The sequence below is a fragment of the Sciurus vulgaris genome, assembly GCF_902686455.1.
Source record: "Sciurus vulgaris genome assembly, chromosome: 18".
Taxonomy (NCBI): domain Eukaryota; kingdom Metazoa; phylum Chordata; class Mammalia; order Rodentia; family Sciuridae; genus Sciurus; species Sciurus vulgaris.
This window is the reverse complement of record NC_136479.1, coordinates 8,255,258-8,376,832: the sequence shown is the minus strand read 5'-3', so window position 1 is coordinate 8,376,832 and position 121,575 is coordinate 8,255,258. Positions and strand designations below refer to the sequence as shown.

Genomic DNA, 121,575 nt, shown 5'->3' with positions numbered 1-121,575 from the left:
TCCCCCATCTCCCACTCCATTTTTCTCTACACCATCCAAAGTTCCTTCATTCTCCCCCCACCCATCCCCATTATGTATCATCATCCACTTATCAGAGAAACATTCAGCCTTTGATTTTTTGGGCTTGGCCTGTTTCACTTAGCATGATATTCTCCAACTCCATCCATTTACCAGCAAATGCACTAATTTTATTCTTCTTTATGGCTGAGTAATATTCCATTGTGTATATATACCACAATTTCTTTATCCATTCATCAATTGAAGGGCCTCTAGGTTGGTTCCACAATCAAGCTATTGTGAATTGAGCTGCTATGAACATTGATGTGGTGTTTAAAAATGTTTATCCAAGTCCCTTCTCTTTTTCATTTGTTGAGAAACTGGGTCATTTGTTGTACAGAACATTTTTAAACACCATAATCAATGTACAATTGGTGGGTCCATTCCAAGTTTTCTGAGGAATCTCCATACTGCTTTCTAGAGTGACTGCACCAGTTTGCAACTCCACCAGCAACATATGAGTGCGTCTTTCCCCCCACATCCTCACCAACACTTATTATTGCTTGTGTTCTTGATAACAGCCATTCTAATTGGACTAAGATGAAATCTTAGGGTGCTTTTGACTAGTATTTCTCTAATTAGTAGGGATGATGAACACTTTTCCTATACATCTTCTTCTGTGAATTGTCTACCCCCCCCCCCTTCCTTAGCCCATTTATTGATTAGGTTCTTTGTATTTTGGGTGTAAAGCTTTTAAGTTCTTTATAAACTTTGGAGATGAGTGCTCTGTCTGAAGTGTGTGGAGAAAAGATTTTCTCCTACTCTGTAGGCTCCCTTTTCACATTATTGTTTCCTGTGCCAAGAAAAAACTTTTTAGTTTGACTGTATCCCATTTATTGTATTTGCTTTTATTTCTTGCGCTATGGGGGTCTTGTTAAGGAAGTCTAGTCCTAAGCCAATGTGATGGAGATTTGGGCCTACTTTTTCTTCTCTTTTGTAAAGGGTCTCAGACCTAATTCCTAGATCCTTGATCCATTTTGAGTTGAGTTTTGTGCAGGGTGAGAAATTTTACTGCATATGGATTTCCAGTTTTCCCAGCACCATTTGTTGAAGAGGCTATCTTTTCTCCATTGTAAGTTTTTGGCACCTGTCTAGTATGAGATAACTGTACTTATATGGGTATGTCTCCATGTCTTCTATCGTGTACCATTGGTCTACCTGTCTACTTTGGTGCCAATACCATGCCATTTTTGTTCCTATTGCTCTACAGTAAGAGTTTAAGGTCTGGTATTGTGAGACCTCCTGCATCACTCTTCTTGCCCAGGATTGCTTTGACTATTCTGGGTCTTTTGTTCTTCCAGAAGAATTTCATGATTGTGTTCTCTATTTCTATGTCATTAGGATTTTAATTGGAATTGCGTTAATCTGTATAGTGCCTTTGGAAGTATGGCCATTTTTATAAATTCTGCCTATCCAAGAACGTGGGAGATCTTTCCATCTTCTAAGGTCTTCTTCAATTTCTTTCTTTAATGCTCTATAGTTTCCATTGTAGAGATCTTTTGCCTCCTTGGTTAGATTGAAAGTGGGTCTAAAATTTATAAAGCCATATATCTAGGGTAAGGAGATTGAAGTTAAGGCATGGTAGAAACCTTTAATTCAAAAGATGACAGATATTGAAAAACTTTCATCAATGATGGAAAAAAATGTCAACATTTTTATGTCAAATATTATGAATAAAACTATGTCATAGGTCTGCAGCACAATAATTCAATAGGTAGTGGGGACCCAGAGGCTCAGAATGGACAGGGCTTTGGAAGGGAAGCAGAAGACAAAGGATATTCCACAAGTTGCAATGAAGAGGAAGGTTATCGGTGCAGTAAGTTATCTTGACACTTGATGGATTGTCAGGACTCTCTAGGTGCAAAATTGATTTACAGCAGTTAAACAGCCAGCTGAAAGTTTGTGGCAATTGCAGCTGCACCATTTATCATAAGTTTATGACCTTTACAGACTTGGCCCAGTTCAAAAGGTCATATTTCCCTGGCTAGTTCTAAAATTCACATTCCCAGGCTGCAGCTCTGAATGTGCCCAAGTCCTGGCACTTTAATGGCCGGCCTCCCGATTCCATTGTGAAATGCTCTTTTAATCCCATGAAGGCCACTGACTTCATTGCTCTAAAAATCTTTACAAAGACAGTGTCTGTTCTGCCCCACAAAAAGGAGCCACATGTCATCAGACAGACAACAGGTGAAGGTGGGGATGAGGGGAGGGGCCAGAAATCCATTCAGGAAAGCTGGTTATTGTCACCATGAACTGGGAGGGGAAGGAGGAGGAAGATACATCCAAGAGGTGGAGTCCCCAAGAAGTTGAAATGGGGAAGCAATCAGAGCTGAGCAGGACCACAGCAACCTTTCAGAGGGGTCCCCAGTGGGCTGCAAACTCTAAAGATCAAAGTGGGGCTGGGGCTGAGGGGCCCCAGAGAACACCACAAAGGACCACCTACTCCCAAGGCACCCACGGCCATGTCAGACTGCTTGGCACTGGCCCCACAAGTGTCCCTTAGCCATTCCCAGGAGGAAGTCTTCATCTTTAGCACCAGAAACTGGCCAAGGACCTCATGCCCTCCTCCAGCTTCCCAGCCAGGCCCCCCCCCCCCCCCAAGGCTCTGCCACAGATTCTTTGCATTTCTGAGAGGCTGTCCTCTTGACTGAGCTTAAATGGCAACTCTTAATTTCCATAATGGTTCCTCCCATTCACCCCTCCCATACCTCAAGTCTCTTAGAACTTTCCTGAAATGCTTTTTTTTTTTTTATTGTAAACAAATGGGATACATGTTGTTTCTGATTGTACATGGAGCAGAGGCGTACCATTTGTGTAATCATACATCTACACAGGGTAACGATGTTTGATTCATTGTTATCTTTTCCCTTCCCCCCACCCCTCCCACCCCTCTTTTCCCTCTATACAGTCCTTCCTTCCTCCATTCTTGCCCCCCTCCTTAACCCTAACACTAACCCCTCCCACCCCCCATTATGTATCATCATCCACTTATCAATGAGATCATTCGTCCTTTGGTTTTTTGAGATTGGCTTATCTCACTTAGCTTGATATTCTCCAATTTCATCCATTTGCCTGCAAATGCCATAATTTTATTATTCTTTATACCTGAGTAATATTCCATTGTGTATATATACCACAGTTTCTTTATCCATTAATCAATTGAAGGGCATCTAGGTTGGTTCCATAGTCTGGCTATTGTGAATTGAGCCGCTATGAACATTGATGTGGCTGTATCTCTGTAGTATGCTGATTTTAAGTCCTTTGGGTATAGGCCGAGGAGTGGGATAGCTGGGTCAAATGGTGGGTCCATTCCAAGTTTTCTAAGGAATCTCCACACTGCTTTCCAGAGTGGCTGCACTAATTTGCAGCCCCACCAGCAATGTATGAGTGTACCTTTCTCCCCACATCCTCGCCAACACCTGTTGTTGCTTGTATTCTTGATAATCGCCATTCTAATTGGGGTGAGATGGAATCTTAGGGTGGTTTTGATTTGCATTTCTCTTATTACTAGAGATGTTGAACATTTTTCCATATGTTTGTTGATTGCTTGTAGATCTTCTGTGTCTATTCATTTCCTTAGCCCATTTGTCGATTGGATTATTTGCATTCTTGGTGTAGAGTTTTTTGAGTTCTTTATAGATTCTGGAAATTAGTGCTCTATCTGAAATATGAGTGGCAAAGATTTTCTCTTTTACTCTGTAGGCTCTTTCTTTGCATTGCTGATAGTTTCCTTTGCTGAGAGAAAGCTTTTTAGTTTGAATCTATCCCAGTTATTGATTCTTGCTTTTATTTCTTGTGCTATGGGAGTCCTGTTGAGGAAGTCTGGTCCTAAGCCGACATGTTGAAGATCTGGACCTACTTTTTCTTCTATAATCTGCAGGGTCTCTGGTCTGATTCCGAGGTCCTTAATCCATTTTGAGTTTAGTTTCGTGCATGGTGAGAGATATGGGTTTAGTTTCATTCTGTTGCATATGGATGAAATGCTCTTTTGATATTGCTTTTTATTGTAATTCTGTCCTGGATTTCACACGGAGTCCTGGGCCTCTGAAGAACAGTGATGATTAAGAACTCCTGGGCTGAGGATGTAGCTCAGTTGGTAGAGTGCTCGCCTCACATGCACAAGGCCCTGGGTTCAATCCCCAGCACTACAAAACAACAACAAAAACAAACAAACAAACAAAAAAACACCTTCTCACTGCAGCCTAGGTGCTCAGAAGTGGCTGACTGCAAAAAACAAAACAAACAAAAAACTCTTTTTCTGTTCCTGACTCAGACCAATTTGTTGACCTGTGACAAGGCCAGACACAGACCCTCCAATTTTCCAGATTTCTACCTCATAAGTGACATATGAAGTATGTGTCCACTAGCCTGCTGCCATGACTTAGCTTGGTGTAGTCTGGGCTCTCTCCCCAGGTCTCTGAACATTGGTTGCCCTTGAACTTCAGTGAGAATTGGGACTTTAACCAATAAACGAACTATGGGGTTCCCTCCCCTCCAGCTCCTCTGAAAAAGCCATGAATTGAAACTTTCTGTTAAGTGCTAGATCACCTCACTTGCCCACGCCCGGTTATTTCTAGACTTGCTTTACTTCTCCCTATGAAAGAAAACCCTTTCAGCTCTTATTCTGAGCTCCTTGCAGATCTTGCTGTGGCCTTTTCCCTGTTACAGTATTTTTGAATAAGTTCTCTTCTTACCTGAGGCTAGATTGGTTTTTATGTGACAGAAAACATGGGATTTTATTGTATCAATCCTTCCATTTTTGTATGTTTGGAAATTTCCATAATGAAAAGTTTTAGCATAACACGTTGAAATTTGAGGAAAGTCACTACAAGAACAGAAAAATAATCAAATTGCTCAGATAAGCAGAATCCTAACAGAAGGAAGGCAAGAGAAAAATGAGCCAACAAAAAGGGTAATAAACACAAAAAGTACAAAACAGTGTGGCTCAAATTGAGTCTCAATGCACATTCCAGTAACAGACGCTCTCAGAATCCATCAGATTGGACTGAAATAAATGAACTGTGAAGCAGACCAGAAGATCATGCTCTGATTCTTCCAATTCTGATATAACTGTTATGTTCTGGAATTTGAGGGTCTGAAGGTACTGTCCACGATCTGGTTGTGCTTGGGCCGTCGGCTAGGTTGCTGAGAGGCCAAAGTGAACACCTGGAGATGGCATGTGAGGTTGTGAGATATATTCATTGAAAAACATGGCAAGGTCCAGATAGCACCGACATCCCTCATATGCCAGAAGTCCAGGGGTGACAGGTTAGACAAATGGCTCCTTTGTCCTCATGTGAATGCCAGAAAACAGTGCTTCCATCACTGATGGCACCCTGTCCAGTGGTGCACAGCTGGACAAGTGTACTTATCCTGTACACAGTGCCCTCAAATCCCTAGTGACCACAGGGGTAGGGGTTTCATAAACTAGGCTACAGGAGCAGTGATATCATTAATTTGCTTTGTTCCCTGCGTGAGCAGCATTCCAAGGAGCAGCTGTCCTGCTCTGCATGCAAGAAAGCAGCTTTCTGCAGATAACACTAACTTGCCCTCATTCCCAGCACACACTGGAGAGCCAGCCAGTGTCTTTCAAGATAATAATATCTGGAAATTCCACATCCAGGCTTGCTCTCATCATTCCCTTGACTTGGCTAGGTTCTTGGGAACAGAGATGGGCATGCTGTTTACTGTCTTCTTTTTCTCCAGGGATGCCTTACTGAACTAAAAGACTTTGGAGATCTAAATTCTCTCATTTTAGCTGAGGACACACATTCAGAAAGGTAAAGCCACCAGCACAAGCAACGTAGCTAGACCCTGTCTCAAAATAAAATATAAAAAGGGCTGGACATGGGGCTCAATGGTAAACTGCCCCTGGGTTAGATCCCTGGTAAAAAAAAGAAAAAGGTAATATCACCTATTTATGGATACATATTAAATGAGTACTAAAAAAACTGGAAACCAGATTTCCCAATCCAAACTGCACTGCCCTGCCATTCCCTTTTGAGTCCCAATTTGTCAACAGCAGGACTTCAGTTTAGCAGGTTGGTCACTCGTATGTGCAAGCGAAAAAAGTTGATGTCATAGAATAGTAGAATAGTAGTCACTAGAGCTGAAGACAGGAGCAGGGAGGAGGGACAGAGAGAGGTTGGACAGAGTACCAAAATCCTCTGTGGCACAGCCGGGTGACTATTCTTCACCATTTAGCATACATCTTATAAAGAACTAGAAGAGAGGAGTGCAAAGGTTCCCCATCACAAAGAACTCAGAAATGGTTAAGGAGATGGAAAGGTTAATTATCCTGATTTGATCACTGCACATTGTATGCATGCATCAAATTATCATACTGAATCCCATAAAGATGCAAATTTTAATTAAAAAAAACAAGACAAAACAAAAAGCATCAGTCATGAGAAGACCCATGATTTCTGCCTCCCCTTGAAGACAATTAAATGTTGGGAAAGGCTTACTCCATGCTCTGCTAGTGGGTATGTGGGAGGTGGAGCCTTGAGCGCAATGTGTCAGGACCCTACAGACACAGATGCGCTGTAAACCGAAATACATCAAAGTGCTAAGAGTGATTACCTCCTCTGCAAGGAGGGTGAGTTGGTGGTAAAAAGACATTTTGGATTTATTAGTGTCTTGTTTATACTTTTCTACTGGGAATATGTTCATAGAGTTTTAAAGGATATTTTTATCTCCATGGATATCCCTGAGTGACACAACATCTGGCGAACACCTTGCCACAGTGAATTAGCAGTTAGGAAACAAGGTACTTCTAATCCCTTAGTCACTGTTTTCTACTTTTGTGTTTATTGTTATTATTCTGCTTTTGACCATTTCCAATAAGAACTTGCTTCATCCTTGGTATTTCCTATTGTCTCCCTCAAGGGAGAGTGGCTTAACTCTAGACCTGGCCGAAGGGGGCCCCACAGAGGTGCAGAAGATTTTTCCGTGTTCTTTCACTGTAAACTTCTTTATCCTGGTGGACAGCTGATGCCTAAACGTCTGGAATAGTTTTGATCTGGAATGTCCCCCAAAGGCTCGAATGTTGAAGGCCTGGTCTCCCCACTACGTGCTACTGGGAAGTGGTGGAGCCTTTAAGCGATGTGGTCTAAGGAAAGGAAGTGAGGTCACTGGGGATGTGCCTTTGAAGAAGGGGCTCAAGCAATGGTTGGGGAGCAAGAGAGAAAGGAGCTACCAATTAAGACGTCCTCCAGGGAACCTGCTTAGGTAAATGTTCTGGACCCCACTAAAGGCTTTATTCCCTCAGGTCCTTTGCTTTCTTACTCCCCAGACATGGTTGAGCCCCCTGCTCTCTGCATTTCTCACTGGCCCCTTGTAGTCACCTACCTTCTCTTGTGGACCTGAGAGTAATAAAATGCTTCTTATTTCTCCTGTTGCTGTCCTGCCTCCTGTGCCTCACCTGCCAGGTACACCTGAACTGAGCCCTCCAGAGCCCACCTAGAGAGCAGCTCTCAGATAGGTCTGTGACACCACTGCAATCAGACACGTTGGTCAAGCATGGAGCTGCATGCACTGAGTCCATTCCTTGGATAGCTGAAGTCTGCTCTGCAGCAGCTACAGGAGCTGCAGGCATCAAAAGGTGTCCCACCCACCTTACAGAGGACAAAAACAACAAGGTTTGCTTCTCTAGTTCGTCTGGTGTACCCACCTGGGCTTTCCATGCAGAGACCCAAGGCAGCAAGGACAGTGTGCACTGTTGTGTCCATCTAGTCCCCACAGGAAGATCATGGTAGACAGAGCATGTAACCCAGAACCAAGGAGCTAGGATTGAACTCTGGCCCCACTACTCTTTGGGTCTCCGTAACCTTGGGCAACACTAATGAACTCTTTGGGTCTATTTCCCCATCTTTAAAATGGGCACAGTATAAAGTATCAGAATGACAACAGATTGTTGTGAATCATCCCTCCTCCTCTATTTTCCAAGCCCGAATCTCGAGGATTCCTGGTGATTGCATCAGTCCAGCACGGCCTTTCCTCAACGTATTCAAAGTTGGCTTGTCAATTTCATCCTGTCTCTTAAGGGAGGCATAAAGCTTCCCACTGCACTGCAAGCCCAGGTAGCACCCTGTAAGGTTAGTTCTCTACCATGCTCATGCTGGCCGCCAGGACTTTCTTGTCTTTAGGCTGGCTCTCCTAGTGTTGCTGGTATGTAACAGTTGAGGTTTTGTCCCTGCCCCTGCAGAAGGCAAGAAACATCAATGCCGTTCGAGTCACTCACATTCAGATGTCTGCTTCCTCATCAGCCTTGCTCGCCCGTCCTAAAAGCCTGGGAGCGCTTTGCGGGAGACCGCATACTCGACTTTCCAGATGGCCTGCTGAGGGGGATGTAGCTTCACTCTGGTGATGGGTGCCAGAGTCTTGTTACGATGTCAAGTCTTTGGACATCACTTATAGGAGTGAACATCTAGTCTCCAGCTACCTGGGGTATCACACGCGTTCAGGGCGAGCTCCTTGTTCTGGCTACAGGACGCCCTTTGCTGCTCTGAGCTCAAAATGGATCTCTCATCGAGCAGCTCGCCCAGTCAGATGCAGTTCAGAATATGGCTCTTTTTACTGTAATGTTTTGTAAAGACACAGGCAACTGAAAAAAATAACATTTATTACTAAAGATGTGCAGGCATCCACAAAATGCCAAGGAAACCATAATCTGTTCAGTTTTTGTTTGTTCATTTGTTTAAAATACTAGGGATTGAACCTACAGGCCCTCCACCAAGACACATCCCCAGCCATTTTTGAGATGGGGTCTTGCTAATTTGTCCAAGCTGGCCTCGAACTTACAATTCTCCTGCCTCAGCCTCCTGTCCTGTTTGATTATTGAATCTTACAACTTTCGACTATTTACCAGGAAAGGATGCCTCTCTTTCAAATAATCTTTTATTTTTCTGTTTTCTCAACATCCCTGTTATTAGCTGTCCACAAGGTTTGTCTCCCTTGGGCCCTGAATTCCACTTCTCAAGCCTGTCCCATGCTTCATTTCTTGGGTGCTCGTACTTCATGTTGGTATGCCCTTAGGGAGAAGTATGACAAGTCCTGTCCAGTAGAGTCCTCGGTGTCACGTCCTCCAAGTAGTGATAGTAGCATTTTGGGAATCAGAAAATTAAAGCCTTAAGTCTATGGTAGACAACTCCACAACTGAAAGTGTGGTTGGACAATAGTTTTTATAAGAGACATTGTATGATTGTGTACACAGCACACAATGTTTAACGAATTATATATATCATATAATTATATATATTATATAATTATACATATATATATATATAAAAGTATACAAATAAACTTAGGGAAAACCTCCAGACTATTTCCCCAAATGACTAATATAGTCAATAAAATAAAATAGGAGGGGCACAAATTCATAGCCCTTAGAATTCAAACAAAATGGGAAGATATTTATTTTTATAAACCTTGGTGCAGATATGCACCCCAGGGATTATCCAGCCTCAATAAAGAGCCAATTTTTCCTGTAGCTAAAGTGGCTCCAAATGAGTCATCAAACGATGATTGTCAACAGAGGAAATGGTGGCCACACTTCTATTCCAGGGCTTCTGATAAAAGCAGCAGCTCCAGTCTCCAAAGGAATTGTTCATAACACACCCTAGAAACACGGGTCCACCATAGTGTACGTAGGAGAACACATGCATCAAAAGAACACTCTGAATGCAAATCAAAAATTAATGAGGCTACAAGCCACTTACAATATCTTGAAGAGAACTGTCCCCATACAAAAAGGGTGCACAATCTGAAATGTCCCTGTAAAATGGCAAAATAGTGTTAAGAGTAACATTGTAAACCATCAACTTGAATCTGAAAGAAACAAAAACAAAAACAAAACAAAACAAAAAACACGTACTACACAACATAAAAATTTTTAAGATTTTTCTTTTAGGTAAGATTTTCAGAAAACCCAGGGACAGATTTTATATCACAAAATGGTCCATATCGCCCAAAAATGTCTTTTGACTGGATAGTAAAATAATATTTGTCGGAAACCAAAAACTGAGATAAAGAACAGGCCATTGGGAGTGGTAAAGCTTTAATTTCTCCAATTTTCTTCCAAATCAACTTGTTAGTTGAGTTCTCATGGCACAGGAAGAGATGGTAGCTTTCCACAGGAGCACACCTAGGGTTGATCTTGCTGATGTTCCAAGTCAGGGCGATGCCCATGGGTTTCAGCACACGCTTCACTTTGAGCTCTGGCTTCTGGGGAGGGAGTGTGTCCCTGATTTTGTCCACCAGTTCAGGGAGTAGTGGTGGTGGTTCTGGGAGAGGTGGCAGGTGCTCAAAGGAATCAAAATCCTAAAAGCACATTTGTAAAAAAGTTTAGCAAGCCAGTTTGGTGGGCACTGACTATTTTAAAGTGGTCAACTGCAGCTGTGCAATTATATATTTCACATTCTTCAATCCTTTTATCAAAATAACAGAACATTTCAAGAATATGTGAGGCTGGATCCGGTCTTTTTAAACATGAGGCTCTTTTGCAGTTAAGATGTCTACACTCTGGAATATCACTAATCCAGAATGGGGTAGGTCTCAGACATTCTGGATAAATATCATATCTTATTTCCAAATTGATTTCAAACACTGGACTGATTGACATGAAAGTGTCAGTATATGAGAATACCAATTTTCCTCCACCCTCTTCAACAATAGCTATGACAAAACAATTCTTTCTTAAGTTGTTGAATGAAAAAAGTATTTTAATTTCTGTAGTTTCTGGAAAATTAAACTGATTTTAATTGAGTAAATAAGTTGACTCACAGTAGTACATTTTGTGTTATCTATGTTGAAATGTGAGTCACATGTTTCTTCAAAAGTAAAACAGGTACTTCCCACTCAATCTGGAAGGAATATCCCTGACAGAGCATTTTATATTAGTACCTCGGTTATATTTCCTGCCACTGGAGTTATGTCTTTTGAATTTAAAACAGTTTTCAAAGGTGACTCCCGGACGGATGCTGGAATTCCTGTGAACAACACAAAGTTTAGAAAAGAAAACATCAGCTCAGTTGGTATCAAGTCTGCCTAACGTGTGAGGCCCGAGGTTCAAGCCTATCAATACTATCCCCATAGGCACAGTAAAATTCAGAATTGGGGGAGTAGATCAGAGGGAGAGAGTTTGCCTAGCATGTGTGAGGACTGGAGTTTGATCCTCAGCATTACAAGAAAAAAAGTAAATTTACCTGCAATAATCAATTCCATGGCTTTTAAACAAACAGTTTACATTTTAGGTGGTAAATATGAATTAAAATTATAAAACTGAAATATGAAAAAGCTCTTTTGATAAAAGTTCAAGATTCAAAGGCACAAAATACAATTTTCCATTAAGGTAACAACTATTTCCACTTTTTTTTGTGAGGCAGGGTCTTGCTATGTGTGTTGCTCAGGCTGAATGTGAATGTGGGACCCAAGGGCTCCTCCCACCACCAGCCTCCAGAACAGCTGGGATCACTCTGAAACCCAGCTTCACCACCTCCCTCTTAAGATACACCCATCAGTCACTATGTGACTAGAAAGCAGGTACACTTCCACACGGGAGAGGGATAACTGTTAAGTGATATCAAGAGCTTTCTTTGTTAGACAAGGATGTTTGCAAATACAGAGCTACTTGTAAACACTAAATATGCAAGACACACAAAGCCTGGGAATCCAAATTAAAAGATCTCAGAGGCTACGATTAGAGAAATCTCTACCAAAGAGGTCTGTGTTTACCTGAAAGGAATTAGATAAACTGTCGACTAGAGAAAGGGAAAGGAGAGGAAGAGGGGGGAAGATAGAGGAGATGTGGGTGGAAGAAAGAGAAAGAGGATATAGTAGGTGTGAGAATGGACTGAAAACAACCAGGGAGAGTATCCATGGGGATGAGGAAAAGGGGTTCTTGCTGAAAGTATTAGGGCTGTGTAATTGAAACCTCAAGAGTTTTAACATATCTAATAAGCAGCAAAACCACTTAGGTCTATTGTGTGTCCACTGACACAACTGTTTAACATACTTAATGAATCCTCCAAATTAAATTCGTATTTTCTTTTAAAGAATAAAATTGTATAATACATTTCAAAGTTCATTTATTAGTCACTTCATTTTTATTGGTATTAAAAAACCTATTAGGGACAGGTAATGGCTTCATGATTTTAATTCTAAATGAGTCTGTACAGATTTTTACAGTGACTTAATTAATCAGAACTAGATTTACGAAATCCTAGTCTGCAGGTTAATCAACATGTAAGAGGTAAAACCACCTCCTTTAAATTTTCAAGGAAACAATTTAACAAAAAAAGAAAATTCTAAGAAACATAATTTCCCATACACAACATCATTTCTTTTAAGGAAATGAGGTCCTTAGCAAATTAAAAGAGGCCAAGAGAAACTCCACTTTGTGGGAATAAGGGGCAAACAGGATTTTTATCCCAGCCCAGCTGAAGCCCTATGTGATCCCAATGTTAATGTCTCTAAATATTCTCCGCCTTTTGTGATGGTATCTTCAGGACTTTGTATTCTCAAAGCCACAGTAGCCAGAAGCCAGTTTTAAGCTTCTTCATTAAACTGCGAGGTGAAAACTGGCCTCTGGTTTCAACAGTTTGCCTGTCAGATCCTTTGCTACATTATATACACATGTGGATGCACACATCCGTTCATGTTAGTACTTTATTATTTGTAGGGATAGGGTTGTGGCTCAACGGCAGAGTGTTCGACTGGCACATGTGAGGTACTGGGTTTGATCCTCAGCACCACATAAACATAAATAAATAAAATAAATGTACTAGGTCAATCTAGAACTAAAAAAACTTTAAAAAGTTAAAAAATAACGTTGAAGATGCCTTCACATTTTAAAAAAATTATTTTTAAAGCTTCTACTTTTGAAATGACTGATTCAGAAATACAGCTTACAAACAGTAAAATGTATCCATTTTAAGTACAATCCTTTGAGTTTTCACAAATGTATATGCACTTATGAAACCATCACCAAATTTAAGATACAGAATATTGTTATCACCCAAAGGTTCTTAAGCATCTTTTTTTTTTTCCATGATCATATAAAAAAATGTCTTCATACGTGTATGTAGGGCAAGAATGTCTGTCTCATTCTACTGTACTTCCCATCCCTAGCATCCCGCCCCTCCCTGCTGCGTAATCCACAGTTCCTTCATTCTTCCCACCTCAGACTATGGATCAGCATCTGCTTAACAGAGAAAACATTCAAACTTTAGTTTTTTGGGATTGCTTTATTTTGCTTATCATATCTCTAGTTCCATCCGTTTACTTGCAAATACCACCCCTTCTTAATCCCTCTTACTTCTAGTCCCATGAAACCACTGGGGTTTGTGTCACTAAAGATTTGGTTAGGGTCAGTCATGGGATTATACAACTGTAACCCCAACTTTTCAGGAGGGTGACGCAGGAAAATCACAAGCAAGTTTAAGTCCAGCCTTGGTAACTGAGACCCTGTCTCTAAATAAAATAAAAAAGGCTAAGGCTAGCGATGCAGCCCAGTGGTAGAAGACTTGCCTAGCATGGGTGAGGTCTGGGTTCAACCCTCACCACCAATTAAAAAAAACAATTAAGGTTGCCTTTTCTAGAATTTCACATAAATTGAATCACCATAGCATGTAGGACTCTTTTAACCAGTCTGGTATTTCTGAAATGTATGCACTGATTCTATATATCAGTATTTTGTTGTTTTTCTGATTGAGTGTTCAATTGTATGGCTATGTACTCTTATTTGTGCATTCCTCTGTTGATGGGCATTTGGGCTGATTCTAGTTCTGGACTATATGAATAAAGCTGCTATGATCACATGCATAAGCGTGTGGATGTAGGTTTTCGTTTCTCTCGGTTAAATATGTGTAAGAATGGACCCACAGTGTCATAAAAGAGTGTAGTTGGTATTTTAAGAAACTGCCTAACTACTTCTTCGTTTCATTATTTCACATTCTTACTTGCAAAGTGTAAGAGTCCCAAGCTGTTGCACACCCTCACCAACTTTAGGTGTTCAACTGTTTTCCTTTTGTTATTCCACAGGATGTGTGGTGCTACCTCGCTATGGTCTTCATTTCCCTAAGGAGAATGATGTCTCCTTGTGCTCACTTGCCGCCCCTTTATCTTTACTGAAGTATCATATTTGCTTTCCCCCCATCTCATAGTGAAAGTTTAGATTGTCCATTTTAGACGTTTTATTTTTTCTAATATGAACACTTAATCCTAATAATTACTGCTGTAAGCACTGACTCTTTTAGCTGTATTGCATACATTGTAATACGCCATCTTTAAATTTTCATCCAGTTCAGAATATTTTCTAATTTTCCTTTAAGGTTTCTTCTTTTACTCATAGGTTATTGAGAAGTCTGTTTAGTTTCCAAATAATCAGGGATTTTCCAGCTACATTTCCATTAGAGATCACTCATTTAATTCTGTTATATCAAAGAATACATTCTGTATGATCATAATCCTTTTACATACACTAAGGCTTGTTTTATGGTCCAGAATCTGATCTGTTATTGCATGTTTCATGCACTTAACAGAATGAGTATTTGATCATAAGTTCTAGACCAGCCTGGGTGACAGAGGTAGCTCTGTGACTGAGGACTTACCTAACATGTGTGAGGCCCTGGGTTCCTGCTATCTAGTACCCCTGCACACATACACAGAATGTGTACTTCTGGTTTGAGTTAAATGTTCTATACATGTCAGGTATGTTATACTGGTTGACACCTTAGCTTTCTCTAAAGTCTTACTGATCACTTTCTTTCTACATATTAATTACTGAGATGTTGAAATCTCTAATTAAAATAGTTTATTTTTCTATTTATCCTTTTGCTTCTATCAGTTTTTGCATAAGGGACTTGGCAGTTCTGCTGTGAAGCACATACAGTACTTTGTAATGATCAAACAGCCTTCTTCACCAGGGCAATAGTCCTTACCTACTTGCCCAGTAACACAACCACCCCAGTTTTCTTATGAGTAGCATTTGCATGATTTCAGGTTTTATCTTCTTTCCATCCTTTACATTTTAAACTATCCATATGTTTATATTCAAAGTGCATCTCTTACAAATATCACAAAGAGATGAGTCTTGTTTTGTTAGTTTGGCACTGTTTGTTTTTTCATGGAGTGTGTAGACCGCTTATTATCAACACAGTTGAATTCAAATCTATCATTCTGCCTTCTGTTGTAGATTAATCTTGTATATCCTTTGTATGCTTCTTTGTGGCTTCTCTTATTTTGAGAATTCTATTTCCACTGTTGTTTTATTTCCTCTAATTACTACTCTAGGCATTACCATATGTATCTTAAGTCGTAATCTATCTTCAAGTATAACACCATTCCACTCTCACAGGATGCCAGGCCTTCAAACAGCACACCTGCAGCCCTCTGGTCATCTTTTACACTGTTATCATACATTAACTTCCATATATATTAAAAGCTCCACAAAACGATGCTTTATTTCTTAGTATAGATCCTCTTTTCATCTTGTATCATTTTCCTTTTACTTGAAGAATTTTATTTTTGATAAAATAAACGTATTTTACTCATCTAAAAAACTTAATTTTCCTTCAATTTTTGAAAGATATGCAAGTAGAATTTCGGGGAGACAGTGATTTTCCTCCCATCCTTTTAAAGAGGCCATTTGATTGTCTTTTGGCTTGCATGGCTCTAGCCCAGAAATCTGTGAACTCTTCGTTCTTCTATGTTGTATTTTCACTTTTTTCATGTGTTTAGGAACTTGAGTATAGAAGAGGCTGGTGTGGTTTTCTTTTTTTCTTTCTTTCTTTTTTTTTTTTTTTTTTTGTGGTGCTGGGGATTGAACCCAGGGACTTGGGCTTTCAGAGACAAGGACTCTACCAACTGAGATATATCCCCAGCCCAGGATGGTTTTCTTGATGTTTATCTTCCTTAGACTTTATATGAGTTCCTGGACAGGTGACTCATGCTTATTAAATCTGAATGAGACCATATCACTAATTCCCAGGACCAGGTGACTCTATTTCACTTTTTTTCCTTAAGTTGGAGAAAAAGGGCACTCTTGCTCTGCATGTTCAACTCATGCATGAAGTAAGCCTCTACATCCATTTCCTGCTGTGTTGTATCCTTTCAGCCACCATGAGGAGAAAAGAATCATAATAGCCCTAAACAACCCAGATGGCTTTCAAAGGGTGAATGGATAAATAAGTTATGATACACCCGTGGCATGGGCGGTTACTTGGACATAAAAAGGAACACAGCAACATGAACAACCCGCAAGAGAATAATGTAAAGTCAAAGTCAATCTCAGAAGGACATATATTCTACCATATTTATGTAACATTTGTGAAAAGACAATTACAGTCATGAAGTGGTTGCCAGGAATTAGGGACTATGCACAGGAGGCAGATGTGGCTATAAAAAGTGCCATGAGGGCTGCGGATATAGCTTAGTTGGTAGGTGCCCTGGGTTGAATCCCCAGCACCACAAAAAAAAAAAAAAAAAAAAAAAGGTGGCACGAGGAAGCTGTGTGGTGACAATTATACAAATCCACACATGTCATAAACTGTATAAAACTACAAATATATGCACATTAACATATGAAAACAAACTTCATAAATTTCAAAAGTGCATTTTGAGTTGTAACCCTTCCCACTTTCTTAAGAAAAACAAAACAAAAAACCTTTACCTGTGTTGCAGTTGGACAGGCCTTCTTTGGTCAAATCAATAACAAAATCAAGTTTCTTCTTCTCTACGCTCTGAAAAGTTATTGTAAAAAATAAAATTTTGCTTCAACAGCAGAAAATGATTTTAAAAGACAAAACACAAAATTTTAAATTAACTTTTTTTTTCCGGCAGTGCTAGGGATAGAACCCAAGCCCTTAAGCATGTTAGCAAGTATTCTACCACTGAGGTACACCCCCAAGATCTAAATTAACATTTACAAGCTAGAAACTGAGCACTCTACGTTTCTTATAGTCTAATTTAACTCTACTATAAAAGTGAAGTCCTTAAAAAATACTGCATCGTTTCTGAGAATATGCTTAAGAATCCAAATGAACTGGTAAATGGGTATGGTTAGGAAATATGTTTATCATTAGCTGTCTGTCATTCAGAGTGTAAGCTGGACTGGAACCTGACTATGTGAACTAGTTGGATATTAATTTGTGTGTATGTCCATCTTTCTGTCTCTTTCTTTCTCTCTGTCTCACACACATGCATACACACACAAATGAAGGTATTGTGGGGGAGGGTCCACTGAAGATACCACCCCATTTCCCATGAACTAGCAAAAGACTCAATGACAAAACTAAGGTGTCTAATGCACAGCAACATTAAAGATCCCAAAACAAAGTATAATTTAAGTAAACAGTCATAAATTAACATTAAAGATCCCAAAACAAAGTATAATTTAAGTAAACAGTCATAAACAATGATTATTACCCACCCTGACTTCCGCTACAGCATTAGGTGAATTGTTGAAATTTCTTGATGTAATTTTTCTAATATCTGAAATAAAATTATTAAAATGAATGCATTTGATAAGTTTATTGAACTATTAAACATTTATGGCCTTAATAATTTATGGGCTTAATTCATTAATATATGAATTATGAAATAATGGGGGTGCTAATTAACTGTTAATTATGTAACCATAAAAAGTAATTCTACTGACTTTACCTATTCCCCAAACTGATGATCTAGTGTTAAGAGAATCTTTTCTTTCTGTAACTTCACAACCTTATTAGCTCTGGAAATTATTTCAGCATTTGAAAAAGTAAGCTTGAATATGTAACTCTTTATTGTTTAATACTAGGGATTGAACCCAGGGCCTTATACACAAGTTATTTGAGCACTCTACTACAGAGCTACATCACCAGCCCTTTACAAATTTTAATCTTGTCCAGGTTGACCTGGAATTTGCCATCTTCCTATCTCAGCCTCCCAAGGAGCTGGGATTACAGGCATGTGCCACCACACCCAGCAGCAACTATTTTTAAATCCATAATATTGTTAAAATAGATTGCCTGAGATGAATGAGGAGCATTCTTTCTGGAACCAGTTGGAAGCCTCAATTAAATACTTAGCATCTTTTGTAGCTCTTTGATATACAAATTGAGGAGACAATTAAGTAGCTTCATAAATGGAGGTCAAGTTTTTTGAGATTAACTACTCGAATAAAGTGAAACATGAAGCAAAAACAAGGAATTTTGAGTAAGAAATTATGGGTTGAAAAAGATGGCTATGTTTAGAGAAATTTATCAATGAAGCCTATAAGTTTCTTACAAAGTATAATAAGACACAAACTCTAAAGGAAAAGAAGTATTACAAAACAAAAAGAAGTTAAAAAATGAAGGTGATAAACTTGAAATATAGAATAAACTATAAGATAACCTAATAGGTGAAAAGACAGGAAACAAAACACCACCAGCAGTAACAGAAGCTCAGGCAAACAATTAATAATATACCTGAAAGTAATTTTGTAACTTGTAAGATAATTAGAAAAGCAGTAAAGAAACAAAAGGCTACAATTTGATAAAACATAAGATTAAAAAGAAATATCAATTACATTAGGAATCATATTTAGGGATTATTAATCATACAGATATCAGAACATTTTCAGCAAAGACAGGTTTTATTTTAGAAAAAGGTTAGTATTCAATTTTTTAAACAAATATTTAAACTTTCTGATTTGATAGATCATATTCTAATCAAGTTAAGATACCTGTTGGATTTGATGTAACTGGAGTTGTCAAATTAGGACTTTCCACAGAAATCAACATAACATCATCATTGTTACTAAAATGATAAAAAAATTAAAAACAAAAATAAAACTAAACATGCATTACCAGGCTTAAACGTGCAATTAGTGGTTAGAATTCCTTTATTATTTCATAACATGTTTTAACTGAACCATTGGCAGGGGCAATGAAAGTCAAGTACGTAAGGAACTCCAGGATTCCCAATTCATTTATAGGACCAAAAGTACACTGAACTCCAATACAAAACACCCATTAAACTTAGTAGGGATGTAAGCAACTCAGTGAGACCCTGTCTCTAAATAAATACAAAAAAAGGCTGGGAATGTGGCTCAGTGGTTAAGTGTCTCTGGGTTCAATCCCCAGCACAAAAAGAGAAAACAAAAAACAAAAAAAAGCAGGGATCTATTCCAAATGACTCCAAATAGCTCTGGGGCTGAGGCTCAGTGGTGGAGCACTTGCCTAACACATGTGAAGCACTGGGTTCGATTCTCAGCACCACATATACATAAATGAATAAAATAAAGGTCTATCGACATCTGAAAAAAATAAACTTCTTAAAAAAAAAAAAAGACTCCATAAAGATACTATATACATAAATATATAATTATCACTCCAGTACATATAGTTACTTTCATAAAAATGAAACACATAACTGAAAGAAACCCATTAAGCCTCATAAAGACACTTCTGATTCTTGAAGATGCAGGACTATAATAAAGTTATTTCAAAAGTAAGAGCAGCTACTCTATATTATAGCCATAATTTACCAAAAATGTTCTAAACTCAGGCAAGTATGGTGACTGATGATGTGTATGGTTCTGCGCCAGAACATCTTATACTAACCTTTTGACCCTAACTCTACTTCCATGAGTTCAACATTTTAAACCAGAATTTTCTTAAGAAAACTTTGAGGCAAACTGCATTAAGCTAATTAAGATGCTGGAAGAATTTTGCAGCATGATTATACAATTCTCTTGTACATGTCTTATATTTTTAGCATTTGTATTTAGGTCTAGGATTCATTTTAAGTTAATTTTTATATATGGTGTGAAGAGTTGAGGTTTATTTTTTCCCCTCAAGTTATTCCAGCCATATCTGTAGACAGGAAAATCTTTACCCTATTCGATTACCTTGGTACCTTTCTAGTAAACCAGTAGCTGGAACCGGCATATATCCTCGCCTGTCGGTTGAGCTGCATACTTACCCTTAGACCAATGCCGCTGCCTTCACTGCTGCAGCTTTACAGCAGGTCCTGAACTCAGGTACCGAACTCTGCCAGCTTTGTTCTTTTATAACACTGTTACTCATCTGGGTTTTTTTGAGTTTCATGTAAGTTTTTTTTTTTTTTTTTTGCTTTAGTATATCGGACATCTTTCTAATACAAACTATGAGAAAGCAATTCCAATTTAATGGAAGAGACGCCAAGAGATTCAAGATTAATGTTATCCACTACTAGCATGTAAAACTGAGGGAAAGATCAGTGAGTTTCATGTAAGTTTTTAACCAGTTTGTTACTTTATAGAATGAAGCCTGCTGGGAGTTTGGGATTGCACTCCATGAACAGAACAATTGGGTGGGGTGTCATATTAATAATGAATTCTCTTGATAATGATTCAGAAGTGTGGCATATCCTCCCACCATTTATTTACAATATTCCGAACTATTTTGGGGCTGGGGATACAGGTCCCAGGGCATAAGGCCCTAGGTTCAATCCACAAAAAAAAAAAAAAAAAATTAAAATTTTGTAGTCTCTCTTCTATCTATCTTTATTTTTGCAGTGCCAGGAATCAGCCCAGGGCCTTACACAAGCTAGGTAAGCACTCTTCCCGCAAGCTGCATTCCCAGCACACTTTGTAGTCTTAAGTTAGGTTTTATACATATTTCGGTCTACCCCAAGTGCACCACATTCTGTGATGGTATTGTAACTTCCAATTGTTAATTGCATACAAAAATACTTCAGAGAAATACATGCACAGAAATAAAAAAATACTTCTACTTCCGCATATTTACTATTTCTGGAAGTTTACATTACTTTACATAGACCTAAATTCCTCTCCAGTACTATTTTCCTCCTGCCTGAAGAACTTCCTTTAAAATTCCGTGTAGTCCAGGTATGCTCATTATCTATTTTCCCACTTTTTTTTAGTTTTTAAAAAAATGTATGTTTTTCCCCTGTGCTTTTAAAGATTATTTTCACAGATATAAAATTTTAAATGGGCAATTTGCTTTACCTTTTGAGATTTTTGGATATTTCTCCATTTCAATAGTTTGCGTAGCTTACATCAACAAGTCAGTTAATACTCTAAATTTTTGTTCCTTTCTATGTGATGTCTTTTATCCCTGGTTGCATTTAAAGTTTTTTCTTTACAGACTTCTAGCAATCTGAAATGTGGGACAGGATGTCACTGCATGGTTTTTATGTTTCTTCTGCTTGGAGTCTGTTAGCTTTTTTTTGGTTTTGTTTTGTTTTTAATGGGTTTAATGTTTCCATCAGACACTGTATCTCAGAATATCTTTCCTGCTCCTGCCTTAGTGATACTCCAAAAACATGTATACAGGTGCCAGATTCTATTTTCCTCTGATGCTCTGTTTTGCTTTTTCTGTCTTTTTCCTCTTCATGCTTTAGTTTGAACAGTTTCCATTCCTACTTCATTGATTTTTAAAACAAAAACTACTTTTCGAGTTACTGTCTTCTTCATTTCTATAAGTTCAGCTTGTGTTTTTTATATCTTCCATTTCTTACATCTCCACGTTTTTCTCTATACTGTTGAACATGGAGAGAAAACTAATAGCTCTTCTATGGCACTGTCTGCTGAATCCATCAAATATATTGTTTCCAGGTCTATCACTCAGTTTTCTCCTTGTTAATGGGTCACATTTTTGCAGCTTTGCATTCCGGGCAATATTTTAAGTAGATGTGTGCTGTTGGGTGAGGCATGTTGTTTCATTCCTTCAGTGTTGGATTTTCTTCTGGCATGCAATTAAACTTCTTGGGATTATTTTGAATCTTTTGACATTTGCCTTTGGTTTTTTTAGGATGAGGTCCTTTGCAGTCTTTAGTCTAGGGATGACTATAACCATCCATCTGTGGACTTTATTTGTTGCTCCTTAGAGTCTCTTCATTTTAGTCAGTGGGAAATCAAAATACTTTCAGAAATTGTTTGTTCTTCTTTCCAATGCTTCTTTCTTCTGCCTCATGTTATTTCTTCCTTTATGCATGGAACCGTATTTAGGCAATGATTCAAGAAATCACCTTCACAGATCTTCAGAGCTCTACTGTGCACTTTCTTCTTCACAAATTCTAGCCAACTCAAGACTCTCCAATCTCAAGTAGTCTAAACTCAGAAGGACTACTAAACTCTGATTCTTCCTCCCTGCTCTTTGACCTGGAAACGCCCCCAGGCAATAAGCCTGTGATAGGGTTCATTTCATTGTTTCCCTCATCTCAAGGAAAAGAAACTTCAGATCCTCATTGAACAGAGTCCTGACATAATTCTTTTTTCTCTTTTAGACTGTTTTTCAAGTTGTTTAATGGCTACAGGAACCAATCTTTTACCATGTTTCATGGGCAGAAGCAGAACTTTTCTACATATTTATTTTCATCTGTGAAATGAACTGTTTTTATGCAATTTCAAAATGTGGATTTAACAATTTTTATATCAAATTTATCAATGAGAGATTCTAACAATCGCTATTATTTCTAAGAAACAAAATCAATATTCTTATCTAAATTTCAAGTAGTTCTCAGAGGTTCATTATACTATAGTCAAAATCCCTTATCCATCTCAAAATTCTTCATTAAATTTTTCTTTAATTGCTAATACTATCATGCTATTTAGGAGTATAAGAAACTATGTGCAGAGAGCACATATGTGTGTTTAAGACACTGTGTGTAGGAGCTAAATATTCAGGCTGACACCCAGGAAGATCAGGGCGTCCTGGTGAGCTTCCAGATGCAATCCATGAAAGACTAAGTCTCAGGAACCACAGTGAATGAGAAGTAGGAAAAGACTCACCAAGATTGCAACAAGTCTCAAGTAGACGAGGTGATTAGACCATATTCTATTTGACAAGCAGAGGAAAGGATGAATGGGTCTACACCAAAATGTTATCATATAGAGCCTTAACAAATTCAGGAATTATCAAGTATGCCAATAGATAGAATCAAATGACTGGACACTGACGGAAAAAGAAAAGAAACAGATACATAGGTGATTCAATAATAGAATTATAAAACAAGGGTATTAAAATAACTATGATTAATAGTTTTAAAATACGGAAGGAAGCCAGGTATGGTGCTATATGCTTATAATCCCCAGCTACTCAGAGGCTATGGCAGGAAGATTATAAATTCAAGGGCAGCCTAAACAACTTAGTAAAATCCTGTCTCAAAATAAAATAAAGATGTGGGGATATAGGTCAGTGGTAGAGAGCTCACCTAGCATGCAAAAAACCTTAGGTTCAATCCCCAGTGAAATATACCCACGCACTAAAAATATGAAGGAAAAAATGGTGCAGATAATTAAAACAGATGCAGCATTCATCAAAAAAAGTAGAATCCATGAACAGAGGGATACACTGAAATTAAGTGCAGTTAGTTTAATACAGACATTATTAAGGAAGGAAAGAGACTTAGGGACTGGAAAGATATTCATACTAAATATATCAGAAAATAAACTTGAAAAAAGATAGGTAACTCAAGATGAAATGAAGCAAGTCTTACACTTCATGAAGGCTATCCAAGTGGCTAACAAATATGAGACTGTGTGCTTAGTTTCATTATTAGAAGGAAAAACAAAGACCATTTTGTGGTGTCATTTACTATTATATCTAAAATCAGAGACAGATTATACTAAGTGTGATGGGCTGACAGATCTGGCTTGATGAGAATGTTATAGGCCAGACCCTAAGGGAAATGACTAAACAGACTCCATTTTGCTGAGATTCCATATTATGCAGGAAATAAGCTTCTCCCATGGGAACACCTTGCCTCTGTACCCATCATCACTTACTTAGTGTGACATGTTTAACAATACAGAATGACAATTCCTATGTAAAGAAAGATTGCTCTCTTTTGATTCCTATTGTTCCTAAACAATATACCATGTGAACACTGATTGTGTGGATGTTAGTAACCTTTCTTTTGTACCTAGGTAAGGGTCATTTTGACACACTTCTCCCTCTGTCGATCATCTCATGATGTTAGTTTGTAATTTCGAATCATAGCAACAGACACTTATGATGATGTGATTTTTGGTATAAGAACCCCTACAACCCTGTGGTTGGGGCTGTTCTCCCAATAGCCATTTTTTGGGGTATTGTGTGAGACAGTCAGCTGATCAGCTTAATAAAGACTCTCAAATTTGGACTTCTCAGTGGTGATTGGTCTGTTCTTAAGTTGCACCCCATAACACGGAGTGTTGGCAAGGACATGCAATACAAAAATCTCATGTACTTGCTGTGGGAGTACAACTTAATGCAACTTCTTTGCTTGGCAATATCTATCAAATCTAGAAATACACATAGCCTATGAGGCTCCATGAATATGTTCAATAGAAGTGCATATGTGTATTCATGAAAAGACATGTAAAAGAATGTTCATGCAGCACTACTTATAATTTCCCCAACCTGAAAGCAATTCCAGTGCCTGTGGACTGAATGATTGTGGTATATTCATACAATGGACAGAATACAACAATGAGAATGGGCAAACTACTGCTGCCAAGCAACAGTGGAAGGATCTCACAACACAATGTAGGCAAGAGCAGCAACACTCAAGAGTTTGCTGTCTGACTCCACATACATAAGTGTGAAAAGCAAGCAGAAACAATTTAAAATAGAGGGGGTGGCTACTTAAGTCCATGTGGGAGTGGGGAGACTGGTCACTGGCAGAGAAGGCACAAAGCAGACAACATGTCCTTGGCATTTCTTGGTTTGTTTACTTTGCAAAAATTCATCAACCTATCTAACACTTGAGTCTATAGAGCTATTAATGCTTATCCTAAGAAATTCATCTATAAATCTGAAAATGAAAGGACAGTCTAAATGGTATCTCACTACAATTTGCTTAATGATATCTGATTTTCATATAACTGTTCTACTGACTGCTGCTAACAACAGTTCTTTTTTAATAAACCATATTCCAAGGATATGGGTAAACTGATGATCGTCACAGTAGTGGAAATGTGCCTAATGTTTCTTCCCCCATGCTGAGGCTCAAACATAGGACCTCATAATTTCTAGGCAAGGACTCTAACATTAAGCTACATCCCTGGCCCTTTTAATTTTTTCTGGAGACAGGTCTCACTAAGTTGTGCAGGCTGGCCTTGAACGTTGTGATCTTCCTACCTCAGAGTTCTGATAAGTCAGCCTAGCATGACCTGCTGCTTAGATTTTATCTTGAAGAAAATTTTTTGCATATAACTAATTAATTTATTCAGACAACGTTATAATAATATAGTAGTTAAGAATGCAGAGTTCTAGAGACAATGTCTGGATCTAAATTATGGCTATGCCACTTACTAGCTGAGTATTTTGGGGCAAAAACTTTGCTTTGGCTTTAACTAGAAAAGAAGTAAAAATTTATTATTAAAATTACATGAATTTCAATAAAGAATGAGTTGAAAGGGTTTGGGCTATAGCTCAGTGGTAGAGAGCTAGCCTCGTGTGAGGCACTGGCTACGATCCTCAGCACCACATAAAAATAAGTAAAGATACTGTGTCCATCCATAACTAAAAAATATTTTTAAAAAAAGAATGAGTAGGAAGAAGCACATGCAAAACAGTAGGAAATTTCTTAAAATACTGTAGCTGGTAACTTTTCCCTCCTTTTGTCTCTCTCTCTGTAAGCACTTACTTGGGCAGATTCTGGCTTAGTGGCACAGTGCTTGCCTAGCATGTGTGAGGCACGGGGTTCAATTCACAGCACCACATATATATAAATAAAAGAATAAAATAAAGGTTTATCAACATCTAAAAAATTCAAAAAAATTCATATGAAATTCAATTTAAGACTTTTTAGGAAGTATTAACATTTTGTTCAATCAATATTTGTTAAATGGTCTGTTCTTGGTGCCTTAGACCATCGTGCTTAATCTTCATCTTTGGCAAGGACTACACGTAAAGGCATTCCTATTTTTAATCAAGATTCTTCTTCATCAAATAGGTATTACAGTCATAATCCTTGTCTTCTACTAGCTTCTGCAGGTCAGTTGTTACTGTCTTTTCAATGTTCTTCACATTCTAAAATGAAAAGTGCTTAAACTTCTAAATCTAACCAATGCTATAGACATAGAAAGCTATTAACAGCACTAATTCCATTCTAGGGCACCAGAGAACAACAATTACAAAACCTCCTGGCTTTCACCAGCATCAGGATAATAATATGGAGAACCATGCATTTCTTATTTGCTTTCTTTTAATGATCATTTCATGTGTATATAAAGAATATAAACTGATATGTAGAATACCTATGATGGAGCCCTCATCATGCTTGATCAACTTGAAAAACTATTTAGAATAAGTTTTTTAAGGAAAGAAAAAAAATTTTTAAATTATCCTGGTTTCTGTGGGTACATAAGAAGAGAATAATATAGTTTAGGAATTCTAGTTGAAGTTTTCTCTTGAGGATTTTGGCATGAGCTGGTGTCATCTGAAAGTCTGACCAGGGCTGAAGGATCTGCTTCCAATACAGTTTGTTTAGAGCCAGGCAGGGCAGTCAGTACACACCTGTAACCTCAGCAACTCCAGAGGCTGAGGCTGGAGGATCCCAAGTTTGAGTTCAGCCTCAGCAATTAAGCAAGGTCTTCAGCAACTTAGTGAGATCAAAATTTTAAAAAAGGACTGGGGATATAGTTCAGGGTTAAGCATCCCTGGGCTCAATCTCTAGCACAAAAAAACTCAGCAAACACCACCAACAAAACAACTAGTTCACAAAGCTCTTGGCAGGATGCCTCACTATGTGGAACTCTGCTCGATGTCCTTGTGACATGACAGCAAGTAATCAATGAGAAAGTAAGTAGGCTATGATGTCTTTAATGTCTATTATGTCAACAATGTCATTTCTGTCATATTCCATTCACTAAAAGTGAGTCACTAAGTATAGCCCAAAATGAAAATAAAGAGAAGTATCAAAACATTTGTGGACATATTTAAAAATCCATCACAGGTGCCAAGCCTCTCTCCTGCCTTCCAAACATAGGGAGAATCCAGTCTGAAGGATTCAGAGCCTCATTATTCATTATTCAGAGTCTTTAAAATTTCCAACACACAATATACAAGATACAAAAAAAAAAAAAAAAAAAATCAACAGATGTACTAAGAAACAGGACAAAAATGATAAATGGCAAACAGAAATATCACTCAAAGTGCCCCAGGACAGTCATCAGATGTACACCAGGAAACAGACTAAAATAATGAATGCATGGATTGGCAGGATAAAAAATTCACCAGAAACTTGACTCTATATAAAATAATCCAATGGAAATGGAAGAACTGAAAAATACACAAACTGAAAGTAAGATTGACTTTGATTAATTCTTGCAATACTAGGGACTGAAACCAGGGCCTCACACATGATAGACAAGTACTCTAGCACTGAGTTACAGTCCCGGCCCTGAAACTAAGAATTGAATATAGGGTGTTTGAAGAGAGGATGAATAAGCTGGAACATAAGAGAAAATATTCTGAGCAAAGTATGAAAAGCAGAAAAGACAGGATATACAGAAAAACATAACATTGGAACAGCAGACAAAGGAAAGATACAGAAGGACACAGAATCAATGCCTGATGAGATAATGGCCAAGAATTAGCAAACTAGATGATACCAAGCCACAGACGCAAGAATTATGAGCCACAATCAGTATAAATTAAAAAACAAAACAAAAACACATACCACCCCACTAGAACATTACCTTCAAAGAAGCAAGAAGGACTGATGTGGAAAACTCAGTAGCAATTATAAAAGTCTGAATTACATGTAATGACCTCTTCAAAGCACTCAAAGAAAATAACTGATCCTAACAATACTATATCCAGGTTAAAATATTCTTAAAAAATAAAAAAATGCAAGTTATTTTCAGATAAAAATTGACAGAATTTATTCTCAATAGAACAAGAAAGGAAAGATGGAGGGAGGGGAGGGGAGGGGAGGGGAGGGAGGGAGGGAGGGAAGGAAGGAAGGAAGGAAGGAAAAATAAGTGTTCTTCATGGGGAAGAAAAAAATTTAACCCCAGATATAAAGATAGAAATACAGAAAAGAAATAGAGAGCAACTCAGGGCTGAGAGTGTAACTCAGTGTAGAGTGCCAATCTAATAGGTACAAGGCCCCTGGGTTCAATCCCCAACACCATGGGGGAGGAGGGAAGGGGATAACACCAAATAAATAACATTATAAAATGCTAATAACATCGTCTTATGGGATCTAAAATATTGTAAAATTAAAATGCAGGAAGACATAAAAAGATGGGATAGCATTAAACACATTTAGTGTTCAAAGGTCAAGCCAGTGACTACAAAATGGTAAATGGACTTCATGTAATACTTCAATGCTAATACTCCATATTACAGTAGAAAATGAATCAAGCAAGCATCCATATATTTAAGATAATTAATTTTAAAGGAACCCCAAATATGTATAACTGCTAAGGAATGGAGAATAGATTCAAAAGAGGGTTAAAATGAAAAGCCAAACAAACAGGGGGAAAGAACCATAAGAGACAAGACTGACAGAAAACAAGTAGTAAGATGGTAATTATAAATGCCATATATCAGTGAGGTCACAATAAACATAGTTAATGTGACTGTTCTGATTAAAAGATATTAGGTTAAAAATACATGTTATATTTAATAATTAAAGCCTAACATCCATGTAGCCACCAAATAAAATTTAAATTATCAGCCCTTCAGAAACCCATATGCCCCTATCCCATGTAATAAAATTCTCCCATAGACACCACTACAGTATTAATCTGTTTTACACTTTAGATTTACCATCTAGATCTGAATCTTTAAAATGCTTTGGGGTTGGGTTATTTTTGAACTTCATTTACATGGATGGAGACGTAAGCTTTGATGTCTGCTTTTCAAAAAGGGTTTTGTGGAAGTAACTCATACTGTTCACGTGACTGCTGTTCCTTCATTTTCCTTAATGCTCGGCACTTCACTGTCTGGATTTACTGTGATTTCCTTTTAACTATAGAGGGACTTTTTCCTTCCAGTTTTTGGCTATTATGGGAAATGCTTCTAACATGTATCCTATCACATATGTGTACACATTTCTAACTGAGTATGCATCAAGGGATGGGACAGCTAGGTTAAAGAACAATCAGCTGTTCCATTAGTTCTAGATAATGCCAATTTTTTTCTCTCGAGTACTATATAAATTTAAATTCCTGAAGCAGAGGGAGGAGTTGCTGCCACCAGCACAGCCGCGGCGACGGCTGAGACTTGCCAGAGTGTGTGAGCTTGGAGGTTGCTTGCGGGGATTTATCGCAGCCTCGGTCCGCGGAGCTCCGGAGGTTTAAGCACAGGACAGAGAAAACCAAATAGAGTCTCACAAGGTTGCCCAGGCTGACCTGGAACTTGTGATCCTCCTGCCTCAACCTCCCCAGCAAGTGGGATTACAGAGGCTTGCTAAGATCCTGAGGCTGGCCTCAAACTCCTTATCTGCCTCCTCAGCCTCCAGAGTGGCTGAAATAACAGCTGCCAGCAGTCTGACCCCAGACCGCCAGTGGAGAACCAGCTGCCTGCGGTCGCCTGGAAGTTCACTGTTACAGTACCTGCAGGTTTGATTACATATGGCTGCCGCCATTTTGAGACAACAGCCAGGCCCCATAGGACCCCTGGCCGGACTGACTAAGCCCCGTCTCCAAGATCCCTCAGCCCGACCGATCACTCCCTGCCTCTGGGGCCCTCACATCAACTGACTGCTCCTGGCCACCAGGACCCCCAAACCAACTGACTGTGCCCTATCACCGGGAACCCAGACTGACTGATTGCACCCGGCCTTCTGGATCCCACAACCACACCAAACACACCCGACCTCCAGGACCCTTGCCGGACCAACTGCATCCTGTCTCCAGTTCCTCCAGCTGACCACGTCCACCCCTGAGCTGCAGCTCCCCATTTGCCAACACATTTGGAAGCCAGAGCAGCCATCTTAGATAATCCTGGAAGCCGTAGCTCCAATCTTCGGGTGGGGCAAATCCCATCCTGAGAAGCCTGCTGGAGGCTTGAAGCTCATTGTCAGCTACCTCTCATGCATGAGGCTACAGAACACTGGGAGGTTTCATTAGTATATGACTGTTATTCTTTTTTCTCCTTTTTAAAAAAAATTTAACTTTTTATTTCTTTACGTTTCTTGCTTTCTTTTGTTTACCTGTTCCCTCAGAGTCTCTTTCTCCCTTATTTGCATGCTAACATTCGATTTCCTTTGATTACACTCTCACCCTTTCTATTTTCTAGAACTTCTGTATATTCTTTTCTTATCCCATTAACAGCCTTATTCTACATCCCTCTGCATCCTCTTTGTCCTCCATTAGAAACTGCAGACCTTAGTGCAAACCTGTTTGTTTTACCAAAGATAACATTTGAACTCATTTTGTTTATTATGACAATTTTGTTATTGTCCCCATAGGGGCTATTTGGTCTAGGATTGCATAGTGTCTGATTTGGGCACTGCTAATATTGATCTCCCCTTAAAGAAAGGATTTTGGAAACCTATAGGGCCACTATAAGCCTATAGGGGGAGATCAGCAATACCCCTGATCTGCACTGCTAGAGGGGAAGATAACATGAACAACATGAAAAAACAAGGGAAGAAAATGATCCAAAGAAATCTAGATTCTATAGTAATAGAATCCAATGACAGTATGTTAGAAGAAATGTCAGAAAACGACTTCAGATTATACATGATTAAGATGATTCGCAAAGCAAGGATGAGATAAGAGAGCAAATGCAGGCAATGAATGATAATACCAATAAGCTGAAAGAGCACCTGCAGAAAGCAAAAGATCATTTCAACAAAGAGAGATTCTCAAAAAAAAAAAAAAACAAACAGAAATCCTTGAAATGAAGGAAACAATAAACCAAATAAAAAACTCAATGGAAAGCATCACCAACAGACTAGACCACTTGGAAGACAGAACCTCAGACAATGAAGACAAAATATTTAATCTTGAAAATAAAGTCGCCCAAACAGAGAAGATGGTAAGAAATCATGAACAGAATCTCCAAGAACTATGGGACATCATGAAAAGACCAAATTTAAGAATTATTGGGATTGAGGAAGGCACAGAAACACAAACCAAAGGAATGAACAACCTATTCAATGAAATAATATCAGAAAATTTCCCAAACCTGAAGAATGAAATGGAAAATCAAATACAAGAGGCTTACAGAACACCAAATGCACACAATCACAACAGATCTACACCAACGCACATTATAATGAAAATGCCTAACATTCAAAATAAAGATAGGATTTTGAAGGCCGCCAGAGAAAAGCATCAGATTACATATAGGGGGAGACCAATACGGATAGCAGCCGACTTCTCAACACAGACTCTAAAAGCTAGAAGGGCCTGGAACAACGTATTTCAAGCTCTGAAAGAACATGGTTGCCAACCAGAATCCTATACCCAACAAAACTAACCTTCAGATTTGAAGATGAAATAAAATCCTTCCATGATAAACAAAAGTTAAAACAATTTACAAATAGAAAGCCTGCACTACAGAATGTTCTCAACAAAATATTCCATGAGGAGGAAATGAAAAACAACAATGGAGGTCAGCAAAGGGAGGAGCTACCTTAGAGAAAAACCACTCAAAGGAGAAACCGAGCCAACTTAAAAACCAAAAATAAGCCAAATGACTGGGAATACAAATCATTTCTCAATAATAACCCTGAACGTTAATGGCCTAAACTCCTCAATCAAAAGACACAGACTGGCAGAATGGATTAAAAAGAAAGACCCAATAATATGCTGCCTGCAAGAGACTCATCTCATAGAAAAAGACATCCACAGACTAAAGGTGAAAGGATGGGAAAAAAACCTACCACATGCAAGGACTCAGTAAAAAAGCGGGGGTTTCCATCCTTATATCAGATAAAGTGGACTTCAAGCCAAAGTTAGTCAGAAGGGATAAAGAAGGACTTTTCATACTGCTTAAGGAAACCATAAATCAGGAAGACATAACGATAGTAAATATTTATGCCCCAAACAATGTACATCCCTGTACATCAAACAAATCCTTCTCAATTTCAAGAATCACACAGATCACAACACAATAATTCTGGGCGACTTTAACGCACCGCTGTCACCACTAGACAGATCTTCCAAACAAAATCCTACCAAAGAAATCATAGAACTCAATAACACAATCAATAACCTAGACTTAATAGACATATATAGAATATTCCATCCATCAATGAGCGGATACACTTTCTTCTCAGCAGCACATGGAACCTTCTCGAAAATAGACCATGTGTTATGCCACAAAGCAGCCCTTAGGAAATGCAAAAAAATAGAGATACTGCCTTGCGTTCTATCAGATCATAATGGACCTAGAGTAGAAATCAATGACAAAGTAAAAAAAGGAAATTACTCCAACACTTGGAGACTAAATAATATGCTATTGAATGAAACATGGATAACAAAAAACATCAGGGAGGAGATGAAAAAATTCTTAAGAGGTCAATGAGAATGATGATACAACATATCAAAATCTCTGGGACACTACGAAAGTGGTACTAAGAGGAAAATTCATTGCATGGAGTGCATTCCAGAAAAGAATGAAAAGTCAACAATTAATGACCTAACATTACAGCTCAAAGTCCTAGAAAAAGAACAGAATAACAGCAAAAGTAGTAGAAGACAGGAAATAATTAAAATCAGAGCTGAAGTCAATGAAATTGAAACAAAAGAAACTATTCAAAAAATTGACATAACAAAAAGTTGGTTCTTTGAGAAAGTGAACAAAATAGATAAACCCTTAGCCACACTAACAAAGAGAAGGAGAAAGAAGACTCAATTTACTAAAATACATGATGCAAAAGGAAATATCACGACAGACACTACTGAGATACAGAACATAATGAGAAGCTACTTTTAAAATCTGTATTCCAACAAGATAGAAAGTACCGAAGATATTGACAAATTTCTAGAGACATATGCTCTGCCCAAACTGAACCAGGAGGACATACACGATTTAAACAGATCAATATCAAGCAATGAAATAGAAGAAGCCATTAAAAATCTACGATCCAAGAAAAGCCCAGGACCAGACGGATTCTCAGCCAAGTTCTACAAGACCTTCAAAGAAGAACTCATTCCAATACTTCTCAAAGTATTCCAGGAAATAGAAAAGGAGGGTACCCTACCAAACTCATTCTATGAAGCTAATATCACCCTCATACCCAAACCAGGAAAAGACACATCAAGCAAAGAAAATTTTAGACCAATATAGTTGATGAATATAGATGCAAAGATCCTTAACAAAATATTGGTAAACCGTATCCAAAAGCGTATTAAGAAAATTGTGCACCACGATCAAGTGGGGTTCATTCCTGGAATGCAAAGATGGTTTAACATCCGTAAATCAATAAACGTAATCCATCGTGTCAATAGACTTAAGGATAAGAACCATATGGTTATTTCAATTGACGCAGAAAAAGCATTGGACAAAATACAACACCCCTTCATGCTCAAAACACTAGAAAAAATAGGCATAGTAGGAACATACCTGAACATTGTAAAGGCTATTTATGCTAAGCCCATGGCCAACATCATTCTTAATGGAGAAAAACTGAAACCATTCCCTTTAAAAATGGGAACAAGACAGGGATGTCCTCTTTCACCACTTCTATTCAACATTGTCCTTGAAACTCTAGCCAGAGCAATTAGGCAGACTAAAGAAATTAAATGGATACGAATAGGAAAAGAGGAACTTAAGCTGTCACTATTTGCAGATGACATAATTCTACATTTAGAGGATCCAAAAACCTCCTCCAGAAAACTTCTAGACCTCATCAATGAATTCAGCAAAATAGCAGGCTATAAAATCAACACACATAAATCTATAGCATTTTTATATGCAAGTGATGAAACAGCTGAAAGGGAAATGAGGAAAACAACTCCATTTGCAATAGCCTCAAAAAAAAAATAAAATACTTGGGCATCAATCTAACCAAAGAGGTAAAAGATCTCTACAATGAAAACTACAAAACACTGAAGAAAGAAATTAAGGAAGACCGAAGATGGAAAGATCTCCCATGTTCTTGGATAGGCAGAATTAATATTGTCAAAATGGCCATACTACCAAAAGTGCTATACAGATTCAATGCAATTCCAATTAAAATCCCAATGATGTACCTCACAGAAATAGAGCAAGCAATCATGAAATTCTTCTGGAAGAATAAGAAACCCAGAATAGCTAAAGTAATCCTTAGCAGGAAGAATGAAACAGGGGGTATCACAATAGCAGAACTTCAACTATACTACAAAGCAATAGTAACAAAAACGGCATGGTATTGGCACCAAAATAGACAGGTAGATCAATGGTACAGAATAAAGGACACGGACACAAACCCAAATAAATACAATTTTCTCATACTGGACAAAGGGGCCAAAAATATGCAATGGAGAAAAGATAGCCTCTTCAACAAATGGTGCTGGGAAAACTGGAAATCCATATGCAACAGAATGAAACTAAACCCCTATCTCTCACCCTGCACAAAACTCAACTCACAATGGATCAAGGACCTTGAAATCAGACCAGAGACCCTGTATCTTATAGAAGAAAAAGTAGGTCCACATCTTCACCTTGTTGGCTTAGGACCAGACTTCCTTAACAGGACTCCCAAAGCACAAGAAATAAAAGCAAGAATCAATAACTGGGATAGATCCAAACTAAATAGCTTTCTCTCAGCAAAGGAAACTATTAGCAATGCGAAGAGAGAGCCTATAGAGTGGGAGAATATCTTTGCCACTCATACTTCAGATAGAGCACTAATTTCCAGAATCTATAAAGAACTCAAAAACTCTACACCAAGAATACAAATAACCCAATCAACAAATGGGCTAAGGAAATGAACAGACACTTCACAGAAGATGTACAAGCAATCAACAGATATATGAAAAACTGTTCAACATCTTTAGTAATAAGAGAAATGCAAATCAAAACTACACTAAGATTCCATCTCACCCCAATTAGAATGGCGATTATCAAGAATACAAGCAACAATAGGTGTTGGAGAGGATGTGGTGAAAAAGGTACACTCATACATTGCTGGTGGGGCTGCAAATTAGTGCAGCCACTCTGGAAAGCAGTGTGGAGAGTCCTTAGAAAACTTGGAATGGACCCTCCATTTGACCCAGCTATCCCACTCCTCGGCCTATACCCAAAGGACTTAAAATCAGCACACTACAGAGATACAGCCACATCAATGTTCATAGCGGCTCAATTCACAATAGCCAGACTGTGGAACCAACCTAGATGCCCTTCAGTTGATGAATGGATAAAGAAACTGTGGTATATATACACAATGGAATATTACTCAGGTATAAAGAATAATAAAATTATGGCATTTGCAGGCAAATGGATGAAATTGGAGAATATCATGTTAAGTGAGATAAGTCAATCTCAAAAATCCAAAAGAGGAATGATATCACTGATAAGCGGATGATGACACTTAATGGGGGGGAGGGGGACAAGAATGGAGGAAGGAGGGACTGTATAGAGGGAAAAGAGAGGTGGAAGGGGTGGGGGGAAGGGAAAAGATAACAATGAATCAAACATCGTTACCCTGTGTAGATGTATGATTACACAAATGGTACGCCTCTGCTCCATGTACAATCAGAAACAACATGTATCCCATTTGTTTACAACAAAAATAAATTTAAAAAAAATTAAATTCCCAACAACAAGGTACTAAATAAAAACAATTTCCTTTATTTCAAAATCTCACCAATACCTGTTATTGCCAGGTTTTTAAAACCTTTTTTTTTCTTCCTTACTTGATTAAAATGGAATTACATTATAATTTTATTTTATATATTCCTGATTACAAATAAAGATGAAACCTCTGCATGTGTTCACTGACCATTTGGAATTCTCTAGATGAAGTGGACATACAAGTCTTTTGCCCTTTTTTCTTTTGTGTTATCTGGCTTTTACTCATTGATCTGTTGAAGCTCTTCACTGGGTACTAATCTACAAGTTATAGGTGCTGCAAATATCCTCTACCCCTCAGTGGCCTGTCTCTCCACTATCTTTATAATGCCTTTGAAGAATAATTTTATTACGGTATTATCAATTTTTCTTTTATGGCAAAAAGTTTTGTGTCTTAAAAAAATCTTTCCCTACGTTCATAAAGACATTCTAATTTTGATTGTGTATACAATTCCATGTTGGAAGCTGAGCACAGTAGTGCATGCCTGTAATCCCAGCGGCTGGAGAGACTTAGGAGGATCGCAAGTTCAAAACCAGGCTCAGCAAAATCAAGTGCTAAAATAGGGCTGGGATGTGGCTTAGTGGTTGAGTGTCCCTGAGTTCAATCCCCAGTACCAAAAATCAAAATCAAAAACAAAACAAAACAAAAAATTCTATGTTGGAATATCTAAATATCTCATTTTCCTTTAAATATTTAGTTCCTTAATTTACATGGGATTTTTTTAAAAATCCCAGTTTCATATTTCCTCCAACAGGAATAACAGAGTACCATTTACTGAACGTCAGTCATTTCCCAAATGACTGCCATACAAGCTCCACCATGTCACATGTACACACATCATGGGTTTCTGGACTCTTGTTTGTTATCAATTTGTCTGTTACTTGCCAATATTATATCCTAATTGTTGTAGTTTTGTAATGTCCTGACCCAACATTGGACAGCAAATTCCTTCTTGATTCTCTAGGATATTTTGTTTCAGATTCATTACATTTACGTACACATTTTAGAATCAATCAGCTGAAGTTCCATTAAATTACACACTGGAACACAGACTGAAGTTTTATTAAATAAAATTAATTTAGTGAACTAAAGTGAAAACATTGCATAATACTGCTATATATAAGCCACTAACAGTACATTTATCCATTTAATTCTTTAGTATCTCTCAATATTTTATAATTTTCTTCAGTTATTGCATATCTAATTAAATTCCTAGGTATTCCGAGATATTTGATATTTGATATTTTGGTATTATAATAATGGTGCCTTATCTTTTAAAGTTTACTTTTTAAATTTATTTGTGTTTGGTATACAGGAATACAAATGGTTTCTTACATGAGTTCAGAAACCCTTTGTAACTCTAATTAATCCTAATAATCTATCTGTAGGTTCCTTTGGATTACCTATATACAAGGTTAATTATCCAAAAATACTAATAATATTATTGTTCCTTCTTTACTAATCCTTTTTCTTTTTTGTCTTCTCTTTCTTTTCTGCATTCTTGTACTGGTTAAGCCATTTGGTGTGTTATATAGAGTGGTTTGACAGCAGCCATCTTCTGTTTTGTGTCTCAAAAAACACTTCCAATGATCCACCATCAGATTTGTTGCAGGACTTTTGTAGACTACATTAGGTAAGAAAGTTACCTTCTATTCTGAATTTGCCAAGACTTTATTTTAATCATAAAGCAGATCATCAGGATGGGGGTGTGGCTCAGTGGTAGAGCATTTGCTTAGCATACGTGATACCCTCCCTACGTTTAATTGCCAGCACCAAAAAAAAAAGAAAATAAACAAAGATATCAATTCCTGCATATATTATTAGCTGACTGTGATTTTTCTCCTGGCAAATTACATTGCTCAATTTTTTTACTATTAAACCAACATTGCAGCAGTTCCAAGACATAAATTTTTTTTCTTCTTTTTTTTTGATAACAGGGATTGAACCCAGAGGTGCTAAACCACTGAGCCACATCCTCAGCCCTTCTTAATTTTTGAGACAGGGTCTCACAAAGTTGCTTAAGGTCTTGCTAAATTGCTGAGGCTGGCTTTGAACTTTGGATCCTCCGGCCTCAGCTACCCAGAACTGCTGGGATTACAGGTGTGTACCACAATGTCTGGTCATACTTAAAACTTTAATAGTTTGTTGAATTTGGTTTACTGATATCTTGTTCAGGATGTCTGAATAGATTGTGTGAGTTAAACTGGGTTGTACCAAACCAGGCATGGTGGCCTACACCCATAAACCTAGAGACTCAGGCAGGAGGATCAAAAGTTTAATGCTAGCCTGGGGAACTTAGGGACACCCTATCTTAAAAAGTCAAGGGTGAGGGTATAACTGGGGGACTGTAATTTCCATTTCTAAAAAATATTTAAATTAATTTTATCATCAGGGTTATGGTAGCCACATAAGAAATGAAGAATGTTCTGATTAAAAACTTAAGAATGTTCCCTTTCTTCTATTCCTTGAAGAGTGTGTTTAAAACTTCTATGATTTCTTCCTTAAATGTCTTATAAAACTCACACTGAAGACATCAAGGTCACATCACATGTTACAGCTATTTGCACACTCACTGTGAGCTCACAGTGCCTCCTGCCTGAAAGAGTTGCAGGTTCTTCTTTCAGTATTGAACAAAAAGGATTTGTTCATGCAACAGATATAAGCCACTAATAAATGGGACATATTTGCCTAGAAAGTGCTATTTCACTTTTTACTTCCATGATCAGCACTATTTTCCCCTTTTTGTGTCACTTTATGAGTTTCAACACATGCATCCACAAGTAAAAGCCAAGACTTAGGGCTGGGACATAACTGAGCAATAGAATGTTTGGCTTAGCATGCACAAGGCCCTGGGTTCGATCCCCAACACCACAAAACAAACAAACAAAAACCAACATATAAATATCAATACCTTTCTCATATACCAATACTAAAACTAGTGAGAAAGAAATCCAGAAAATAACCCCATTCCTAATAGCATCAAAAAAATAAAACACCTGGGAATGGATCTACCCAAGGAAGTCAAAGAGTTCTACGATGAAAACTAGAACGCTGGAGAAGGGAACTGAAGAGAATACAAAGATGGAAAGACCTCCCATGTTCATGAATAGGCGGAATTGTTAAAATGCTCATGTTATAAAAGCAAGACACAGATTCAATGCAATCCCTATCAAAATATCAATGTCATTCTTCAAAGAACTAGAAAAAAAGTCTTAAAATTCATTTGGAAGAATAAAAGACACAGAATAGCCAAAGCAGTTCTAAGTATAGAGGTTCCTCAAAAGACTAAGAACGGAACCACCCTATGGTCCCGTTATACCACTCCTCAGTATTTATCCTGAAGAATTAGTCAGCAAACTACAGCAACACATGAAGATCCAAGTTTTTAGCAGCACATTTCACAATAGCCAAACTATGGAATCAGTCCAGGTGCCCCACAGTGAATGAATAGATTAAATATATATATATATATATATATATATATATAAAAAATATATATATACAAATGGAGTTTTAGTAGGCCATAAAGAATGAAATTATTTCATTTGAGAACATTAGCTTAAGTGAAACAGGCCAAATTCAGAAAGGTAAGGGTGGTCTGTTTTCTTTAATATGGGGAAGCTAGATAAAGGAAAATGAAGTGGAGTGGCGGGGGGGGGGGGGGTGTCTCATGAAAACTGAAAGGAAATCAGTAGAGCGGAGGAAAAGGACCAGAAGAAAGGAGGATGGGAGGGAAAAGTGAAATAATACTGGGGAATGATATTGGCCAAATTATGTTGCTACAGTGTGTGCACGTAAGAACGTGTAACGATGAATCCCACCATTATACATAATTATGACGAACCAAGAAAAAAATAGGGGAGAAAAAGTAAAACTACAGAACACATAAGGAGGAATGCTAAGGAAGCCACTATTATAAAATAAAGTTTCAAAACTGTTGACAGTTACCAGTGATAAGAAAAGAAATTATTAATATGCCTCCACTCCTCCCTTTGAACATCAATCCAGGTCAGGACCACCAAGCAAATTCCCTCATTGAACTAAACTTATTCCCTATTTGCCCCAAATCTTTTAGACTAGATTAGAAAAATAAATTTCTCAGTTGTTTGTGACCCAATTAGAAAAATAAGTTAATCTGTTCACTCTGATTTGAAGTTACCATGATATGACTTTCAATATGAAGGGAACTAACTTTAGGTATTTCTTTCCGAATCCTAACAACTCTTTGGCATGATTTTTTCAACACTGTTTCATAGGGCCTTGATTTTCTCACGTGTAGAACTGGAAACAATATTGGGTGATTCATTAAACATTAACTTGGTCACCTCTCCATTTAAAAATCTTAGTACTATTATTAAAACAAAAATAAAGCCTTTAGAGAACCAATTCAATGACTTTGTAACAGACAAAACAGTGTTCACGTGAATACAAAGTTTTAAGTTATTTTATGCTTAAAGGAGAAATAGATATATATTTACAAAATATTTGTTTAGAAAAGTAATTTTGCATTTGTGTAGAAATACTTACCTTTCAGAAACAAACTCAACACAATCCGGTGACAAATTCATCTTTTCACTTGTTTTCTTGATGGTGTTAGAAGATTCACAGTTCGCAGAAGTCACTCTTTCATTCGGACCACTAACTGATTCTTGACTCCGACACAAATTCATGGTCTCTGAATTTGCAATCTGTTAAATGGGGGAGGAAAAAGCAGTTGAGGAGTGGGTAAAATTCATGTCAGGCAGAATTTCACTTGAAAAATATTCTAACATATGACAAAACATATTAGATAATCTGTATTTCAACAATTAATGACCATGACTGTGATTTCTCTGCCAAGAGACTCTTTACCGCAAGGAAATGAAAATGATGGTACCATTCAACATTCAACTTCCTACACTAGGTGAATAGGAGGAAAAGTAAATACCCAGGTACTTTAGACAACATTTCATTTCTACTAGCTCAACTTTTAGGAACTAATAAAACATAAAACTTTTTACTACTACTACTATATTTTTAATAAAGACCAGAAATAAATCAGATTGCAAACTCACTTTTCCAACTGGTGAATCTGTTTAAAACATTCATCTGTTGAAACATTCAGTAGCATTTACAGTATATCTGCACATTAACCAATTGGAAAGGATCAACCAATTGTCTAACTCAGGAACCCTAACTATGGGGACAGTATGCACAAAAAATGCACATGCATTAAGGCAGAATTCTGCAATATTATTATATTAAATGAACAGAGTTTATGTAAAGAGTAGTTTTTAATGACATTGGAAATCAATAGCTAAAACAGTTGGTATTCTTCCAGTTTTAGGAAAAGGTAGAGGAATCCACTTCAATGTCTGGATGGCCATTGTCCCATATGAGGGACAGCAGTAGGGCCTGCACTACTCAAATATCAACAGCACCCCTGCTCCACACCAGGGCAACAGCAAGCCCAGTCCACTGCCTGGCAGTGTCCATGGACCAACATTTCCTGAACTTCCCATCCACCAGCACTGGGAACCATGGAGGCACCTGCAGGGACTGAACGGGCGGCCCAGTGGTGCCAGAAGAATGAAGGCAACCCAAATAGCCCACAAAACCTCTGGAAGAAAACATAGCTATTGGAAATACAGTTTACAAGAGCAAAGTAGGACCTACATACTAAACCTACCTAGGAACTGCCTACTGAAGTTACATGCCACATCACTTCAAAGAACTGTCACATTTTGACCCTCCCAAGGGACTAGCAAAAGGTTGTCCAATCATGTTCCTCGTTTTCTCTTCAAAGTATGTGTTTTGGACAATGAACTTCCTAATTTTAGAAGAAATACTCTTCAACATTCCAAACATTCCTTCAATACTGCTCAGAAATCTTTTCAGCCTAATAAAAATCCAAGCCTACTGCTTACAAGTTTTGTTTTCCATGACAACTATAGGACTATTCAGCTATATACCATGACCATATGTATAAAAAAGGAATCCCCTGAGCAGGGTACAGAGGTGCACATTTATCACCCTAGCCACTCAAGAGGCTGAAAGAAGAAGGATAGAAAGCTCAAGGCCAGCCTCAGAAACTTAGTGAGATCCTGACTCGAAATTAAAATGTAAAAAATGGCTGGGGATGTGGCTCAGTGGTAGAGCGCCTCTGGGTTCAACTCCAGTACCAGACATACACACACACAAAAAGGCAAAAATCCGAAGTATGTAAAGAAAAAATGAAAAACAGAAACCAATGAGAAAAAAGAATAAAACTTCAAAGGCTCTAGACTGATCAAGAAAAAAAGCAGATTAACCGTATCATAAACGAAGTATGGTATATCACTATAGCTCTACAAATATTTATAAGGGAATTTTATGACTAGCTTTACATCAACAAATTAAACAATTTAGACAAAAAGAACAAATTTCTTGCAGAGACAACTTACAAAACTGATACAAGATGGAACAGAAAAATCTGAATTGCTCTACACCTACTACATTTGATTTCCTACAAAAGCAAGCTCCTTGCTCGGTTTTCAGAGGTAGTCCACAAACATTTGAGAAATAAAATTCTTATGCAAACTTTCAGATAACAGGAAATGCTAATCAATTCATTTATTGAGGTTAACATAAATTTGATGCCAAATACTAACATACATTGTAAGAAAAAGTTATTCAGTGAACATGCACAGATTATAAGTTGTATATAAAAATATAAACCGCCAGCTGGGCACAGTGGTGCACACCTGTTAGGAGGCTAAAGCTAGCCTCAGTACTTGGTGAGGCTCTAAGCAACTTAGTGAACCCTGCCTCCAAATAAAAATTGGAAAAGCTGGAGATGTGGCTCCATGGTAAAGCCCTTTTGGAGTCAATTCCCAGTATTCCCCTGGCCCTCCATACATCTTACACACAAAAACAGCCACTCAAATGTACTTGATCAATTTATATGTAACATTTTGAATGTATGTTTCAAAGTTTATTTTGATACATTGACATCCTGAATGTACAAAATATACATGGCTTACAGGGAATGAATAGATACAGACAAAAATAAGTTAGCAAAGAATTAAAGGTAAAATCTAGGTGCTAAGTATACGAATACTCACTGTAAAAATTCTTTCAACTTTGCTGTATGTTTCACACTTTTCAAACTAAAGAAATGCAAGTGGTACATAAGCATATCTTTCCCAGAGAGATTCATTCATAATAACATTCTAAGTATAAGTAAATTCATGTCCTAGTAAAAATAAATTCTTTTCTGATAATTCAACTACTTATTGGACCAACTAGGTTATTAAAACTCCTGGGTGTTTATACCAACCTTACAGCCTATGTTATTAGGTAATGTGTTTGGTTCCAAACAATTCCTTTGAGATAATAATACTGTTCTAATACGTCTTTGAAGTCTTGCTATTTTTGCCTGGAAGAAAGAAAAATAAGTAAACACCAAACCAAAGGACTAAAATGTTATATAGAGGTAGTAGAAAAATTATTTGCCAAAGTAGTCTTATGAGACATAGGCATATACTCAAATAAATAAATTCTTATTTAGTCACCCCAGGGTATCCACAGGATTGGTCCCAGACCCCTCAGATACCAAAATCTGCAGATGATCAAGTACTTATAATGGCATAATATTTGCATATAACCCCCACAAATCGTATGTACTTTAACTTGCCTTTAGATTGCTTATAATACCTAATACAATGTCAATGCTACGTAACACACTGTTACTACTACACAATTTAGGGAATTACAAGGAAAAGGACTATGTATTCACTAGACAGATTTTTTCCTGAATATTTTCAATCCATGGTTAACTGAATACATGCATCCACAAAACCCAAGGCTGTATAAGCAAAAGATTTAAAGCAAATTTTATGCTTTTATGATATTCCAGAACAGAAGATGAAAAACATTAATCTTTCAGCTGGGTATGGTGGCACACACCTGTAATTCCAGTGACTCCGGAGGCTGAGGCAGGAGGATCACAGGTTGAAAGTCAGCCTCAGCAACTTAGCAAAGTCCTAAGCAACTCAATGAGACCCTGCCTCTAATAAAACATAAAAAAGGGCTGGGGATGCACATGGCTAAGTGTTTAAGCACCCCTGGGTTCAATTCTCAGTCTCAAGGAAAAAAAAAATTAATCTTTCAGTTGGTCCACAATAAAACTGATGGTGATAAAAACACCAATCAAAAAATAAAAAAAAACAACAAACAAAGGCCGAATGTTTTCTCTGATAAGAGCATGACAATATGTAACGAGATGGGGGGAGTTGGGGGGGAAGAGAAAAATGAAGGAACTTTGGATGGTATAGAGGAAAAAGGGGTGGGAGGGGGTGGGAAAAGAAAAACAGTAGAATGAAACAGACAGTATTACCCTATGTATATGTATGATTACATGAATGGTGTCAATATACATTGTGTACAACCATAGAAATGAAAAGTTGTACCCCATTTGTGTACAATGAATCAAAATGTGTCTGTAAAAATAAAAAAAAAATTTAATTAAAAAAAAAAAAAAAAAAGAAAGAAAAGCACCAATCAACAAGAGACCCTAGAAAACAAAAAATTCAGGAGCTTGAAATAAGAGGAAAGGCTGTAGTTGGAAAGAAAAGAGACTGCCTAAGTATTAAGCCTGTCAACCCACACAGGCTGCTGATAGTTCTGAGTACTTCTCAAGAGACAATATTGCTGAAAAATAGTAAGTTCTATCATCTGTGCTACAGTCTTAAATAAACTTGTGGCCCGAAATCAAATTCAGGTCTTGCCTTTCCTAACACATAAGATCACCAAATTTCACTTTTTTAAGAGGACTCAAATGAAATCAGAAACTTACAAAGAGTTCATCAGCTGTTGCTTCATGTTTATTCCTGCACTGTGTCTTCCCAATGCGTTCATTCAATTCTTTCAGTTTTTTATCAAATAGTTTGTAATTTATCCTATAGATCTCATATCGAATCAAATGTCTGACCTAGAATTTTAAAATAAAAACCAAAACATCCCAGATTTCAAATTTCAAGCAATTCTATTTTTTACTTTTTAAAAATAGCTTTGCTTTATTTCTGGATTTACTATGACAAGATATACTTTATTTGTATGTTTATATTACTGTAGCAGTAAGTTATATAAAACTTGAATATTAAACTCAATACAACATATCCAGCATTCTACTGTCAGGTACAACTATAATTTTAAAAAAGAACACATCTAATATGTAACTATAAAGACATGTTAGAAATTAAATTTATTCTCAAATTACTAATTTTAGTTTCTTATGATTCCAGTTGATTATTATTCCATAATATACATTGTAGAAACAATTACAAGGCTATATTCCATTTATATTTTCAATTATCAAAACTTACAAGTTCATAGTTCATAAAAAGCAGCTCTATTTATCTTAAAACCAGAGCCTGGTGAAAATATTTGGTGGTCTATAGTAGATATGGAACGAATTGTTCAAGTTTGAGACTTGACCCTGCCATTAACAAGCTATATGGCCTTTGACAAGTCATACCACCTCTGGGCTTTGTTTTCTCTGTCCACAATGGGTAGAGGACATAGTAAAATGATTGCTGAATGAAGAATACTTACAGGATTTTATAAGGTAACATGTGAAAGACTTCTATAAGATGTAAAACACATAATTGATATGAGAGAAATATCCAAGACAATTACTATTATTTGCATAACATTTTAGGGGGTAGATTTGTTACATTAAAATTGAAAAAAGCCAGGGACAAAAAATATGCAGTGACTAACACTATCTGGCAAAATGAATGCTATTCTAACAGATTGTAGTAGCTATTACATGAGATTAATGCACTTCATTATCTGCACATTTAAAAAAAAAAAGACTGGCCCATTTTCAGGAAGCACAATTAATCTCAGTGCCCACTGATCTGCACAGTTCTGCTGAGCCATACATACAGAAACACTAATTTTTCAGTGTATATTCTGTAAACAAATTTTATAACAAAATATATAATCTCTCTTAATAAAGACACTAGTCATGATACATTTAAAGTGCTTATTAGTGATAATTATATCTTGCCCCCAATATCTTGCTACATGGTGCTCAAAATTGGAACACACAGTTCCCATGTTGAACTCTTTTATATTGATATCACCTGATGATTAGTTACAGCCTATAATTTTATTTGATTATTTCCAAGGTTTTTCCTTTTTGTTTCCAATTGTTATTAGTCAACATTGTCTATATCTACTTAATCTTTTCTGTAGTGCTTATTTAACACACACACACATATTTATACACACACACAGACACATATATATGTCTATACACACATGTATCACTCAAAATATTATTAAAAAAATTATTATTTAAAAAATGCTCAGAAACACATACTATTTTTACGGACAGCCTTTACCTGCTACCCATGTGTGGGTTTTATGGATCACTGTGTGCTTGCCAGTTCACTTGCTGGGGTAATATATGAAGCTCATGCTCAGATAAATGTTGGAGAAACACATCTAAATGCTTTGAATATGTGTTTCTCAAAAACTTCCTTGGAAAGGAAGAATCAAATGGAATATATGTTAAAATCACAAACTACTCGGCCTCATCCTGGATCCAACAAACAGAATCTCCAGGAAAGGGGCCTGCAAAGTTGTACATTAACAGGCACCAGCAATGATTCTTAATGGTTAAGTCTAAGAAAACAGTAGACTAAAACAGTAATCTTCAACTATTATTGAGCTCAAAAAAACTATAAATAAATACTCCTGATGATTCAGATAGAGGTAGACCCTTAAACTTGAGTATTTTGGACTAAGTGCCAACCAAGGGGTGATTCCATTTGTCCTCACTTAGTGATAATGTTTATTATACAGAAGAAAGGCACAACGGATTCCATAAAAAAAAACTCTTAAATATCTTTTCCCAATGGTAATGTACCCAACATTATGGAATATGATGGAAGTCTAGCTTTGATTTGCAGAAGACAGCCAAACTGGTCTCAAGTTTGTAGAAACTATAAACTGATAATCTGTCCCAGCTTTCTAAGATGGTAGGTACAGTTAATAACCTGAACTTTGGAGGAAAAACCCTTGCAAATCACTAACCTAACTCGAGTTAGCTAGGTTAAGATCCTTCTGGAATCTCAAGAGACAATAGCACTAGGACTCTCTCAATAGGGAAGAAGAATGTCAGAATGGGAGGGACTTACATTTGATTTGAGATTCAAACAAGATAAAGAGATATTGTTTACAAAGAGAGATGTTTGGATAGGAATTACACATGAGGGAAAAGCTAGCTGCTTAGATATAGGAAAAAAGAATTAGCTAATATTCAAGTTGTCTCTGGAGAATGTACAAGAAACTATTCCTTAAACTCACTGCAAAGAATTATTTTGCATTATTTTGTGAGGTAGACAATAGTACTGAAAACCCTGATTTTTCTATGTCAGCAAAATTAAAATGTTCAAAGTCTAGGGTAAATTTTGTGCATTTATGTCCATATCATACCTTGTTTCTGAATGCAGCCACTACTCACTGGGAATCCTCAACCTTTTTCTTGATAACATGGTTCTTGGGCTTGACTGCCCCTTCCCTGCCAGCAATAGAATAATTACTTTTTTTCTTTTTCTTTTGGTGATACTGGGGCTTGAACACAAAGGTGCTTTCACACTAAGGTATATTCATGGGTTGTTGGTTTTTGTTTTGTTTTGTTTTGTTTTTTTGAGATGGTCTTGCTACATTGTCCACACTGGCCTCAAACTTGTGATCCTCCTGCTTCAGACTCCCAAGTAGCTGAGATTATAGGAGTGGGCCACCTCACCCAGCTATTACATATTTTTTATTAGTGTTTACTTTGGTCTTCTTGGAAGAAAACAGGAGGTAGAAAGAGGAAAACTGTTGACTTACCTTTGAAGATGACTCTGCATGAATCTTTTAAAGAAGTTTTCCTTTAATAGGTAATACAAGTTCATGGGACATATAACTATATAATTATAATTGTCTGTTTTAGAACACAGTAGTGCTTATTGTTTTTGTTTTTTCCTGAAACATATACAATCATTTGGTGTGGGAAATTCTGGTCCATTGTGGCTAAGAGACATCTGCTCTACCATATACTTTCTTATCATGATGGGATGCAGTGATGGTGAAACAGCAAAGCCAGATCTGATTATAGCCTTTCTACTAGAATTAAAGCTCAATAAACTTCATTTCAGAGTTGATCATACATGTATGAAGGCTACAGAACAATGGGATGAAATGGGGCAAAAATGAAAAGCAAGAAGTATATTTAATGATACTATTAAGCAAAATGTCAGATATTGCAGCATACCCATGTTACTTTGGAAATTTGGGTAAGTAGACTTGAATTCAGAAGAACTTTGCAATGAACTTCTGGACTATTTGAATCTATAAAACTGAACAATTATGATGAGGTCTATAAACAACTACCTGTACACCAAAGAACCCCATAACCAGCAGAAAAGTGACTGTATTATTTAGCAAAGTTCAAAACTGTCCAATATCTAACTCATACAGATCTAATTGTAAGGTTGAAAAAAAATTTTTTTTTTTCCTTTCTACAGCAAGACTACCTACATGATTTCTCCATTTTCAAGAACCTAGAGATATTTTGGTAATGTAAACAATTAATCTGTTAGATAATTTGATTTTATCAGCTTTGCATCAAGTGAAAATCATCTGTATGATTTCACTGTAGAAACAAGTTAACTTTTAACATTTTTTTAACTAATCAAAAGTATAAGTTTTTGAGGCAAATATTTAAACCCCAATATTTTACCTGTTCCAGTACTGCTGTTTGCTTTTCCAGAGCTACACAAATATTTTCATTAATTGGCTCTGAAGTTTTCATGCGTTTAACATTTTCTTTGTTTTCTGAAAGCGTTCTCTTCTTTTGATTATGGCCTTGAGAAAACAAAAAAGATTAGAAATAAAAATATTCTTCCTTGAGAAGGAAATGGGAATTCCCTAATTTAAGGACACACTAAGCAAATGGAAAAACTAAAACATGACAAGGTTTTTAAGAAAATTTTGATTGCATAAAAATGTTTCCATAAACTTGTTTTAAAAAAAACACTATTTTGATAAATCTGATCTCAGATGTGCTGCTGATCCAGTCTTATGTAATACACATATACCAACAAAAAACAACCACACACTACAGCATTTAATTCTCTAGTTACTTCAGTGATCCTACATTACTTTTATAGACAGTTACTTAAGGCAACATATTTTTAACAGGTGAAAAGTGGTCATTTTTAATCAATTTTAAATTAATCCTGTTAATTTTTTTTTTTTTTTTTGGTGCTGGGGATCGAACCCAGGGCCTTGTGCTTACAAGGCAAGCACTCTATCGACTGAGCTGTCTCCCCAGTCCCTTAAATTTTTACTCTGTAGTCTAGACAAAACCCCAAAATTCTGTGAAGTATTTTCTTCTATTTCAATAACCAACATAAATATTCAAATTTACTTTTGCTATTTGAATAATTTTATAACCTAGAACTTCATTTGTTAATTATTTGGTATTTCTCTTCTCTCTCTACACACAGACACAAGCATATATGTTTGTGTATATAATGTTATCTATCATCTTATGCCTACCAGGTGATTTATAGGCCAGGTCCATGGAAATAAATGGATTTACCAACAATTTTGAAAATCCACTCTTTCTAATAAACAAAACTTTAAAATAACAAATGAACCAAACAACTGCCCTAAGTCACCTTTTGAGATTGTTTGCTCTCTTAGGAAAGTGATTAATTCCTTCTTTGTCAGAAATAACTTCCTTCTTGATGTGGTATATACAGTTAAAATGAATCGAGTCTGCTCTAGAGCCACTCGCATACTTAAGCATAACCTGAACATTTTTGGATGTGCAGTGAACTACAACCTAACTTGTATGTTGAATACTCTACAACCTACTCTTATAAAAAGTAACTGTAAGAAAATCAGAAGTGGCCACCAGATCAAAACTGGAAGTGAGCTATAACCAATCACATCGGATTGTCCGTATACCCCACACTTCCTTTTCTGCATGTCACTTTCTTTTCTTTGGCTATAAATATAATGTACCATGTAGTGGGAAAGAGCTTTCTAGAAACATTTTTGGTCCTGACTGCTGCCAATAAAACCAGTTACCAACTGCAGGGCTAGATTTGTTGCAATATTCTCTTTTAACAAAACGCATTCTCCTCCCTACCAAAAATAGTTCCTAAACAAGATACTCTGAAATAATTATGGTCATTATTTATTTTTTCAGTTTATAAAATCTCACTGTATATTTGAAGTTTTAAAATTCCCCAAAGTGATTTAATTTTTATAAAAGATGAAAAAATATATACTTACTGTTATTACCATCAGTGCTGAGTAATGACTGCCACTTTGAGTCTGTACTTTCACAATTTGAAATGCTGAAATGACAGGTTCTACAGGATTCTTCTGTTTTCAAAATGTTAGCAGTATAGCTGGAGGAATTAACTAAATTCACCAAACTAGATGTTTTCTCAACAGGCACAAAATGTGAGTTTGGATTTAAAATGTCATTTTGCCTTCTATCAAGTGACTCTGAATTGGAGTTTGCTTCTAAATTGGAAACCATCTTATCGATTCTCTTTCCATTCAAGGTATTCTGAACTATACCACTCAATATGATGGGTGTGCAATAAACGGGTTTTAGATTACAATTCTCTTCGTGTTCAAAAAAGGATTCTTTTACTTTTGTCTGATATTCCAGATGAGTTTCAGAAATGTTCTGGGAATCTTCTGCCCTTTGTATAAACAATTTGCTGGGAGAATCTAATGTTTTTCTTGGCTTTTGGTAACGACACACAACTTGTTCATCAATGTATTCCAATCTTGTATCTGAATCAACAATTTCTTCTACTGGTTTTATTAAATTCTTAGTAACCACGATACTCTTCTGTGAGAATACTGAATTTTTGTTAGAATTGAATGAGGAATCAACATTTTCAGAATGTTTACACTTGCTAGTTATGAGCTCAGTACTTAAATTCTGACTACCACTTGGAACCTTACTCCCAACTGCTGCTGTTCTCAGAGCTTCAACATTCTTAGACTTATTCAGGATCTCTACTTGCTTCCGGCAACTTGAAGGCATTGTTTTTTTGGCTTTTAATATTTTCCGTTTACTTCTATCTGGACTTGCCATCTTTCATATCCTAGAATTTAAGATATCATATTTAAATGCATTTCACCACTAAATTAATTTATAATATTAAAATAATATTAAGACCATCTTTCAGATTTAAATAATTATATTCATTTTCATCTGTCAATGAAAACAAAGAGTAATTTCGATATTTTCCTACTGTCCAAAACACAAGTACAAGAATTTTCTTTGGCAACATTATATCATACCATAAGCAGAAAGAATCCACATGTCAATCAGTAGTAGACTGGAATAATAAAGTACAGGATAGCTGCACAAGGAAATGCAATCAACAACAATTGATTTTTCATTATATACAACAGTATGAGTTTCAAAAGCCCACAGTTTAAATGAACTAGACCAGAATATTAATTTGTTTTATCTTCTGAATATACTGTTACTTTTTACCTTTTAACATTTTTGTATCAGTTTGCTTTTTTAAAACTGTCTTTTGTAAAACAATAAGAATACTTTAACCATGATTAAAGTTCAATTCCATTTTAACCAAGATCAAAACCAACTACTATACTGTGTTAAAGATCAAAGTGAATATCAACTAGAAAGAGAACCAGCTAGACTTCTGTGAGTTTTGGGCATATCTGTTTGTTGATACAGGTGCTGGTTTTATGAATGTGTTCAGTTCGTGAAAATTATCAAACTATACAATGAGGATTTGTGCACTTTGTTATGTACAACATTTCAGAAAAAGAAAAGAAAATCTGACAGTTTGCTCTGAAGCCACTTAAAACATACATCAAAATAATTGTAGACTTGGCTCTACAGCAGAATTAAATATAGCCAAAGTTATTCTTAAATGTGTATGTAATATAAAAGTAAGGTAAAATCTGGGGCAGAAAATTCCAAATTAAATGAACAAAGATGCTAAAAAGGATAAAGTTGGAAGTAAGGAAAAGGTAGCTTTCTTTTTTTCAGATAAGGATATAGTCATATATGATACTGTTTTCCTCTTGACCCCAATCATTAGTAAAATGTTGATAAAGAATGCTTTTAGGGGACTAACCCCAGGGACACTCTATCACTGAGCTATACCATAGGTCCTTTTTATTTTTTATTTTGAGACAGGGTTTATATTTTCCAGATTATTCCAATCCATTCACACAGCTGAGACCAATGTCTACCTCCTTTAGATGAGTCAAGATGAGACTTTGATCTCTAACTAGGCAGGGTCATTGTCCCATGCCAGTCTGAAGCACCACAGTAGATGAATCTTCACCCCTCACCAACCCTTAAGATTAAGGGATAAAAGTCATGGAGGTACAAATGGATTAGGAATTTGGGAATAAGAAAAAAGATACTGAGTCTTAAAGGACATACTCACTAACCACTGAGATACAAAAAGCACTGAGGAACAAATGCCAACTCCTGATCCACATGCCCTTTGCCCAGACCCTTTTAACATGAGGGCAATGCTCAAGCCCAAGAAAAACTGGCATGATACTGTGTAGTTCCCCCTGCATCCAACTTCTAGTCCAGACTCTAAAACAACTGTCTCTCGAAAATATTGAGGCCCCACACCATGGGGGCTGCTAACTCTTCCTCTGGAGAGAGCAAGCATTCCTAGTTTTATCCTAAAGGCATCTCCTGGGATTGCCCCCATTCTCCCATGAACAGAGAGATCAACTTTCCTAAAAAACTACTGTCTATGCCTTCATAAAACAAATAAATGAATAAATAAATAAATAGTACTATTGTATTAAATAATATAGAGAAAATAATGGCACTATTGTATTAAGTAATATAGAGAAAATAATGTAATAACAATTGAAAAAACTCACAAGCCATAAAAATCAAAGATAAATTAAGACTTATTTCTAATAAATGTAAATGGATTAAATTTTACTTAAAATCATGGTTAAAGTATTCTTATTGTTTTACAAAAGACAGCTTAAAAAAAGCAAACTGATACAAAAATGTTAAAAGGTAAAAATAACAGTATATTCAGCAGATAAAACAAATTAATATTACTTCATGTTTTTAAAATTTTAAATGAATGGTGAAGCTGAATCAGTGGCACACATCTGTAATCCCAGAAACTCAGAAGGCTGAGGCAGGAGGATCACAAGTTTGCTGCCAGACTCAGGAACTGTGAGGCAGGACAAATGAGGCTGGACACCCAAGGATTTTCAGGAAGTGGATTTAATTATGCTACAGTGGTCCAGAGAGGCTACTTCTGAAAAATCTTTGGACCCTGGCCTGGATATTCTTTGGCATCTATACTCAGTGGGTGGTTACATAACAGTTACTTTTTGTTCCATATTCTTGGCTGGACAGAGGTTTCACAAGTTTCTACCAAGGAAAACAAATAGTAATTTTTACCCAGCAACAAGCTTGATTGCAAACTGAGCTTTTACAAGAAAGGGGAAGCTTCAATTAACAATGAGCTATCTGCAAAAATCCTGTTGACATTCTTTATAACAATCCTGCTGACAAGGAGAAAAGCTTATTAGGATTATGGTAGGGGTCTTTGGATCACATTAATTTAGCAAGTTCTTCAGCAACTTAGTGAGACACTATCTCAAAATAAAGAACGGTTGGGATGCAGCTCAGTGGTAAAGCACAGATTCAATTCCCAATTTCAAAACAAAAACAAAAAAACAAGATATAGCAAAAGAATTACACATCTAAGGGGGGGGGAATGAAACTAGATCCTTTCCTCCTTCTACATGCTACAATGAATTGTTAGATGATTAAGGATTTAAACTAAGAGACAAACCTTTTAAACTTGAGGGAAAAATATGGGAAATTTATCTTTTACACCAAGTACCACAGGAAGTATCCTAATTCTAAAGATCTCTGTGAAAATGTGGCTTATGTGACAGGAAGGGATTTGACCTGACTAAAAGGAATCAGAAACTCTAGTGATGCCCAATTAGACCAAGTAGCTGCTTCTTATTCTCCCAGCAATAAGCTGACTTTACTAAACTGTTATATAATAGGTAAAAATATCCATTCTGGCAGTTACCAATATTTAACTTCACTGAGCCTTTTACTGGCAGTTTTACTTGTCTTCCATGAGCATTCTCATGCACAAAATTTTCCAAGTAAATTACCTCTCCTCAGTGCCCTAAATTTGATCAACTATCAAGTAAAAACACATTAATGATTATTTCATGATGTTTATGAACTTTGATCTTAAGCAGATATTCTGCATTACTACTGTATATTTTTGTCATTGCACAGCCATGGTATATAGGAATATATCCTCAGATAAACTAGATAAGTAAAATGCTTCTGTACCAACAGCAGGCCTCAATATCTCACATGTCATCACGAGGTAAGATAAACAATTAAGGTTTGAGAGAAAGAGAGAGATTTGACAATAATACCGAAGTTAGGAAGAGCAAAGAGAAACCAAAAACTGAGCAAAGATACCTATACTTCCTGTTCATAATATTAAGTACTCTTTAAAAATAAATGAGAGGGCTGTGGGTGGATGGTTGCTCAGTACTAGAGCACCTGCCTAATGAGTGAGGCCCTGGGTGGGGTTGTGGGGTAGATAAAAATTAATGACAACCAGTGTGTTGGTGCATACCTGTAATCGTGGCAACACAGTAGGTTGAGACAGGAGGATCACAAACTTGAGGCCAGACTTAGCAACTTAGCAAGACCCTGTCTCAAAATAAAATAAAAAGGGTAGGGATACAGTTCAAGATTTTTCTAGCATGTGCTAGGCCCTGGGTTTATTTGTTTGCTAAACAAACAATAAGTGACAAAAGACAACTCAAGATAAAATGAGCAAGACACAGCAGGAAGTTTTATAGAAATACATACATATATAGACAAAAACAAATGAAGACATGCCACTAACTAGGGAAAGGCAAATTAAGACTGATAAGATTTTATATCCAAATAGATAAACTGGTAAAATCCAATATGGTTAATACCCAAAGCTCAAGAGGGTAGAATGAGTAGTAACTCTTACACATTGTTTATAAATTGGAAAAAAAAAAAAAAAAAAAAAAAAACTACTTCAGAAAATGATTCAGCTATCCATTCTGGCAGTTACCAATATTTAACTTCACTGAGCCTTGAAAAGATGAGCATTTTATACCTTATTGATACCCAACAAACCCACACAACAAATGCTTATACTTATGTACTTTAACACAAAAATGTTCAGTTGGGTGTGGTTTGCACACCTGTGATCCCAGCAACTCAGGAAGCTGAGGCAGGAGAATCATGAGTTGGAGGTCAGCCTGGGCAACTTAGCAAGACCCAGTCTCAAAATAAAAAATAAAAAGAAGTAGGGGAGTTAGTTCAGTTGCAGAACACCCCTGGGTTCAATCCCTGGTACTATAAGGGGCAAAAATCAACAGCAGCAACAATAAGAACAACAACAAAAACTGTAAATTATGGAATCAAACTTTAGACACGACCAGATAAACTTTGGCACATTAATTCAATGGATTAGTACAATGTCATGAAAAATGAATCAATTATTACTATACACAACCACCCAGATGAGTTTTGAAAATAATTATGAAGAACAATTATTAGAAAACTATACTCAACTCTAAAATAAAATTAAACTATATTTGTTTATATGTGATATTTATAATGAAATTACTCTTCATAAAAGATCAACACAACACACCTAAAACTCAGATATGTGTCAGGATGGCGAAGAGGTATAGGAAGCATGGTATGGAGAAACGAGAAGGCAAATTCAAGTGATTGGTAGTATTCAGCTGGTTTGGTTAAAGATTTTTAGTATATTATTATACTTTATAATTTATATATTCTCTTAGTTCTATTTTCTGCTGATAACAACAACAAACCACAGACTGCACAAACTATAATCAAGTTTATTTTGGCTCAGTTATGATACAAGGTCAAGAGTCCTTGTACTGGGGCTGGGGAGATAGCTCAGTTGGTAAAGTGCTTGCCTTGCAGGCACAGAGTGGGTTCGATCCCCAGCACCACCAAAAAAAAAAAAAAAAAAAAAAAAAAAAGGTCCTTATACTGGCAAAATCCCAAAATGCTGCAGGTCCTTAAATGACAAGAGACAGGGAGCACAGGGAGACCTAGCCAGACAGGCTTTTATAGCAGACCCAATCCTGCGATAACTTATTAACCACTTACCTACTAATGGTTGAACTGTTCAATCCATGGCACCTCTACATTTAGCCTTTTGAGAACTCCCAGACTGTTTTTCCAAGCACTTGGATCAATTTACAGTTACAACAGCAGTGAACAAAGTTTCCAGCTTCAACATCTCTTCACCCAAAATTATCTTTCTTAGTATAGCCATCCTAGTAAAAGTGATGTGGGTCTCATTGTCATTATGACTTGCGTTTCTCTAAAGGCTACTGATGCTGTTAGCTTTGTCTTTGAGACAAAATACCTCACATAAACAACTTAAAAGGAAGAAAGATTTTATCTTGGCTCACGGCTTCAGTGGTCCCAGTTCATGGCTGTTTGGCTCCACTGTTTTTGATCTGGTACCAAGGCAGAACATCAAGGCAGGGAGTACATGGTGGAGCAAAGTGCTCACCTCATGACATCAAGAAAGGAAGAGACAGAAGGAGGCTAGGGTCCCAATAACCCTTTCAGTGGCACATGCTAATGACTTAAATTCCTTCCTCTACACCCCACTAGACCCTAAAAGTTCCACCACCTCCGGATAGCACCACGGGCTGGAGACCAAGACTTTTGCAATATGGCCACTGATGGATGTTTAAGATCCAAACCATAACAGATGTTGAGCATTTCTTCACATATTTCTTGCTGACTTGTACATCTTTTTTAGATAAACAACTACTCAGATTCTTTTGCACATTTAAAAATCGTGTTACTTGCCCTTCTTATTATTGATTTGTAGGAGTGTTTTATGTTACCATCTCAGATGACTTACAAGCTTTCCCTCCCATTCTATCAGTTGCCTTTTCAATTCTGTGATGGTATGCTTTGAAGAACTAAACTCTGAAACTTTAATAGAAGTTCATCTTTTTTTGGTGTCACATCTAAAAAAATCAGTTTAATCCAAGATCACAATAATTTACCAATTTTAAAGGTTTTTTTTTTTTTTCAATTTTTTTTTGTAGTTGTAGATGGACACAATCCCTTGATTTATGTGGTGCTGAGGATGGAACCCAGTGCCCCACACATGCAAGGCAAGCACTCTATCACTGAGCCACAACCCCAGCCCCTCAAGGTTTTAATACTTTTAGTTCTTATGTACAGATCTGTTATGCATTTTGAGTTAATTTTGTATATGGTGTGAGGTAGTGGTCCACATTCATTCTTTTGCAAAGTGGCCATCAAGTTGTTCCAGCACAACTGGGAAAGGGCTTTCCTTCCCCAATGGAACTGATTTGATACTCTTGCACAAAGACCAATTGTCCATAAATGTGCAAATTTGTTTCTGAATTCTCAAATCTATCCCATAAGCTATCTAACCAAGTTAGTATAAGGTCAGTCTTGGTTTCTGAAGCTGTGTGGTAAGTTTTGACTTCAGGATGTCTGTGACCTCTAACTTCTTATTCTTTTTGAAAATTGTTTTGAGTTCCCATAAGAAATTTGGAACCAGATTATCAATTTCCACAAAGACAGCTGGGATTTTGATAATTAGTGTACTAAGGTCAGGTGCATAGCTGTAATCCCAGCTACTTGGGAGGGTGAGGCAGGCAGATGGAAATTTAAAAGCCAGACCCAGCAATTTAGTGAGACCCTGTCTCAAAAAGAAAATAAAAAGTTTAGTTATATAGAGCTTGCTTATTTGGCATGTTTGGGGCCCAGGGTTCAATCCTCAGAATCGCAAAAGGAAAAAGAACAAAGAACTATATTAAATTTGTAGATCAATTTATTATATTTTTATTTAAATATTTAAGTATTATATTTTTATTTCCATTTTTTGCTGTTTGTGAATTTTAATATTAACTGTCTTTGTTTAAATTTTTCCCAAGTATACATTGTTTTTAACTGAATACCATCATGTTATACAACACATCTTGAAATTCCTTTCTTTCTTTCTTTCTTGAGACATTGTCTAGCTATGTTTCCCAGACTAGTCTCAAACTGTAAGTGAATTCCTGCCTTAGCCTCCAAAGAAACTGGGACATTTGCATGCCCCTGTACCTAGCCTTTGAACTTATTCCTCCTACATTTAATGATACTATCTTTTTACCCATATCATCTAACTTTCTCCTACCCCTCATAACCTGGCTCTTCATTCTTATGAGTCAGACACTTTGAGTCCACATGTAAGTTAGATCATGCAGTATTTGTCTATGTCTGGCTTATTTCACTTAACAAAAGATCCTACAGGTTCATACATATTGTCACAAATAACAAGATTTCCTTCTACAACTCTTATATGTGTGTGTGTGTATACATGCATTATATTTGTTTATATGTCTTTATATGATAAACATAATACACAGATATCACCCAAATTTTCTTTCTTTCTGTCTCTTTTCTTCCAGTACTTAGCATTGAACCTAGTGGTTCTCTAAAATTGAGCAATATTTCCAGTCCTTTTTATTTTCTGAGATGGGTTCTAAATTACCAGCACTGGCTTCAAACTTGTGATCCTCCTATTTCAGCCTCCCAAGTAGCTGAATTACAGCATTTACCACCACAGCTGGCTCAAATTTTCTTTCTCCATTCATCTATTGATGGACACTTAAGTTGATTCCACATTTTGTCTATTGTTAATGCTGTAATGAACATAGAAGTACGGTTATTTCTTTTTGACATTAGGATTTCATATCCTTTGGATGTATACCAATTAGTGGTATTATAAAGATAATATAGTAGTTCTACTTTTGATTTTTTTGAGGAAATTTCATATTTCTTTCTATAATGGCTAAACCAATTTATAGTCTCACCAATGGTGTTCAAGGGTTCCCTGTTGTCACATCCTCCCCAACATTTTCCTTATACATTCTGGGAATAACAAATGTTAAAATTATCATCCAAAGTGATCTACCGATTCAATGCAAGCCTTTTAAAAGTTCCACTGATATTTTTTTCATGGAAATATTTTTTAAATCCTAAAGTGCATCATTCATGTGCAATACTTGAATACTCAAAACAATCCTACACACACACAAAAAAGCTGAAGGCATCACAATAATTTCAAAATATACTACAAAGCTATAGTAATCAAACCAGTATGGCACTAAAATGAAGAAGATATATAGACCAATGAAATGGAATGAAAACACCAAAATAAATCCGCACAGACAGTAAAGTGATTTTGACAAAATGCCAATAACACAATGAGGAAAGTGCAATCTCTTCAAGAAGCATTGACAAAAGCAGACATCCACATGCAGAAAAATTATACTACCTTCTCATACCACATAGATAAATCATTGTACAACAGATTTATTAAAGAGTTAAATGTGTCAAGTGTGATGGCGAATCCCTATAATCCCAACTATTTGTGAGGCTGAAGGAGAATCACAAGTTCAAGGTCAGTGTGGGAAAGTTATCAAGACCTCTTCAAGAAACAAAGGAGTGACTCCAGCTGTGGTAGAGACTCTGCTGTCAACCCAGCATGGGTGTGGGGCCTTAAGACCTCAAACTGTAAAGCTACTTGGGAAAAAAAAACGGGGAAACTCCATGGTATTGGTCCAAGCAATGATTTTTTTTAAAACTATGATCCCAAACACAGACAACAAAAGCACAAAGAGACAAATGGCATTACATCAATCAAAAAGCTTCAAAGAAGCAAACAACCAATAAGAGTGACGTGACAAGATACGGAATGGGCGAAAATATTCGCAAACTAAGAATCTGATAAGGATTAATGTTCAATACTTATAAGGGAATATAGTTATCTCAGTACTATCTAGTCTGCTAATCTATAAATATGGGATATCATTCATTTTTTTTAAATTTTAATGTCAGTAACATTTATAGTATTCAGAATGTTTTATATTTCCTTTTAGTAGTTTTATAAATTTAACTGTTTTAATGTCATTTATTCATTGTACAGATGGTCCTGATTCAAAATGTGATATTCTGATAAACCACTTGTAAATAGAAAACACATTTCACACCTTCATAAACCCACTATATAAGCTGAAAAACATATATTTAATATAAGTGTAATATTATGTATAATACATAATACAATGTAATATTCCAACCATATAAGTTGAAAAACTGAAGATAGATGCTTCTTCACTTTCGATGTAGTTCTTTCCAATAATGAAGTCAAAAAATCATTATTGGATTACTGTAAGTAGAATACGAGTATATGCTTAGTATATGCAATAATGATAGATTTTTCTACTCTGATTGTCTTGTCCAGCAACTTTGTTTAACTTGCTCTATCCCCAATAGTATTTTATGGACTCACTGAAATTTTTTACATATCTATGTAGACAAAGTTTAATTTCCTCCTTTCCAATGCTTGTATTAAATTTTCATAACTGCGGGGCATGGTGGCAGCTCAGGAGGCTAAGGCAGGAGGATCACAAGTTCAAAGCCACCCTTGGCAAAAAGCAAGGTGCTAAGCAACTCAGTAAGACCCTGTCTCTAAATAAAATACAGAACAGGGCTGGGATGTGGTTCAGTGATTGAATGCCTGAGTTCAATCCCCAGTTCACCCGCTTCCCCACCACAAAAAAACTCATGACTAACTGTTCTATCTGGTACAATATTGAAAACAAGTGGCAAGAGTGGTTATTTTGCTCCTAATTTAGAAGAAAACCTTTTGTCCTCTATCATAAACTAATATTATCTGTGGTTTTTTCAGAGACACCTTTTTAAAAAGTTCAGGAAATTTCAAACACATTCACTCCCTTTCTTATCCTTGGACTGAAGATTTTAAATGGAAAATTCCATAAAATTAACCTTACGTTGTACCTGGCAATAATCTACTATGTGTGTATGGTGCCACTAGGGACTGAACTCAGGGGTGCTCCCCCAATGAGCTCTACCCACAGCTCTTCTTTTTTTATTTTTTTGACTGGGAGTCACTAAGTTGCCAAGACTGGTCTGGAACTCGGTGATTTTCTTGCATTAGCCAGAGTCACTGGGATTACAGGATGCATCACGATGCCTGGCTATTGTTTTTCTTCATCAGGTTTTGGTATCAAAGTTATGCTGACCCTCACAAAACAAACTAGAAAGTCTTTTTCTGTTCTCTGAACAGTTTGTTGTTAAATTTAATTAATTAAATTCTTCCTTAAGTTAAGAATAATTCAGCTCTAAGTGCCATACAGACCTAGAGTTAACTTAGAGATAAAGGATTTTAATTTTTTTTTTTTCCTCCTTTGGTGGTGCTGGAAATTGAACCAGGGCATTGTGCATGTTAGGCAAACACTCTACCAACTGAGCTACATCCCCAGTCCCCTCAGTTTTCAAAGTAGATATAGGACATTCAAATTTTCTATATCCCTCTGTGTTAATTTTAGTTGTTTTTTTTTTTCATTTCAAATTTATCAGAACAAAATTCTTTGTGATATTCTCATTACATTTGCAAACTGTTGTACCATCTCTCTTCTCATTCTTGATACTGGTGATGCTCTTTTTTTTTTCTTGATTATTCTTATTAAAATTTAGCAATTTCATCAACATTTTCAAAGTGCTTACCTCTGTCTTTGTTAGCCTGCTATTGCACATAACAGTGTTTCACTTCACCATTACTTGGTATTATTATCATTTCCTTTCACATCATCTTTCTGTGCTTGATTTGCTATTTTTATTCCAGTTTGAGATGAAAACTCAGATCTTTTTCCTTTTTTTTGGAAATATGTATTTAAAGCTGTCAATTTTCCTCCAAGCTCATATTTTTGATGAATCCTATCTCAATCATTTTTTTCAAAATATTTCCTAATTTGCATTATAATTTCTTCTTTGATCTGTGGACTATTTGGAAAAATACTGATTAATTTCCAAGCAATTGCACAGTTCCTAGTGAAATTTTTGTCACTGAAAGTTACCTTACTTGACTGTGATAAAAGAATAAATCACCTGTGAAATAATATGAATTTGCAATATTTGTTCAGGCTAGCTTCATGGTCAATTTTTATGCAAGCTGCATGTGTACGTAACAGAATGTATATGCATAGGTTACAACTAGATCAAACTTCTTAATTGTGCTTTTCACAAATATCCAGCTATGAACACCTGAGTATTAAAAGTAGAACATTATGATTCTGGGTTTGTTTACTTTTTTTTAGTCATTTCCTTTTTTTCCTTATATACTTGGAAACTGTAGTACTTACAATGGAATTGGGTTTCCCCATCATTCCTTCTGGGTTTTCTCATATAAAACATTTTTTTCTCTAGAAATGCTTCTTATGCAGTTGATACTTTAATACATCACTTATAATGAAGGGCAAATATTCTCCAAATTTTTAAAAATCTACTGAACCAAATTTTCACCTTTTTGAAAAGTAAAAGTTTAAAAAACCGAACTAATCTAACTACAGAAAGCATTATCAAGAGATAGGACTACACTAATAGGTATGTGATAGTCAACGAAATGACAAAGCTCCTTTTAGGGGTCAACTTGTGCCAGGAGGCATTCACGAGCGTGGCTTATTCCTATTCTCACAAGCATAGATCATTTCGTTCTACACTGAGTGTGGTCTACAGAGCAGCAGCATCAGTGTGACCTGAACACTGGCAGAACTGTGCCTTTTCTTTTGCTAAGTTTTATCAATGTAATAGTACAAAATGAATCATAAAATGCTTATAACAAAGTAAAGCATTTGTAGGCTGGGCATGGTGGTGCACAGTCGCACACATCTGTGATCCCAGTGGTTCAGGAGGCTGAGGCAAGAGGGTTGCAAGTTCAAAAATCAGCCTCAGCAACTTAGAGAAGCCCCAAGAAACTCAGTAAGACCCTGTCTCTAAATAAAATACAAAAAACAGGGCTAGTGATGTGGTTTAGTGCCCCTGCATTAAATCCAGGTACTAAAAAATAGAGCATTTATTTGCTAGCACACCTTAACAACCAATGACAAACATTTTTAATTAATTTTAACTTATTTTTTAAATGTTTTTAAATATGTTCACATTCATATTTCTTAAGTTACAAATTTTAGCTCCATCTAAATACAGTCTGTCCTCCATATCTGTAGGTTCTACATCCATAGTTTCAACAAATCATGGATAGAAAAATAGAAATAAAATTGATGTGTGTAGAATGTGAGCAGACAACTATATATCCAGCATTTACGTAGTATTAAATAAAAATTCTGGAGGTGATTTAAAGTACAGGAAGATGTAAGTTATATGCAAATACTTGAGCATTCGCAGATAAGAATATTTGTATGGGAGTCCGATGACCAACTACCACTGATACTATGGAATAAATCCAATTACAAATGATGATTTAGTTCTTTTCTACACATTACATGCTTGTTACAGCTCTTATACTTTCAGAAAAATCAATACTTGTTATGGTAAATGCTTTTTATAAAAACCAGACAATATCACGATTGCATTATCTTTCTTAGATAATATTTTGCTTTTCTTGGAGGTGACCAAATCTTCCTTTTTTTCTAAACTCATCAAAACTGTCACACATTAATACTTCCCCCTACTCTACATTCCTTTAATGGTCAAGTTTATAGACCACCTCTTCAAAAATGTCTTCCCCAAGCGGACTACTTCCTTATCTAAATTTCCTATTACAAGTGCACTTCTATTCATGAGCTCTGAGAGCAGAGATGCATCATTGTATCCTCAGTGAAATGCTTTTCACAAAGATTTTGGGGGTGGGATAGACACTGGGATTGAACCCAGGGCGCATTACCACTAAGCTACATTCCAGGTGCTTTAATTTTTAGAGACAGAGTCTAACTAAGTTGATGAGGCTGACCTCAAACTTTTTTTTTTTTTTTTTTTGGGGGGGGAGCTGGGGTTCGAACCCAGGACCTTGTGCTTACAAGGCAAGCACTCTACGGACTGAGCTATCTCTCCAGCCCCCGACCTCAAACTTTTGATCCTCCTGCCTTGGATTCCTGCAGCGGGGACTAAAGGTGTATACCAAAGCACCAGGTCCACAAACTTTAAAAATGGTATTTAATAAGTATTCACTTATAAACATGAACCTGTGGAAAACAACCTAGTTATTGTTTTTTCCTTTTATTCCCCCAGTACTTGGGGTTGAAACCAGGGCTTCAAATATGCAAGGCAAGTGCACAACTACTCAACTATACACCCAGCCCCTATTTTCTCCTTCATAAAGATCATCAGATTAGGCCTTATCAATTTTTGCCTTTTATTAAAATCACATAACCTTTTTCACATCAACAGCACTACACAGTAAAGCCTCAGTAGTATATTAAGAGAGTCCTCTGATCCAAGATGGCAGACCAGAGGGAGGTTGCGTTCCTCGTGGCTCCGTAACTTGGGTTTCAAGCAGAGGATATCTATTTCTTGGTGAGGTGGTCTTTGCTGCTTATCCACCCCCTGCTGCTTACCTCATTTGTCCACTGCGATCACCTGATGGCTGACAGCATACAGACTACTTTTTGAGTGCAGAATGCTCAATGACTGGCACCTATCACCCGCCATTTGCCTGCCTATTGCCTGCCTTTCACCTACCCATCACCCACTTCCCGAGGTCCACCTGCTGATCGTCCATAAGTAGAGAGCAGCTGATCAACCACAGACCACCAGTGGATCGCCAGCTGCCTGCTGTTGCCTGGAAGTCCACCGTCAGGGAACCTGCAGTTTTGGTTACATGTGGCTGCCGCCATGTTGAGACAACAGCCAGGACCTGAAGGAACCCGGGGCAGACTGACTGAGCCCTGCTTCCAGGACCCCTTAGACCGAATGACCACTCCCTGCCTTCAGGACCCCTGCCCAACCAACACACCACACCTCCAGGACTCGTGGCCAACCACACCCACACCCTGAGCTGCAGCTCCCCATTTTCCAACACATTTGGAAGCCAGGACGGCCATCCTGGATTATCCTGGAAGCGGTAGCTCCCACCTTTAGGTGGGGCAAATCCCATCCTGAGACACCTGCTGGAGAATGGAAGCTCATATCAGGTACCTCTCATGCATCAGGCTACTGAAGACTGGGAGGTTTGAATACTATATGACTGTTATAGTGTAGACTTTCTTTTTTCCTCCTTTTTGAAAAATTTTAAGTCTTTATTTCTTTACTTTTCTTGCTCTATTTTCCTCAGTCTCTTTCTCCCTTTCCTCATGCTAACAATCAACTTCTTTTGATTACACTTTCACTCCTTCTATAATCTAGAATTTCCATACACTGTTTTCTTATCCCATTAACAGCTACATCCTACACCTCTCCCCATCCTCTTTGTCCTCCATTAGAAACTGCAGACCTTAGTGCAAATCTGTTTGTTATACTGTAGATAATAATTAAACCCATTCTGTTTATTATGACAATATTGTTAATGTCTTCATAGGGGCTATTTGGTTTAGGGCTGCATATTGAATGTACTGGGCACTGGTACTAAACTCTCCCTTAAAGAAGAGGTTTTGAAAACCTGCAGGGTCACTATAAGCCTGTAGGGGGGAAACTGCAATACCCCAGATCACACTACCAAGAGGGGAAGATACGTGAACAACATGAAAAAACAAGGAAGAAAATTTTCCAAACAAACCTATAGGCCATATTAATAGAAACCAGTGACAGTATGGTAGAAGAAATATCAGAAAAGGAGTTCAGAATATACATAAGTAAAATAACTCGTGAAGCAAAGGATGACATAAGAGAGCAGATGAAGGCAATGAATGATCACTTCAATAAGCAGTTGAAAGAGCAACCACATGAAGCAAAAGATCATTTCAACAAAGAGATTCTCAAAAAAAAAAAAAAAAAAAAACTTTGAAATGAAGCAAACAATAAACCAAATAAAAAACTCAATGGAAAGCATCACCAACAGACCACTTGGAAGACAAAACCTCAGACAATGAAGACAAAATATTTAATCTTGAAAATAAAGTTGACCAAACAGAGCAAATGATAAGAAATCATGAATGAAACCTCCAAAAACTATGGAACATCATAAAAAGACCAAATTTAAGAATTATTGGGGGCTGAGGATGTAGCTCAGTTGGTAGAGTGCTTGCCTTACATGCACAAAGCCCTGGGTTCAATCACCAGCACCACAAAAAAAAAAAAAAAAAAAAAAAAAAGGAATTATTGGAATTGATGAAGGTACAGAGATACCAACCAAAGGAATGAACAACCTATTCAATGAAATACTCTCAGAAAATTTCCCAAATGTGAAGAAAGAAATTGAAAATCAAATACAAGAGGCTTACAGAACACCAAGGGCACAGAATCACAACAGATCCACACCAAGGCACATTCTAATGAAAATGCCTAACATACAAAATAAAGATAGGATTTTGAAGGCTGCGAGAGAAAAGTAGCAGATTACATATAGGGGGAAACCAATACAGATATCAGCAGATTTCTCAGCCCAGACCCTAAAAGCTAGAAGGGACTGGAAAACATATTTCAAGCTCTGAAAGAACATGGTTGCCAACCAAGAATTCTATACCCAGCAGAACTAACCTTTAGATTTGAAGACAAAATAAAATCCTTCCATGATAAACAAAAGTTAAAAGAATTTACAAACAGAAAGCATAAACTACAGAACATTCTCAGCAAATATTCCATAGAAGGAAATGAAAACCAACAATGTAGGTGAGCAGAGGGAGGAACTACCTTTTGTTGCAATAGCAACAAAAACAGCATGGTATTGGCACCAAAATAGATAGGTAAACCAATGGTACAGGATAGAAGCACGGGGACATACCCACATAAGAATAGTTATCCCACATTAGACAAAGGTGCCAAAAATTTATAATGCAGAAAAGATAGCCTCTTCAACAAATGGTGCTGGGAAAACTGGAAATCCATATGCAGTAAAATGAAATTAAACCCCCATCTCTCACCCTGCACAAAACTCAACTCAAAATGGATCAAGGACCTAAGAATTAGACCTGAGACCCTTCACCAAACCAAAGAAAAAGTAGGCCCAAAACTCCATCATGTTGGTTTAGGACCAGACTTCCTTAACAAGACCCCCCCATAGCACAAGAAAAAAAAGCAAGGATCAATAAATGGGATAGATTCAAACTAAAAAGCTTTTTCTCAACAAAGAAAACAATCAATAATGTGAAAAGGCCTACAGTGTGGGAGAAAATCTTTTGCACACAGACTTCAGACAGAGCACTAATCTCCAAAGTTTATAAAGAACTTAAAAAACTTTCCACCGAAAATACAAAGAACCTAATCAATAAATGGGCTAAGGAACTGGGCAGACACGTCACAGAAGATATACAGGTGATCAACAAATATATGAAAAAGTGATCATCCCTACTAATTAGAGAAATACTAATTAAAACCACCCTAATATTTCGTCTAAGTCCAATTAGAATGGCTATTATCAAGAACACAAGCAATAAGTGTTGACGTGGATGTGGGAAAAAGGTACACACTCATACATTGCTGGTAGAGTTGCAAATTGGTGCATCCACTCTGGAAAGCAGTATGGAGATTCCTCAGAAGACTTGGAATGGAACCACCATTTGACCCAGCTATCCCACTCCTCCATTTATACCCAAAGGACTTAAAAACAGCATACTACCTTGATGCAGCCTCATCAGTGTTCATAGCAGCTCAATTCACAATAGCTAGATTGTGGAACCAACCTACATGTCCTTCAAGTGATGAATGGATAAAGACATTTTGGTATGTACACACAATGGAATATTACTCAGCCATAAAGCATAAAATTAGTGCATTTGTTGGTAAATGGATGGAGTTGGAGAATATCTTGGTAAGTGAAGTAGGCCAAGCCCAAAAAACCAAAGACTGAATGTTTCTCTGATAAGTGGATGATGATACATAACGGGGGTGGGGGTTGGGGGGAGAAGAATGAAGAAACTTTGGATGGCGTAGAGGAAAATGGAGTGGGAGATGGGGGACGGAAAGATAGTAGAATGAAACAGTATTACCCTATGTATACATATGATTACATGAATGATGTGAATCTACATTGTGTACAACCATAGAAAAGTTGTACCCCATTGGTGTACAATGAATCAAAATGCAGTCTATAAAAATTTTTTTCAAATTTTAATTTAAAAAAATGGCCCTTTTCAAAAAAAAGTATATGAAGAGAAATTGACACATTTAATAGATATACTGCCTTTATATGATTAATGGCTGAATTTAGTAATACTCAAACATCTCTTACGGGCATAAATGCTTGATCAGAATTTCAGCAACTAAAGATTTATCTGATTATCTTCCCTCACTCTTAAGAATTCATGGCTATTTCTCTCCAGATACCACAATCTGTCCTACCAAATGCAGTGCAGCATGCTTGTAATCCCAAAGACTTGGGAGGCTATGGCAGGGAAAGGACTGCAAGTTCAAAACTGGTCAACCTTGCAACCCTGTCTCAAAATAAAAAATAAAAGAGGTTAGGATGTAGCTCAGTGGTAAAGCACCCCCTGGGTTCAATACCTAGTACTGAGAAGAAAAGGAGAGAAAATATGAGACTGATGAGATTGAAGAATTTAGATCTTTATACTTTGTATTATCTCAACCTCGTGAGGACTAATCTAATATACACTTAAAATGAGGAAGTTATCTTTTTCCAATACATCAAAATTTTATTACATCAAATCATATACATCTGAAGAGCTAGATATGTAGCTGGGTGATAGAGCACTTGCCGAGCACATGCAAGGCCCTGGGTTTGATCCCCAATACTGCTTCCACACCCCAAAAGACAGAAACAAACTCCAAGACATGCAGGAAAACAAAATGATTGTCTTGATACTTACACAACAAACTTCAAAATATTAATAAGAAAAAATGGTGGAATTAAAGACTGAGATGAAGCAGAGGGTCAATGAGGTAAGCAAAGCAGAAATTTCAAGATTGTACCAAGACTATAGCAGAACAATCTTGAATTAAAGCATATACAACATTTGCAGTGGGGCACTGCTCAGGCATTCCACTGAGGCAAGTCAACCTTAAGATGTGATCTGAATATTACCTGCAGATGAGACTGGGGGAGTAGTAATTGGTCAGATTCAACACTTCTAAAAAGGAAATGAGGAATAAACAAGCTAAGATGAAAGGCACACTTCACAAGAGCTGAAATCAGTTCAGTCCTTCATTCTCATGCTTCAATTCTGCATTTTCAACAGCTTTCTTGTTATATATATATTTCTCTTCAATATTTTCCCCCATCTGTTTTGCAAACCTTTATGTCACAGGTCATTTACCAGCTATAAGAAGATGTGAAAGTCTTAGCTAATTCTGTTCCATTGTCCCAGATGTGGAACACTTATATAAAAACTTAAAAATTGCACATAGTTACAAAATATAAAATATAGTTGTATTATACTATAATAATAATAAGCTTATACCCAGTTATCCCACTCCTATACCCAAAGGACTTAAAATCAGCATACTACAGTTACACAGTCACATCAATGTTCATAGCAGCTCAGTTGGCAATAGCTAGATTGTGGAACCAACCTAGATGCCCTTCAAAAGATGAATGGATAAAGAAACTGTGGTGTATATACACAATGGAATACTATTCAGCCATAAAGAATAAAATTATGGCACATGCAGGTTAATGGTTGGAGCTGAAGAATATCATGCTAAGAGAAGTCAATCTCCCAAAACCAAAGGCTGAATGCTTTCACTGATAAGTGGATGATGATACATAACTGGGAGGAGAGGGATGTAAGAGAATGGAGGAACTTTGGATTGTGTAGAGGGAGATGGGGAGAGAGGGGAGGGAAGGAAAGATAATGGAATGAGACAGATGACATTATCCTATTTTATGTGTATGAATACAGGAATGGCATGAATCTACATCATGCACAACCATAGAAACAAAAAGTTCTGTACAGTGAATCAAAATGCAGTCTGTAAAAATAAAAATGAAATTAAAAAAAATTATAAGATAAACTCTAAATTATGACTTCCAACCTATTTTATTTATTTGGGGTCCTGGGGATTGAACCCAGGGACTTTTAACCATTGAGTTACATCCCTACCCATTTCAATTTTTTTTAAATTTTAAGACAGGGTCTCACTAAACTGCTGAGTCTGATTTTGAACTCACAATCCTGAGGCCTCAGTCTCCCAAACCGTTGGGATTACAGGCAAGTGCCGCGAGGCCCGTCTGTCCCGTGTTTTGTTTTTTTCGTTAATGTTGAGGGTGCTGCCAAATTGCCCAGAGTGGCCAGCATCTTGCGATCCTTCCTCTTCTGACTCCCAAACCTCTGGGATTATGGAAGTGAGCCACCATGCCCAACTTGAACCGTTTTTAATGCACCTGTTGTCAATGTTGTTGAAATATTAGCAGAATTGAAAATTTGGGAGTTAATGGATTAAGTTCCAATCTGAAATAAGTCCATTTAAGCAGATACGACAATTTCCATGATATGAATTATTTAATAAAATCGTCTTTTTCTAGATATTAACAATGCAAAAAAAATCTTTTCTTCCCTCCATGGATTGATCCCAGGGGCACTTAACCACTGAGCCACACTCCCAGATTCTTTTTTTTTTTTTTTTTTTAATTTTTTCAGACAAGGTGTTGCGAAATTGCTTAGGGCCTCGCTTAACTGCCGAGGCTGACTGGACGGGCCATCCTCCGGCCTCAGCCTCTGGCGCCCCGCCGCGGGTAACAAGGTGGACCTCAGCAGCGGGAAGGCCTGTCCCGCCGGAACCAGCCGGAGTGTTACTTCACAACGTTACGAGGATCCTCTCCGACCAAAAGGCAGAGGCGGTCCCCCGAGGGTCTCAGGAGGACAGACGTGCGGCTTTGCTGGGTGGACGCGTCCCCGGCTTGCGTGCCGCGGCGGTGCGCAGCGAGGGGGCCGCTGAGAACGCGGTTTCCTCTTCTCTTCCGTCGTGCTCAGGCCTGGGCGCTGTCACGCGTGCCGCGCTGCTCCGCTCCGCCGGCGGCCCGGACCCTCCTGTCACCTCGGCGCACCGCCGCCGGTCCGCTCCACCCGCCGCAGCCGCCTCTGGTGCCCCGCGCGGCGCCCGCGACGCCCGCCCGACCCCGGAGGCGCGCCGAGCGGGTCGGCTGTGCCGGCGGACTCGGAAAAGCACTCGGGCGGGACGCAAGCGCTTACTTACTGGTCCGGAATCCCGCGGGGCCGCTTCCCCGCGCCCCGCTCGCCGGCCGTGCGAACGCGCCGGCCCCTCGCGGCCCGAATGGCCGGCCGGGGCCACAGCGCCGCCGCGGTCGCCTTGCGGCCCGGCGGCCCCGCGGCAACCGCCCTCCGCGCGGCGCTCCGAGTCTCGAGACCCGCCCTCCGCGGGGCCCGGGCCGCCGCCGCCGCCGCCGCCGCGCCAACAGTCACTCGCGCGGGGCTCTAGCTCGGCCCCCAACGTACCTAGAGCGGCGCCGCGTCCGCTTCGGGCCTCCACAACCTCCGCGACCGCAACCGCCGAGCCAAGTGACTCTGGCGCTGCGGCCGGCCGAGGTGAATCTCCCTCCGCCCGCCCACGCCTGACTTCTGGCCAATGGCAGCGCGAGCGGGCAGCAGCTCCTCCAATCAGAGGCGACCTGGCGGGGTGGGCGGGGCAAAGAGGCGGGGCGGGAACTGGAAGTCCGCTGAAGGGCGCCTGTGCTCCCGGTCGGCCCGCCGCTTCCCGGCAGCCCCTGGGGTGGGCGCCAGGCCCGGGGATCTGCGCCTGGCGGGAGTCTCCGCTAGTAAACCCTGATCGCAGCAGCCGCCGCCTCACAGAGACTGTGCTGTACAGATCAGAATGCTTTAAACTGCGCTCTAAAATATCGTTTACCTAAACCTGCAGGGTAGTACACACCAGTAATCCCAGCGACTCGGGAGGCTGAGGCAAAAGGATCACAAGTTCGAGGCCAGCCTCAGCGATTTAGCAAGACCCTGTCTCAAAATTAAAAAAAAAAAAAAAAAAAGGACTGTTGATATGGCTTAGCGGTAAAGCGCTAAAGGGCATGCGTAAGGCCCTGCGGTGCAATTCCCAGAATGCAAAATAAACAAAAAACTTTTTTAAATATTTGTTTTTCTTACTGAGAGTTAAGCAGGCCCCTTACCGTCTGGACAGAGTGGACAATGGCTCGTACTTGTCAGTGGGAGATGCAGGAGAAATGAGGCAAGGTCGGACCATCGTTCTTAGAACATACTCTAAACCAATAGGTTCCCAAATATAATCCAGCGTTGTAGGGGGCGTTCTCATTTTCATAGTTATATGGAGATGCTATACGGTCAGGTGGGGAATTTCCCAGGAGTTTCTGGGAAAGTGTGGTATTACAACAGATAGAATGCAGAAACAGGTAAGAGAATCAGTCGCCTTCAACCAGTCACTGACGAAATTCTCAAAAATATAAAACAGTGCTAAATTTCATACGGTTGTAGACGCAAGGGAGTGGGATGTGGATAAATTGCCACCATTTGGTAAGTATGTTCGAAATAGTGTCAGGCCAGCCTAGTGCGAGGCCAGAGCAGCCTTATCTTATCTGCTCCTATGTGGACACCGAGGACAAGGTCAAGCCGAGCCTGGGCCCAGCTTATCCGACCTGCCAGATGGGTGTAACCATGGGGTGGAAACCCACAACCAGAATTTATAGACTGCGCTGCACCCCAAAGCCTTTGGAGTAGCAGAACTGGAGGACATGAGAGAGAACGCCTGTGCTGCCCTGCGCTCCCCGCCAGGCCTCCCGGGAACCAGACACAGCTCCTCCGAGACACGTGGCAGTGGTGTGCTCTGGGTTCAGCACTAGGAGAAGTAGCTCAGGATAGGGATAGGTTTGAAGTGATGTGTGATACCTTGTGTGATGCATAATAAAATGAGTCAAGGCCCCAAACCACTCCTAGTCCATCAGACGCTCAGACTTGCCATATAATTTGGAATTTGGACTTAATTAAGAAGTATTATGTCTATTTAGGGTAAAAGAATATTTTGAGTGTCCTGTTATTTATTTTTGTGGTTTTGAGGATTGAACCCAGGGCCTCACACATGCTGGGCCCCCACTTTCCCATGGAGCTACACCCCCAGCCTAGTCATTTCTATTATCATTATTTTTATTTAGTGGACATTGTATCAGTCGAGTTCATGTATGCACTGTTTTCCCTTTGTTTCTGTCTTTGGACAATCTGCATTCAAAGCCATGAGGAATTACTTATTAACAACATGTCCTGAGCAAGTTAGATGGCTTTCCAGAGTCACATTCATCTTTTTAAATTGGGAATAACCACAACAATAATCAATGATTTATTGTTCTTAATTATTTCAGACAGTCCAGTAAGCACTTATACATTATTATTTAAATTAATTCTCAAAACACAAACCATGAAGTACTATAAGTTCACTCAATTTGCTTTTGTTGTTCTGGAGATCAAACCCAGGGCTTCACGCATGCTAACCAAGTACTCTACAACTGAGCTACATCCTCTTCTAAAAAAGTAATGCACGGAAAGAGTTGTGCTGGGGCACACCTCTAATCCCTGCTATTCAGGAAGCCGAGACCAGAGGAACACAAGTTGAAGGTCAGCCTGGGCAACGTAGAAAGAGCCTATCTCAGAATAAAAAATAGAAAGGGCAGAAGATGTAGCTCAGTGGTAGGGCCCTTGCCAAGTCTGTGGGAAACCCTGGCTTCAGTGCTACAAAAAGGACCACAAAAATAAGCCCAGCTGATTAATTAAATACATGGGATAATGGAGACATGGCTTCTTATACATTTCTTAACTTGATACTAGACATTTGAAGATAACAATTAGTGTTAAAATGTATAAAACTTCGCTGGGATTTAGCTCAGTTGGTAGAGTGCTTGACTTGCAAGCACAAAGCCCTGGGTTCAATCCCCAGCACTACAAAAGAAAAAAAAAAAAAGTATAAAACTGAGTGCATAAGGGATCTTGAGCCAATCTTATACCTTTTTGAATTGCTTTCCTTCAGTGAGAACTATATAGGCAGAATTTGGACAACCTTGGTCTTTGTCCCCTAGTATGCCTCTTACGCTTGCTAAATTACACTTTAAATGCAACTTTGTAAATGTAATTAAGGTTACTAATCTGATCTCTTTAAAATGGAGGGATTAGTCTGGATTTTGCAGGTGACTACAGTGTGTAATCCCTGGAACCCCTCAAGGCAGCAGAGAGGAAATAGATTGAAATACATTCCAAGCATAAGAAAGACTCATCCCAGGGTTTGAAAATGGAAGGGACCACGGGGAAACCAGGAGGAGAAACTGAATTCCGCCAACAACCTGCATGAAGCTGGAAGTGAAAGAATGGATATATTTTAAAGCTGTCTGTTTTATCTCAACTCCCTAAGGTCTCCCTCCCAGTGATGGGAACAAAGCCCTTAAAGCTGTTCCACGAAACAGCCCCAAACAGAGGGTAAAAGAGTAAATTGAGCAAGATAGTGCTCAGACAGTTAAGATATATAGGATATAAGATTACCAGAAACTGTTGACCAGAATCTATGCCCTGTTGTAAAACACTGTGAAACATGTTGTATGTTATCAGCAAACCCAGACCCCCTTTGGAATTTCCCGGGGTCTATGTTCCCCTTTTCCCCTTCTGTGTGCGACCCCTCCCAATGTGTGGTTTCTGCCTTTATAAACTTGTAAGATTTTCTGCTAGGGACTCAACTCCTCGACTCCTGTGTGAGTCACGAGTTGGGTCCCAATGCGCTGGAATAAACACCTCTTGCGGTTTGCATCAAGTGACGCCTCCTGTGGTTGATTGGGGTTGCCGTCGATCCGTGGGACAGAGTTAGGGTCTCCTTTTGGGGGGTCTTACATTTGGGGGCTCGTCCGGGATCTGACAGCTCCCCCCATCCGCGGAGTCGACCTTGGAGGTAAGAAGGGGTACCCCGAGGTTGTCTGTCTTTGTCTTGTGTTTTGTTAGCTGGTCTGGTCCTGTGAGTGCACTTTTGGTTTCGCAGCCGTTGGGCGACTCGTGAGAGTGGCCGAACAGTGGTCGGTAGACGTGCCTGGAGGGCCACAGGTTGCAGCCCTGGGGGACGCCCCAAGGGTGGAGGAGAGCCAGGGACGCCTGGTAGTCTCCTATGGTAAGGGCGCTGATCAGGGTCAATTGTTGGATCAGAGATTGTCAAGATCCTGCCCGTCTGATTCTGTCGCGTGTTTGTGGTGGACAAGGTGGAGTAGGTGGGTCCTCGTGCCTGTAGCATTTTTGTTGTTTGTGTTTCTAATGATGTACGAACTGACAATGGGACAGACTGTGACAACCCCTCTTAGTCTGACATTAGACCATTGGGCTGAAGTTAAGGGAAGAGGTCGCGACCTATCAGTTGAGATCAAGAAAGGCCCATGGCGGACCTTCTGCTCCTCAGAATGGCCTGCTTTTTATGTAGGATGGCCAGCAGAAGGGACCTTTAATCTATCTGTCATTCTTGCTGTTAAAGAGATTGTTTTTCAGAAGGAACCTGGAGCCCATCCGAATCAGCAGCCCTACATCGTGGTCCGGCAGGATCTGGTGCAAAATCCACCCCCCTGGATTCGACCTTGGGTTGCAAAACCCAAGCCCCGGTCAGCCGCACAAATCCTAGCTGCCCAATCTCCCAGTTCTGGGGGGAAATCCAGTCACTCAGACCCCCCCAAGAAGATTTATCCTGAAACCCAGGCTGACCACCTTCTCCTTGACTCACCTCCCCCATACCCTCCCACCTCGGTCCCCATAGGGGGTCAGGAAGAGCCAGAAGAACCGCTGGCCCCTGCAGTTGCCCCCTCTGCTCCTCCGAACAAGTCTCTGCCAGGGCCCACGCAGGGCACCACGGGGCCTGCACGGGACGCTAGGAGCCGCCACGGAGTAACTCCCGACACCACTGTTGCCCTTCCCCTAAGGGCTTATGGGCCCCCGCCAGTGGCAACGGATGGTGGACCGGCTCCTCTTCAGCCCCCCCAGTACTGGCCTTTCTCCTCCGCAGACTTGTATAACTGGAAAACTAATCATCCTCCCTTTTCAGAGGACCCCCAGCGCTTACCCGGGCTGGTGGAGTCTTTAATGTTCTCTCATCAGCCCACATGGAATGATTGCCAGCAGCTACTGCAGACCCTTTTCACTACTGAGGAGAGGGAGAGGATTTTATTGGAGGCAAGGAAGAATGTACCAGGAGCAGATGGACGACCCACCCAGCTCCCCAACATCATTGACACTGCCTTCCCCCTCTCCAGGCCTGACTGGAATTTCAACACAGCAGAAGGTAGGGAGCGACTGACAGTCTATTGCCAGACTCTAGTGGCCGGCCTCCGCGGGGCAGCGAGACGCCCCACTAATTTGGCTAAGGTAAGAGAGGTTATCCAGGGGGCCACGGATCCCCCGTCAGTATTTCTCGAGCGCTTAATGGAAGCTTTCAGGCGCTACACCCCGTTTGACCTACCTCTGAGGGGCAAAGGGCTTCCGTGGTCATGGCTTTTATAGGGCAGTCAGCAATAGATATTAAGAGAAAGTTGCAGAGAATAGAAGGGTTACAAGATTATACCCTACAGGATTTAGTTAAGGAGGCAGAGAAAGTGTATCATAAGAGGGAAACTGAGGAAGAGAAGGAGCAAAGGAAGGAAAAGGAGAGAGAGGAAAGAGAAAACCAAAGGATCGTAAGCAGGAGAAGAACTTAACACGGATTTTGGCCGCAGTAGTAGGTGAGAAAGGCCAGGAACAAACACAAGGCAGGGCTAAAAAAGGGTCAGGTAACCTGGGCAACCGCACTCCATTAGACAAGGATCAGTGTGCCTACTGCAAGGAGAGAGGTCACTGGGCTAGAGAGTGTCCTAAGAAGAAGACCAGACCCTCCAAGAAAGTATTAGCCCTAGAAGAAGAAGAAGATTAGCGGGGACGGGGCTCGGAACCCCTCCCCAAGCCTAGGGTAGCACTAGAGGTGGAGGGGAAGCCGGTTGAGTTCTTAGTAGATACTGGGGCTCAACACTTGGTCCTACTCAAACCGTCTGGGCCCATCTCCCACAAGAAATTGTGGCTCATAGGAGCTACAGGGCACCAACAGTACTCATGGACTACCCAAAGAACGGTAGACTTAGGAACGGGACGGGTAACCCACTCATTTCTAGTCATTCCCGAGTGCCCTGCGCCTCTACTTGGGAGAGATCTCCTAACCAAAATGGGAGCTCAGATTGCCTTCACCCCTGATGGCCCAGAGGTGACCCGAAGCAAGAGAATAACTACTGCCCTGACTGTGCACCTGGATGATGAACATAGACTTTTTGAGAGGGAGCAAAAATATGTCACATAAATAACTGGTTGAACAGGTATCCAGGGTGTGGGCCGAAACGGCTGAACAGGACTAGCCGCAGAAAGACCACCCATAGTTATAGAACTTAAGGCCACATCTACTCCTGTGGCTGTACGTCAATACCCTATGACTAAAGAGGCCCGAGAAGGAATTAGGCCCCATATCCAGCGCCTCCTTCAGCAAGGTATCCTAGTGAAGTGTCAGTCACCATGGAACACTCCCCTGTTACCTGTTAAAAAGCCTGGCACAGGAGACTATCGCCCGGTACAGGACTTAAGAGAAGTAAACAAGCGAGTACAGGACATCCACCCCACTGTACCTAACCCTTACAGCTTGCTGAGCTCTCTTCCCCCGGATCATATTTGGTACACTGTCTTGGACTTAAAGGACGCTTTCTTCTGCCTACGACTACACCCTTCCAGCCAAAACATCTTTGCATTCCAGTGGAGGGACCCTGACTCTGGGACAACAGGACAATTAACTTGGACCTGATTACCCCAGGGGTTCAAGAATTCCCCGACCCTCTTCGATGAAGCTCTCCACCAAGATTTAGCCCACTTCCGTGCCAGCCATCCCCAGGTAACACTTCTGCAGTATGTAGATGACTTACTACTGGCCGGGGCCACAGAGGAGTGTCAACAGGGCACGGGACTACTGCTAGAAGAACTTGCCCGCTTAGGATGTTGGGCCTCCGACAAGAAGGCCCAGATCTGCCAAAAGGAGGTAACGTACCTGGGGTACGCCCTCAAAGGGGGCAGAGATGGCTAATGGAGGCCAGAAAACAAATTGTGACTCAGATACCCATTCCTTGCTCACCCCGCCAGGTGCGAGAATTTTTAGGTACTGCGGGGTTTTGCCACCTGTGGATCCCCAGGTTCGCTACCCTGGCAGCTCCCCTCTATCCTCTGACTAGAGAGGGTGCCTCATTTGAGTGGGGTAATGACCAGCAGCAGGCCTTTGATGACATCAAGAAGGCATTACTGTCTGCCCCAGCCCTGGCATTGCCGGACATAGCAAAGCCCTTCATCCTATTTGTGGATGAGAGGAAGGGAGTAGCCCGAGGGGTGCTGACCCAGCCTCTAGGGCCATGGAAGAGGCCGGTAGCCTACCTCTCCAAGAAGATAGACCCTGTTGCTAGTGACTGGCCTGCCTGTCTGAGGTCCGTGGCAGCAGTGGCAGTATTGGTGAAAGATGCTGACAAATTAACTATGGGACAAAAGCTAACGGTCATTGCCCCTCACTCCTTGGAGAGCATCATCAGACAGCCCCCTGACCGGTGGCTGTCCAACGCCCGCATGACACATTACCAGAGTCTCCTACTGAATAGAGACAGGATCCAGTTCGGCCTGCCTGCCATCCTCAACCCAGCTACCCTACTACCTGATACGTCCACCCAGGAGAGTGTGCTGCATACCTGTCAAGAGATACTAGCAGAAGAAATGGGGACCCGAAGGGACCTCCAGGACCAGCCCTTACCAGACACTCAGCTGACCTGGTTCACTGATGGAAGCAGTTACATAATAGAAGGTAAAAGGGTAGCCGGGGCGGCGGTAGTGGATGATGAACAAACTATCTGGGCAGGCAGCCTACCCGAGGGGACCCCTCCCGATGTGTGGTTTCTGCCTTTATAAAGTTGTAAGATTTTCTGCTAGGGACTTGACTCCTTGACTCCTGCGTGAGTCACGAGTTGGGTCCCAGCGCACTGGAATAAAGCCTCTTGCTGTTTGCATCCAGTGATTGGGGTTGCCGTCGATCCGTGGGACAGAGTTAGGGTCTCCTTTTTGGGGGTCTTACAGAAGCAAATCCTTCCCCAAGCCTCGTCTGGCTAATGCCTTGATTTCAGCTTCCTGAGACCCTGACCAGAGTTCCCAGCTGAGTCCACTGCACTTCTGGCACCTAGAACTGTGAAATCATAAGTGGGTGTTTTCCTAAAGGACTCAGTTTCTGGTTATTTTTTTTTTTTATGGCAGCAACAGAAAACTAATAGAAGCATTTGTCTCTGTACAGTTGGTGCAATCCTGGGAACTACCTTTCCCACAAATTCTTGCTCCCACGATTTTGGATTCATTTACATTTTGCTGAAGGAGATGCACTTCTGGGTTCTGGAAAGTAGAGGAAAATCATGTTACTGTGAGAGGTTTGTTGTTGTTTGTTTTTGTTTTGTTGGGCTTTCTTCTTCGCCAGTGCTTGTCTCAGCGGCATTAGATAGTGGTGAGTATCAAGAGTGGTTTTTCTGAACTTTTTAGGGCTTTGGGCAGCAGCAGCAGCAGCAGCTTGTTTTCTTGACCACAGATGTGGTGGTACACATGAAAACCAAGGTGTAAGGAGCAAAATGAAATGTGTGACATCTTGTGTGCTGTGTAACTTGCAAGAAGTAACTTGCGTGCTGTGTGCTGTGGTGAGGTAATGATGTGGTGTTGCCCCAAGACTGACGCTGCCCCAAGCTGGAGCCATGGGCAACTGACCCCGAGTAAGATAAGTGACTTCCCCTGAGCGAGACCGGCTGCAGGGTCTGATAAAAGGATTTATAAGGACTCATGTGGAGCCTAGCCCCAATCTTTGTTTTACACCAATGGCGCCAGTGCTGCGCCAAGCCTAGAGGACTCGCTGACTTGGTCGTGGCTTGCTGGAACATCTGTCGTCCTGACTGTGACCGAGACGTTCCTGTGGAGGTGACCGTGGAGCTGCCCCGTGTGCCTCCCGCCTGAGACGTCTCCGCCTGGCCTGCAGGCTGTGACCTCCCCGCCCTCCTTGCCTTCAGACCATCCTTGCCATCAGGACTCCGGCCGCAGGGAGTTCCCCAGCGAGATCTCCTGAGCTGTGTTCCTGACTGACCTCTGGGAGTCACATAGGAGTGGACCTTAGGAACGGGTCTCAGTAAGGAGTGAGTCTTGCTTATTCGGAGCTTATGGTAATGTAGTGATTAAGTAATGTGTGATATTGGTGTGACTAGAGTTAAGATGACTGTAATACTTGTGTGATTAGCATCAAATAAAAGCCAGTTGATTTTGGACCAAATTTATTCTCATTGACTCCTCCTTGCTGCTCGTGACACAAGGTGACAATAGCTTCTTCAGCCCTCCCTTCCAAAGGCTTGTGAGTACTGAATTCCCTGTGTTTAGTACCACGACGCCTGAGATCTCCAGTGGTTTCTTATGTCTGAACCTTGACTGATAGACTTCCCCAGTTCTATTTCCTCATCTATGAAGTAAAATTACTAGTGAGGCATGAAATAGTAAAAAGTAACTCCTTAGAACTATTGCATGGGTTGAATCATAAGGACTAAAAGAGTATTGAACGCACAGTAGGCGCTCCATGTTTACTTTCTTTTCTTAAAGGGCTATTCACAAGGTCATCAAATCGGCACTACCAACTCCCAAGTTCATTCTGCCTTTTCCCTAACCTATGATCAACATTTCGCCCTCGAGAATACACGCACACACGAGAGATGCTGTAACTGGTGAGAGTGAGTGCTGATCGCTGCTGAAGACCTGAAGAGACCTTGGCTGCCGAGAAGGACATTTTGAAGGTTTTGTTGGCTGGAAGAGGTGTCTCTGGAATTCCATCCCTAGATCTTTCTTCGGGATTTGAAGAAAACTGAATCAGGACCATGGGGACACAGAAGGCGACCCCATCTCTGATCTTCGCTAGCTCTTTTTCCAGTTTGGCTACAACACAGGAGTCATTGGTGCTTCTCTCTCTTTTTTTTTTTTTTTTTTTTTTTTTTTCAGTGCTGGGGATCGAACCCAGGGCCTCGTGTTTGCAAGGCGAGCACTCTACCAACCGAGCTATCTCCCCAGTCCTCATTGGTGCTTCTGACTGTCATAAAAGACTTTCTCAACTACACTTTGGAAGAGAGGTTAGAAGACCTTCCCAGTACGACATTGCTCACAAGCCTTTGGTCCTTGTCTGTGGCCACCTTCTCTGTTGGTGGTATGACGGGCTCCTTTTCAGTTGGACTCTTTGTCAACCGCTTTGGCAGGTGCAATTCAATGCTTATTGTCAACCTGTTGGCCATCGCTGGTGGCTGCCTCATGGGGCTCTGCAAGATTGCTGAGTCAGTTGAGATGTTAATCCTGGGTCGCCTGATTATTGGCCTTTTCTGCGGACTCAGCACAGGTTTTGTGCCCAAAACACTTTTGGAGAAGTGTCACTCACTGCTCTGCAGGGTGCCTTAGGCACTCTCAACCAGCTAGGGATCGTCATTGGGATTCTGGTGGCTCAGATCTTTGGTCTGGAATTTATCCTGGGCTCTGAAGAACGGTGGCCTGTGCTGTTGGGCTTAACAATCATTGCAGCTATCCTACAAAGTATAGCCCTTCCATTTTGCCTTGAAAGTCCTAGATTCTTGCTCATTAACAGAAAAGAAGAGGAGAATGCTAAGAGGATCCTCCAACGGTTGTGGGGCACACAGGATGTGAACCAAGATATTCTGGAGATGAAAGAAGAGAGGGTTAGAATGTCACAAGAAAAGCAAGTCTCTGTGCTGCAGCTCTTTAGGTCGTCCAGCTACCAACAGCCCATCCTCATTTCCATCATGCTGCAGCTCTCCCAGCAGTTCTCTGGGATCAATGCTGTGTTCTGTTAATCAACAGGAATCTTCAAGGACGCAGGTGTTGAGGAGCCAATATATGCCACCATTGGAGTGGGTGTGGTTAACACTATTTTCACTGTAGTTTCTCTGATTCTGGTGGAAAGGGCAGGAAGGACTTTACATACGATAGGCCTTGGAGGGATGGCTGTGTGTTCCATCATTAAGACTATTTCTTTGTTATTGAAGGATGAGTATGATTCGATGAGCTTTGTCTGTATCACAGCTATCTTGGTCTATTTGGCCTTCTTTGAGATTGGACCAGGCCCCATTCCGTGGTTTATTGTGGCTGAACTCTTTAGACAGGGACCACGCCCAGCTGCCATGGCAGTGGCTGGTTGTTCCAACTGGACCTCCAACTTTTTAGTTGGACTGCTCTTTCCCTCAGCTGCAATCTATTTGGGAGCCTATGTTTTTCTTGTCTTTGCCACTTTCCTCATTATGTTCCTGATCTTCACCTTCTTCAAAGTCCCTGAGACTTGAGGCAGGACTTTTGAGGATATCACACGGGCCTTTGAAGGGCAGGTTAATGAGTCCAATAGATCTGGGAAAGGCTCCGTGGTGGAGATGAACAGCATCCCACCTATTAAAGAGAACACCACCAACGTCTAGTCAGACCTCCTTCCACCTCCCTCCCAACATAGAAAGCAAGCGCTCCCTGAATAGGGAGAGAAACTTCATCAGGATGAACCCTGGACTGCTCCGGATGCTGCTACTTGATTCCCTACTCATCCCACACACTCCTGAACACTCAGATGAACCCAGTGCTGGGGTTAGTCACAACTTCAATGCTTTTTAAATACTTCATTTCTTGGACATTCTCTCCTGTTTAGGAGAGACCAAGTGAAACCACCTTCATTTCAGGAGGGATTGGCTGCTGGCATATGACAACTTTGCCAGCTCTTCTTCCCTTAGGTTCTGAGAATTGCCTCGCTGGGGCACATAGGGGTGCAGTTCCCCCAACGTCAGACTTGTCAGGAAGCAGATATACATAGAGTGTGGAGGGTTGTGGGGAATTTAACAAGAGCACCTTCCTCATTTTCATACAGCTCTGCACAGCAAAGTAACTTGAGTTTTATTTATTTTATTTTCTGGTTTTATTGCATAAATATTTATTTTTTTAAGTATAAAGTAATTTTACCAAATAATGAAAACATAAGGAAATAAAGGTTAGAGGGAGGTGTTCAAAAAGAGGTTACAGGGCAAAGAAGATTTGATATTAGAGAGGTTAAGGTACAAGAAGGAAGAATGGAGGAAGAAATGTTTGTTGGTGGAGGGTATGTGATCTGTGCCTTGAAGTCTGCATGTTGTCTAATGACAATGTGTTTCAGGTGGAAACTTAGTTTAATTTCTCAGAAGAGTCATATGCCTGTGTAAAAAAAGCTACTGGTTTCCTTTGGGACTTTTCTTTAAGATTGTAGTTTATAGTATTACTTGAAATCTAATGGTTACTAAGATGGGTGTTATAGTTAATGGCAGTTGATGTGTTTTAATTTTGGATGGAGTCCAGAGAAGGGAGGGGTATTTGCAGAAAGCTTTCTTCCATTCCCAACCACTTCCTCAATCCAAACAACTCCTTCTCCTGATAGTAGTGGACTCATGTTTTAAGTCACTCCATTACAGGGCTGGGGAGATAGGTCAGTCGGTAGAGTGCTTTGCCTTGTAAGCACAAGGCCCTGGGTTCGATCCCCAGCACCAAAAAAAAAAAAAAAAAAAAAAGTAACTCCATTACCTATCTGGTGGCAGAGTCCTCCCAATGAAAAACCTAAAAAAATTGGTTCCTGCTACATGTTTGGTATTTCTCCATTTTGTTAAGATTTTATATGTTTTAACTTTTTTTAAAGGAATTCAAAGAAAAATGTTTATAGCTAACTTGGAATTTGTAACTTCAGCTCTGGGAAAGGTATTTTTTTAAAAATGATTATTATCTAGTTTCAGTATGTTGTTGCTCTAAGGTCATGGGATGCCTGTGTCTGTTACATGTCAAATTACCCTTATTACCATGTTACCCTGATACTATATCAGGTACCCTTAGGGGACTTGAATCTTTCTGATAGACACATTTGAAATAGTATGAGTAAATGTACAGTGTAGCCCACACTTGAGAATATTAATGTATGTGCACTGTCACTTTGCTCTGGTTGAAAGTAGTTTATTGTTTGTTCCTATAGCCTTCTTTGAATACATTGTATTAAAACTCATCCGTATGTACATAGGTAACACTGCCTCAGATGGGTGGAACTTTAGATTCAGGTTCATCTGGCTACCTTTCCCTATTGGAGGTGGGGAGAACTTCTACATCTTGAGATTGAGGATGTAGGGCTCAGCCTCACCACACATGGGAGGGACAATGGGAATAGGAAAGAGTGTAAGATCAGGGCATTTGACTCTTGGGGACGTTGGATATGGGGAGAAGGAGGCATTGTTTTAAGAGAAACAAAGGAGGACTTGATTCTAACTGGAGTGTTTCAGAGGGTTATACATGGTGAGATTTACTCCTGCCCCATACAGGTCCTGGGCACCTCCACAACCATCTCCTAATTCCCCAGTGCATTTCTAAGTGGAGATTGACCCTGAGGACACACCTTCTCTTCCCTTTTTCATACGTTGCCTGATCCCCCCCTTGTCCCACGTTGGTGCTTACACGTCAGATCCTTTAGCCAAACCCTTGCATATAACAATATTTTATTCCCCAGTTCTCATCAGTCCCTGGTCATTGAACCTTTGGATGCAAACTCACATAACTATGGAGTAGCCCTTTGTTGGAAAAGGGGACTTCTCAGACTTCTTCTGGCTCCTCTGTGAGTTGGCAGTGTAAGTAAGACCCCCAAAAAGGAGACCCTAACTCTGCCCCACGGATCGCCGGCAACCCCAATCAACTGCAGGAGGCGTCACTTGATGCAAACAGCAAGAGGCTTTTATTCCAGCGTGCTGGGACCCAACTTGTGACTCACACAGGAGTCGAGGAGTTGAGTCCCTAGCAGAAAATCTTACAACTTTATAAAGGCAGAAACCACACATCGGGAGGGGTCGCACACGGAAGGGGAAAAGGGGAACAAAGCCCCCGGGAAATTCCAAAGGGGGTCTGGGTTTTCTGATAACATACAACATGTTTCACAGTGTTTTACAACAGGGCATAGATTCTGGTCAACAGTTTCTGGTAATCTTATATCCTGGAACAGCTTTAAGGGTTTTGTTCCCATCACTGGGAGGGAGACCTTAGGGAGTTGAGATAAAACAGACAGCTTAAAAAAATGTCCATTCTTTCAGCAGTTATGCAGGGTAGAACTTTTCCCACTTTTCAGTGACCAGGTTGTGAATATTCCCATATGGATTTTCTATTAATGTTATTGTGGTTCTTTGTTTTGAAATAAAAAATCTGAATGTACATATGATATCACAGGCTCATTTTCTTCATTGTCTTTCTATTTGTAATATTAAAATCAGCTTTAAATCCTGAAAAAAAAAATACACGCGCACATAGCTAGGTAAGGTGGAACATGCCTGTAATCCCAGTGACTCAGGAGGCTGAGGCAGGAGCACCCCAAGTTCCCAGTCCCAACAATTTAGTGAGCACCTTGACAACTTAGCAAGATCCTGTCTCAAAATAAAAAAATAAAAAGGGCTGGTAAAGCACCAAGGATTTAATCACCAGTGCCAAACACACACACACACACACAGCCACTGCTTTATCTATTGAGGAGTTCCAGCAGCCACAAGATGCTCTGTATCAAAAGAAGTCAGGATTGCACAGAGTTCTCAGCACTGTGAACTATGAAAAACAACACTGGGCTTAGGTTATTTATTTATTTATTGGGGGGCAGTGGGTTACTGGGGATTGAACTCAGGGACACGTGGCCACTAACCCACATCGGCAGCCCTATTTTGTATTTTATTTAGAGACAGGGTCCCCCTGAGTTGCTTAGTGTCTCACTTTTGCTGAGGCTGGATTTGAACTCGCAATCCTCCTGCCTCAGCCTCCAGAGCCACTGGGATTACAGGTGTGTGCCACCATGCCCGGTTGGCGCTTAGGTAATTTACTTTATATCTGTCTTTACTGGATATATTTCAAAAGTCATGTGAAAAGTCTGGAAATACAGCAGTTGCAGAGTACAAACCAACTCCTGTGTGGCCTTGTGGACCGTTGCCTCTGCTGGCCGACCCTTCTCATCTCTAGCCTCTCCAGAAGATGTCCTATCATTTTAAGACTTTGGTAGTTGGTATTTGTGGATCCAACTATTTGGAAGAGCATTTCCCCCCTTCATTACGTGGTTAATACTTCTTAAATTCAAATCACTCCACCCTTACCCCCCTAGGAATGCTTATTATACTGTTGTCTCTTCCTTTTGCTCTTGAGCATCTTGAGCTGAGACTTGTCTGAGGTTATGTGTGAAATAATATGGGTAAAGTACTTAAAAGAGTGCCTGTTCCATAGTATGTGCTTAGTAAGAATGTACAACTGTAAGTCCCCCCAAAAGGAAAACCCAACTCTGTCCCATGGATCGACAGCAACTCCAATCAACCGCAGGAGGTGTCACTTGATGCAAACCGCAAGAGGTGTTTATTCCTGCGCGCTGGGACCCAACTCGTGACTCAGGCAGGAGTCCAGGAGTCGAGTCCTGAGCAAAAAATCTTGTAGGTTTATAAAGGCAGAGACCACACATCGGGAAGGGTCGCACATGAAAGGGAAAAGGGGAACAAAGCTGCCAGAAAATTCCAAAGGGGGTCTGGGTTTGCTGATAACATACAACGTTTCACAATGTTTTACAACAGGGTGTAGATTCTGGTGTCTTAACTGCCTGAATACTATCTTGCTCCAATTACTCTTTTACTCTCTGTTTGGGGCTGTTTCCTGGAACAGCTTTAAGGGCTTTGTTCCCGTCACTGGGAGGGAGACCTTAGGGAGTTGAGATAAAATAGACAGCTTAAAAAATGTCCATCTTTCAACACAAAAGAATACTTACTGGATAAGTGGATGACATTCAAAAATGCCAAAAGTAGCTGAGCGTGGTGGCGCACACTTGTGATCCCAGGCACGTGTGAGGCTGAGGCAGGAGGATCACAAGTTTGAGGCTGGCCTGGACAACTTAGACCCTGTCTTGAAATAAGAAAATAAAAAGGACGAGAGGCGTGACTCAGTGGTAGAGTGTCCCTGAGTTCAATCTCTAGTACCTTAAAAAAAACAAAAACTACAGGGACTGGGGTTGTGGCTCAGTGGTAGAGTACTTGCCTAGCGTGTGTGAGGAACTGAGTTCAATTCTCAGCATCGCATAAAAATAAATAAAATAAAGATCCATTGGAAACTAAAAAATATTTTTAAAAAAGACAAAGGGAAAAAAGAAAAAGGCAAAACTAACCTTTGGTGGCAGAAATCTCAGGATTGGTTTCCTTTGGGTGGTGGGGGGCAGGATTGACTGAGAAGGACCCAGGAAACTTTCAGGGGGGATGGAAAAATCTTGTGTCTGGGTTACAGTAGTGGATCTACAAACGTATACATCTGTAAAAACTCATTTCTGTCCATGTCGGTATATATAAATATACACAAATTCTACTTCACTTGAAAGAAAAAAAAAAAAAAAAAAAAGAAATTGAATTATTTAAGTAAAAACTGTCACTGAGGAGGCCTTTGTGGGTTACCAGGTAAGGATAAATAACCCAACAAGTGCTGGGGCTCAGGATGCTAGCCAGTGCTGCATGCCTGCTTTCATCTCTGGGGACCCGGGAATGTCCATTCTTTCACAACTATTATAATCTGCACTGTGATGGAAAATTCAGACCTGGTTATAAAATGAAATTATAAGAACACTATGAAGAACCAATGCCTGGGAAAGGGTTCATTCCCCTCCCCTTCTGTCAGCCTTCCTTCAGGAAACCTAATTAACAGTGGATCCCTACCTATTCAGTTGTAAGTAACTGTCTCCAGGAGTCCCAGTACTCCCTTTTGAAATGTAAACACCCCTGTGCTGGTTTTCGAGGCCAGATTTCACAGATGCCTGTAAAAAGAGTGATTCTTCTTATACTTTGTAACTTTCTGAACTCTGATACGGAGCTGCACCACTTAATTGGGAGGCCAATTAACCGCTGCATAAACTCATAGGCTTAGTCCTTAGAAATATAGCCCATGAGGTGAACTCAAGTCATCGTGAGCTACTGCTGCCTGTGGTAAAGGCCACTTCATGATGCACTTACTTGCAAGTCTTCGTTCTGCACTTGTGAACTACTTATCCTAAAATAGTATTTATACATGTCTGTGGTTGTAGATCAAGAATTCAAACCCACCAACGTTGTAATGGTTAAGGAATAATTCAGATTTTCTACAGAGTCTCCTGTAACCTCAGCTCGGGGTCCAGAATTTGAGAACACTAGCTCATCTGGTCCTCTGGTGAAATAAGCCTGAGTTCTCCAACCCTGGGTGGTGCTTGGTCTCTTGCTCTGCGCAATATCCGTACCACCACAGCCCTCTTATGATCATTATAAATCCATTTTCATTATCTGATGCATAAGAGATGCCCAATAAAAGAAATTCATAAAAATAAATGCATCCAGAAAGTTTTTCAACATGTTATTTATTGTATCACATCCGCTAGCATACTTTAAGATAAATTACGGATGGCAAAACAATCACTAATTGTGAATTCAACATTGTAGAACATAAAGTTATTTTTAATACTATATATTTTAATACTATACATTTTTAAAGTATGGTCATTGTGATGGTTACATTTTATTGTTAATGTGGCCACAATATGGTACCCAATTTTTTGGTCAAATTTAAGTCTAGAAGTTTCTGTGCAGGTATTTTGTAGAAGTGGTTAATGAAGAGTATGGAAATGATACCCCCCACAAGACAGTGTGTGACCTGGGAGGAGAGAGGGAGTGGCTAATGAAGGTATGGAAATGATGAACACCACTCCCCCCCCCCCCCCGTGTGTGACCTGAGAGGTGAGGGAGAGAGAAGCCAAACTCTGATCCTTCCAATAAATCATTTCTTAGTGACAAAACAATGAAAAGGAGAATTACTTATCAATCTTGTCCCGGTGACAATACAATGACCCCTGGAGGTCAAGATGAGTGCTGGACTCTGAATTCTGAACCCTCCTCATCCCTGCCCTGTAAATACACTGCCTAATAAAAACCATGCCCAGTAAAAACAAGTTCCAGAGGTTGCGTCCTTTTGACCTCGGCCTGTTAAAGTCTTCAAGGACCAAGCTACCTCCCAGTGTGACCAATATAAACCCATACCTCTCCTGTAATCAGGGCCATTTTCTAACCAGAAAGTGTGTCCATCGGATGCCTGACTCTGCTGCTGAATAAAGGCTTTGCTGAATTTCTGGGGTCTGCGCCTGTCTTGGTCATTTTGTGCTTACAGTTAATATCCATAATCAACGAACTTTAAATAAAGGAGATTAGCCTCAATAATGCAGGTGAGCCTTATCCAATTACTTTAAAGCCCTTAGAAGAAAACCAGGTTTTCCAGAGTGAAAGGAATTATCTCAAAACTTTAATGGCCAAGCCTGTAATTCCAGTGAGTCAGGAGGCTGAGACAGAAGGATGGCAACTTGAAGACCAGCCTAGGCAACTAAACAGAATCCTGTCTCAAAATAAAAAATAAAAAAGGCCTTGGGATGTAGCTCAGTGATGGATCACTTGCCTAACATGTACCAGGTCCTGGAATCAATCACAAGTACCACCAAAACAAACAAAAATGTATTTTTGGGGGGAGGGGTCCATCTTCTCAGTAAAATGACTTTGATATACTTAGGAATTGATATAAAAGAAATTGGCTAGAGATGGTATAGCTCAATGGTATAATGCTTGCCTAGTACTCATGAGACTCTAGGTTCAGCCCCAACATTGCAAAGAACACACACGTATACATAGGAGAAAGTCAGCTTTATAATTTGACCTAGTACTACAGAAGGGTTAGTACTGGTCTGAACCATTACCCTAGATAAATTCTGGTACGCCTGGAAATATAAACCTGGATTTCCCATCTTGACATACTGATCTCTAGAATGTAGTAAATTAAGATGTTTAATGTTAACTATTTCATGTACCAAGCAGATGGTAACTGGCTCTCAGAATTGCTTGTTATAAAATGCTTAATTGAAGGCCAGCAGCTATACCATAAAACCATATGGTCTAAAAGGTACTGCCAGCAGGGACAGAAAGATTGGTAAGGAATTTCATGTAGATGATCAGGGCTGACCAACTGTTGGTAAACAATGCTTTATTGGAAGTCATGCTGTTTGTGCATGTATTGTCTATAGCAGCTTTTCGGCTGTGGTTGCAACAGGGACCTCAGACCCCAGAAGCCTTTAAAGAACAAATGGGCCAACACTTCCATTGACGACGATGAAAAAAAACCTGTTACAAAAATTGCAGTGACATTAGAAAGCAGTGAAAGCAATTAAGACCAAGCTTAATATTTACAGAGAAGGGAAAACAATGCAGAAGCTTCAGCTGATTGAGAGCCATTTTAAAAAATCATTTGTTAACTGGGAACAGAAATGAAGGATCAGAGGGCCATTACTGGAGAAAAGGAAATCAATGGATTTTAGCAGTCATGTGGAAATGTTCTGACAAAGAAAAGACTTGAATGTCTTCAAATTGACGCAAGGGTTTCTTCTGAACACATTTTTCATGGGAGGGAAATGTGCTCAGTGGTACAACACATCCATAGCATGCCCAGGGTTTGATTCCCAGCACCACAAAACAAACCAGTGACAATAACAAACGCTTGTTAAATTCTGGAATACATACAGAACAATTCTTTAATTTTCAAACAATGTTTTTTTTTTTTTCAAATTTATTATTAAACCAATCTATTAGTGCAGAGAATAGAAACAAAGAGAAAAGTTATATTCCTAATAAACATGCACAATTATTCAGACACTAGTAACATTTTCAGCTTGACATGGCAAGCTGACAATGACCTGCACACATCATAGATATGGATGCTATCGCACATGCAATTCTTCATAAACCCAGCTTGGTTCGTCGCCAATGTCTCCTCTTGGAGTTGTACCTGATTTTATTACCAGTTTTCATCTGAACCCACTGGGGAATGGGGCGATTTTGCTTTTGTTTCTTGGCGAGGAATCGCTTGATCCTGAAAGTCTTGTGAGAAGACATGGTGAGGAATGGAGTCAACTGCACCTACCACGATGTCAGGGAGGAGAGAGCCCAAAATTTCTAGATATTAAGGAAAAAAAGAAAAAGGGAAAAGGTGATCAAAAGGATATACAGAAGTGAATTGTGGCAACAAATGAAATAAACTAGAGTTAAAGACATTAAAATGACTGTAATTAATGAGGAGAAATGGCAAATAGGATATATAAAATAATAGAGACCATTCCTCAGAATTAGAATGTGTTAATCAATAAATGAACTGCTAGGCTGGGGATGTAGCTGAGGTTGAGGCATGAGAATCACTTGGACTCTGGAGTTTGAGGCCAGCCTGGGCAACCCAGCTTGGTCCTATCTCAAAAACAACAAACCAGGCTGGGGAGATAGTTCAGTTGGTAAAGTGCTTGCCTTGTAAGCATAGGGCCCCGGGTTCGATCCCCAGCACAGCAAAAAACAAAAAAAAAACCAAACCAACAATTGTGTTAAACATTAAGAACATGGTAACAGATGAGTTCACCTACAAAATGGACACAGAAGACTAATAAATTGAAAGAGCAATAGGAAAGGTTCAAATGACGTATTCAGAGAAAATATAAATTGTAAAAGACCATGTACAAAAATGTCCCAGAATAAGGAGATAATGATGGCACAGATTCATGAAGCAATATGAATTTCAACAGGGATGAATACAAAGAAAATCATCCGTGGAACATGATCTTAAAGACTCTTGAACAACTGGCACATTTGATTTAAACTGATGAAATAAAGACAAAAATTCCTTTTTAATTATTTTTGTACAAGGGATTGAACCCAGAGGCACTTAACCACTGAGTCACATCCCAAGCCCTTTTTATTTTTTATTTTGAGACAAGGTCTTGCTAAGTTGCGGAGGCTGGCTTTGAACTCATGATCCTCCTGCCTCAGCCTATCAAGCTGCTGTACTCAGTTCACTGGACATTTTCAACAGCTGATCTGAAACATCAGAAGAACTTCAATGTAGGTCAATTGAGATTACAAAGTCAGAAGAGTAGAGACAGAACAGTCCCAGGAAATAAAGGGGCAGAAAGAATACTTGAAAAAATAAAGGCTGAAAACTTCCCAAATTTGGTCAAACATATAAATTTATGCACTCAAGATTCTCTAAGAACTCTGATAAAGATAAAAACAAAAGTCACACACTGACATATAATAATCAAAGTGTCAAAAACCAAAGACATGAAGAGGCTCTTGAAAGCAGCAAGAGAAAAGCACCTCATCAGGTACAAGGTGTAAGAAACTCATGAAAACCACGCCGGACAGGGGAAATCACATAAGGGAATTTATTAAACAAAGTGTCTCCCTGTAGGGTAAGAGAGAAAATGACAGGAAAAGAGAAAGGGTGCGCACTAGAGAGAGTGGAAAAGCGAGGAGGAGAGAGAGAGAGTAGGAGAGAGAAAGCAAGAGAAAAGATGGCAGGGAAGCTATCCTTAAGCAGTTGAATTCTGCTGGGCTAATGGGACCAATAACGAAGGATACTTGCAAGCTGACTGATGAACCAATAGCTAGCTAGGATGTTCACAGACTGACAAGTAATTGGGAGGCGGGGAAATGGCTGCAGCAGAAAGGGCGGGGAGAGCGGCTCTGTATTACATTACACAAGGGATCCTCCCAGAGGTAAATGGCCAATTTCTCAGCTAAAACCAAAGCAGTCAGAAAGCGATGGTATTATGCCAGGCGTGGTGGTGCATGCCTATAATTCCAGTGGCTCAGGAGGCTGAGGCAGGAAGATCTCAAGTTCAAGTCCTGCCTTAGCAATTTAATGAGGCCCTGTCTCAAAATAAAAAATTAAAACATCTGGGATGTGGCTCAGTGGTGAAGTGCCCCTGGGTTCAATTCCAGGTAAAAAAGAAAAAAAAAAAAAAAAGGGCAATGAGATTTTTACAGTTGGGAATCTAGTTTCAGTCCAGGTCTCTGGTGTCCGGAACAAAGAATTGAGCAAGTCATGCAGAAGGAGCAGGTAAAGAACAGATTTACTAAAGGTGAAGATGAGAGAGTACTCAATAAGGTACAGCACAGTGGGCAAAGCCAGAGAGACTCAAGGCCCTGGTGTCTGGAAATTCTTGTCTTATATGTTGGGCTGTGAGTCATTCTTCCCTATGCAGAGCTGACAGAGATCTCCCCCCATTTGCTCTCATTGGTTATTTTAGAATTCTGAGCCTGTGGAACGAGTTATCATGGGCTCGAAACCCTCAGTGGCAAGAGTTGTTACAGTCATGGAACATTATTAACAGGGATGTGATGACTATCTCCCTGTCCCCTCCTCCAGCAGTGTTTTTCGCACCCTGCCTCCACCATCTTGGCATCCCTGAACTCCTATTTAACAGGATGACATATTTAAGGTGCTGAAAGAGCCAGGCATGGTGGCACATGCTTGTAATCCCAGCAACTTGGGAGGCTGAGGCAGGAGGATTGAAAGTTAGAGGCCAGCCTCAGCAATTTAATGAAGAAATAGGGTGTTGTCGTACTTGCTTATGATTCCAGCTACTCAAGAGGCTGAAAGTTTGAGGCAAGCCTGGGCAACCTAGTTAAGACCCCATGTTGAAATAAAAATTTAAGTCTAGGCATGTACTTCAGTGGTAGAGCACTTTGCTAGCATGCGCCAGGTTCTGCATTCAATACCAGCATTGGGAAAAAAGAGAGAGAAAGAAAATCTTTGATAACAGTGAGACAGGTAAAGGTCAGGCAGTCAGTGAAGGTAATGAATGATGGGGGTCAAGAGGGTAAAGATTGGTTATCCAAGAAAGAACAAAGTGTTGCTAAGAACCTCCACACTCATGCTCCTAGGCACTTAGTAAGGGGAAGAAAAAAGAGAATGATTAATAAAAGAGGGGCATTCTGAGGACTATGAGAAAGACAAGCCCCCCTCCCATGGATACCCAGCTCTGGGGCCCCTTCTCTTTGGAAAAGTCTGTCTCTATCACTTTCTTAAATAAAATTTGCTTGCTAGACGTGTCTCAGCTGTTCTGTGTTCATCATCTCTGGGGAACACAGACCCCATCTCCACAAGACTGGTATCTATAGGACTATGGACATTGTAGGGAGAAGCGTGGAAGGAAAGAAATGTGTAAGAGCATAGTTCCTGCATATTATTGAAGCTAAGGTGTACCTCAGCAGGAGAGTGCTTGCCTAACACGTGCAAAACCCTAGGTTCTCTGCCAGTACTGGGGGAAAAAAAAAAGTTTGTTATAATCTTAAGAGTCTAGTTGTGATCCCTGTGTAACCACTAAAAAAATAAACCATAAATTTTTCACAGAAAAGGAAACGAGAAAGGAATAAAAAAAGGCACACTATAAAAAAAAATGAAGCCGGAATTAAGAACAGGTAGTTAGTGTAGAAATAGGGAATCGGGTCAATTCGAGGAAATGAAGCCATGAAGCCATCTGCCTCTGGAAGTTGGAGACTGCCCCTGGAAGAATGGAATGTCAAGGATCTCCGGAGCCCATTGATTACCAAATTTACCTGCCTTTATCAAGGACTGCAAGCAAGGAGCTGCTAATTAATGTCCCCTGGGCCCTTGCCTGCCTGAATCACCTTGGCCCTCCCCCTGCCCATGCCTTCTCACTTAATGCAAAACCAGGCCTAGTCACCTAGGCAGGAAGGAGAGATAAGGGGGAGAGAACTGGAGAACAAAAGAGACCTTAACCTATAAAAGATGGAGGGTGCGCTCACTTCTTGGGACTTTAGAACATCAGCCATGGCCCCCTTCTCCCTGCCGGGAGAAGTCTGTATTATTATCTTTAAATAAAACCTGCTTAATATGCTCGCCTCGGCGTGCTTCTCTAGTGTTCAAACTCAACATTAGAAGGAGTAGAACTCATCACCGGTAAACGGCGGTATCAAAAATATGGTATAGTTCAGTGTCCAAGCACTTGCCTAGTAGTATGCAGCACAAAAACATCAACTACTGAAACAAAATATGCTAAATTGGTGTATTAATTATCTCAAGCTAGTATTACTTGAGCAAAGGGGTACTTAGCCTATCTTTTCCTCATGCAGCAAGTCATGAGGATTCTCTTGGAAGGAATGTCCTTCACATACCAAGGCTGGAAAACAGCAGTCTATTAACTGGGGCTGCAATGAATCTGAATAAATTCTTTAACCCTCACCTTCCACTAGTTTCTATACTCACGCACATATTTCTTAGTAATATCCCTAGAATTTATGACTCTAGTCCGGATATCTATTTATCCTACGATTCCTTTCCAAATACACTGTTATTTGCCTAAAAATGTACATAACACAATCATCATGCTTTGGTCATTTCTTCAGACTTCATTCTGCTATGAATGTTACCACATAAATGTAAAATTAATTCTTAAAAGCTTTTATGATTTTCTTTTATATTAATGGGGCACCTAGATTCAGCCAAAGGGCTCACAAAACAACTAACAAGGAAGTAGAAGAGAACCCCCCCCCCCCTTACTAAAAGAAGGTAGAGGCCCAACAAACTTGAGAACAAAGACCTTATTATTCAAGCCAAATGGCATACAAAGGATCTGGTTTTAAAGATAAAAAACAAGAAGAGAATTACAGCAACTTGGTTCTTACAATTATACCAGTCAACAAGAATAGCACAGGTTGTTGAATGGTCACTGTTCAGGTTATACATTTTAGGGAAGAGGTTCAGGTGAGGAAAAGCTTTTACTAGGACTACTCATCTCCTTATGTGAGGGAGTTGGCCAGGATAGGTCAGAATGACCTGGTGACTCTCAGATTTCAAGTTTCCCCTGGGTTAAAGAATTTCATGACCTCAGTCTTACATTTTAAATCCTCTCTCAAACAGTATTACTTTTCCTATATATAGAATGTTTGTTAAATAGTTTAACAGTAATTGTCTGAATGCTAGAATTTTATTCTATTTTTTTTTTCCTTTTCTGAATCAAAATTATTTTAAAAATATTTAACTAGACCAAAAAAAGAGATACTAATTTTGATCATGCAAGGGTTCAATTTAATTTGAATGATTCAGAGACAAGTAACTATATTAGAAAAAGGATGATTGTCTTTTTTTGTTCCAATATAAATAAGAGATTCATGATCAAAAGAAAAAATTATTTAATGGTATGTGCTTGGCAACTAAACTTTAAAAAGGTAATTGAAAAAAGGAGAATGGGGAACTGCACATTCATCTACATCACAAAGATACTTCCATCCAAAGAACTCTTTCCCCATATCCTGGGAACTTATGAACTATATTATCTTTTTAAACAAAGAAATACCTATTTCCTACCTTTCCTCACTGAAAAAGGCAAGAAACAATGACAAATCTATTAACAATAATCTGCCCCAAGTGTTTCATTTAAATATTACTTCCTACTGCAAGAGCACAGAGCTACTTGGAGAAATGACTGATTCTAGATCTGAGAAAGGAGAGTACAAATTGATCGGGAACATCCCACATTCAAGAGGAAGGGATTTAAGTTTTACCTTTTTTTTCTCTTTTGGTACTGGGGATTGAACTCAGGGGTACTTAACCACTGAGCCACATACCCAGTCCTTTTAATTTCTTTTTTCTGTGTGGTGCTGGGATTTAACCTGAAAGAATGGACATTTTTTTAAGCTGTTTTATCTCAACTCCCTAAGGTCTCCCTCCCAGTAATGGGAACAAAGCCCTTAAAGCTGTTCCAGGAAACAGCCCCAAACAGAGAATAAAAGAGTAAATTGAGCCAGATAGCCAGATAGCGCTCAGACAGTAAGATTACCAGAAACTATTGACCAGAATCTACGCCCTGTTGTAAAACATTGTGAAACATGTTGTATGTTATCAGCAAACTCAGACCCCCTTTGGAATTTCCCGGGGGCTTTGTTCCCCTTTTTTTTCCCTTTCATGTGCGACCCCTCCGGATGTGTGGTTTCTGCCTTTATAAACTTGTAAGATTTTCTGCTAGGGACTCGACTCCTCGACTCCTGCGTGAGTAACGAGTTGGGTCCCAGCGCGCTGGAATAAACACCTCTTGCGGTTTGCATCAAGTGACGCCTCCTGCGGTTGATTGGGGTTGCCGTCCATCCATGGGACAGAGTTGGGGTCTCCTTTTTGGGAGTCTTACAAACCCAGGTCCTTGTGCATGTGAAACAAGTACTCTACCAACTGAGTTTTATCCCCATACCCAGTCCTTTTTAGTTTTATTTTGAGACAGGGTCTTGCTAAATTTCTTAAAGCCTTGCTAAATTGCTGTGGTTGGCTTTGAACTTTTGATCCTCCTGTCTCAGCCTCCTGAGCTGCTGAGATTACAGGCATGCACCACCATACCCTGCTACCCCATAACTCTTAAGGCCTGAGGCAGGTAGATAGAAAGTTTGAGGCCAACCTCAACAAATTAGTGAGACCCTGGGGATAAGGCTCAGTGGTTAAGCAATGAGTTCAATTCCTGGTACCCCCCCACCAAATTTTTAATAGTAATTCCTAGTTGGCAGATAAAGGCGAAACTGCTATAAAACAGATGATCTGGAAGTAGAAAGGGCAGACTTTTATCGGTTAGGATGTTTGTCAAGTTACTGAAAACAACTGAAAGTAGCTCATAAGGCACAGAAGATATTTATTCAAAGAGAAAGGAATACAGCTAGGCTTCTGTGATGTAAAAAATCCCGTGGGTTCGAAAAGCCACCAGGGGCTAGTATTGGATCAGTGGTAGAGTGCTCGTCTAGCACATTCAAGTTCCTGGGTTAGGTCCCCAGCAAGACAAGGAAAAAAAGCCACCAGGATTCTGTCATTCGCCTCTGCTTCTTGACAATTTTCTCTACTTCTCCATCTACACAATAAATAGAATGACTACCTTCAAAGCACCTACATTTATATCTTTGTCCCAAAGGTCCACACAGACTAATTCGAACTCCAGATTTCAATAAAAAGAGGAGCTTCTAGGTTCAGAGGGTCTGGTGAGTGGTCCCAGGGAAGGGTCCTGCACTTCCAGAACGATCCATCCTTCCAGTGTTTACAAAACAGGAGGGTTGGGGTTAAGTAGGGCCTGCAATCTCAGGCCCTAGTGTAGCTGAGACTGGAGGGTGACTTGAGCTCAGAGGTTTGTGGCCGGTTGGGCCACACTCCAAGGGACTATCTATCTAAAAAATAAATAAAGGGGGGATATAAATAAATAAATAAATAAATAAATAAATAAATAAATAAATAACCTCAGCGATTCTGGAGGCTTAGGTGGGAGGATTGCAAGTCTCAAAATTAAAAAGTGATTTTACAACAAGGGCTGGGGCATCTTTCAGCAGCAGAGCGCTCAGGGTTCAGGGCCCAGTAAGGTGGGCGCGGAGGCAGCAGCGGCCCACTCTCCCGGGGCGAAGGCGGAACAGGTGTTGGTGGCGCGGGACGGAAGCTGCGGGGCTCGGCGCTCGGCCGCTGCAAGGCTGCTTGCTCTTACCTCCAGGCGTGGCTGGGACCCGAGCGCTGGGGGGGACTCGAGAGGGTGGGGCGCACACGAAGGGTTATCTGGTGCCGGCAGGCCAGCCCGTCTGTCGGTTCTGCTACAACTGTAAAAAAGAAGAGGCCGCGACATGGCGCTTCCACAGGCCGCGCAGGCGGGACTGCCGGGACGCCCGGCCCTCTGCCTGTCAATGCCGGAGCAGCCGGCCCCCCGCCCGCACCCGAGGACCAACGCCCCGGTTGCCCCCAGCCGAGCCCACCCACCTGTGCAGCTCTGCTGCTGCGAACCCCAGTCCGGCTGAGAGCCTCAAGGTTGCGGCCGCCAAGCCGGTGGGACGCAGGAACAGCGAGAGGCAGCAATGGCGGCCACCGGAAGGGGCGCCCGGCCTCGCCGGAAGGTGGCACAAAGAGAGGGCTCCCGCCTAGGGTTACGCGTGGTCCCGGAACCTGGGTGGGCGGCCACATGATCACACCCGGATGATTCCGCAGCCCCTTTAGGCCGGAAGCTCATCACCCTTAGAACCGCTGGCGGCCACAGGTCTGCGGGTCTTGACCTGGGAGGCCGGAAGCGGAAGAAGAACTTCTGCGTGTGCCTAGAACGTGCCCGCGGGACTTGGGGACAGTGCGGCGCACGTCCGCATCCCAGCGACTTGGGAGGCTGAGGCAGAAGGGCCCCAAGTTTGAGACCAGCTTCAGCAACCGAACGAGGTCCTAGGCAACTTGGACCCTGTCTCAAAATTTAAAAAAATAAAAGGACTGTGGTTCAGTGGCTAAGTGGCCCTGGGTTCAATCCAAGGTATCCAAAATTTAAACGTAAATTTAAAAATAAGTTAGTAAAAAGTGCCGTGATGTGGCTCAGCGGTAGGACTCTTGCCCAGCATGGGAGAGGTGCTGGGTTCCATCCCCAGCCCTGCAAAAAAAGAAAGAAAAAAAAAAAAAAATTGTGGAAAAGAAGTGTGTTCCAGAAATGACTTTTGGAGATGGAGTTGTTAGACAACCTCTAGGAGATGCCAAGGAGGATGCATTTGGTTGAGGAGGCCTGGAGCAGAAGGCTACCAGGAAAAGAAGGCAGCTCCTGCCAGGGCTTCTGTTCAGAAGGCATGGCAAGGTAATCATTGTTCTCTGTGTGCATTGTATTCCTCATTGTAGTCCTGGTTGGCAATATTCAAAACTTCCTGGAAATACACAGTCTTTTCAGTTACCCTGAAGTGCCTGGTGTGTTAAATGTAGAAGTGATAAAATAACACATTTTGGAAGTATCTTTTTTTGTTAAAATTCATGAGAAATGTTTGTTTTGGAATGGCCGAGCCACTTCTCTGAGCAGTACATACTGTGTTTGTGCACTGGTTCCAGAAGAGAGGAGGCTAAATGCAAAGAGCTCCCTGCCAGTGTGTTTAGCCTTAGGTGTTGGATTAAACACTAATCAGTGCCTAGGGGAGCCTGCAGAGAGATAAGGACTCTAAAGAATGTGATAACAAAGGAAATGGAGAAGAGAGCTGGCCTCTTTATCTCCAATCAAAGCAGAGTGACCTTGGTTGTAAAGTAAAAGAATGTACTCATAAAAACCCCTGAAGAAGTCCACCTTACTTCTGCAGCCCATATAGTCCCCCTGCTCCTAGGCCCAGTGTGACCCTCCATTTCATCCTGGCCTGCTGCTGCATGTTGAGCCTCCAGATTCTTTCCTTGGGATTGGTAGACACTACACTTGGGGTATTTGCAGCCCTGAGGCTGAACCATCCATCACCCCTTGTGTTCATTCATTGCAGTTACTGTGTATTTAGTAATGCATAGAGTGGACAAGTAGTTCCAGTTTTTCAACATCTAGTCTTTCTAGAGAGTAAAGAAGTTGCCAGTGTAAGAACCCAGAAAACCACGCAAGACACGGGAATTGACATAAGAGGGTTTATTAAGCAAACAGAGCATCTCCCTGCAGGGTAAGAGAGAAAATAAGAGGAAAAGAGAAAGGGCATGCACAAGAGAGAGTGTGAAAAGCGAGGAGGAGAGAGAAAGAGAGTGAGTAGGAGAGAGAGAGCATGAGAAAAGAGATGGGGGGAAGCTATCCTTAAGCAGTTGAATTCCACTGGGCTAACAGGGGACCAATAATGGAGAAGGATACTTGCAAGCTGACTGATGAACCCAATGTTCACAGACTGACAAATAGTTGGGAGGCGGGGAAATGACCCCAGGGGAAAGGGCGGGGGAGCAGCTTTATATTATATTACAGCCAGTGTATGACAAAAGTATAGTTGTTAAGATAATGTTATGTATATTTTGCATTAAAAATTCCTAGTAAAGCCTGTCTCCTGAAAATTTGAGCAATATTATAAACTACAAAGAGAAGGCAAAGGGGTGGTAGGCCAGAATTTAAAAAGAAAATTTTTTTTTAAATTTTCTTTGATCCTGGGAATTGAACTCATGCTTGCTAATCAAGCACTCTACAACTGAGCTATACCCCTAGCCCCTGCTGGTATTTAGAAGGGAGATTGAACTTAAGAAATTCCAAGTGTTTTGCTAATGTGTACTGTAGGATTTCAACTTACCCATTTACAAGTATGTTATGTGATATGCATTTCATTTAACTTTGTTTTACTGTATATAAACCCAGGAATGTTTTTCTTAAGGACTTGAGAGCCATCTCTTTGAAATGTATTCATCAAAGGAGAGAACACTTCAGTCTTCCACCATGAGTGACAGTTTTGAAGCCTTACTTGGGTGAGTGCCTTGTTCCAAATGGCAAAACTGCCTCCTTCCATAACAATATGAGAAATTTGTTTTTTTCTTTGAATAAAGCTGACCAGCAATCACAGAAATTCACCACAATTAACTGGTGAATTTGGAGTGGTCTATGTGTGACAAATGGTGCTGTACAGTCCTCTCACTTGGGGACAAGTCTTCATTTTTAGAACATGCATTTACATGGTGAGAGGGAGGATGCTCAGAAGAAAAGGTATGATTTTTTTCCTGTCTTTACAGTCTCTTAAATTGCTGGTGATGTGAATCATCTGGTTTAATGCATTCATTAATAACACTGTCTTTTTTTTTCCCTACCATTTTGTGGAAAGGATCTCTGGGTTGGAACATTATTTTGTTTTTAATTCTGTTTCTCTAACAATGACAAAAGTAGCTGGGAATGTAACTTAGTGGTAGAACGCTTGCCTGGCCTGCCCAAGGCACTGGGTTCAATCCCTGGTACCGAAAGGGGGGAAAAAAAAGAAACAAAAAAGAAAGAAGCAATGAGAAAAGTAAAGGTAATAAACTAATACATGCTGTTTGTTCATTGTTATGGTTTAGATGTGGTGTACCCTGAAACTCACATGTGAGAAATGCAAGAAGGTTTGGAGGAGAAATGATTGGGCCATAGCTTTAGCTCAATCAGTGAATTAATCCCTGATGGGATTAACTGAGTGGTGACTGGAGGCAGGCGGGGTGTGGCTGGAGGAAGTGGGTCATTGGGGCGTGGCTATGGGTATATATTTTGTGTCTGGAGAGTGGAGTCTCTCTCTCAGCTTTCTGATCATCATGTGAGCTGCTTTCCTCTGCCACACTCTCCTGCCATGATGTTCAGCCTCACCTTGGCTGTCCCTGGATGGAGACCTCTGGGACTGTGAGCTCTTACAAAACTTTTCCTCCTCTACAATTGTGCTGGTTGGGTCTTAGTCACAGAAGCAGAAAAATTGACTAAACATGCACCTTACGTTGAAGTTCTTAGAAAGGCTGTTGAAGGAGTCCAGGAAATGTCAGCCCATAACATGGCACTGGGCATGCTGATTAACTCAACCAAAAGAATTTAGAGTAGCGAATGCTACCTGCTGGATATTTCCTTGTCTGCTTGAAGTCTGCATCTTGGGAAGAAAACAGTTAGCTCTATCTTCTGAAAATGGCTTTTGGAAATGAAGGAAAACTACATATCATCCACTTGGTTTTGGAGAGAAGGAATTGGAAGAAATGAAGGATTAGAGTCCAGGCTATTCCTAATTAGAAGTCTTTTCAGATAGAACACTGGCATGTGTGTGTAGTTTATTCAGTACTACTGTGTGAATAGTGGGCAGACTTCCAGCCTTACTTGAAGCATTTAGCCTTTCTAGATCTTCAGGAATGCACATATTATATTGAATAGTGGTGTAGCCTGACACTGTATCACTTACCTGTAATCCCAGCAACTCTGGAGGCAGAGGCAGGTGGATCACAAGTTTGAGGCCAGCATAGCAACTTAGAGAAACTTTGTCTCGAAAAATAAAAAAAACTGGAATGGGGATATAACTCAGTTGGTAGAGTGCCTGCCTCGCATGCATAAGGCCCTGGGTTCAATCCCCAGCACCACAGAAAAAAAAGAACTGAATGTGGCTTTGTGATAATGTGCCCCTGGGTTCAATCACCATACAAAAGAAAAAAAAAAACTAGGGGTAGTAGAAGAACACATTTTATAAGTATTCTGTGTTAAAAATCACACGAGGGGCTGGGGCATAGGGCATTGTTCAATCAATGACACCACAGGGGGGGGAAGAAAAGGGAAATAGTGCTATTTGGAAATGGAATGGTCACATCACTTCTCTGAGCAGTTCACATTGTTTTTATGCCTGTTTGGGAGGAAAGAAAAGGGAAGCAGGCTCTATGCAGGTGTGTTATAGTCACGTGGATTTCACCATTGTCCCCTTATATGCTGTGGGTTTTGTTTTATTTTGCTGTGTATAAAAAGAACAAAGGAGTCAAATTCTGCGTTGTCTTTCTAGATCTTAGTGAAGTTGCTTGGATATAAAGGGGCATTGAATAATGGGTACCATAACACAAGCAAGAGGAGCAAGTTCTGTTCTACATGGTAGGGTTGTCATTAGTAGGTGTTCCAGGAGCTTTCCAGAGACAGGGAAGACCTTTTGTGTGATTTCCAGGTTCTTGATCGCATGGTAGAAAAAAGATTCCCCTGAAAAAAATTCCTCAGAGTTGATGGTAGAGAACAAGTTCCTGCAGGGACCTCTGTGTAGGCATGTTTTTGCTCTTATGGAGCTGATACAGCAGAATCTTTCATACATGAGAATGCTCAAAACTTGCAAGGTGCCCTCTGCTGCCCCTAGCATTGGGGTTATCCCAGGGAAAACATTATTTACATAATCACATGCCCTGAAAGCGTGGTTGCTACACACATTGGTTGCAGTCACAGTTTGATTACGTAGATTGGTGCTTTTGTCCAGGCTGATGCTTGAAGGATATCTGTAGTTAGGTGGGAGCAGCCCCATAGTTGCCTTCATGAACTGCCTGACAATACCTGCTTCCCCTGCTCCCTAATTCAGAATGGCCTACTATATATTTTGTGAAGGTTTTTTGTGTCTTCTTTTGATACTGGGAATTGAACTGAGAACTTTGCACAAGCTAGGAAGGTCCTCTACCACTGAGATACATGCCCAGCCCTCTTTATTTTATTTTGAAACAGGGTTAATTGATCTCCCTGTTAACAGTAGATGAATTTCAGTTACTTGGTCAGGTACTTAGTTGAAATGGTGGGTGAAGGCGATGGTGAACGAGGGGCAGGATCTTTGAAGTCAGTTTGGGTAATGTCCTTAGTTCTATATTTGTGTCTTTAAAGAGGCATCTGTGATTATTGTGAACAAAGTCCTTTCACTTATAACACCTAAGCTTTTTGGAGTCTTATGATGACAAGAGTGTGAAAAAAGTAAAGGTATGGGACCTGGGATGTGGCCCAGTGGTAGGGTGGTTACCTAGCATGTGCAAGGCCTTGGGTTCCATCCCTGGCACTAAAAAAAAAAAAAAAACAAAAAAGAGGTGTGGGTAGTGAACTAATCAATTTATAAATATATTTTAATTTGTGTGTGTGTGTGTGTGTGTGCGCACACAGTGCTGGGGATTGAACCCAGGGCCTTGTGCTTGCAAGGCAAGCACTCTACCTACTGAGCTATATCCCCAGCCCAATAAATATATTCTTCACTAGTTAATTTATTTAGGGTACTGGGGATTTAACCCAGGGATGCTTTTCCACTGTGCTAGATCCTTAGCCCTTTTTTGAGACAGGGTCTCATCAAGTTCCTGAGGGCCTTGCTAATTGCCGAGGCTGACCTGAAACTTGTGGCCCTCCTGGCTCAGCCTCCCAAGTCACTGGGATTATAGGTATGTGCCACTGTGCCCAGCCATAAATATGTTTTTAGAATCATAGGCATGATGCATCTTGGGTGTGAATTGTTAAATCACCTCTGAGTAGTGACAGTCAGAACTTGCACATTGGGAACTTGCACATTGTGACTCAGTGGTAGGGCGCTTGCCTAGCACATGGGCGACACTGGGTTTGATCCTCAGCATGACATTAAAAAAAAAAAAAAAAAAGATATTGTGACCATCTACAACTAAAAGAAAAATTGAAAAAACAAAAAGAACTTGCACATTGGATTGGTGGGAAGGGGCGTATGCAGATGCCTTCATGTTTATGTGTGATGATAGCCATTGATGTTATGTGCATCCCTTCAGGCTGGAGTGTAGGAATACATTATAATTATCTCAACAGAAACATACCCTTTTTGTTAATCTTTTAACAATAGAGATTAGATCATGACTTTTTCAAGCATTCTGCTTACTGTGCTCTATTGTATTATGTCTTATTTAGTATTGATCATGGGGAATGTAGTCTTTTAGTTGTGATTCTGCCAATATATTTACCTAGAGCTCTATTGCCATTTTCATCTTTCTTCCTCTTTCTCTCTCTCTTTTTCTCTCTCTCTCTCTCTCTCTTTCTCTCTCTTTCCTTCCTTCCTTCCTTCCCTTCCTCCCTCCCTCCCTCCCTCCCTCCCTCCCTCCCTTCCTCCCTTCCTAACCTAGGGGTACCAAACCACTGAGCCATATCCTCAGCCCTTTTTTATGTTTTATTTTGAGACAGAGTCTCACTAAGTTGTTCCGGGTCCTAGCTAAGTTGCTGAGTCTGGCTTTGAACTTGAACTTGAGATCCTCGTGCCTCAACCTCCCTAGCTGCTGGGAGTACAGGTATGTTCCATCATGGCCAGTTCACTATTTTCGTCTTTTATGCCTTTTGTGTGTGTGTGTGTGTGTGTGTGTGTGTGTGTGAGAGAGAGAGAGAAAGATGGGATTACAATCTGTCTCCCCAGTAGAGTTGATGCAGTGTATTCTTAGTTATCAAAATGCTTATGGTTTTGGGACTTTGAATTGGTAAATATTCATGGTCAAGATGGATGAAAAATATAATATATTATATGATTCCAGTCACAGGAACTAGAAGGACCTAGCAAACTATAAAGTACTTTTGATTATGAATTATGTTTGTGTTCTTTGCTTTTTGTGGTCTTCAGTTTTCTATAATGAATAAAAAGTTAGCACCCCACTGCCCGCTGCTGCCCTAGTACTGAGGATTGAATCCATGACCTCACACATGCTAGATAAGTGCACTGCCATTAAACCACATCCTCAGCCCTCTTTCTTATTTTGAGACACGATGTTGCCCAGACTGGCCTCCTGCTTGCAAACCTCCTGCTCAGCCTCCTAAGTAGCTGGGATTACGGGCATGACCACCATGCCTGTGCCTGGCACTGTGATGCCATCTCATCATAGTGATCTAGGGATGCCTCTAGAATGAAGCAAATTAAAAAGACTGACAGTGCTGTGTGTTGGTGGAGATGTGTAGCAGCTGGTGGGAACACAAAATGGTGCAACCACTTTGAAAAACAGGCAGCTTTTGTCTTGTTATGTTTAATAAAATTAAATACATGTCTACCACAGCACTTAGTAATTTCATATCTAGGTCTCTATTCAAGAGACCCATACCCACAAAAAATACATGGACCAGTATTCTTAGCAGACTTATCCTGGAAACAGTTCTAAAGTCTGAAAGATGTGGAAAGTGACAGTGCCTCAAGACAGTGTGACTCGGGAGGAGGGGGGGAGGAAGAAGGCAAAACACTGATCCTTCTCCAGTAAGTCCTTTCTCAGTGACAAGGCAGTCCCAGGGATGGAGCGAGCACCAATCCTAAAACCACAGTCCCTGGGAAGAGGACAATTATTGATCCTTTCCCAGTAAATTCTTTCCCAGTGACAATGAAGCCACACATTATTCCTGTTCCAGTGACAATACAATGACCCCCAGAAGACAAGATAAGCCCTGGGCATGAGCTCCAGACCCTCCATCCTTGCCCAGTAAAAACAAGTTTCAAGTTTTTACAATCTTTTTCCTGAATACTCAAACTGGCACGTTCTGTTGAAGCAATTCAGTCTCCTCTCAGTGTAACCTATAAAAACCCAGACCCCTTCTGTAACCCAGGGCCATTTTCTGCCCAGAAAGTGAGCCCCCTCCAACGCCTGACTCCGCTGCTGAGTGAAAGGCATTGCTGGTCCATGAAGTCTGCTCCCGTCCTGGTTCTTTGTGCTTTCGTTATGGTGTGGAAACCATTTTGGTTATCTTTGCTTACAAAGCCTACAACACAGGATTGGATAAACTGATCCTGAGGGAGCAAAGGACCTGCTATCTCAAAATGTGCTGAGTTCATATATTGATGATGTCGAGTTGAAATCACCTGAGGAACTGTAACCACAGAAAGAGCCATTTGGCCTGTCTTTTCCTACTGGTAACAAACCATAGAGATACTCAAAGGCTAAGGGAACTATTGAAGATCTTCCCTGTCCGTGTGCCTGTTGTGACCTTCGCATGCCCTTGATGAACCGGGTGAAGGAGGCTGCTTCTGGGTGGGTTTGTCTCACTCAGGAGAACTCAGGGTCATTTGCTATCTCAAGGCCATCACTCCCTCCCTCGTGGGATCTGGCCAGTCCTTGGGGAATGAAGTGTCCTTGAGGGGATCACTAAGTCACATAGATCGTTAGGACGAGTTTTATTCATCCTAACTTGAATTTAAGGAGTCCACTGGGAATAGACTTTGGAGTTTCACCCATGGAGAGGATGCTCTGTTGGGGACTTCCCAGTCAGGACCCTGGAAAACTGCCCCGGGACTCCCCAGCTAGATGACTTCAGATGTTGGTATCTGGTGATATAGTTTCTTTTCTTTCTCTCTCACCTCTCACTTGTGCTTTTGCTCTTGCTTCCATAGTATTGAAAGAATGAACATTTTTTTAAGCTGTTTTAAAGAATGAACATTTTTTAAGCTGTTTTATCTCAACTCCCTAAGGTCACCCTCCCAGTTATCTTAACTCCCTAAGGTCACCCTCCCAGTAATGGGAACAAAGCCCCTAAAGTTGTTCCAAGAAATAGCCCCAAACAGAGAGTAAAAGAATAAATTGAGCCAGATAACTAGATAGTGCTCAAACAGTAGGATTACCAGAAACTACTGACCAGAATCTATGCCTTGTTGTTAAACATTGTAAAACATGTTGTATGTTATCAGACAACTCAGACCCCCTTTGGAATTTCCTGGCAGCTTTGTTCCCCCATTTTTTCTTTTTTTTTCCCCTTTTTCTCCCTTTCATGTGCGACCCCTCCCAATGTGTGGTTTTCTGCCTTTATAAACTTGTAAGATTTTCTGCTAGGGACTCGACCCTTGGACTCCTGCGAGAGTCACGAGTCGGGTCCCAGCGCGCTGGAATAAACACCTCTTGTGGTTTGCATCAAGTGACGCCTCCTGTGGTTGATTGGGGTTGCCGTCGATCCAAGGGATAGAGTTGGGGTCTCCTTTTTGGAGGTCCTTCAGTATTACTAAAATAAACTCTATCTTGTGTGAAGAGAACATCTTTATTGTCTCTCTGTCTGACTGACCAAATTTAGCAGCTGCACACACATATCATTTTAACATTACAGGTACTTTGGGGAGGGGTCTCCTTCTCATACCAGGGTGAGAATGTTACCCAAAGCACAGACCTTAACCCTGATGCCAATCCAATAATGAGGACATGGTTTTGAGAAAAAAAGAAAAAAAAGTTTTATTGTTTCATGAGCAAAGGAGAAACATGGGAGACTTCTGTCCCAGAGGCAGACAAGGGAAAGAGAGGGCTTATAAAGAGGTGATTCAAAGGCTGCGTTCCAGGTGTGGCCTTGTAGATTTGAGGGCTAGCCATTTCTTAGGTCTTCTGGCACCATCCCTTAAGTCTGAATTACTTCACTCCTGTGGCATGTTGGCTCAAGGACAGATAACTCAGCCTCGGATGAGAAGAAGGTAATCTTGCTTTCACCAAGGTTAAGGAGGGGGAGAGGGAGAAGAGAAAGAAAAACAATGTTAGTTTAAAAAGAAGCCACAGTAGCAGAGCAGAAAGGGTTACGTTCAAAGCATGAAATGGCCCTAGTTACAAGAAAATGGACTTCCTCACAAGGACTGACATTTGTGACTGTGATAAACCTGAGTAAACTTGTTCTCATAGCCTTGTCTTCTACCAGCTTTACCCATGAACCCCTGAGCAGCATCCCCAGGATTGACCACCCTACATTTGTCTGATGTTTTTTCCCCACAGATTTATCGTTTTTTGTGTAAAACACGTAAACACATCAGTTCTTTGGACTTCACTGTTTTGTTAAGATCTTGTGTAAAATTAATAAAAACTTGTGCGCTTTTATTGTGACTGTGCTGCATATTCATTTTTTTCCTAGACTGAGCTGGAGAACCCACGTGAAAGTTAAGGGCTGGTAGGTCTCTCCTTCCCTGACAAGGTGCGTTCAGAACTGAAATCCTGATCCACAACGAAGAGGAGCTGCAGCAACTTGGACGAAAAAGCATTGTGTTTAACCAAAAAATGCCGGACACTGTAAGGCCCCCAAAAAGGAAACTCCAACTCTGTCCCACGGATCGGCGGCAACCCCAATCAACCGCAGGAAGCATCACTTGATGCAAACTGCAAGAGGCGTTTATTCCAGTGCACTGGGACCCAACTCGTGACTCACGCAGGAGTCGAGGAGTCGAGTCCCTAGCAGAAAATCTTACAAGTTTATAAAGGTAGAAACCACACGTCAGGAGGGGTCGCACACGGAAGGAAAAAGGGGAACAAAGCTGCCGGGAAATTCCAAAGGGGGTCTGGGTTTGCTGATAACATACAACATGTTTCACAATGTTTTACAACAGGGCGTAAATTCTGGTAGTCTTATATCATATATATCTTAACTGTCTGAATACTATCTTGCTCCAATTACTCTTTTACTCTCTGTTTGGGGCTGTTTCCTGGAACAGCTTTAAGGGCTTTGTTCCCATCACTGGGAGGGAGACCTTAGGGAGTTGAGATAAAATAGACAGCTTAAAAAATGTCCATCTTTCAACACAAAAGAATACTTACTGGATAAGTGGATGACATTCAAAAATGCCAAAAGTAGCTGAGCGTGGTGGCACACACTTGTGATCCCAGGCACGTGTGAGGCTGAGGCAGGAGGATGACAAGTTTGAGGCTGTCCTGGACAACTTAGACCCTGTCTTGAAATAAGAAAATAAAAAGGACGAGAGGCGTGACTCAGTGGTAGAGTGTCCCTGAGTTCAATCTCTAGTACCTTAAAAAAAACAAAAACTATAGGGACTGGGGTTGTGGCTCAGTGGTAGAGGGGGGTAGCATGTGTGAGGAACTGAGTTCAATTCTCAGCATCGCATAAAAATAAATAAAAGATCCATTGGAAACTAAAAAATATTTTTAAAAAAGACAAAGGGAAAAAAGAAAAAGGCAAAACTAACCTTTGGTGGCAGAAATCTCAGGATTGGTTTCCTTTGGGTGGTGGGGGGCAGGATTGACTGAGAAGGACCCAGGAAACTTTCAGGGGGGATGGAAAAATCCTGTGTCTGGGTTACAGTAGTGGATCTACAAACGTATACATCTGTAAAAACTCATTTCTGTCCATGTCGGTATATATAAATATACACAAATTCTACTTCACTTGAAAGAAAAAAAAAAAAAAAGAAATTGAATTATTTAAGTAAAAACTGTCACTGAGGAGGCCTTTGTGGGTTACCAGGTAAGGATAAATAACCCAAGAAGTGCTGGGGCTCAGGATGCTAGCCAGTGCTGCATGCCTGCTTTCATCTCTGGGGACCCGTGAAGGAACTAAAACAGTGCTGGTGGCTCCAACCAGGAGAGAGCAGCGGGGTCTCACCCCTCAGGTCAACTCCCAGTCCAGCCTTCTCCACTGAGACGCTCCAGCTGCAGGCATTGAGTTACTTCAGAGTAACTGCTCTTGGACTACTTTTCACAAGGGCAACTCTCAGAACTGAATGGTCTATATTTTATTGTAAATGAATGTCAGTTGTCACTGATCTGTTGGCTCAATGTGCCTCCTTCAGCTCCTGCAGAATAGAAATCCAACATGGCTAACACAGAAAAAACTAGAAGGGAGTATCTACTATATTGGTCACACAGCAGATAGGCTACCCTGGTTGTGAGTGAGCTCTGCCATTAACATAGGCCGAGGAAGCGTGTGTCCTTCCACAAGGTCACCAAGTTACTCATGGTTCGCTAGGTGTCACGACTGAGACGAACACTAGTCCTTTTATTCCAGTCCCCTCATAATTACTGTTATCTGTAGCACGCACACTTTGTCACAGTAGGTGTTGCACACTTTGCACATTGGTACAGGTTTCAGAAAGCTAAGAAAGGTTTCAGAATGTTGCTGAAAACTTGGTCCTGGTCCCAGATGCAAATTCAATAAAGAGGATGCAGTCTTGAGAAAAAGGAAAAAGGTTTATTGCTTTGCTAGCAATGGAGAAACACAGGGGACTCCTGTCCCAGAGGCCATGATTCCGCCCATCAGCAGGAGCAGGGGGCTTTTAAAGAGGTGACTCAAAGGCTACATTTCACATGTAATATGTAAGCAAAAATAACCACCACGGTTTCAGGACCATTATGAAGACACAAATGACCAGGACGGAAGCAGACCTCAAAGGGATCAGCAAGCTTTCATTTATTCTGCAGTGGAGTCAATCAGTCAGGCACGGGAAGGGCTCATTCTGTGTGTAGGAAAATGGCTGCCAGTTACAGAAGGAGTCTGCGTTTTGTAGTTTATAATGGGGGTGGTTTAATCATTGGAGACTGAGGCGGAACGTGTTGGTTTGGAAACCAAGAAAAAAGTTGTAAAAAGTCTGATACTCATTGTCATTAGGAAGAGCCCAGAACTCGGTGTTCACTGCTTATCTCCTTCCTCTGGGACCCATTGTTACCTAGAGCTTCGCTATTTGCTTTTCTCCTTCCAGGACTCATTTGCAATGGGAAAGGATAAGAGTCCAGGGTCCAACCTTTCTGTATCCTCCTCCTCCCTGGGGACCCATTGTGGTTGGGAGGGATGAAAGTTTGCTTTTGCTGGGGATGAACCTGGGAAGGGAAAAACATTTGCTCTTTTTTGTCAGGGGTTGGTGACCAGCATTGTTACCGGGAAAGGATTCACTGGAAGAGGATTAGTGATTCCCTTCCTCCTCCCTCTTCCTTTGGGTCAGGGGCCAGACAGTTTTGGGGGCTTGTCATTTCTCTGTCCTTGAGGTTGTCATTTTCCATATCCTTCATAATTCACTTATTAGTTTGGGATATTGTCATTTCTGAGATCTGGTGCCATCCCCAAAGTCTGGATGACTTGTGGTGGTGGGCGTGCACTCGAGGACAGATAACTGCCTTAAATGGGGTGGGGGGTTCATCCTATTTCCCCTGAGATTAGGTAGGAGCAGGGAAGAGGAAGAGAAAGAAATGTGTCCATTTAAAGAATCAGTAGCCCTGTTACAGGAGTGCTAGGAAAGGGTTAAGCTGGCCTTAGGATTTCAGAAAGCTTGGCCCAGAGCAAAGGCAGGGAGCAGATACAAATGCAAGTTGTCACAGCAGGTAGTCAGAGAAGGGTTTGAGCAACTAATTAGAGTCAAGGGTGGAAAGGCCGGATGGCAGGAAATTCAGACCATCAGCTTGCAGTGTTAGTCTGGCAGGGACAACTGGCCGAGCTGAAGCTAGGGGCAGAGTGGCAAAGTTTGTCACTGTGGTGGCTTTCCTGTGCAAGGTTTGTGGTGGGGTCCGTGTGCTGTTGTGCCCAGTTGTTGCTCCTCACTTTGGGGTCATCGAAGAGGGGATTCCATCTTTTGAGACTGATAAGCCCCCATGTCTGGTGTTTCTGATATAATTTCCATGTGCTCCCTGAAGGACCTCCAAAAAGGAGACCCTGACTCTATCCCTCGGACCGACGGCAACCCCAATCAACCACAGGAGGCGTCACTTGATGCAAACTGCAAGAGGTGTTTATTCCAGCGCGCTGGGACCCGACTCGTGACTCACGCAGGAGTGCAAGGGTCGAGTCCCTAGCAGAAAATCTTACAAGCTTATAAAGGCAGAAAACCACACATCGGGAGGGGTCGCACATGAAAGGGAGAAAAGGGAAAAGAAAAGAAAAAATGGGGGAACAAAGCTGCCGGGAAATTCCAAAGGGGGTCTAAGTTGTCTGATAACATACAACATGTTTTACAATGTTTTACAACAGGGCATAAGATTCTGGTCAATAGTTTCTGGTAATCCTACTGTTTGAGCACTATTTAGTCATCTAGCCCAATTTACTCTTTTACCCTCTGTTTGGGGCTATTTCCTGGAACAGCTTTTAGGGGCTTTTGCTCCCATCACTGGGAGGGTGACCTCAGGGAGTTAAGATAACTGGGAGAGTGACCTCAGGGAGTTAAGATAACCAGGAGGGTGACATCAGAGAGTTAAGACAATGGGCAGGAGACCTTAGGGAGTTAAGATAAAAAAATGTTCATTCTTTAGAACAGCTTACAGCTTAGAAATGTTCACTCTTTAAAACAGCTTAAAAAAATGTTCATTCTTTCACTCCCAATTTAATTTGATAAGTTGGCATGAATAAATTATTAATTTCTGCCTTACAGTTGGGCTGAGCAGATGGATGTTGTTTAGTTACACAAACAATATGTAGAGTCGTTGTACTGGGTACCTATACTCGAAATGGAGTAATTCGAGACAAACCTCTGCTTTATTTAATATATTTATTTATTTTGTGGGTTTTTCTTTTTCTTTTTCTTTTTTGTTGGTATGGGCATATATCCCAGGGTTGCTTTGCCACTGAACTACATCCTGGGACCTTTTTATTTATTTATTTTTTGAGACAGGGTCTCAGTAAATTGCTTAAGGCCTTGCTAAATTGCTGAGGCTGACCTTGAACTTAGAACCCATCCTCCTTCCTCAGTCTCCTGCAAGTCTGGGATTTTTATAGAGCTGGGACCTTTGCAGAAACTGAAGCAATGCAAAAATGGCCTCTTTATACCCCAGTTCTGTGATCAAGTCTAAGATTTCAGACATGTTGCTCAGAGTAACAGGAAGGCATTTATTGAAGGGATAGGAAAGGGGAAGTGGACATTCTCAAGGGAGAAATGGGTCCTGTCAGAGAGGAGAGGGACAGTGTGCCTCTCCTGCACTACAGTTTTATTGGGGATCTGAGAGATGTTTCCAAAGAGTACATTTTGGAATGTTTCCAAACATTCCAAAGATGTTTCCAAAGTTTCCACCTCTTGACTGACAGCAAGATCACATCAGGCTATCAAGTCCCCACTGCCATGACAACTCTGTCATCTTGGCCCATGCCGAGCAATTCTAATTGGATTCTTAATCATTTTTGAAAGTTTTATGGTTAGGAGGAATTATACTTATCTTTCAGGTTCTGGCCTGGGAAGAGGGTCACAGATGTCTCTCCCTTCAAAGGAACTTAGGTTCTTAGCAATGTTATTTCCTGCCTGCATTTACTTGCAGATAACAGGTATTTTGCTGAGGAATGTGACATATCCTGTCCACTTTAGTCAGGAAGGGCTGCAGGTAAATTGCTTTATGATAAAGGAAGCATGTGGCGGTCAGCACTGTGGACCCATTTTATAGAATGATTCCTTTAACCTCGCACTCCCTCCATCCACATCTGTCCCTAGCAGGATGACAGGCATGCATAGCCACACCCAGTTTATTCTGGGTAATGGGGATTAAAAGCAGAGTTTTCACACGGGAGGCAAGCACTTTACCACCGAGCCACATCCCCCAGGGACAATGACCAAGCTTTCAGAAACAAGCAGAGTAGCAAGGAATAGCAAAGTGGCTGCTTCATAGGCGGAGTGGCAGGAAACTCAGGGGTGAATTGCATACCTAAGTTTTGAATCAGGGATCAAGATATTTATAATCTACATAACAATCTTATTGCCTTGTACCTAAAATTGTGTTGACTCTCCCCTGGGCATGTCTTTCAGCTTGTAAATGCATTTGAATGAAGGTCTCCTGTTACTTTTGGAGTGCAGAGATCAGATCTACTTGCACCAGTTGTAAGCTTTCTTATTGTTTGTGGTAAGCTAAGGATGTGGTTGGGAAGGCTTTCCTGCCATTTTTCTTAGACATAGAGCATGCAGTTCTTTTTTGTCATCTGCCACCAACTTAAACTTTAACCCTGCCTCAAAAGGCATTTTGGTGTTTTTGGTTTTCCAATTCTGTGCTTTCCTCTGAAAGAATGGACATTTTTTTAAGCTGTCTGTTTTATCTCAACTCCCTAAGGTCTCCCTCCCAGTGATGGGAACAAAGCCCTTAAAGCTGTTCCAGGAAACAGCCCCAAACAGAGAGTAAATTGAGCAAGACAGTGCTCAGACAGTTAAGATACACAGGATATAAGATTAACAGAAACTCTTGACCAGAATCTACGCCCTGTTATAAAACATTGTGAAACATGTTGTATGTTATCAGCAAACCCAGACCCCCTTTGGAATTTTCCAGCAGCTTTGTTCCCCTTTTCCCCTTCCGTGTGCGACCCCTCCCGATGTGTGGTTTCTGCCTTTATAAACTTGTAAGATTTTCTGCTAGGGACTCGACTCCTCGACTCCTACGTGAGTCACGAGTTGGGTCCCAGCAAGCTGGAATAAAGTCTCTTGCTGTTTGCATCAAGTGACGCCCCCTGCGGTTGATTGGGGTTGCCGTCGATCCGTGGGACAGAGTTAGGGTCTCCTTTTTGGGGGTCTTACATTTGGGGGCTCGTCTGGGATCTGATAGCCCCCCCCATCTGTGAAGTCGACCTCGGAGGTAAGAAGGGGTACCCCGAGGTTGTCTGTCTTTGTCTTGTGTTTTGTTAGTTGGTCTGGTCCTGTGAGTGCGCTTTTGGTTTCGCAGCCGTTGGGCGACTCATGAGAGTGGCCGAACAGTGGTCAGTAGACGTGCCCGGAGGGCCACAGGTTGCTGCCCTGAGGGACGCCCCAAGGGTGGAGGAGAGCCAGGGATGCCTGGTAGTCTCCTAGGTAAGGGCGCTGATCGGGTTCAATTGTTGGATCAGAGATTGTCAAGATCGTGCCCTTCTGATTCTGTTGTGTGTTTGTGGCGGACAAGGTGGGGTAAGTGGGTCCTCGTGTCTGTAGCATTTTTGTTGTTTGTGTTTCTAATGATGTACGAACTGACAATGGGACAGACTGTGACAACCCCTTTTAGTCTGACATTAGACCATTGGGCTGAAGTTAAGGGAAGAGGTTGCGACCTATCAGTTGAGATCAAGAAAGGCCCATGGCGGACCTTCTGCTCCTCAGAATGGCCTGCTTTTAATGTAGGATGGCCAGCAGAAGGGACCTTTAATCTATCTGTCATTCTTGCTGTTCACTACTCCAACTGCAGTAAAAGTCGGTGGCATCACTGCCTGGATTCACGCTTCACATGTCAAGCCTGCTCCTTCACCAGACCCAACGGGGAAAGTGGAAAAATTGGACAACCTCCTCAAGCTCCACATCCACCGTGTTCCAGCTCCTGTTGATGCACCTCCCACCAATAAGTAGTCCTAACCCTCATGCCCCACAACGACTAAGATGGCAGGTCCTCTCCCAGATTGGAGATATAATATGGAGCACCAGGGAGAAACCCCTTTAGGCTTGGTGGCCATTCCTAACCCCAGACATCTGAGCCTTAGTAGCTGGGTTAGATAATTGGGACATCCCTACCCTGACTTCTGAGGAGGCCTGTAGATGTTGGCCAACATCACCCAGGCCTTTCGGGGGAGCAGAATACCGCCTAGTTGAAGGGTACGACCCAGGCTGTAACTACCCATGTTCCCGTGACAATCTAAAACAGACCCCTTTCTATGTCTGCCCCTGGGATGGGAGGTCACAAAATATGGCAAGGAAGAGCGGAGGTATAGACCATTATTACTGCTCCGCATGGGTGTGTGAGACTACTGGCAACACTTATTGGTGCCCCACCTCCTCCTGGGATTTAATAACCGTACAGCAAAATCTTACGGCAGCCAACTGTAACAACCAAAGGTGGTGTAACCCTCTGAACATCTTCACGGAAAAAGGAAGGCTATTGCGTGAATGGATAAAAGGGAGTGCATGGGGATTCCGTTTCTATATGTCAGGATGGGACAATGGATTTACCTTCCCTATCAAGCTTAAGATTGAAACCCCAACCACCGTCCAGGTAGGACCTAACCTAGTACTATCTGAACAGCGGTCCTCACCTGCCCATATCAGGCCGCCTGTTTCCCGAGCCCCAACAAATAAGCCAGTTACAACCCCCTCAGCCCCCAACCTAGCAAATACACCCGAGATACTGAACACAGGGCAGAGACTCCTTAATTTGATACAGGGAGCTTTCAGCGTCCTCAACGCTTCCAACCCTAATCTGACTGAGTCTTGCTGGCTATGTTTGGTGTTGAGTACTCCGTATTATGAAGGCATCACCTTCTCAGGGACCTTTAATAACACCACCTCCCATGACTCCTGTAGCTGGGGGTCGAACAGAAAACTCACCCTTACAGAAGTCTCTGGGCAAGGCACTTACTTAGGTACAGTTCCTGCAAACCGTAGACATCTGTGCAACCAGACAATAGAAAGCCCTCAAACAACTACCAACTACTATCTGGTTCCCCCTGTAGGCGGATGGTGGGCCTGCAGTACAGGACTGACCCCATGTGTATCCTCATCAGTGTTCAACACCACCAAAGACTACTGTGTCCTTGTACAACTGGTACCTAGAGTTATCTACCACGAGGCAGGTTCTTTCAAGGCTGAGTTTGACCTATGGCCCCGTAGACAGAAGAGGGAACCGATCTCACTCACTTTGGCTGTCCTGCTGGGCCTAGGAGTAGCGGCCGGAGTAGGGACAGGGACCACTGCACTTGTTCAGACTCCCCAGTACATCAAAGGGTTTCGGGCAGATATAGATGAGGATCTGAAGGCTATTGAGCAATCAGTCACAAAACTAGAGGAGTCACTGACCTCTCTATCCAAGGTGGTACTACAGAATAGGCGAGGCTTAGATCTCCTATTCCTTAAGGATGGTGGATTATGCGCTTCACTGGAAGAAGAATGTTGTTTTTACATAGATCACTCTGGTGTAATAAAAGATTCCATGTCCAAACTTAGAGAAAAATTAGAAACAAGACAACGAGATCTAGAAGCACAGCAAGGATGGTTTGAGAGTTGGTACAGCTGGTCCCCCTGGTTCACCACCCTCATGTCCACCCTGATGGGTCCCCTTGTTATACTGCTTTTACTCCTCACTTTTGGGTCCTGCATCCTAAATCGCCTAGTCACCTTCATCAGGGAGAGAATAAGTGCTGTACAGGTACTAATGCTCAGGCAACAATACCAGTCCCTCCGCCAAGGAAATAGCTTTGGAGAAGAGTATATAGAGATAGAAGTTCCATGATTACAACTTACCAAAAAGCAAATGGGGGAATGAAAGAATGGACTTTTTTTAAGCTGTCTGTTTTATCTCAACTCCCTAAGGTCTCCCTCCCAGTGATGGGAACAAAGCCCTTAAAGCTGTTCCAGGATATAAGATTACCAGAAACTGCTGACCAGAATCTACGCCCTGTTGTAAAACATTGTGAAACATGTTGTATGTTATCAGCAAACCCAGACCCCCTTTGGAATTTCCCGGCGGCTTTGTTCCCCTTTTCCCCTTCCTTGTGCAACCCCTCCCGATGTGTGGTTTCTGCATTTATAAACTTGTAAGATTTTCTGCTAGGGACTCAACTCCTCGACTCCTGTGTAAGTCACGAGTTGGGTCCCAGCACGCTGGAATAAAGCCTCTTGCTGTTTGCATCCAGCGACGCCTCCTGCAGTTGATTGGGGTTCCGTCGATCTGTGGGACAGAGTTAGGGTCTCATTTTTGGGGGTCTTACACCTCTGCCTTATATAATGTGATAATGTGCCTTTCTTGTTTTTTCTTTTTTTTTGGTACCTGGGATTGAACTGTGGGGGGGCTCAACCACTTGACCACAGCCCCAGTCCTTTTTTTTTTTTTTTGTATTTCATTTAGAGATGGGGCCTCACTGACTTGCTTAGGGTCTTGCTAAATTGCCAAGGGTGGCTTTGAACTTGTGATCCTCCTGCCCCAGGCTCCTGAGCCATTGGGATTACAGGCATATGCCACCATGCCTGGCTCATAATGTCCCTTCTAGGAGTCGAAATAAGAAACAAGACAAACTGGGTGTGGTGGTACATGCCTGTAATCCCAGCTACTTAGGAGGCTAATGCAGAAGGATCCCGAGTTCCAGGCCAGCCTCAGTTATTTATCAAAACCCCGTTTCAAAATAAAATAGAAAGAACTGGAATGTAGTTCAGAAGTAGAATATACCTGGGTTTAATCCCCAGTACTGGGGGTGGGGGGAGATAATTTAGCTGGGGATATAGTTAAGTAGTACAGTACTGTCAAGGATCCTTAGTCTAAGATGCAACGTTCACTGTCAAAATCATACTGAAAGTTTGGTCCTTGTTTCCACTGTGCATACAAGTAATGAGGACTAGGTTTTGAGAAAAAGGAGAACCAAATTTCATGGATTTGCTAGCAAATGAGGAAGGTAGCAGACTGGTGTCTCAGGAGTTACCATCCCCCTTACAAGGGGAAACAAAGGGCTTTTTTTTTTCTTTTGTCTGTGGACATGATATCTTTATTTATTTATATGTGGTGCTGAGGATCGAATCCAGTGCCTCACATGTGCCACTGAGCTATCGCCCCAGCCCACAAAGGGCTTTTAAAATGGAATCAATGACTTAGGCTTAGGCACATGTGCAGGAAACACTTCATGTCCAGATGGTGGCCTTGAGAGTGCCCTTGCTCACCTGTACACCAGTTCCCAGGTCTGCAAGTCCTGCTGATGCACATCCCTCTATTCTTCTGGTTAGCAAGTCAAAAGGTGTGATGACCCACCTGGCTCAGGAGGAAAGTTAATCTTGCTTCCCTTGAACTTGAGGAGCAGGGAAGCAAAAGAAGAAGAAAAAGAATGGGGAGGGGATGCAGAAGCATGTCAATTTAAAAATAAGCCACAGGTTATTTGCTTAATTTATTTATTGCTGCTCCAGTATAAGTTAGCCATGTTCATGGGGACCCCATGACAGACACTGTAGCTGGTGTTCCCAGTTTAGCTGTGGAGTCTTTGGCTTAATATCGATATTTTGAGATACATAGCAATATATTTGTTGGGGGGGGGAGGATTTGTTTGCTTGCTTTTTAAATTTTGAGACAAGGTATTGCTAAATTGCCCAGGCTGGCCTCAAACTTGGGATCCTCCTGTCTCAGACTTTGCTGTCACTGGGATTACAGGCACCACCACACCCAGCACAAAGGAATATATCTGGATTGGGAAATCAGGGACAGCTTCTCCATGGAGAAATCATTTAAGTTAATATTTGATTGGCAAGAAGGCAACTAGCTACTGCAAAGGCAGGGCAGGAGGAACACAGCAAGCACTGGAGGACCTGGAGGAAGGTCATGAGATGATAGCAGAGCAGACATCAGAGGCCAGACCACAGTTAGCACTGTGATCTGGGGTATGGAGGTTGGATTTTATTGGAAGGGCAGTGGGACACCTTTGGAGGTCCTCGGGCAGGTTGGATCTGATTTAGCTCATGACTCCAGAAGTAGGAACACGATCTTTTATCTAACTTCCTTAGAGAGGCAAAGCGAGCAATGCTCAGACCACCAGACAAGGGTTTCCAATAGCTGACAAATGCTCAGGTACAGCTGCTCCCTTAATTCAGAAGCATGGACTGAACTCATGTTTCTTAACTCTCATTTCCCCTTTTCCTAGATAAAAAATGAAAACCAAACCAAACCAATGACAAACAAATAGGAATCCTCCTTAGAGGTCAGATGTATAAGCCTGTAACTTTTATTGTTGTTCGTGGAGCTGGGTGTTAAACCCAGGGCCACAAATGAATGAATCAACAAATGAAAGAAATTTAAAAACTCAGGGCCTTGCACATGCCAGGCAAGATAAGCCTCTAACTTGAATATTTGACTTCTTTTGCTGCCTCCTGTATTTGAAGTAGGATAGAAGACCTAAGGACAGGTCAGACATGGTGGCACATGCCTATAATCTCAGTGGCTTGGGAGGCTGAGGCAGGAGGATCACAAGTTCAGGGCCAACCTTAGCAACTTAGTGAGATCTCAAAAAATATATACTAAAAATGAAAGATTGGGAACATAGCTAAGTGATAAAATGTCCCTTTGTTCAACCCCAAGGACTCCTCAAAAAATCCAGATATAAGTTGCACTCTGACCTACACTGGTTATAAACAACACTATTAAATCAATTATCAGGTCTTTTCCACAAGTTCATAAGTAACCTATTACCTGATCTAAAGAAAAATAGTTCCAAGGATGCTTTTGCTCAACAGATAGATTTTTTTGTGATTTATATTTTTAGGAAATTATTACTTCATTTAGTTTACAAAGCAGAATGTTGACCATCTCCTCCCACCCCTTCAAGATGGGGAAATTAATAAAATTTTTCATCAAAAACAAGGAGGAAAGAAAGCAACCTGTTATGGTTTGGATACGAGGTGTCCCCCAAAAGCTCTTATGTTAACATGGGAATGATCGGGGCCAAATGGTTGGATTACGACAACCGTAACCTGATCAGTCCATCTTATTTGAATGGACTGACGGGGTGGTAGCTGTAGGCAGGTGGGGTGTGGCTGGAGGTGTGGGTCCCGGGGGTGCTCTGGAAGGGTGCCTCTTCCCCGCGGCCCTTCCGCCTTCCCTCCCTCTGCTTCCTCAGTGCCCTAAGGTGAGCAGTGTTCCTCCACCACACCCTCTGTCCTGATGTGCTGCCTCGCCTGGGCCCAGAGCTGTGGAGTTGGCCCACCTGTATTAGACCTCTGAACCGTGAGTCAAAATGAACTTTCTCTCCTCTACGTTGTTCTCCTTAGGTGCTTTGGTCATAGAGACACAAACATACAGCCCCTACTGGGTAATGACCAACACCGTGGAGAACTGGACATGCTCCCCGAGCCCATCTCTGGGCTACAGATTCCATACATACGGCCATTCCTTGCTGAGGTGAAGCCTGAGCATTCCTCTTCACGTCTGTTCTCTCCCGTCTCTCAGTGTATGTACGTCTGCTTTCTCTTAATAGAAGCAATCTGTGCTTCATGGTGACACATCCTTAAGTTCCTTTGTGTGACAATGTCAGGACCCTCGTGGCTT

General features: G+C 40.5%; 2 protein-coding genes and 1 pseudogene across 12 annotated transcripts; 1 reads left to right on the top strand and 2 right to left on the bottom strand.

Moving 5' to 3' along the window:
- Positions 1-9,944: 9,944 nt before the first annotated feature.
- ATF7IP2 (activating transcription factor 7 interacting protein 2) lies at positions 9,945-71,507 on the bottom strand. Of its 10 annotated transcripts, XM_079121605.1 has the most exons (13): positions 68,886-69,117; positions 56,000-56,411; positions 54,450-54,526; positions 50,074-50,906; positions 48,509-48,633; positions 44,567-44,701; positions 43,049-43,147; positions 40,279-40,439; positions 18,764-18,837; positions 17,486-17,547; positions 16,727-16,796; positions 10,960-11,045; positions 9,945-10,377 (listed from the first exon to the last, which is right to left on the bottom strand). In XM_079121605.1, exons 4-13 carry the CDS (start codon positions 50,894-50,896, stop codon positions 9,964-9,966), a joined length of 2,049 nt encoding a protein of 682 aa, XP_078977731.1. In that variant the 5' UTR covers positions 50,897-50,906; positions 54,450-54,526; positions 56,000-56,411; positions 68,886-69,117; the 3' UTR covers positions 9,945-9,963. The 10 variants fall into 10 exon arrangements, with proteins under 10 accessions (XP_078977731.1, XP_078977735.1, XP_078977729.1 ...); XM_079121609.1 differs by lacking the exons at positions 54,450-54,526; positions 68,886-69,117 and adding an exon at positions 71,257-71,507 and having other exon boundaries at positions 56,308-56,411; XM_079121603.1 differs by lacking the exon at positions 68,886-69,117 and having other exon boundaries at positions 56,000-57,638.
- A 9,453-nt stretch (positions 71,508-80,960) lies between these two features.
- Positions 80,961-82,371, top strand: LOC306649810 (solute carrier family 2, facilitated glucose transporter member 3-like; annotated as a pseudogene). Its single transcript has one exon. The product of its transcript is annotated as a solute carrier family 2, facilitated glucose transporter member 3-like (transcript).
- An 8,309-nt stretch (positions 82,372-90,680) lies between these two features.
- LOC306649365 (large ribosomal subunit protein eL39-like) lies at positions 90,681-90,861 on the bottom strand (the record flags this gene model as incomplete). Its single annotated transcript, XM_079120253.1, has 1 exon — positions 90,681-90,861. Exon 1 carries the CDS (start codon positions 90,834-90,836, stop codon positions 90,681-90,683), a length of 156 nt encoding a protein of 51 aa, XP_078976379.1. The 5' UTR covers positions 90,837-90,861.
- Positions 90,862-121,575: the final 30,714 nt, after the last annotated feature.

What these genes read in the sequence shown, in the direction of transcription:
- ATF7IP2 (XM_079121609.1), bottom strand. Translation starts at nt 50,896, where the DNA reads ATGGCAAGTCCAGATAGAAGTAAACGGAAAATATTAAAAGCCAAAAAA. An exon ending in AGTTACATCAAATCCAACAG is followed by an intron (nt 17,548 to 18,763) that starts GTATCTTAACTT and finishes ATTTTATTTCAG; the next exon opens with ATATTAGAAAAATTACATCA. An exon ending in ATGCTGTAGCGGAAGTCAGG is followed by an intron (nt 16,797 to 17,485) that starts GTGGGTAATAAT and finishes ATAACTTTTCAG; the next exon opens with AGCGTAGAGAAGAAGAAACT.